Consider the following 144,179-nt stretch of genomic DNA (forward strand, 5'->3'; position numbering starts at 1 on the left):
CGTAAAATGTAGCTTTGAGCACTATGGGTGGTCATCAGTCCCCTAGAACTTAGAACTACTTAAACCTAACTAACCTAAGGGCATCACACGCATCCATGCCCGAGGCAGGATTCGAACCTGCGACCGTAGCGGTCGCGCGTTTCTAGACTGTAGCGCCTAGAACCACTCGGCCACCCCGGCCGGCTGTGGTAACGTGTCAGCAGATTTCAGCCCAATTTCTGTAATCTCCACCCGACGGAACAGACGCTCTGCTCTTAACTTCTGCATTGATTTCAGAAGTTGTTTTCCTCCGTCTGTTCGTCAGTCAAACAATTCAACGATTTTTCGTGGTCTGGTCGTCCTGTAGGGACATGTCCTTTTTCTTTTTGACACACTGAAGCCACCTCGTCATTACTCGTTGTTCAGTCAATGCACTACAACCAACCGTATGTGCATCTCTCGCTATGATGATCCCACGTCGCTCAAGCTAATGATTCGGGCTTTCTCAAGGTCAAAAATACGGCGATGAACCACACGTGCACATCCTATGGGCACGCTCTGTTGCGATCTCCAACTAGGTACACTTAACAGCCATGACGCACTCACACAACGTTTCATCTATGCGAACCGCTTTAATCTGTACCGAAAATACGAAGAATATCCTCACACAAGCGTGGAATATTAGTTAATATATGAAACAGGAAATGAAGTACTTGAGAATCAGTTCGGTTTCCATTTCGTTACTGAATTTGGCGAAAATTGTTCTAAAGTAAGGCATGCTCTTGAGGAGACTAATGCCTCTGTTAATAAATAGGTCGCTAGAATAACTTTTCAATTACTCTTTCTAGAAACCTTTTCAGCAGTGTGGAAGGTTCTTCAAGTTTACACCATGGTCGCAGGCCTTTTGCGCCACTTCATGTCGCGCCTTAAGTTAACGCCTGGTCTCAGAGGCATTTAATTTATCAGTGTATCAAAGTTAAGGCCTCTTTCTCAGGCTGAGATAAAGTTGACTTACTATCAGACGCTTCTTTCAGAAGCTGATAGCCTTTATTTGTCGGCTTGGTGGCCGTTTCTGTCCGAACGCCGTGGAGTCCGGCGCGGGATTCCGTAAGACAAGATCCCGCTAACGAACAGACGGATGACAAAAGCTAGTTTAGGCAGAGGTTAGAGGCAGAGTGTCGCAACACACCGTCGGCAACAGATTACTGGGTGGTTGGTTGAGATCTATAAATGCCATTTACTGTGTACAGTTTACCATAGACAATAAAGAGCAAGATGTTTCGCCACAGGTTCATTCAATAAGCGCGAAAGCATCACGAAGACGATCAGCCAACTCCAGTAGCACACACCGGGGAGAGGTGCTCGACGTCACCGGAGTGCTTTAATGTTAATGATCCGAGAACACACGATGCTAGAAGTGTCGACCAATGAGTATCTTGCGAAAAGACCATAAAGACATACCTAGAGAGAGATTCGAAGTCACACAGAGGCCTATCAATAATCGTTCTTCATGAGAATCACTCGCGACTCGAATAGGGAGAGGGGAAATTGTCGCTGGTACACAAAGTACCCTCCACCAAACACCCTACGGTGACTTGCAGAATATAGGTGTACACGAAGATGTCGGCCATACAGAATTGCATGATGGGGGACCTTAACTGACATTCTGTGGTATTAAGCGACGAGTCTCTGATCTGTTTGTGGCGTTCATATCGGCGCCATTGCGTCCGTAGACGACTTGATAAAAGGTCACAGAAAGTAGGGACATTTTAGCTCCATAACTCCCAAATCTTGAAATCATAGGTGCAGGGAGCCACTGTATAAATTGACAGGACTGATTTGGTAATTTGAGCTCTGGAAGGTCAACAGAGCGGTCAAGAAGCACCAAAATTATCTGCTGGCTGAGCGAAGTAAATTGTACGAGATCACAACACTCTTTAGAAATGTCGACCCACTAACTGTCTGGACAGTGTTACTATCCTTCGAAATATACTTAACTGGAGATATGAGGTGGTGATGTGAACCCATTGTTCACGGTGTAACACACTAAATTTCCGTCAATGTAGTAATGGGACCCTTGGGCTGCCACACTTGTTTTGAAACTCTTCTGAAGTTGATAATGCTTAGCACAGAGCTTCGGACAGTAGAGTAATCAATGCATAGCTATGCCGGAGTGTCGTGTAGGGTGGGATGCGCTGGATGAATATGCCTGTCGATGGAGAGATAGTGGAGACTAGAACGTCCCGCGGCGTCGGCGTCCTTTGACTGCTCCTCCGCCCCCACTCGCGCCCCCGCCACCGACCGTGCCCCAGGCAATCCATTATTCATGGGCCGGCCAGGCCGGGGCAGGCGGCGCGTTATTTTATCTGCGTGCGGCTCCCCACCCCAGCCCAGGCCACGCAACCCGCGCTGATTAGTCTAATTACCGACGCACGAATTACCAGACCGGAGCGAAGCGGGACTACAACGCCGCGAGCCGGGGTGAAACACCGAGGGGCGACAAGGGGATCCCCCCGTGCTCGTAGCACTGGGAACACGTGTCTGCAAGCACTGCCGCGGCCTTGTCGCCGGCCACGCAGAATCGACGTTGCACATTCCAAAGAGCGCGATTCACATTACAACTGTTGAGTGGCCGAAAGAGTCCGCACTCTTCACCGAAGTTCCGCTCCAAAGCAGTGCACGGTTCTTTTCTTTTTTTTTTTTTTTTTTGCCATTGAAACTGCGGCAACAAAGAAGGGCAGCAAATAAAGAAACATGGACCTCTCATTTTTCTCGGTGCGACTGGTTAATGGCGAGCTTCCGGATGTTCTGCCAAGTTGCTCTGCAGAAAATGGAAACAACAAGTCGGCTGTACACCCGGAAGCTCACTATCAACGAAACTTTACTTATCCTGCACATACAGTGCAACAGGGACAGCTGTCAGCATCTTCACTTTATGGTGTAGAGGATAAGGATGAGAACCATACCTACTTTTTTCTTTGAGTCACCAATCTTCTGAGTGACTTCATGCTGTCCGGCACGCATTCCTTTCTTCCGCTAACTTCTTCATCTCCGAGTAGAATAGCGCTTGCACCCTAATCATCAATTATTTGTTGAACGTATTCAAATCCCTGTCTTCCACTACATTTTTTTATCCCTTGGTACCATAGAGGTTATTTCCTGATGTCTTTACGTATGTCCTATCATTCTGTCCCTTTTTCTTGTCAGTGTTTTCCAAACGTTCCTTCCTTCGACTATTCTGTAGATAACCTCGCCATTCTTCATATTATCAGTCCACCAAATTTTCACTATTCTTCTGTAGGGCCACACCTCAAACGCTTGGAATTTCTTCTCTTCCGGTTTTCCCACTGCCCACGGTTCACCACCAATGCTCCGCTCCAAATGTACGTTCTAAAAAATTTCTTCCTCAAATTAAGGCTTATTTTTCGTTCCAGTAGACTGCTCGTATCTCTTATGTAATCTCAAAACCATGCAGAAGGAATGTAAAGGTCTAGTTGGCGATACAAAAGCTATCAATTGCTATGAGCGTCACACGATTTGTACGGGATTCATTACTTTCTACCACTTTGTGTTAAATATGCAGGCATGGAACACGTGATGGAATTGGTGTCACGAATAGCAAATTCTGAAGTCGCACTCATTATTACACCGTCTGTTGCAACAGTTTTTAATGAAATTGAACGAAGAGTGTGGAGGCGTTATATATTACTGCAAAGTGCCTTGGTTAAGTCAAACTAAAATACATGCCTGGAACCAATTTACGATTTGAAACGCGCTGTTGTTTGGTTCCTGAAGGAAAGAGAATAGCAAGAACGAAAAATGGAAGGTACAGATTGGACTGCATACCTTGCGTTTTAAATAGAGTTGACTGCCGACTGTCGTCAGTAAAACATCACGCCGGCCGGAGTGGCCGTGCGGTTAAATGGAACTGGAACCGCGTGACCGCTACGGTCGCAGGTTCGAATCCTGCCTCGGGCATGGATGTGTGTGATGTCCTTAGGTTAGTTAGTTTTAATTAGTTCTAAGTTCTAGGCGACTGATGACCTCAGAAGTTAAGTCGCATAGTGCTCAGAGCCATTTGAACCATTTTAAGACATCACAAGGTGACGAGCAACTTATTTCTGACTTCATAGCAAAAGTAAATGCATTTAAGATGAAATTCGCACTGTGAAAGGGACAGCTTCTAATAAGCAACAGCGTCCACTTTTGTAAGCTCACAGACGTCAGAGAAACCGTGAACATGCGATTGTGGCGTTGGAAGAAGTCCAGGACTAAATGTTTGAGAACACTGTCAATCTTACATCTGCTTTTGAGCTTTTTCCGAGACGGCATCTACAAATGGAACTGGTCGATTTGCAATGTATTCCCGTTTACAAGACAAATTCTTTTCGGCTCAGTCCTGGAGAGTTGGTCCCAAGTCACATTCTCTATTCTGGTAAGCCGAAAAGTTGTACTGTGTGGTTACATAACTTTAGTATTCAGACTTAGCTTACAGAGTACTGATACAGTTTTTCCACTGCGAGTTTGACATGTGTATAGGCGTGAAATTAAACTAAAATGGCCACCGAGTTCGCTACATGTAGATACAAGTCAGGATGGTCCACGTTTGCCAGACAAACAGAAGAGATGGACCACTTGTTTCAATGTGGGAGAGATGGAGCACTATAAATTTACCTTAAAGACAGGTGGAATAATCCGCTGAAGGTGGCCTCAGTCCCAGACTATGCTTATTTGTCGGAAGATATGTCTTTGCCGACGAATGGAAGAGCAGAATCTCACAGATATGCGAACCAAACATTTCAAAGCTCATCAAAAGACCTAGTGATCCCAAGCACATCAAAAGAGCAGAGCCATATGCACAAGTCAAATTCAATTCACAGACACAACTTTGTACTCCACACCTACTAAACCCGATACTTCCAAGATTACCACTTCAGAACTGACTACTCCTATCCCAACAGAGACCAAACTTTTGGAGGACGTATCACAGTTCCTTCTGTTGAGAAAACCATGAATTTTAAGAGGAAGGTGGCAACTGTATCTAAATGGCTAAGCTCTGCTGAAAATATTGAAACTGTAAATAAGAGAGGAATACAAAAGAAAGGAAATAGAAAAAGGCACAAATATATCACCAAAGGGAAATACTAGTGAAGATAAAACATAATTAAGAAGTTAAAAAGCAAAAATACTGCAACTAGCTGACCGTGTTCATCAGATGCAGACATTGTAAGCGATTACGAAAATAGCTTTGATGATTGTGATAGACCTATTACGAAACTAATAAAACTGACGGTGGGTTCAGTGTGTTTCCAATTCACGATGGTGACATGAATGTTGTTAAACATTTGATAATAAGTTTCATTACTCTAGTGAGAGAAAGGTAGGCTTACGCGTGAACAAAACCAGCAACTTACCGACTAAACCTACATTAAATCAAGATTCATAGTAAATTGATAACATTGTTTTCGACCAAAATATTTAATAGTATAACGTTTTATTTATTACAACATATTCAAGCAAAAACATGTAATTTTTCTGGACACTTTTCTTCATTTATAGCCATGCTTAGCTGGTCTATGTGTCAGAGTGCACTGGTCCAGTCGGCCAGTGTGGCCGAGCGGTTCTAGGCGCTTCAGTCTGGAACACTACTACCTAGGGCAAATGATCTGGAAGCCCACTCGTGATGGAAATATATTGATCTAATGGTAACAAATAGAACTATCCTCTCTGAGGATGTCTGCATGGAAACTGGTATCAGCGACCATATAACAGATATAGCAACAGTAATTGCCAAAATACAAAATACAAAAAAAAGGAACAAGTGGAAGAATTTATATGTTCAGTCAACTAGATGAATGGGCAGTATTGTCACATCTCAATGAGGAACTGCCAACGTTAGCTCACAGCAGGAGCATTTAGACCTGTAGAAGAATTATAGCTGAAGTTAAAAAGAATGGTTGACGACATACTAAATAGATATGTACGCTGTAGAACAGTTCATAATGGGAGAGTCTCTCCACAGTATAAAGTTATTGTGAAGAAACTTCTAAGGAAACAGGTGCAAATCATTGCCATAGGGTATAAGAGAGATGCCGAATGAAACACATTTGGCTGACAAGTGGGCACTGTATGAAACCTTCAACGACTACCATAGAAGAATGTTATCGAAAGAGGTGTCAAAAAATCCACAGAAATTCTGGTCAAATGTAGTGGGTGTTAGTGCCATTAGAGTTAGTGTTCAGGCACTCACTGAGCACCAGTCTCCTCTCCACGCCGCTTCTCGGCCATAAATAAGAGGATGCTGCCACCCTGGCCAGGTAACCACTTTAGTGCATTTTCCTTGTGTTCCGTTTGTTTACTGTCAACTCCATCAAAGTGACCTTGTATCAGTGGAAAGGTGTCATGCGGTCAGATGAATCACGTTTATTTTCACACTATGTCGATGGTCGTGTCTGCATATACTGTCATCCGGGCGAACTGCATCACGGTGCAGGGCGGTGAGGGGGATATTATCCTATGGGCGATATTTACCGGGGCGTCAATGGGAGCTGTGGTAGTAAGGGAAGTTGTAGTGACAGTTGAGGTCTATTTGAACGTTACTGCGGGCAGCACCCATGACTTCGTGTCTGATGTCTTACCCAACAGCGAAGGCATCTTCCGGCAGGATGACTGTCCGTGTCACTATGAAAGAATCATGCTACAGTGGTTCGAGGAGTATGATAGTGAACTCATATTTATATCTTGGACACCAAATTCCCTTACTGAAACGGGATGGAACACATCTGGGACGACATCTGATGCCAAATCCGTGCCCACAAATTACGGGTCCATAATTTGTCGGTAAGCAGATATAGGGTGACACATACCTACCCAAACCTACCGAGGAAACCTACCAAGTCATACCTCACAGAGGCACTGTGTTTCAACAACAGTTCAGATGTACATGCTCAAGTCGCCAACAGAAGATGAATAAATAGAGAAACTGTACGATGATATTGAAAGGGTAATACAGTACGCAACGGGAGATGAAACTCTAATAGCCATGGGAGACTGGAATATATCTACAGGGGAAGGAGTAGAAAAAGGTGTTACGGTAGAATATGGGCTTGATGGTAGGAATGGGAGAGAAAATGACTAATTTTCTGCAATAAATTACAGATGATTTGGCGAATACTATGTTCATGAATCACAAGAGAAGGAGGAGCACATGGAAAATGCCAGGAGATATATGAAGACTTCAGTAAGGTTACAATATGGTAAGATAGAGATTTCGAAAATAAGTATTGGACTGTGAGGCGTATCCAGGGACAGATATAGACTCAGATCATAATTTGGTAATAATGAAAAGTAGGCTGAAATTTAAGAGGTTAGTCATGAAGAATCAATGCGCAAAGAAGTGGGTTATGGAAGTGCTAAGGAATGAAGAGATGTGCTTGAAGTTCTATGAGGCTATAGATACTGCAGTAATTAATAGGTGAGTGAGCAGTTCAGTTGAAGAGGAATGGACATTTCTAAAAAGGACACTCACAGAAGCTGGAGAGAAAAACGTAGTATATCGAAGGTAACTGCGAAAAACATATCGGTAACAGAAAAAAAATTTTTCACTTGATGGATGAAAGAAGGAAGTACAGAAATGATCCATCCTGGAACTTAACGAATACAGAAATACAAATCACTTAGGAATAAAATAAACAGGAAGCGCAGGGAAGCTAAGGAAAAAGAAATGATCGTCAAAAGGACTGACTCAGCATATAGAAAAGCCAAAACATCCTTTGGTGAAATTAGAAGAACGAGCGCTATTGTTAAGAGTGCAATAGGAATTCCATTGTTAAATGCAGAGAAGAAAGCGGATAGGTGGAGAGAGTACGTTGAGGGCCTCCTTGAAGGGGAGGGCCTATCTGATGACGTGACAGAAGAAGAAACAGGAGTCGATAGGGAAGAGATAGGGAATCCAGGATTATAATCATAAATTAAAAGAGCTTTTGAAGATTTAAATCTAATAAGGCGGAAGAGATGGGTAATATTCCTTCAGAATTTCTAGTATCATTGGGGGAAGTGGGAACAAAACGACTATTCACGTTGGTGTGTAGAATGTATGAGACTGACGATATGCCATTAGACTTACAGAAAAAGTCATACACACAATTCCCAAGACTGCAAGAGCTGACAAATGCGAGATTTTTCGCACAGTCAGCTAAATGCAAGTTGCTGACAAGAGTAATAGACAGAAGAACGGAAACGAAAACTGAGGATGTGTTAGATGACGATCAGTTTGGATTTAGGAAAAGCAAAGGCACAAGAGAGGCATTTCTGTCGTTGCTGTTAATGATGGAAGCAAGACTGAAGAAAAATCAAGAGATGTTATAAGATTTATTGACCTGGAAAAAGCGTTCGACAATATCAGATGGTGCAAAATGTTCGAAATTCTAGGCTGTTGGGAAAGACGGATAATATGCAGTTGAACAAGAATCAGAGAGAAAAACAAGAGTGGATGACGAAGCGCACGGATTAAAAATGGTGTCAGACTTGAATGTAATCTTTCACTCTTTCTGTTCAATCTGTATGCCAAAGAAATAAAAACAGAAGTAAAAGGAAGGTTAAAGAGTGGAATTAAAATTCAAGGTGAAAGGATATCAAGATTAAGATTCGCTGATGACATTGCTATCCTCAGTGAAAATGAAGAAGAATTACAGTATAGGTGGAATGGAATGAACAGTCTAATGAGTACACGATATGGGTTGAGAGAACCGGAAGTAATGAAAATAGCAGAAATGAGAACAGCAAGAATCTAACATGAGGGTAGGTGATCACAAAGTAGATGAAATTAAGAGATTCTGCTATCTAGGCAGCAAAATAAACCATGACGGACTGAAGAAAGAGAATGTAGAAAGCTGACTAGCACAGGCAAAAAGGGCATTTATGGCCAAGAGAAGTCCACCAGTATCAAAGATAGCGAGAAGTGGACTGTGGGAAAACCGGAACAGAAGAGAATAGAAGAGTTACAGAAGAGTCTGTGAGACACGCTTAGTAGCTATTCCAGAGGGATGTCAGGAACACTGTGTTCTGCTGCATCTTTTCCAAGGCTTTTCTCTTTCCAGGAAGAATATTCACTGTGCTGTGGGTGTAATTTCCTGGCAGATTGAAACTGTTTGCCATACTACGACTGGAACCTGAAAATTTTGCCTTTTGGGGGCAAGTGCTCTACCAGTGAGGTGTCCAAGTGCGACTCACGACTTGCTCTCACAGCTTTTCTTCTGCGGGTACCTCACCCATTACCTTCAAAACTTCACTTTTCTTCTATCCTTACCGAACACAGCACGAACTCGTTCCAGGAATGCATGTGATGACTGCGCATGCCGATTTCGCCCCCCAGCTGTGTCTACTGCGACTTTTAATAATCTCTTTTCTGTTCTGTCACGAAATACCGAAAACACTTTTTGGATCTGTTAATTTTGATCATCCAGTAGTTGGGTATTAAGCGACAGTTTTTCTCAAACTGTCCCTAACTGTCGTAAAACCCACAAGAAAAAGACAAATCGAATCGGAATGAGTAATTCCCACCGATAAACTAAATACCTGTCGGCAACAGTGATTGTCACTACTTAATTAATATAGATTCTGTGGCTATGATGGACTGTAACATGTACTTTCGTACGTAAATATAAAAAATAATAGGTATAGAAAAAAGCCTATTTATTGCGTGGTTATGAGAAATGTGTTTCTAGGATGTTAGACCTCAGCAACCATGTCGTGTACGTTTGTAAGGGGTGTGACCAGTGCACTATGAAATCTCGTCAATCTGTCATGATTATCCTTACATTCCTTGCTAACTGCGGTAAGAGGAGCATTTTGGTGACTACTCTTTCGTACTGAGACTCAATACTGGTAGGACTAGACACTGATGTAGCCTATTGCATATGTGAAGGAAAACATATTTTGCAGTGTATAGCAAGCATTGTTATACGCTCTAAATAATTTATTGTGTGAGGAATCTTACCTGGCACGTACAAAAACGTCAGGATAGTTTTAATACGTCCTTAATACACGTACAGTACTTAAGACTGCTGTTCTGCGTCCTAATTTTCTTTTAATGTTGCAACACATTAAGTAATGTAGCTGAATTAAGCTTTCCAATGCTGTAGGCAGAAAGATTTCATTCTAAATTGCGCCCTGAGGAATATTTATACAATAGTAATAAATAACTGTGATTTTGTTGACTGACGCCCATTGTTAAAAAAAAACAACCAAATAATTTATAAATGATGTGACTTTGTGGGCAATAGCATCTTTCAATTGAAACTGCCTGCGATTACTGTTTAAACTGAACTGTGTTAATTGATTTCGCGTTGTAACTCCCGCTTAGACTTACAAGTTCAGAGGTAAAACATATTTTTTATTGTACTTTTGCCTATAACACGATCAATGTCTTCAGTGAAGTAAAGGAGTTTTATGTTAATTCCACCACCATGTTCATATGTTATAAATCTTACATCCGAAATCTTTCACTACTGCAAACATATCCTTTTTGCCCATCCTCTAATTACACAACTAGAATTCCACCAGCATTCATTTCCACACACTGTTCGAAGTGTTGCACTCTTTAACGATAGCGCTCTTTCTTCTAATTTCACCAAAGGATGTTTTGGCTTTTCTATATGCTGAGTCAGCCCTTTCGACGATCATTTCTTTTTCCTTAGCTTCCCTGCGCTTCCTGTTTATTTTATTCCTAAGTGATTTGTATTTCTGTATTCGTTAAGTTCCAGGATGGATCATTTCTGTACTTCCTTCTTTCATCCATCAAGTGAAAAATTTTTTCTGTTACCGATATGTTTTTCGCAGTTACCTTTGATATACTACGCTTTTCTCTCCAGCTTCTGTGAGTGTCCCTTTTAGAAGTGTCCATTCCTCTTCAACTGAACTGCCCACTCACCTATTAATTACTGCAGTATCTATAGCCTCATAGAACTTCAAGCACATCTCTTCATTCCTTAGCACTTCCATGTCCCACTTCTTTGCGCATTGATTTTTCAGTCTTCATCAGTCTGCTTGACTTTTAAGATGCACTTGTAGCATAGCAACTGTATGGATAATTTTTCCCCTTTCTCAGCCCCCAGAGCCTAGTTGTCTCAGTTATGAAAGGTCACCATTGTTACATATGTCTTCACAAAATTCTTTCTGGTTTTATTCCTAGTGTTCGAAATGCGGTAGAGTCTTACACTGACAACCACTTATGATTAACGCTGGCGGTAGTTCAATTTCTATGCTGCCGGGAAACACTCAGACCTGTTCCCCCGATGTGCTGCAACTAGTACGAGTGCAGACAGCATCCACACCCATTAAACAGCAGAGCCAGCGAAATCGCGGTGTCAGAGAAGGATCCGGTGGTTTCCAAGTTTATTTGAGCCTTGAGCTGCTACCCTGCACTGTGCCGGCTGGTCTTTGCACACTGTGGTAGACTCCGTTTACTCCGGCGTGTCAAATGGAAAGCTGCTATACTGAGTTTCTCTGGCACTTTAAATGATTCACAACGCTGTCTTTTTCATTTAAAACATCGTTATACTGTATATATCCCGCTCCCTCTCATTCTTTCATTTGTCTTGCTTTCATTTTTCAGTTGTCGCTATACGTTTCAAGATTCGCTTTCGAGAGAAGAATAACACTAATTTATCTTCGCAAAACAGCAGAACTTTTCCGTGTGAAAGGCGCACGCTGTTCTACAAACACTGAGTGAAGTGGCGCCCGTATTGTTACAGTAGACTAATACACGGGATGAATGTAATACTACCCGCTCTCCATCCACTTTTGTAGTCCCGTAGCTTTCGTAAATCATTTCAGACGAATGAACAGATATATCCCTCTACAAGTTCATGGTCAGTTTACATCGCTGTCCTTGTTAAAATGAACAAGAGCTCAAACTTGGCCTCAATGCCTCTGGGTCATCAGACCGCAAACTCTTTTCATTGCATTGCAGTTTCTATGTGGTCAGGGGTAAAGTTGAATATACGAATGAACAGATATATCCCTCTACAAGTTCATGGTCAGTTTACATCGCTGTCCTTGTTAAAATGAACAAGAGCTCAAACTTGGCCTCAATGCCTCTGGGTCATCAGACCGCAAACTCTTTTCATTGCATTGCAGTTTCTATGTGGTCAGGGGTAAAGTTGAATATAAACTTGCTGTGTTTTGTCTACTTGCAATACAACGTTGGAAAGTTATTCTTGGATCTTTTTATTAACTGCGAATGACAAATATTCTGTACCTTTTAACAACTCTTCATGCTGTTAATACTTAGCCGTGCGGAGTGCCCGCTGTTAGAGACTCCACGTCAAGGATTACGTGGCCCTTCTCGTCGGAGGTTCGAGTCCTCCCCCGGGCATAGGTGTGTGTGTTGTTCTTAGCATAAGTTTAAGTAGCGTGTGAGTCTAGGGACCGATGACCTCAGCAGTTTGGTCCATTCGGCTTTCACACACATTTGAACATTTGTTAATACTTATCTTGCGGAAGTATTCGCTGGAAGAAACTCTTTCCGCGGGTAAGGATATGTGTGTGTGGGTGTTCCAGAATAGCTATGAAATACATGGGGCAGTTTCAGTAGAACTATGCACACATATTAGTTACTACCGAGAACAATATACTGTTGGGATAAGGCATCCTAGGGATGATGTGCAAAAATATCAGAAACGAAAAATGTCGGCGTCAGTTACATAGTTTCTGTTGTTGCTGGGCTGATAGGCGATAATCTGGTGTACACACACACACACACACACACACACACACACACACACACACACACACACACATATATATATATATATATATATATATATATATATATATATATATATATATATATATAAGTGTCACCGTTCTTCAGAATTTGGAAGCCAAATAACCTGTATCTGTCGATTTCAACCGTACGGCGTGCAAATTTTGTTTGTTTGAATTTTTTTGAGGCTCCTACTTTATAAGTCTTATCTGTAGTTGGAAAAAATTAACTTTAATATTCCTTAGTGCAAGCGTGCATAACGAACATTGAGTAACGATCGCAGCTATGGAACTACACTAAAGCTGGGCCGGCCGTAGTGGCCGAGCGGTTCTAGGCGCTACAGCCTAGAATCCTGCCTCGGGCATGGTTGTGTGTGATGTCCTTAGGTTAGTTAGGTTTAAGTAGGTCTAAGTTCTAGGGGACTGATGACCTCAGAAGTAAAGTCCCATAGTGCTCAGACCCATTTGAACCATTTGAACATTAAAGTACAAAAGAAACTGGTATAGGTATGCGTATTCAAATATAGAGATATGTAAAAAGGCAGAATGTGGCACTGCGGTCGGCAACTCCTATATAAGGCAACAAGTGCCTGGTTCAGTTGCTATATCGATTACTCTTGCTACAATGGCAGGCTGACACGATTTAAGTGAGTTTGAACGTGGTGTCATAGTCGGCACACGAGCGATGGGACACAGTATCACCGAGGTAGCAATGAAGTGGTGATTTCCCGTTCGGCTATTTCACGAGCGTACAGTGAATATAAGGAATCCGGTAAAACATCATATCTCCGGCATGCCTGCGGCCGGAAGAAGATCCTCCAAAAACAGGACCAACGATGATTGAAGAGAATCTTTCAGCGTGACAGTAGTGCAACCCTTCCGCAAATTGCTGCAGATTTCAATGCTAGGCCATCAACAAGTGTCAGCGTGCGAACAATTCATAAAAACATCGTCGATATGGACTTTCGCAGCCGATGGCCCACTCGTGTGTCCTTGATGATTGCACGAGACAAAGGCTGGGACCGTTAACTCCGACATTGGACTGTCGACGACTGCAAACTTGTTGCCTGGTCGGGCGAGTCTCGTTTGAAACTGTATCGAGCGGATGGACGTGTACAGGTATGGAGACAGCCTCATGAATGCACCCTTCATGTCAGCAGGGGGCTGTTCAAACTGGCGCAGGCTCTGTAATGGCGTGGGGCGTGTGCTGCTAGAGTGATACGGGACCCCTGATACGTCCAGATACAACTCTGACAGGTGACACATACATAAACATCCTGTCTGCTCAACAGCATCCATTCACATCCATTGTGCATTCCAACGGACTTGGCCAGTTGTAGCAGAACAATGTGACTCTGCACACGTCCAGATTTGGTTCAGAGTGGCTCCAGAAACACTCTTCTGAATTTAAACATTTCTGTAGGCCACCAGACTCTGCATTCATGTACATTATTGAGCATACCTGGGATGCCTTGCACCGGGCTGTTCAGAAGACATCTTCACCCCCTCGTACTCTCACGGATTTATTTAAAGCCCTGCAGGATTCATGGTCTCACTTCCCTCCAGCATTACTTCAGACATTAGTGGAGTCCATGCCTCGTCATGTTTCGACACTTCTGCGTGATCGCAGGGGCCCTACACGATATTAGGCAGGTGTACCAGTTTCTTAGGCTCTTCAGTGTCAAGTGTACGAGGGGAGAAGGAATGATCTTTCGGTAACCCTGATTTTCACGATAGAGAGCGAGCTGCATCAAAGTTTTGGAAGCATTTGTTGCAATAGTGCCACTTATTCATTACTTGTATTTCAGTTACTCTGTATAAACTACCACGTAGGTGTGTGCAAGATAGATCCAAGAAGTCGTATCAGTTGGGATGTGACAAGGAAAGGTAACAGGAACAATTAATGAAAGGTGAGCAGGAGAAAACACCATATATAATATCATTTGTTACAATAATAAAAGAAACATTTATTTTTCTCAGACAGCACCATAATTTATTAACACACATTTTTTCTGATAAATCTCTACGTTAACGTTAAAGATTTGTCTAGAACAATAACATCAACAAAGAATGACATTCGCTGTGGAAAGAGAGAGTCGATCCCGCTCCCCCTTCTCGTACATCCGGCGTTATGTGTGGGCTGCGCAGGTCTGCCGAGCGCACAGGAGAGCCGACCATTCAGAGCGCGCGGCGAGTGCGTTGACCGGTTCCCAAACACTCATGGCCAATGCAGACTGCAGCGTCGGAGAGACAGTTTTCTCCAGTTAGGGGAAGACATGCGTCATTTTGGATTGTTGTGAAAAGTAAATAACTCGCGTGTGTTGAAAACGGTCGAAGACGGTGTTCTTTAAGAGATTACGCGATCTTATTTTAGATACGCTCATTGCTAAGTGTATCGTTCTCCCCTCCCCCCACCTCCCGAAAAAAGAGATAAATTCAACTGTTACCATTACGAAAGGATTCTATGATCATAAATTTATTGACTTTTGTGACTTGGGCATCGACATAAAATACTGGTAGTCAAAGATTATCTGCAACTTTAACAGAAACTAGACTGCTGTTATAAGAGTCGGGGGCTTGACAGGGAAGCAATAGTTTCGAAGGGAGTGAGACAGCGCTGTAGCCAATTCTCAATGTTATTCAATCTGTGGATTGAGGAACCTGTGAAGCAAACCAAGGAGAAATTAGGAAAGGAAATTGAGTTTTAATCTGAAAGGAGAAGAAATAAAAGTTTTCAGGTTTTCTGCTAAAATGGAAATTCTGCCAGAGACGGCAAAAGAATTAAAGATAAGTCCAGCGGAATGGATACCGTCACGGTCAGGGTTTCCCCAGATGGGGCCTCCCGGCCAACAATGCCACACGACCAGTTCATTTCCCTCGATCAATATCAGTGATATTTAAACAAGGGTATCTTGACGTAATCGAATTACATCACGTGACGCTGAAGGATTCAGATTAGTAAATGACAATAATAGCAATACACGAGTGTTGCTATATGCATGCAAAGTAAAGAGTATATAAGATGCAGAATCGCAATAGCAAGAAGTTTTCTGAAAAAATAAGAATGGTGGCACTGAATACAAATTTAAAGGTTAGGTACTATCTTCTGAAACTGTATCAAAGATATGAACCTGGGAGTCAAGAAGAGGAAACAGCTTTTCAAATGTGGTGTTACAGAAGAATGGTGATGAGTAGATGCGTAGATTGGATAACGAATGAAGAGATAGTGAGTCAAGTCGTGATGAATTTGACTAAAAAAAGGGACAGATGGACAGGGCACTTCCTGCACTATCAAGGCATAGTTTATTCGGTAATCGAGGGAAATGAGTGAGTTAAAAATTGTAAGAGGAAGTCCAAGGCGAGTCTGTCTTAAGCAAGTATCAGATGCATGAAACTTGCACTACATGTCCATATTCGTAGATGAAGATGCTTACGCAGGACTGGTTAGCATGACAAGTTGAATCAAAACGGTCTTCCTAGTAAATACACAACAGTTCAGCTACACATAAAACTCTGAAAAGATATGTGTGTAAGTGAGTTGGCTGTATGCTCCTTATGAGTAACGTTTTATGTGGTATTTGATGTCATTTTGTATTAATTCATTTTCACGTGGTATTGTTTATTATTATGTTAGTCGCACATACAAGAAAAATCGACCTCATTCCCTGTCGTTAACAATTCCAACAGAAACACATATCCGTGCGAAAATGAGAGTACTTCTGTACTTATCGTGACCAACATTTTCACTAAGCATTCGTATTTTTCCACTTCAGTGTACCATGTTCGACGTATGTGTCAACGCTTCCGTTTCGGTAGGAGAGAGTGTTGTACCTAGAGAGTATTGTACCTACAGCACACCAGTCTTTTGATCGGTACTTCAGTCTAGTAATTGACTTTCAAATCGCATGAAAGAATGCCCACTAGAGACCGCCAATAACAGTTTCCGCCATTTTCTACAATTTTTGTTCTTGTTAGAAATGAAGTTTTGATTTGCGCAGCACTTGTAAACATTTCACATTCTATACATTTAAGTGCTGTATAATCTGTGAATCCTAGCAATACCGGGGGTGGAGGGGGGTACTTTATGCCTAGCTTCCGTCCAAAAAGATTCGTTAATTCCTTTGGATTACATAACAATACACTTTTTATAGCGGGAATTAGGGTCCGTTCGCACATCTTAGAAATGTCAATACACTCTCAATAAAGTGTGCTACCAACCTATAATTTTTCAAAATTTTAAAATGTAATGTGACAGACCACATTACAATATATTCAAAAGGTGGGCATAATGTAACCTGTCCCCCTTTGTACTGTGAGGGTTAACACTATTATATGTATTGTCAGTTCTTCCGCTACAATATTTAATGGTAAGTAAAATGCTATTTATATGACCTTTTAAGCCATACTTCATCCGTCATACAGTATCTTGCATCTTGATATAAAAGGTCTTTCACTATTGAACATGTGACACTCGCAAATTAACTGTGTTTCTTTAATGTCTTAACAATTTTATCTGTATTGAAAATAGAAATCTGTGATAGTTTCCAATACTTTCTCTTTAAAAATGTATTTAACTAGATGTTGATTGTATTTCTGTTTCATCTGAGTGCACTTTGTGTTTTTGGTGCGTAGTAAAGTAATAATGTAGTAGACAGACTGTTAAATACAGTACTGATACTTTCTCAATTTCAGCACATTTAAATTTCAGTCGAATATTTATTCCTAGGAACATTAGTAAGTTGTTCCTGGGAACATGTTTTCACATTTGGAAAGAGATAATTTTTGTAATTTCAGAAAAAGACAGCAGTGCACATAAACTGAGTGCCATCACTTAAGAAGTATTACACTCTCCCCTACCCATTTTGGAATATTTATGCCAGTTCAGTTATATTTCCGATTTTCATCAATTGTGCCGTCTTCTACCGGAACACACACAAATTAAAGTTCTAATACGGAAGCTGAGTCGCTACAAAAGTAAACACAAAAAGTTGCAACGAAGTTAAATGTAATACGAGTATTACGTTTTCTTGGAGTATATTAAATGTCCATTGGTGTGTCCATAGCGTCCGCACTCCGCACTGGCTTTGCAATTATTAAACGTGTTTAATATCAGTCTTTGCGACTGATAAAACATGCGTATTTATTTTACCATACGCAATTCGTTTTATCGACCATTGAGGACTATCTGAATCAATAAAACAAAACGCATGTAATAGAATAAATATATATTTATAAATATTTAGCAGCTGCCAAAAGGTATTTATTAACTTTTAACTGGTACAGCAAATGGTTTATTATTTACTGAAAAACATTTATAAGAGGGATTCGAAGGAAATTATTGAGGTGTACGCCATGGTCGTGCTCTGATCGGTTGGTCTTTATTGAGGTAACACGTTATAAAGTCTCCTTGGCCACATACTACAGTTGAAAGTCCTTCTGAAAGTCTCTTACACATGTGAACCAACGTAGCATGCATGTACGCATCAATAAATCACAGATACTTTGAAAATATATGTACACGAATCAGTAATATACAAAGGAAGTCCTTTCTACGAAAGAAACAATAACGGTTGCGCCTGCGCAGAACGTCTAAGAGGCCATTTTCAGGCAGATTTCATTTCCTTAGATCTAAAACAACTCTCTGGAAAACTTGTCGTAAAATTTGTGATGATACACAGAGTTATTCAATGGTTTAGTGCCTTAAACTTTTAGAAACGGACATTTGTTTTAGGGAATTGGGTTTCTGACGTGAGACTGCTACACATTCGCGATGTACTCCTTGTAAGTCTCAAATGTCTCAGAAAAAGCGAATGACCAAATTTTAACAACTATGTACATATTAATACATACAATAACTGTATTTATTAACTATAAGGATAAAGTAAACACACATTTGTTTCAATGTCAAACATGTAAAAATATAGGGCTCCAAAACTGAAATGGAACTTTGGAACTGGGTCAGGCATAGGTCAAGTAATATAATGAGAACTGAAAGCTCTTTCATACATCAGTTTTTGTAAGGAGGATCTACGAAATGCGATAGAATTGAGTTCTGTTTTGAACGTTACATATGGAGCTCAGTATTGATACTGTATTATTTATACACATACGCAAGAGAAATATTGTAGCGTATTAGAATTAGGGCTAGGGAAATCAGTGTGATTTAGTATAGAAAAAGAAAGAAAATTAATTATTTAATTTGCTTACAAAAAATATCATTGTATTGTAGTAAATTTTTAGCTTAACAGGGGATAGTGTGAACATGTAGGCTTCTGTTTTCCTTCTCTGAACCTCGTAAGGAAAACCATTCCTTATATCGTCGTTAGTCTCGTCACTGAGGAAATAACAACTCCGAAGGAAATTGTTGTGTAAGATATACCTGTTGCATTTGTATTGTTAAATAGTTTAATGTTAATGGTGCGTCTTCATCTTCAGACAAAGACTATTATATAACAGGCTCAGTTATGTCTTTAAATGTTCTACACAATGTAGTAATTTTCCAGTCAAAGCACATGTTATTCGCAGTGTCAACGTGCAGTAAACTAAGTAACAAATCTTTCTTCCCACAAGTAGTAAACTAAAGTGACTATTTGTAATTTTTCACAAATACGGCAAACCTAAATATGAATACTGATTCTACTCAAACAGTCAGATGATGTGACTTTGTCCTGAAAATTTTTCTATATCTCTCATTTAAGTAATGACAAATATTAATGATCATCTAGTTATGAGTAGAGGTAACGAAAAAATTTGTAAAACATTGCTTCATGTTAACGAAAAATGTCAGACAGAGTACGTACCAAACAAGCGTTTGTACCGAAAGAAATGTGAGAAAGATGAGAGATTACACACTCCTATTTATAACTGATTCATTTATTTAAGGCAGTGAGGACAAAAGGGTGCTGGTGAATTGCGGTGTGCTACTTAATTAGTCAACAGTGACTGCAACAGTAGTGATGTTTAATTTCACAAGATATGGTATGTAGAACATCCAGAACTGAGAGGCATGGTAATTAATTAAGAGAGATCCGCTTCAGTTGTATTAATTATTTATTGAAAGGACAACCGGTTCAGGAACATGAAATTATTGTATTTGGTAAAACACAACTTGTGGTCGGATGACTCAGTGCAAGAGCTCCAATTACTGCATGTTGGCAGAAGCTGTCCGCCGCCGGGGCGCCGCACCGGTAGGAACATGCAGTGATTGGAGCACTTGCACTGACTGATACGACCGCATGATGTGTTTTACCAAACACAATAATTTCACACACCTGAATATGGGATTTTAAAATCCAGAAATCAGTCGTGGTTACAATAAATAATTAGTACAACTAAAGTGGATTCCTCTAAATTATTTTTAATGTGTTTAGTTTGTAGTTTAACCGAAAACTGTTTTAATTCATATAAATGACTTGTTACCTGAAAGAAGTTTGTGTTGTATAAAGACCTGGTAGTTAATTTGTAAAGTGAATTTTATTTTTCTGTTGTTAAATAAAACGTCTTAATATTTCCTGTGCCTGTGTTTCCAGAGTTCCATTTACAGTCACACTGAACCCATTTCAGCACTCAACCACACTCAACAATTGCAGCCTACGGAAGTCAGTACAGAAGTACATCAGCCACATCCAACCTTCACTCAACAGTATCCTGACAGTTCAGCTTCACTGGTGAAGGAAATAGCTACATGATTCCTACGGCTACAACTTACACAGAAAGATAAAGCCTTCAGACACTACTTTTGTAGACTTTCGATGTTATCTTAAATTCTGCAGTGAGTGTGCATGTGTGTGTTTTTCTTTTTTCCATAACGTGGACAGCACCAACGTTAGTGCACCAACGTTAGTGCTAGGCTTACTAAAGCCACTGCAGGTGTTGGTGTCAAGAGCTCTTACAAACGTTGAATGCGGTTCCGATATCTCCGGCTGTGTACTGCTGACAATTATGCAATTTATGAAATGTGGAGCATTTTAATGGGCAATAAAAAATAAGAACTCATATATTCATAATATTTAAAACTCACATTCTGGAAGTGTGTGTTAATGAAGTTACTACGAATAAAGAGGTTTGCCTTTGAAAACATTTTTGTTATGTACAGCAATTGTTTTTCTTAATACAATAATACCTTTTACGTAAGAAGTAACATTATCTTCCCAAAAAAGACGGTTCTGAACAAGGTATCAACAATTAAAATTGGTATAACGCTTAAAACAATTTATCGCGGCCACCACGAGTGGTTTCGAATTTATCAGACGGCTGCCACATGTTTATGGACATCAGCTGACATTTGTAAAACAGTGTATTGTGAAGCTTTAATGTTACGTCTCCGAACAAGTCCATTTTTTTTTTTTTGGGAGGAGGACGACGAACCCGGTGACATTTTCACATAACCTCATTTCACTTGTGAATAACTATGAACTCCGTGATCATTCCTGAAATCGTTTTATTTTTTCTGGTTAATGTCACTATTACCCCTAACTTACGAGAAACGTAGTTATTCATTTTTACAAATGTACTGCAGACATTTGATATGGACAGCCAAATTTCGAAACTCGTGCTAGTACAGAATAATAAAATTATTTAAGTACTACATTATAGTAATGGACTGCAGCAGTTTAACAGCTTCCTTATGTTAACATACATCCACAGTGACTTCAACTAAGACATCTACTGGAGAGGAATTTAGACTTTGCCGGAATCAACTGGTAAGTCACTGTGGACTTTGCTTTTGTGTCATCTTAAGGCACAGGAAAAAAGTGAAACTGCAATTAAGTAACAGAATATAGCTAAGTAGTTAAGGGTCTTAAAACTAAGACTGCGTGCATCATAAGGAATCTACCGATTTTTCGCTCCGATTTGCTGTATATACACCGTCGTTACTAGTTTTTTAGTTGCAATGATTAAAATTTGTTTCATAATATTCTGCCTCTACTGCCACTATTATACAAAATTTTTACTCTTGTTTGACGCTACGAAACATTTAGTTGAATCTAAATTTTCTAGAAATATGAGTGATATGTATCATTCCCAGATTATGTTAACGAGTTTATTGCATGGGAACACCATAATTAAATACCACACATGGAAAAAGACTAAATACGTAGAAAAATAAAGTGCTTTTTTTAGAGAAATCAAATAACGTTATGCAATCCATAAGAGGGCTCTTACTTCAGGAGTTGGTCCAATGTTAACATCGGCGTAATATATACAGAATAAGGCGTCACAAATTACGTTACTACTTTCCCAAAACTCAATCTGAAAAATAATGTGCCCATACATCGCCCTGGTAATACAGAAACTGGGTAGTATCTTCTCGATCCAAGAAGCTGAATTTTAATGAAAGTTAACCGTAAGGCTGAAACACTATACTACATAACGAAACAGCATTTTGGACACAGAAGCTTAAAATAATTGATATAACATATTTAGGACTGTTGAATTCACGGTTAGAAAGCGTACATTTTTAAAACAAGTAACGAACTAGCAGATGGAACAGAACTGCAACATACTTTTTTTCTATAAATGTCATTCGCCATTGTATGGAGATCTTTTCTACAGCCTAGACCTTGCTTTACGTGCGCCGTTTGTTACATAGTGATATATAAACTCTCTAACATATATATATATGTGTTTATATATATGTACATAGAGCTAACTATCCATAACAGTATCACTACATTGAGAGCCAGTACAAATTGTCGCGTAACACTGGAAATATCACACATCTTAACAGCTATACGATATAGTTTCCACATGATATGTACGTAATTCTTGGTTGTTTGTCATTGAAGATAGCGACAAATGTAAGAAGTTCAGCTAAAGTAACATAAACGATATCTTATATACAACTTTCAAAGGGACCATGACGTTGGAACCTCTGTATAAAACTTATGTTCTATGTGTTACAAAACAAAATACATCAGGTTTTACATCTACTGATGCTAATACCATAGAACAAAAGTCAAGTCTCCTAGTGTATGATTTAGGAAGGAAATAATTTTCAGCTTGTCTATATACATAGTTACATCATTTAAAAACCTATACACTATTTTTTACATAATTATATATATATATTTATATAAATATATGTCCAATAACAACGATTATTCAAAATGATCAATTGTGTTCACCTAAGTTTCTTTACAAAAACAAGTAACACTATCTATGAATACGCGAACGATATGTTTCACGAGTGTCTTTTTAACTCTGAAAATCATTTTGTACAATCTAACTAAGCTCCATACCGTAAATGAATCCATATATTCAGTAGCAGACATCAAAGTGCTCCAATAACCTACACGTCTCTAAAAATAAAGGCGGACATTACTGAGACTTCTCAGAATATTACGGAATCAACACTAGTGTTTTTGAGGTGCAGCAGTTCGTGAATGATCTACAAATCAGTACATTCTTCGCCACATAATGCTTCATTTTGCTGTCGTTCGCATGGCCAGATGCTAGGATGAAATTTATTGCTGATCTTCATAAACCAAAATAATATGAATACACGGTTCCAGAGGACTTATTTCTAAATTTAAACCAGTGAGGATGGAATGATATGATGTAGTATGTTTAACAAAAGTTAAATTCGACGAGTTCACATTCTTATCACATTACTTCCACTTTTTCGCTTCCAGTGACGATGAACGTTACATTGTGAGTTTTGAATTTCACGAATCCCAAAGAAAAATTTCGTGGATCCAGTGGAAAGAAAGAAACACTCGTTTATTGCTTAAATCCTAAGTTATATTACCACATTCACTTTCATGCTTCGTCTAACCTCATCTTTGTTCTTTGTCTTTCCATGCCTTTCCCCGGCACGTGCACACAGACACATAAACATATTCACACACACACGTAGATAGGGGAGTATCAGTCTTCATTACCGAACGCCATAATTTTTACATTCTAATAGCCAAAGCCCTGCCTGAAGGGGTTTTTGTCACTTAGGGGCTGGGGCTGTTGCACAGGCGGTGGTTCACTCGCTGCCACCCTAAACGGGTTCGTGTCCGTTTGCCTAGCCGGAGCCTGATCTTGTGACGACCTCGCAACGCTCGCTGTAGGCCTCTGGTAGGCCTGAGTTGACGGTTGGTAGCCCTGTTGCACTTGGTAGTTCTGTGGTTGATGGTATCCCTGCTGTTGGGCCTGGTAACCTTGTTGCTGATAGCCTTGACTCTGATATGCTTGAGCCTGGTACCCACTTTGCGACTGGAATGGCTGAGTCGGTGCCGCTGGCTGGTAGCTTTGCTGGACTGGTGCGGTGTGGTACGATTGCGCTCCTGCTGGTTGTTGTGACTGGAAAGCTTGACTCTGATTTACTTGAGGCTGGTAACTTGGATCCTGAGCATACTGTTGTTGTGGAGGCTGGTCTTGCTGGTAGTATCCTCCTGTAACTGTGGGGGCATACCCATTTGCCTCTAATGCCTTGTCGACATTCGTCTCCTGAATACCTTGTGATTCATCCTCTTGAAAACGAGAGTATTCAAGATGATTTTTGAGGTCTGTAGAAACCGGTCGTTGGTCTTGCATCGTGTAGGTCTGATACTGCTTGTCGGGCGGATCTCCCACCAGTATATTTGCCTCGTTCTCCAACGGCTTGAAGTCATAAATGTGCCTGAGATACATCAATGCAGGGGCGTATAGTAGGTTTGCGAAAGCAATACCAACGTTGAGAGCTGTGAAGCCGATTGCTTCGACGACACCGCCCGCTATAACGGGACCCACTGCGTATGCCACCGAGTATGAGATATCTGCGATAGCGTAAATACTTCCGTACACAGAGACGTAGCGCACATCCACAAGATAGCCAAGTGTAGGTAGGAGCGCGGTGTCTATCAGCGCAATACCGAAGCATATGCCACATATGGGAACCATGAGCGCTTTGTACGACGTGGCAAATGGGATTATGAAGCAACAGAGACCTTCTAGAGCGAGACCACCAGCCGCCATTAACCACTGGTACTGAGGATATTGTTTTGCCATCTTCACAGTCAGGGCAACGCCGAACACGTGAGGGAAGAATGCTGGCAGCCAGATCATTCCGATCTTCCAGTTATCCGTCGTCAGATTGTCCTCCATCCAGAGGGAAATTGTAGGTTCGAGGAAAGCGAGCGCTACATTGGACATCATTAGTGCTCCAGAACACACAGCGATGTAAGGATCGATGAAGAGCCTCCATATTGGAGTTCCTGCGACACGCTCCCGCTGTGAATCTTTGATCTGCTCTTTGATTGGCTTCATGACAAGAAGAAGCATGAAACCGTCTAGGAGAGAAACGAAAGCCAGTACCAGGAAGGGAACCTCCTTTCCAGCGAACTGATACAGCGCTCCTCCAAATGGTGGTGCCACGAGGCAGCCGAAACTGATGAAGGCGAGAGCGATACCCAGGGCTTTGGAGCGCTCTGACTCCTCCGTGAAACGATCGGCGATCATCGCGAGACCGGATGTGTCTGCGAAGGCAGATCCCACGCCTTGCAAGCTACGCGCAAAGAAGAGTACGCCGTAGCTACGTCCGCAGGCGAACACTGCCGTCGACAGGAACATGATGGTTAAGCCGATCATCATGGGCACGTCGTAGCCAATGCGATCTATAAGGGCCCCAGAAAACGGGTTCACCATAAGCTGCACCATGGCTTTGCTGGCGAACAAGATCCCCGTGGCGGAGTCCTGTCCGTGGTGGTCCCGATGCACTGGTGCACCTTTGGGCGGTGCCACTGTGGTCGTCGCGTTGGGGTCCGGGGGCGGAACCGTAGGAGGTGGACCCCAAGCGCCAACGTAGCGCAGGTAGTCGGGGATTATGGGCACGATCACCATATAGAGCATGTTGTCGAGCAGTAGTGCGATCGACACGATAACAAGGATGAGCTTGCGCTGCGACTTGGGCTCGTGCAGCTTGGCCCAGATGGCGGAGCGCAGGTCGGCGAAGGGGATGGGCACCGACGCGATGGCCGCGAAGCCGGTGAGCCATCCCCGCAGGCGCGCCGGCAGGCTCATGGTGACGGCGCTGGAGCTGCTGCTGCCGCTGGCGCTAGTAGACTCCTAGTGCGGCCATAGCGCCTCTGCGTGGCGGAAACCGGCGCCGGGTGGGAACGGCGGCACTTCAGCCGGCCATGGTCGTGGTCGTGGCAGGGCGGGGCGGGCAACCTTCAACACACAACACACTTATCGTTAGGCACACTCGGCTGTCAGCTTATTCTACTCTGCAGGACGAGGGGAGAGGTGGAGAGGAATGAGCAGGAAGGGCTCGTGAAGGGTCGTGCGCCGTCCCCACCCGGCTGTCCGCTCTGTTGCGACGTGCGCTCGCAGCCTACTTCGCGAGCGAGCTCTGTATACCCACCGTCTACTCTGGACAAGCGCTGTCCTTCTGAAGGGTGTTGCATTCCGATTGCACCAGCTGCATCGTGTGGAACATTGTTCACGCCTGGTCCTGGTGCTACTCTTCTTGCATTCATGAAACACCGGTGTGTTATTTATAATGCTCCCGCTTTTGGAAACGTTCACACTCTCAGCTAGATAAATGCGCAGCTGACAGTGAAATTCTGTTTCGCATAGACTTATTCTGTTTGCAAATACATACTAGATAAACCATATACTTAGCAGCCTTGTAATGTATTGGGCTATAGGAAAACCACAGCCTAACGTCGAAAGTGTAGCCCCAGGTTACATAAGACAAGGAGAGAGGCACGAGTTTGACACGGAATTCTCGCCTGAACTATTCTAGCAATCGGAGAATTTACGAAGTAGTTGCAAGTGAAACGCGGGCGATAAAAAGTTCAGACGAAAAGAAAATAGTGCTTTTTGAGGTGTTGTTCTGCAGAATAACGCAGAAGATTACGTGGGTGGATCCAATAACTAATGAGAAAGCACTGAATCGAGTTGGGCAAACAGGGATCAGTTGAAAGAACACATCTTGAGGCATGAAGCAGTTGTCAATCTGGTATAGAGGAAAGCGTGAGGTGCAAAAATTATAAAAAAAGGCAGCAAGGAGACTGAAGTGGATGCAGAGGTATCTCAGCGATGTAGAGCCTGCCACATATGCACTGGCGTGGAGAGGTGCATCAAAACCAATCTTTGGACTGAAACCAGACTGAAACCACAACAAAAAACACGATATACAGGAAAAAATGGTGGACAAAAAGAATTCGAGCAGAGCTCATTCTGAATGCAAGTTCATTTAAGAGTTTTTGAGTCAAACCATTACATTTTCTGACTCGATACAGAGTATGTTTCTCGGTAAATATAGTAAAGAAGTAAATCTGCTTCCTCGCTCTTGTGCCAAGCGGAATCATGTTTTAGGGAAATCATTGTTTCATATTCTTTTTAGTAATATTTTTCTAAAACAGTAAACATTTTCTATATTGGTTAACGACATTTACACATTCAGGCCACATCTGTTAACAGATGAAAGCGCCAGTACTACACGTAACCTTAGAGCAAACCCTTGTTTCATTAGTCAGTCTGACACTGATTGTGTAAGCAAACAATGATCAAGTACCAGAGAGCAGTTGTATCAAAAACCAAGACAAATGAAGAGGAAGGCTGATGGGAAGAAGGACACAACAAGGAGCAGGACGTGACAAAGGAATATAGTATGGGGAGGACTATTCAATAAAAACATTATACTAATATTATTTTTCAAATACTGAATGTATGAAATGGAAAAGACCAGTCGAAATCTGAAAATATTTGAGTGTTATGTAAATCAAATTGGATATGCGATGTGTCGGTATCAAGATAACAGTTATGAAGCTAAAGAGCTAAACAAAGACGAAGAGAATTATTCCTCAAATAATTTTAATTTTAGATCTAAAGCGGTCTAACTTAAAAAGCTAATAGGGAGGAGTGAAGAGAGAGCGCTTGTAACTATACATAAAGCAATTGGAGTTGGCTCTAACATCATAAAGACCTGCTGGCAACAAATATTAAAGTTAACAATGGAAAATGTAATATGAATATATAACTTATGGGATACAGACTATTAAGATGGTTTCATTATTATTTTTCGAGAGAGTAAAATGAAGTAATGTAAACAAAACCTCTAAAGAAGATAATGGAGCTATGCCTAATTGCAGGAAATGCACTTGCTACATTCTTGTTATAGTATCTGATGCCAACCCAGAAAAATTGTTGACAGAAGATAAAATACTGATTACAGTTAATCTTACCGAGAGAGGAAGAAAATCTAATTTATTCAGTGCCGATGAAAAAATTCAAAAGAGATGTGCAGTCGGAAATATTAACTTAAGGAGGACTATAGCTCATTTTCTTAACGAAATAGCAATCGCTATACAGGAATCATGGTCTACAGTTTTGAACGGCTGAAACTTCTAAGGTTACACTCAAGAGAAAGCATGCAGTAAACTACATTATTCAAAATGTACGGAAATGAAGGCACGTTTTACACTCCGTGACAGTATTATTTGTATATAATGAAATTATCATAACGCAGATTGGGAAATTCTAGGTCATATAAGTTGAACCATGTATACAAGGAATTTAATATAAAAATAGAGAAAAAATTTGAAACATAATCAATGCGCAAGTGCCTTTAAGTGCTTTGAATAAGTTTGGAAGTTTATTCATTAAGCTTTTACATACATTACAACTGATTTCATGACACCTATATAAATCTAAAAAAAGACCTTAAATTCAGAATTGGAATACTGCAACGAAAAGTGGCACCTAGAGTAAGAAGAAATTATTTATTTTAATTTTATAAAGTAATTTCAATATAGTTACTACAGTACGAAAGTAAGATGTATACCCTCATATTAGGCAACTACAGCAGCGAAAATGTAGTCTTGCAACGTGTAGCAGGCAATGAGCTAGTGTTTGCGAAAGAAATGGAGATACAATTCTGTCGCAGAGTGCGTGATTTCTGTTGTGGTACATGCTCTGCATCGCTCTGAGTATGAGAGAAATTAACAGTTGGATCCGCTTGGAATTTATATTGTACGCCTTTTGATCACTGGTCATATCAACGCACTGCTGTACTGCGAGCGAAATAATCCTTACGGTCTGGGAGCAGTGAATAGCTGTAAGCAGGTTACACTATGCGCAACATGTGGCACACGGGTGACAGCGATGGACCATTAGCGGATTCAATCGAAACTGTAGAGAGTCTCCTGCGCTACGGCTTTACCCCATTCAGTAGGAGGTGACGTCCGCTGTTCAGCTTAGCATGGGTATCGCCGGCCGAGGGCTGCGCGGTACAGGACTGGCAATTTGAAGATAAACACACCGACTTTGTATAATGCCACTTTAATGACTCCAATGATAGTGTGCGAAACGTTCATGGAACTATGGACAGTGGGAGCTGTTTTCCTTCGATGATTATTTCCGTTTGACACTGACGCCCGAGTCCCCACGTGAAGACGACGTGAATGGCATTTTACAAAATATTTCGAAAGCATGAAATCATAGTGCGGGACGTGATACTGTATTGTGGAGGATCGCCACGGGACTTCGTTACAGGAATCTGAATAATCCGATACACAGAGTTTAAACGGCAACTGTTTACAATGTACCTAACAGGTATAGGTAAAGTCAATATTATGAACCAGATTTACATAGGACACTTGTGGTACGTGAAGCTGGGACAGAATCTCAAATTGGCCTACAAAAGTCACATAAGCATGCACGCCATGTGAGGTTTTGGGTGATTATTTTTTTATTTTTATTTTTTTATTTTTTGAGGCGCATTATCTTCTGATTGGTTCGATGCGGTCCGCCTCGAATTCCCCTGCTGCGCTAACTTCTTTATCTCAGTGCAGCACTTCCACCCTATTATTTGGTTCACGTATCCACACCTGTGTCTTGACCTACAGGTTTTACAATCTGCCGTTCGCTTCCTTATCCTTATCTTATCATTCTACCTGATTTGCATCATTCTCCTATAGCACCACATCTCAGACGCTTCGATTCTCTTCTGCTGTGCTCCAAACACATACTCTCAGAAATTTCTTTCTGAAACTAACGCCAATATTTAATACTAATAGACTTCTCTTCTGCAGTTATACCCTCTTTCCAGTACCAGAGCGCTTTTCGTGTCCTCTTTGCTTCGTGCGTCATACGTAATTTTGCTTTCAAGATGGCAGAATTCCTTAATTTCGTGTATTTTGTGATCCCCAATTTTGATGTTAAGTGTCTGACGATTCTCACTTCAGCTACATCTTATTTTCCAGTTTACTCTCATTCATGTTCTGTACTCGTTAGACTGCTTATTCCATTCAACAGATCCTGTAATTCTTCTTCATCTTCACTGAGGACAGCAATGTCATCATCGAATCTTTTCATTCGTATCCTTTTACCCTGAATTTTAATCGCACTTTTGAGCAGTTGAAATTGTTTTAGCTGAGTGTTTTGTGTAATTACTAATTAGTAATATTTTCAAACAGTGTTTGCTTTCGTTCTAGAAGTCTTCTGCCTTCAGATTATATTTATGTTAGTACTTTCTTTTCACTGGCTGCACTGAACTTAGAAAATTTGCTGACTTCTTATATCTTTTGGTTTGCTTAAACCCTACTGTGCACTTGTCCACTACAGAGAACAGCTGTTAATGTCACTTTTTCGGGCTTTTTGATCGGTCGTACATAAAGACCACTCCAGTGGAGTTCTACTACTGCTGTAGCTTGCGTGCATTTGCAGCCCCAGGGCTGATTGGAAACGCCAAAGAAGCGACCATTAAGAGCTGTTCACCCCAGTGGACATGTGCATCACAGCGTTAATTTTGCTTCACCGGACTTAGAAACTTTTCTCATTGTGAACTTTGACCCTAACTGGTCCTTTGCCGACCTTACACTAAGTTCCGCACACTTCACCTTGGATAAATGTGGGAATACTGCTGGCCACGGAAGAGCTTCAGCATCGAGTGTGCAGTTCATAAAGCCACATACCATGTGTGGATAAGCACGGTCTTTTTTTAAAAAAATTGCGTTGTCCTGATGAAAAAGGTAAGGAGATCTTGTCACATGAAGGATAACACACGATGACGTAGAATGTGCGAGACATACCACTGTGCTGTCAGCATTCGCCACCAATGATTACCTGCCGTGACCTGACCACCTGAACATAATGTGGCGCCGTTCATCGCAGTCCACGCTTCCCGGCCTGATAACTTCCCAAAAACAGCCGTTTGTGTTGTGGTGTTAATAACAATGCGACTGTATTTCCCTTATCCGGCTACTGCCGATCTCCGACCATCGGGGCAGGGTGACACAGAGCGTTGCAGGGGTCCATCACTTCTTCTCGGCTGCCAGGCACAGGCGAGACCACTGTGTGCTCGGTGAACAATATGACGACCATCCCTTGTGGTGGTCAGACGTAATCAACTGGAACACTGACGACGAGTTTGTCTGCCCTCAACTCCAATGTAGTCAGACATAGAGCCACTCTCACATCTGAATGTCCCGCAGATCTGGAAATTATACAATTCGATCAGCTCATGAACTGGAGAACCACGATGAGGACTCTTCCAAACTGTCAAGTGCTGATAATTCTGTCTCACAAGTACACGCTGCGTCTCCTTGTCCTTCACAGTGATCATATCTGACGCTGTCCACGCCCCGGCGCCGGAAATCGCACGAAAATTACGCGATTTCTCTTTGTCGGTATGCAAATAAAACGGAAGAAAACATATTTTGTAGCACACTCTTCACAAGAACTAGAAACCAATGTCGAGTGCTGGAGTGATGATTAGTAGCACTACGGTCAACTCAGAGAAGGGACACAGCTTTCTCTTTCCGACCGCACATGCTGTGGTGTGACGTTATACCTTCCGAGTACCAAGTTGCTCGTAGCATCAGGTCACTGTTTTTCTTTCAAACTGCGTGTAGCATATTGTGCAAGGCTACGGTACGAGGGATTTTTGAGGAGTAACTAAGGCAACGGCGCTTTGGCCGACAGGACAAATGCACTGACTGGGAGGCAGCCAGCTCAGATTCGATTCCTGCTGTTACCAACTTTTTCTTTCATTTTTATTCCTCAAAATGTTAAACTATTATTTACAAAATTTAAATCTGTATAAACAACTGAGATTATAGACATAAAATTAATACATTCAATTTAGTTACGAATACTACCCTGTATGTCAAAAATCTGTAGACCATCACATTGTGGCACATTGGTAAAATTTAGCACGAGGCGCCTGTGCTCGGAACAGTACTAAACTCAAACAGTACTAATGCATCCTGTTGGCCATTATAGCTGTCACAGATAATTGCAGCTGTAATCGTTAACATACCAGCCTGTGATGTGTACGTGTACAAAGTTACACTGACTTTCGAGCACGTATTCTGATACTTAACGTTTTTTTGTTGTCGGGCAATGTACACTACTGGCCATTAAAATTGCTACACCAAGAAGAAATGCAGATGATAAACGGGTATTCATTGGACAAATATATTATACTAGAACTGACATGTGATTACATTTTCACGCAATTTGGGTGCATAGATCCTGAGAAATCAGTACCCAGAACAACCACCTCTGGCCATAATAACGGCCTTGATACGCCTGGGCATTGAGTCAAACAGAGCTTGGATGGCGTGTACAGGTACAGCTGCCCTTGCAGCTTCAACACGATACCATAGTTCATCAAGAGTAGTGGCTGACGTATTGTGACGAGCCAGTTGCTCGGCCACCATTGACCAGACGTTTTCAATTGGTGAGAGATCTGGAGAATCTGCTGGCCAGGGCAGCAGTCTAACATTTTCTGTATCCAGAAAGGCCCGTACAGGACCTGCAACATGCGGTCGTGCATTATCCTGCTGAAATGTAGGGTTTCGGAGGGATCGAATGAAGGGTAGAGCCACGGGTCGTAACACATCTGAAATGTAACGTCCACTGTTCAAAGTGCCCTCAATGCGAACAAGAGGTGACCGAGACGTGTAACCAATGGCACCCCATACCATCACGCCGGGTGATACGCCAGTATGGCGATGACGAATACACGCTTGCAATGTGCGTTCACCGCGATGTAGCCAAACACGGATGCGACCATCATGATGCTGTAAACAGAACCTGGATTCATCCAAAAAAAATAACGTTTTGCCATTCGTGCACCCAGGTTCGTCGTTGAGTACATCATCGCAGCCGCTCCTGTCTGTGATGCAGCGTCAAGGGTAACCGCAGCCACGATCTCCGAGCTGACAGTCCATGCTGCTGCAAACGTCGTCGAACTGTTCGTGCAGATGGTTGTTGTCTTGCAAACGTCCCCATCTGTTGACTCAGGGATCGAGACGTGGCTGCACGATCCGTTACAGCCATGTTGATAAGATGCCTGTCATCTCGACTGCTAGTTATACGAGGCCGTTGGGATCTTGCACGGCGCGGTTTGGCGCGGCGTTCCGTATTACCCTCCTGAACCTACCGATTCCATATTATGCTAACAGTCATTTGATCTCGACCAACGCGGGCAGCAATGTCGCGATACGATAAACCGCAATCGCGATAGGCTACAATTCGACCTTTATCGAAATCGGAAACGTGATGGTACGCATTTCTCCTCCTTACACGAGGCATGACAACAACGTTTCACCAGGCAACGCCGGTGAACTGCTGCTTGTGTATGAGAAATCGATTGGAAACTTTCCTCATGTCAGCACGTTGTAGGTGTCGCCACCGGCGCCAACCTTGTGTGAATGCTCTGAAAAGCTAATCATTTACATATCACAGCATCTTTTTCCTGTCGGTTAAATTGCGCGTCTGTAGCACGTCATCTTCGTGGTGCAACAATTATAGTGGCCAGTATTGAATTTGCTGCTGGCCGTGCAAAGCCGGAGCGCTTCGCTAGTTGAATTTTAAAGATGTAGTTTGCCTTTGCGTTTTGTGGCGGTACATGTCCACCGTAAGCAGTGGCCGGCAGACGGCAGAGCAGTCACTTGCGATCGCCCCCAGCCGCGGAGCGCGGCGCTATGATGGCTGCTCTCGCTCGTGGCCCGCGGCTGATCGCGGCGCTGTTTACACAGCGGGCGCCCGCCGCCGCCCCTGCTGCACAAACAGGCGCCGCGTTGTTTTGACGTCGCGCGCCGCCGTTTTAAAGCAACTGGCTGGCTGCTGCCTGCTGCCTGGCTGAGCCGCTCCGGGGGAGGGGACGGCGCTCAGCTGAAATATTTAGCGGCCTGAAATTTTTATAAGGCGGCGCGGCGAGCCTGCGAGGGGAGACGGGCGGATCGCGAACGCGTCTGCGCGGTCGCCGCGGAAGGCTCTCACAGTAACAGCACTCGCCTTCACAGCTCCGCATATGCGATTAGCCGAGGTGCGTGAATGTTAACGACCGTCACAAAATATGAAAGTTGGAAGAGCGAATCCTCTGCAGTCGCTACGTAGACCGTAAGAAAATTTTCAGCGTTGTTTCCAGTGGGCAAGTCGTTCATATACAACAGTGACAACTAACCACTGTATGGCTGACAGGGGACATATACTGTCTGATTAAAAGTATCGGTGCACTCTTATGTAATACGCAGTTGACCACTAGATGTAAAGACAGGCCAGTAAAAAAGAGGTGAGGATTATTGTCGTGCGAGGGAAGAAGCAGTAACAGCAAAGTGGCTCAGTCATGACATCTCAGAGACTTCAAATGTGGACTACTCATTGTGTGTCATACTAGTAACAAATCCAACAGGGACATTTCACCCCTTCGAAAGCTGCCCAAGTGGACTTTCGGTGATGTGACTGCGAAGTGAAGATGGACACGAACCATTGGGCAGTGTGTGTATATGTTGGGCGGAGGACTAATCATCGAGCAGTCCAGCTAGTACAGTGAAGAATTAGAAAAAACGGTTTACAATGGTCGAGAAGTTCCAAGTTGCTGTAGTCCGTGCTAAGCGACGCTTGAGGAGATATTAAAAGCGATGCCACTGGACAAGCGGTGAATGAAAACGAGTAATTTGAAGCGGTGAATCCCGCTGTAGTCGGTTTTGACTTGACTACAATTATCATTCTCTTCTAAATTACGAAGGACGTTTTTTTAGCTGCCAAACTATGTTACTCAGACATTGTGTAAATATCGACACTATAAATTTTAAATTTTCTTAAGGATTGGCATTTGATTTAAGGTGTCTATTATTGTTATAGATATTAACATTATAGTAAAGAATGTCCTATCATCATGGTATATCTGAATTGAAACAACCGAATGTTTTATTTATGTATATAGGTTGTTCATTGTAATGCAAAGTATAATATGGTCATTTCACATAAGTGTGAACAGCTCTTCTATATCCCAGGTATTTACATTACGTTAAATTCAAATTTATTATAACCATTCAAGTAACTCGGGGAATTACAGTGCTTTTTCCTCTGACGCGTTGTTTAGCTGAGCTTGATACGCACAGCGGCAAGGATAGAGAAGAACATTGTGGGATTCTCCTGTAGGCAGTGCTGTGATGCAATCGATGTTGTGAAGCGCTTAATTAATAATATTAATCATTGTGCGAAGATATTTTACTAAGAAACTTTGGTGAAGTGGAGCGGGTGCCTCGGTAAACTGCTTGTCGCGGTCGCAATATTCTTCCTGAAGTAAATTCCGTGCAAGTAATTGCTTCACTGACAGTTCAAAAGCAATTCCTCTGGAAGGCGTCATGTCGATGCGTATTGGTCTATGTTAACAGAGACGTGAAATAACTGTATAAATTTATTCGACGATTATTCATCTGATACAAGCCAAGAACTTCCAAGTATTCGTGTATTTAGAATTGTATGAGTTGTAGCAGCAATTCTTTGTATTAATGTTACCTACAAACCTATTTTAACCTGTTGCCTTTGTCATTTAAAACAGAACAAATATATTGATGGACTACGATTATCTGTAACGAGAATGCTAGCCTATCATTTACTTTACAAAGTGAGCGTTTAAGTAACCTATCAAAAAATAAAACTGTATATTTGGAACGGTTGCCTTTCACACTCCCAGAGATAAATTCGACTTTCATTCATGTTTCAAGATTATCGTAAATGATCTTAACTAATTATTTCTGATTACATTTCGTTAAATACGGTAATTAGGAAGTTGGTTGCTTCCATATTATTTTTAAAATTAAAAGCAAAACTTTCGACAAGTTTCTCAGTTAATTACAAAACCAAAGAACAGAACTGGTCCCTTCCGGTCTGGAGACTGTTATCTTTTTAGTTTTCAAACAATGAAAAATCCAGGGTGGAACGTAACAATATTATGAAAAGGAAAGTGGCTACTCAATATTTAGCGGAGATGCTGAGTCGCAGATAGGCACACAAAAAAAATTCATAAATAGCGCTTTCGGCCCGTAAGGCCTTCGTCTGGTGAGTGGCAACTTTCCTTCTCATAATATCTTTTTAATTTTAGTATTTATTTCAAACGGTCATACTAACGGTAACTTAGTTTATGCTCTCTTCTCAGAGCTGAATATTGGATATCGCTAAGTTATATGAACGATAACTGAGGTAGGAAGTACAATAAAAAGTTTTTTGATTGCTTTTTGTACGGAGATAACCGCATACTTTATCCATCCAACGCATTGGAATTTATACCATAGCCATCTGCAATAGTTCAGTTCAGCATCTTGTCTACATTGTTATTATTAACGTCCGTTTACAATTTAGCATTAAGTTATAAGTATAAATGGTTAATAAGAATCGTTCACCTTTAAATTAGTAGCTTATTTCATGTGTAAGGTTTCACTCTTGCGGGAGTTAAAGTTTCGCAACAAGGGCACTTAACTTTTGACAGTATAAGAAAAACATAGGAGAGACTACACTTGAACAATGGATTAGCGTTGTCAAGTGAATTCGAAAATGTATGTATAAGAAAATAGGTCAGTAGTGCCTTTTTTTTGGTCATCAGTCTTCTGTCTGGCTTTATGTGGCCCGCCATAAATTCCTCTCCTGTGCTAACCTCTTCATCTCAGAGTAGCACTTCCAGCCTGTGTCCTCAATTATTTACTGGATGTATTCCAATCTCTGTCTTCCTCTACAGTTTTTGCCCTCTACATCTCCCTCTAGTACCATGGAAGTCATTCCCTCATATCTCAACAGATGTCTGTCACCCTGCCCTGTCTCCTTATCAGTGTTTTTCCACATATTCCTTTCCTCTGCGATCCTGCGCAGAACCTACTCATTCCTTTCCTTACCAGTCCACCCAATTTCCAACATTCGTCTGTAGCACCACATCTCAAATGCTTCGATTCTCTTCTGTTCCGGTTTCTCCACAGTTTATGTTTCACTACCATGCAATGATGTACTCCAGGCGTACATTCTCAGAAATTTCTTCCTCAAATTGAGGCCTATGTTTGATACTTGTATGCGTATCTTGGCCAGGAATGCCCTTTTCGCCATTGCTAGTCTGCTTTCGATGTCCTCCTTGCCCTCTCTGTCATTGGTTATTTTACTGCCTACGTAGAAGAATTGCTTAACTTCATCTACTTTGTGACCACCAGTCCCCATGGAATTTTCTCACTGTTCTCATTACTTTCGTCTTTCTTCTCTCAATCCATATTCAGTACTCATTAGATTGTTCATTCCATTCAGCGGATCACGTAATTCTTCTGCATTTGCATTCTGGGTAGCAATTGTATCATTGATATCCTTTCGCCTTGAATTTTAATTCCATTCCTAGACTTTTTTTTATTTCCATCATTGCTTCGTCGATGTACAGATTGAACAGTAGGGGAGGGAGACTACATCCCTGTTTTACATCCTTTTTAATCCGAGCACTTCGTTCTTGTTCGTCCATTCTTATTATTCCCTCTTGGCTCTTGTACATGTTGTATATTACCCGTCTCTCCCTATGGCTTACCCCTATTTTTCTCAGAATTTCGAACATATTGCACCATTTTACATTGTCGAACGCTTTTTCAAGGTCGACAAATCCTATGAACGTGTCTTGATTTTGCTTTAAGCCTTGATTCCATTACCAACAGCAAAACACATCCTCAATATTCTTTTCCGTTATTCTGTATATTACTCTTCTCAGCAACTTGGATGCATGAGCTGTTAAGATGATTGTGCGATAATTCTCGCACTTGTAAGCTCCCGCAATGTTCGGAATTGTGTGGATGATATTTTTCCGAAAGTCAGACGGTATGTCGCCAGACTCATACATTCTACACATCGATGTGAATAGTCATTTTGTTGCCACTTCCCCCAGTGATTTTAGAAATTCTGATGGAATATTATCTAGCCTCAACATGGATTCAGTGTCCTAGATATTGCCAACAAAATGTTCTCCAGGTTGATGGCTGTCCCATGGCATCACGTTGATCCATTTGATTGTTCAGCGTTTGGCATGTGACGTTTTTCAGTGGACAGTCCATTGTTTCTATGGAATACAAAAGCTGAGAAGACCCGTCGTCGGTCAATAGCACTGCTCCTCCGATGTTGTTGAGCAAACCAAGTATTTCTGCTCGGTGCATGGAGCGTTTGCTTCAGCACCCAAAATACAGTTGAGTTAGAGAAGCTGTTGTGCCAGACATTAGTCTGCCAGCCTGCTGTTTCATTTGCATGTTAAGCGGTTCCATGACATATGAGGTACCATTCAGGTGCTTTCAGAATATTGCACGTTCATGTTCACACTCAATGGCACGTGCGGCTCACAAATTTTACGGAGATTGTAGTCTAAAAGGGATGTCCAATCGCTGGCATGTGACTTAACTTAGGCACAGCAGTACATATTTAATAAGTCTACGTTTCATCTTCAGGTGTGGTGAAGTGAATGATTATAAAATTCCTGTGACTGTATAACCGAGATAATTGTTCCTTTTACCGCACCTGATTACGTAAGCGGTCACTCCGAAGCCTGCACGATGCTAACCATATATTTTAATTATATACACAGAAAATTAGGCTGCATGTAAATTCAGACATGAATCAAAACATGCTGTACGACATTTTGAACATGACAAAGGTCGCCACTCGCTAGATTCCGCTACTGCTCACAGCAATTCAAAACGCTGCCGAATAGAGACAGCAGCGGAAATGTAGCAGCTGTCTCAGGTCAATCAAAGTGACGTTCTTTGCCGTTTAATCACCATGGACGAGTACTGGATGTAATCACTGTGTCGACGAAACAAAGGAACATAGCAAGCAGGGGGCTCACCATCGCGGCAAAGACTAAACTATCATGCTGAGAGATTTTTGGGACTCCCATGGTGTGGTACTAACATACTATTTTCGTAAGGGGCGAACAGTTACAGGAGTGTACTATCGAAACCTTTTGACGAGATTACAAGGGTGTCAAGATGGAGCGTCTCGGGAGGGGGGGGGGGGGACGGGGGAGAGGGGTGGTTGCTGCGCGACAAAGTCGTAGATGATTCTGCACAGGACACAATGCTGTTTCTCTGGGCTATGAAACATTTCCTCATTTCCCTGTATTTTCATGACATGGCACCCAGAGACTTCTTCCTCCTTCACTGGACGAAAAACCGTTGCGTGCGAAGCGACGGAGAGGTGATTTTCACGCATAAAATGTATCCTGATCATGCAAAATCCATGTGTGACATCGAATATGACAGAACCAACATTAAGGTTCATGGTCGCAGCTTGATTTTTAGAGATGATAATTAAGACTACCCTCGTAGCATGACGAACAAATTAATTCACAAGTTTGGCAATGTCAGTAATTAACCGGCTGCTTTGGCCGAGCGACTCTAGGACCTTCCGTCCTGCTACGGTTGCAGGTTCGAATCCTGCCTCGGGCATGGATGTGTGTGATGTCTTTAGGTTAGTTAGGTTTAAGTGGTTCTAAGTCTAGGGGACTGATGACCTCAGATGTTAAGTCCCATAGCGCTCAGAGCCATTTGAACCATTTTGTCAGTAATTAAAGTATACTCATACATACATAATCAAGTGACCATCGTTATACAGGGTGGTTGTAATTAAACTTTCGCTACATATGAGGGCCCCCATGAAAAAGACAAGGGAGCTTTGTCGAAACATTTGTAAGGACTCGCGGGAGAAAAATAACGAATAAACCATTGAATGCAACACATTTTAATTTCCTGGTGAGGGGCTAACATTTATTAATTGCGCAGTATGTTTACGTTCCAGGTTACAAATGTGTCTCATTGTGACGGCCATCTGCATCCACGATAGCCTGGAACCGCACGAGGAATACCATTTCACAAATGTTCGCAGCACTTTTCTAACGGTGGACCATGGATCGTTGAGCCGGCGCGATGCAGCTCGTGTATTGCTTCAAGATCACACACAGAGTTTCGCATTCCTGCAGACAGTAAAGTCTTGAACAATTCGTAACGCAATTGACCGTCGGCCTCTCCCAGAAGCAATTCCCAAATCGGCACGTAATTCGAACTTCCGAATAGTATTGCTCGACTTCGGTGCGGAAACAGGACCTCTCCGTATTCTTTTAATACTCACGAAGAGCAGTAGTACTATTTATGTTGTTTTGATAAAACAGCCTTACGAGTAAAACTCTGCTCACCTTGTCCAGACCCATGTTAATGTCTGCAATTGTAATGCATACGCATGCTTGAGTTTCAAGCCCACGTCGCCGTGCCAGAGCCGGCACCTAATGGTAAGTCATGACTCTAACACTACTAACAACGCAAATCATGCAGCACACAGTCTGAAAAACGTGTCTCACTGTTTCCGGAGAGACAGTCCTCTTTGGGTGGAAAGCTAAGACAATCGCTGCCTGCGGCGTAATCATTTCCTTGACCAGTGACAGGAGCCAATGAAGGCAGACTCTTTATCCATTCGTATATATTCGTACATCGAACGAGATACGTCACAAGCTCCGAGCTGCGGGTGTCACGGTGCAGCCTCAGAGAGAGAAAGAGAGAGAGAGGGGAGGAGGGGGCGGAGCAAGTTGTCACTGGACCGCGCCTGTGTAACCGCGCCCCGTGTAACCGTATCAGCCCGGGCTGGGCCGCCTAATTAATGAGGTGGCCCATGCCGCCGGAGCCGCGATACGCGCCGCTGCCCTCCTCCATTAGCGGAATCACCCGTGACGTCACAACAGCGGTAGCTGCCGGGAACCCCGCGAACAGAGACCGGCCACGAATCGCAAGGAACTCTTAAGCCGCCGTCACCCTGGACGAGATAGCTAACGTTGACGTAGCCTACTACGTGTTTTGTGACGTCGTAATCTATTATTTCACATTGAGGAGCCATTTCGCCAAGTGAAACACAAAATAAGATCTGCGATATGTCGACAACATGCCACGTAAAATAGAATCAACGACTGCATGAACGCTCGTTACGTCATAAACGGAATGTGCTAGACCACCATATCGTATTTGTCGTGTTCAGCACAAGCCCGTATAAGGTTCATTTATGTTATACGTTACACCCTATAAATATAGACTGTTTATAAGCACCAGCACATTTAACACCTCCAAATCGCGCCGTTATTAGTACGATTTGTTACAATAAAATGACAGGAAACGTCATATTGGTGGTTAAAGAATTTGCGTATTTACACTGTAGCGTCAAAGAAACTGATACAGGCATGCGTAGGAGGAAGTAAATATTCCAGAATTCGAATCAGTAACAGCTGCCAATATGAGAAACGTAGAAATAAATATCCTCGGATTAGTGAAACAACTTAAATCACTTAATTAAAGCAAGTCTTCTAGCCCAGACTGTATACCAATTAGGTTCCTTTCAGAGTATGCTGATGCATTAGCTCCATACTTAAAAATCATATATAACCGTTGATGAAAGATCCGTACTCAAAGACTGGAAAGTTGCACAGGTCACACCAATATTCAAGAAAGGTAGTAGGAGTAATCCACTTAATTACAGGCCCATATCATTAAAGTTGATATGCAGCAGGATTTGGGACATATATGTGTTCAAACGTTATGAATTACCTCGAAGAAAATGGTCTATTGCCACACAGTCAACATGGATTTAGAAAACATCGTTCTTGTGGAACACAACTAGCTCTTTATTCGCATGAAGTCTTGAGTGCTATTGACAAGGGATTTCAGATCGATTCCCTAATTCTGGATTTCCGGAAGGCTTTTGACACTGTACCGCACAAGTAACTTGTAGTGAAACTGCGTGCTTATGGAATATCGTCACAGTTATGTGACTACAGTCACAGTTCGTAGTAATTGACGGAAAGTCATCGAGTAAAACGGCAGTGATTTCTGGCGTTTCCCAAGGTAGTGCTATAGGCCCTTTCCTGTTCCTTATCTATATAAACGATTTGGGAGACATTGTGAGCAGCCGTTTTAGGTTGTTTGCAGATGACGCTTTTTTTAACGACTAATAAAGTCATCAGAAGATCAAAACAAATTGCAGAACGATTTGGAAAAAAATATCTGAATGTTGCGAAAATTGTCAGTTGACCTACATAACGAAAAGTGTGAGGTCACCCACATGAGATCTAAAATGAAATCGTTAAACTTCTGTTACACGATAAATCAGTCAAATATAAAAGCCGTAAATTCAACAAAATACCCAGAAATTACAACTACGAACAACTTAAATTGGAAGGAACACACAGAAAATGTTGTGAGGAAGGCTAACCAAAGACTGCGTCGTATTGGCAGGACACTTAGAAAATGTAACAGATTGCCTACATACACTATGCTTGTCCCTCCTCCTTTAGAATACTGCTGCGCGATGTGGCATACTTACCAGATAGGACTGACGGAGTACATCGAAAAAGTTCAAAGAAGGGTAGCATGTCTTGTGTTATCGCGAAATATGGCAGAGAGTGTCACTGAAATGATACGGGATTTGGGCTGGACATCATTTGGAGAAAGACGTTTTTCGTTGCGACGGAATCTTATCACGAAATTCCAATCACAAACTTTCTCCTCCGAATGCGAAAATATTTTGTTGACACAGACCTACATAGGGAGAAAAGATCTCCACGATAAAATAAGGGAAATCAGAGCTCGTACGGAAAGATATAGGTGCTCGTTTTTTTCCGCGCGCTATACGAGTTTGGAATAATAGAGAATTGCGAAGGTAGTTCGATGAACCCTCTGCGAGGCATTTAAATGTGATTTGCAGAGTATCCATGTGGATGTATTTGTAGATGTATGATATGTAAACATGCAGAATACGGCAGAATACAAGAAGTGTCTGGCGCAGTTGTTAGATCAGTTACTGCAGCTACGCTGGCAGGTTATCAAGATTTAAGTGAGTTTCAACGTGGTGTTACAGTGGCGCACGAGCGATGGGATGCAACATCTCCGAGGTAGCAATGAAATCGGGATTTTCCCGCACGACCATTGGACGAGCGTACCGTGAATATCCGGACTCTGTTAAAAACATCAAATCTTCGACATCGCTGCGGTCGGAAAAAGATCCTGCAGTAATGGGACCAACGACAACTCAAGAGAATCGTTCGACGTGACGGAAGTGCAGCCGTTCCGCAAGTTGTTGCACATTTCAGTGCTGGGCCATCAACAAGTGTCAGCGTGCAAACCATTCAACGAAGCAGCATCGATATGGACTTTCGGAGCCGAGGGCTCACTCATCTACCCTTGATGACTGCACGACAGATAGCTTTACGCCTCGCCTGGCCCGTCAACACCGACAATGGACTGTTTATGATTGGAAACATGTTGCCAGGTAGGACCAGTCTCGTCTCAAATTGGTTGGTTCAAATGGCTCTGAGCACTATGGGTCTTAACTTCTGAGGTCATCAGTACCCTAGAACTTAGAACTACTTAAACCTAACTAACCCAAAGACATCAAACACATCCATGCCCGCGGCAGGATTCGAACCTGCGACCGCAGCGGTAGCGCGGTTCCAGACTGTAGCGGCTAGAACCGCTCGGCAACTCCGGCCGGAGTCTCAAATTATATCGAGCGGATTGGCCGTGTACGGGTATGGACACAACCTCATGAATCGATGGACCCTGCGTGTCAGCAGAGGTCTGTTAAAGCTGGTGAGGGTCTGAAATGATGTGTTTCGCATGCAGCTGTAGTGATATGGGATCCCGGATACGTCTAGATACGACTTTGACAGCTGACACGATTGTAAGCATCCTGTGCGATCATTTGCGTAGATTCACGTTCATTGTGCATTCCGATGGACTTGGGCAATTCTAGCAGGTCAATGCGACACCTCACACGTCCAGAATTGCTACAGAGTGCCTCGAGGAACACTTTTGTAGCTTTGAACTCTTCCTCTGGACACCCCAGGCATGAACATTATTGGGCGTATCTGGGATTTCCTGCAACGTGCTGTTCAGATCTCTACCCTTCCGATTTATGGACAGCCCAGCAGGATTCGTGGTATCAACCCCCACCCCCCCACCCCCGTCAGCACTACTTCAGACATTTGGCACTTATGCATGTTTTTTTCGCTCTTCAGTGTAGTTACTTTCGCGTTATCACTCGCGTAATATGAATGTAAGATATTTAAGGCGACGACACGTTAAAGATTCAGGATGGCTGGTTCAAATGGCTCTGAGCACTATGGGACTTAACTTCTGTGGTCATCAGTCCCCTAGAACTTAGAACTACTTTAACATATTAACCTAAAGACATCACACACATCCATGCCCCAGGCAGGATTCGAACCTGCGACCTTAGCAGTCCCGTGGTTCCGGACTGCGCGCCTAGAACCACTAGACCACCGCGGCCGGCAAAAGATTCAGGAGAAACGTTTAGATCTTGTCATTAAATGTCAATTAACAAAATATCGCTGATTAAAGTCTGTAGAAATCCGTAACATGAAAACAAGATCGCTCATTGCAGAGTTTCAGCATAGCGTATGGGGTCGGGATGCCACTTTACGGAATAGCGAGGTTCGAACGTAGGTGGATGCGTGTTGTGTTGAATCCAATTTATTTTTTCACCTTTACGCTTTCTAAAATGTTGTGAGACTTTCTTAATAAAGTAATAGAAGTATCTTATGAAATACTTGTTGTTATGTAAATACAAATGCATTCTCGGTCAGTACTGAGTTTGAAACTTTCTGGCAGATTAAAACTGTGTGCCCGACCGAGACTCGAACTCGGGACCTTTGCCTTTCGTGGGCAAGTGCTCTACCAACTGAGCTACCGAAGCACGACTCACGCCCGGTACTCACAGCTTTACTTCTGCCAGTACCTCGTCTCCTACCTTCCAAACTTTACAGAAGCTCTCCTGCGAACCTTGCAGAACTAGCACTCCTGAAAGAAAGGATATTGCGGAGACATGGCTTAGCCACAGCCTGGGGGATGTTTCCAGAATGAGATTTTCACTCTGCAGCGGAGTGTGCGCTGATATGAAACTTCCTGGCAGATTAAAACTGTGTGTCCGACCGAGACTCGAACTCGGGACCTTTGCCTTTCGCGGGCAAGTGCTCTACCAACTGAGCTACCGAAGCACGACTCACGGTCGGTACTCACAGCTTTACTTCTGCCAGTACCTCGTCTCCTACCTTTGCGGCTGTGACATCAGGAATGGCATCCGGTTACAAAGTTAAATAACGAAATCAAATTTGCCAAATCCCAAAGAATCAGACCCGATGCTAGACGGGTAAACGTTAAAGAAATCAAAAGGACGTCGTAAATGGTGGGTGATAAGAAAAGGCAGTTTGGGGTCTACAGATTTCGTCGCACAGCAAAACCAAAATTTTAACAGAAATAGTGCAGTTAAAAATAACCTGATAATAAATGCATCGACTAACAATAAAAGCAGAATATTTCATTTTCATTAATATTAACTGCTAGCATGTAATTAATGTATAAGGGACGATGAATAAGTTATCGTGTGTGGACGTTGCTGCGGCGTATAAGCAACGTAGCGCGAATCCGATGCGGATATATATGCATCAAGACAAGGCATTAGTGTGGCACTAGTGTCTTTCTGACGTTCATGCGGTACATTCCGAGACGTGAACCGTGGCGACGTTGTTACCAAATGCGTCCGAACAAGACGAATGTGCTGTTTGCTTCTCTTGGCTGCTGAAGGACAAACACCGGAAGATATCCCTCATCGAATGAAGAATGTGTATGGGGCAGCATGTCTGTCGAAAATCACGAATTTTGTGTGACAGGGGGTGCTGCTGCTTCATGGTAACGCACGTCCCCATATCGCAGAAGTTACGCCAACTCAAGTGGATGACACTCGAGCACCCGCCCTATAGCCCTGATCCCTTCCCATGCAATTTCCACGCCTTTGAATCCTTAAAAAAAAGGCTTCAACAGTCGAAAATTGCCGTTGGGGGATGGTGTGCAACAGCTAGTTGCGGATTTCTTCACGCAACAAGACACAGGGTATCTTGAGCCTGGTGTATCTGTGAGATGATTGCGTCAGCCCTTTAGCGGTTTTGCCTGATTGGCCTACCGATTCTGGACTCTATAGCCTTCGAACGACAACGTTTGATCGACCCTTACAGAATTGATGAGACTGGTATTAGTAGTATCCAATATACCCTTCGTAACAGGTAGAATAAATTACGTTATTTCTGAGAATATAGCACTGGCGTTCCTTTTACACCAAAAGACTAAAATACAATCTTAACTGTAACAGACGAATTTAATGACCGTATCTTGCGTCTGAAACGGCGTTAACTCTTGAAGAGGCCCTCGTGACGGAAATACTACACTGGACACTTCTGTTACTAGGCCACTTGCAGTGACGTCACGCTGCGCTGCTGTCCATCGATCTGAGCCGCTCTGCAAGAGCTGCTACGTCAGAATAGAAGAGTAACCTTCCGTGGCTATATTGATTCTCCGCCACCCCAGCTGGGGTCTCTATGACGGCACACAGGACCAGGTAGAAAATCCATTCGCCAGCTTTCCTTTTCGTACAGAATTTCGCTGTAGCTCTTTACCTAGATTTTTGCTCACATCTACTTTACCCTGTTACGTCGACTCCATATTTTAGGGAAAATTATAAAACGAGCAATAACTCTTGAAGTTAAAGACGAGGTAAGTTGTTTCTGTAATAGTCCTGCATCAATCTGCGAAATGAAAACTAGCGACCCCATAATTAGCTTCACTCATGCCCGCCTTGCATATAGCTGCTTGCTACAGATGACGGTGTTTTAAGAGGAAAAACCTTCAGTAGATATATTGTTAGAATGACCGATAGCCGGCATTTACGAAACGTGTTGCGGTCTAGCCAGATAGGATGCCTTTCAACGTCGGAAAGAGGGGTCCAGGTGGTTGACTGTTCCCCACAAGGCTCTTCTGAAAAAGCCAAGTTGTGTCAAGCACAGCTGATGAGATGAAATATTGTGACGCTAGGGTCTATTCATGCTGCATCCGCTGGCAGAGTGACTTCACTGGGTGCTGGGCTCAGAGAAAAACATGAAGGTCTGTACGTATGTAGGGACTGGCTAGTTTGGTACCTGTCATCAGTCGTCGGGGCAGAAAGCGCTGCGGTGGGCAAGCTGGCAGGTATACTGGACGACTGATTAATAGAGAACCGTGCGTTTGACGATGGGTCGCTAACCAGCTTACAGAGCGACAGCCGGCGTTTCGGCGTGGCCTCATGGCAGACGCTGTTTAGACCCACCAAACATCTGAGACAGGAAATGTAACCTTGTGCGTGATATGTGTAGTTGGGTACATAGATCACGTCTTCCCGACAGAAAATATGGCTCTGTCGAGATGGTATTGTTGATTCTATTAAGGCGATGCAATAGGTGATTTCATCCTACAAGCTGACAAGGCTAAATCACATAGGTCTGTTAGAATAATGTCTTCAGTAATATGAAGTTTTTATCGTTCGGAAACATGATGACCTAAATTCCACAGCAGAGCTTGTTTGGTGTGCTCCCAGGTGACGTGTTGTCTCTCTCAGTACATTCATTGTTTCCTCTTTCACTTTTTAGACTCACCAGTGCCACAAATTTAAGGCTCGTACTTATTCTCACTGTCTGCAGAAAAAACACAGCATAGTTGCTTAAGAACTGGACTCTTTATTTTAGAGGAAGGGTTCAAACGTGTTTGGGCCAAGCTAAACTGAGTTCACAGTCATCGCTTTAAGCCATTGCAGGCGCTTTCATTCTTTGGCAACTGACGCCAATTTCTGATTCTAATGACCGCAGTGACGATAAGTTAAGCTTTAATCTCGGTTGGTACATTGGCTTTGTAATATGCAGCGAGTTTAAGAAAACTGTTACATATTCCTACAGGAAATAGAATTGATCAAAACTAGAAGAAAAATTTGCAAAAACAGACGTAATGTCTGATGGTATATCGCAATCACTGGTTATACAATGTTACTTATAATCTGTCTTGTTGATCGATTTCGGTTCCTCTAGAACTATCTTCAGATCTGAAGTGACAATGATACTAATTTACTATTTCACAAATGCAAACCTATGTCATCCTATCCGATCAACATCAAATGTACCAGAACGTACCTGCAATTTCGGTTACAGGAGTAACCCGTCCACTCACAGCAGCCTTCACATGCTGCGTTTGATCAGCTGGAAGATGCGTGCAGCGCCTAACGTAGTTGACGGGGCCCTCCTGCACGGCCCTCTTACCCACAGCGATGGACATCAGACGATTGAACGGATCGCGACACAACACCGAAATAGCGTGAACCACGGAAGCAGACCATGAAGGAAAACAAGTCTACACCAGCGCCATGGATATAGAAATCGCCCTTGGTTTTCGATCGTACAAAAATGATAATTTTATTGTGTATTTTAATTTTGACAAGTACGGATTTTAACCTGACAACTACAGATTTTAAAAAGTATTTTTAGAGATAAAAGCAAATTAGAAAAATCTACTTAATACAGTATGTGCATGTGTGATGTAACGAATGTACCAGACGCCACCTGTCGGTAAGAGTTTTATAATTAATATAAATGACCTGCATTCTGCCTACCAATTTAATGTGACGCAGCATGTGAAGGTTGCTGTGAGTGGACGGGTTACTCCTGTAACCGAAATTGCAGGTACTTTCTGGTACATTTGAAGTTGATCGGATAGGATGAAATAGGTTTGCATTTGTGTTGTAGTAAATTAGTATCATTGTCATTTCAGATCTGAAGATGGTTCTAGAGGAACCGAAACCGGTTATGTGAATAAACATTTTTGCAATCAACTGATTATAAGTAACATTGTAGAAGAAAAGTTCCTATAAGTGCGGAAACCAATACTTGTTGAGGTACGGGGCGTTTTACTCGAGACGAATAAAACGTAGTATTCGGTGGTGTAGGCAGGACTCACAAAAGGTGTTATGGTACATGTAAATTATCGCAATAGGTCTTATGATTTGTGGGCAGGTGCAAATGGCCAAGCAAACATGGCGGTGAGGCATCGGGATCGCTTCAAATTTGCGATGGTGCCAAGAGTGTAGGGACTGGACCAACGCGCAGTGGAGTCGCCTGCTCTCCTCAGATGAGACCGGATTCTGTCTTTGTACTGATTCTGGACGTACCCTTACGTGGCGAGAAGTGCGAGCAAGTAATGCACCCAGGAAGGAGTCACAAAAATGAGTAGCCGTACTGACCTCCAAATCTTAGAGCACGGTCAACGTTACTGTGACGTTGTACTGCTTCCCCATTTGTGTGTTTTCAGGGGTGCATTTGGCTCTGACTTCATTTTTATAGATGACCATGCGCGACCGCATCGAATAGGGCAGGTGGAAGAGCTCTTTGAATGAGAGGATATTCGGCGAATCGTCTGGTCTGCCCATACCCCCGACTTTAAATCCCATGGAGCACCTTGTGGGAAGCCTTGGGGAGTCGTATTGCAGTACGTCATCGTGCACGAATGACCATCCAGTTGTCAGCTGCGCTGGTGGAGGAATGGAACTACCTACAAGAACTCCTTACTAGCATTGTGGCCAGCATGGGAGCACGTTTCAGAGCATACACTGCCGTCCGTGGCGACCATACACCTTATTAAGAACCATGTATTGCCTTTTGTAATGTCCAGGGGACCATCAAAAATCACGATGACTTCAATGTAATTACTGTCTTTGAATAAAAGTGTCGTTTCTGTTCGTCTCACTGCGTAGGCTCTGTCTTTCAATTTCCTACTGTACTGTATATAGCAGTTCTTTCTGTGTATGCCCCAAGTTTCTTCGAGCTATGATACTCAGCATTGACACAACATGTTTAAGGTACTGTCGTACTTGAGCTATGCACAACAGTGTCTTTTAACATCTAATATAAATGTAAATTTTAGCAGGTGTTCCGTAGAGTATAATATGAATGGAGAATAGCCTTGTGCGGAAGAGAAACGTGGTTGATAAACAATCCCCCCAAGAACGGAATAAAAGGTATGAAAAAGGGTGGTGATACTGAAAAATGGTGAAAAATAATTTGGGAATTGGGGTGAATAATTACAAAACACTAAAACGAATTGAATATAAAGAAATTAATGTGACAGCTTGACAAAAAATTGTGCCAGTTTGACAGGTCACAGGTAAGCACGTAGGAACAGTTAATCTGTTAATGTGAGTGGGAGAGGGTAAGTTGCAGTAGTTACTGTGATACGAAGAGGACAAAACTAGCACAGAGAGGTGAACCAAACCAGCCCTCGAACTGAAGACTACAATAACCTGTAAACTATATACTCGTATATTGCTAGCTATTAAACGAGCAACACAATGAGGTGGCATGGAAAAACGACAAACTGACACGACATGTACAACAGACTTGGATATGCAGATGAGACACAAAGCAGGTAGCAGTAACGCCATATGCGTTAAGTATATATGAAAAGATTACGCCATGGTTTTTACATAAAAAAACACGTTTGAACCTTTGTTGCTTATGAGACGATCGAGTTACGTCTCGTTGAAGGAAGAGAACCGTCTCCCAGCATCTGCCGGAATTGGACGGCTGTAGGATCGTGCCCTATCGAGACTGCAGATTATTAGTCCTCACGTTGGCCACAGTCCTACGACTGTTACATGAATATGAAATCGAGGGGTTCAGGTGGGCTGTATTCAATGCAATTCAGAATCACAACGGTCCCACGTGACTGGCGCTGCAGACGACAAACATGTTGTTCGCTTGGTCGTCTAGTCATGTCACGCACATCGAACAAAGAAATGTGCTTGTTTGCAGCAAAACAAGTATCCAGACAGACAGTGGGGTGACATCTGGAGCACAACAGAGAGTCAGCGTGGCGACCACTTATGCTGCAGTAGAAAGAGCCAGGCTCTCTGTACGCCCCCGGTAGCTGAGTGGTCAGCGCGGCAGAATGTCAATTCTAAGGGGCCGGGTTCGATTCCCGGCTGGGTCGGAGATTTTCTCCGCTCAGGGACACCCGTGTTGTGTTGTCCTAATCATCATAATTCTATCCCCATCGACGCGCAAGTCGCCGAAGTGGCGTCAAATCGAAAGACTTGCACCCGGCGATCGGCCTACCCGACGGGAGGTCCTAGTCACACTACGTTTACATTTAACGACAACGCTGACCACACAAGCGACTCTGTGTCGTCTCTCCACAGGCGTCTCGATTCTGCATGGAGCCTCAAGATACAGCTGTCCGTGTGGATAAGTTTTGAGGAGAACGTACGTTGCCAGATTGCATTCGTTATTGTCCATAATAGCCCGCCGGCAGCGGTGGCCGAGCGGTTCTAGGCGGATTCAGTCTGGAACCGCGCGACTGCTGCGGTCGCAGTTAAGTAGTTCTAAGTTCTAGGGGACGGATGACCTCAGATGTTTAGTCCCATAGTGCTCAGATCCATTTGAACCATTTTTTGAACCATAATAGCCTAGCACCCTATGTAGTGGGTATGGGACACTAATGGGTCCCTAGTGGTTTTAAGAGCAAACAGCGTATATTAGCTGCTCGTGTTCAAGTAGTATTTAAAAAGTAGCTAGAATTTTGGTGTCAGTCTCTATCGGTCGCTGACCTCAGTTGGAAGCAGACGGCCCCTTGGCTTTATACCCCTGGAAGAGGGCAGCGCGTCGCCGCGCTGGCTGGGGCCCTCGCCCTGTTCCTGTTGTCAGACAACCCGCCGCACCGCCGGCCAATTAACCCCGGCAGCCGGCAGCCGGTAGTGCGGGGGAGGGGTAGCGGGGGCGGAGAGCGGCCCGGCTGATTCACCGACGCGCGCTCCATTACCGTCTCTCTGGGGTGGCCCGCGGCCCACCCACACCACGCCCACAGGCTAGGCATTCCCCGTCTACCACTGCGTTTTCTCGACGTTCCCCCTGGGTGGACGGATAGCTTCATTTCTCTACCTACACGGAACAGTTTGGGAAGCGTGGTTACACGTATGTCGCGCTATGGAAAAGAGACGGCCGGGAGATCGAAACGTTACGCTCCCCGTCTTTCTGGTAATTTTAACATACATTGGGTGTCTCACCTAAATGGTGACTCTTTCGTTATATCTGGCAGATGAGGTAGCAGAAACAGATGAGGTAGCAGAAACAAAGAACATCACAGTACAAAATATTACTTGTTCTGTATCTACATCAACATCTACATCTACGAACGCGCGCTGAAAAGCAGATCCTCCAAATATTTTTGTGTAAAAGCTCTTGAAGCTTTTTAAATAAAATAAACGTTATTAACATTGTATATACTTTATTTTTCGTGCGTACATATTTGCAGCCCTCTGCCACTACAGGGCTGCGAATTGTAGTGTGTAACATGAAGGTGTGTAACGTAACTATGTCGGTGCGGCAGAAACAGCTTGCTGTAATCCAGTTTCGAATTCGAAGAGTTCGTCCAGACTTGGAGCAGCCTCTCTTTCACCATGACAATGGCACTCTGTAGACAAGCGCTGCGACATCTGCACCAGTCCGACGTCTTGGGTTCACTGTCATCGATCATGCTCCTAACGGTCCCAACTTGGCCTAATCCGATGTTTATCTGTTTCCAAAACTTAAAGAACACCTTCGTCGACTTCGGTTTGATAATGACGAAGCGGTGGAAGCAGACGTGAGGTTATGTCTACGTCAACAAGGTCAAACATTCTGCAGTGTCGGTATCAACAAACTGGTCTCTTGTTGGGAGAAATGTATTCCTCATTCGTCATCAGGGTGACTAAGTTGAGAAATAGATATGTAAACATGAAGAATAAAAATGTAAAGTGTTAACAACGTTTCTTTTATTTAAAAAGCTTTAAAAGTTTTCACACGACAAATTCAGGGGCATTTCTTTTCAGAACGTCCACGTATACTCTCCAAGCCACCTTATCGTGTGTGGTTGAGTGTATTTTGTGTACCAGTTTCACTACCTCCTTTTTCTCTTCCAGTTGCTTGTGTTTCGCGGGAAGAACGATTCCTGATAATGCACATGGGCTCGAATCTCTCTAATTTTATCTTCATGGTCTTTTCGAGAGGGGCAGGTAGGACGAAGCAAAATATTGGTTGATTCTTTTCGGAAAGTAATGCTCTCGGAATTTTAACAGAAGAGCGTACCGAGATGCAGAACGCCTCTCTCGCAGCGTCTGCCACTGTAGTTGAGTGAGAATCTCCGTGACGCTTTCGCGCATACTAAATGAACCTGTAACGAAATGTGTTGTTCTTCTTTGGGATTGATGGAGGGGGGGGGGAGGGGAGAGGGCGAGTCAGTTTTATGAAGGTGGTGCATACAGCTCTGAAGAAAGCGGAAAAATTTTGGCAAGCACTATAATTTTGTAGTGCACTACGTTTGATAAACCTCTTTCATTAAACTGTGGATTGTAGGTTATTCTCAAATAAAGAAGTTTTTCGAAAGAAGCAAAAAGATGAATAGATTAACGTAGGGGGGCATGAGATATTCTTGGGTTAGAAAGGAGGGCGCCAAGTAGGAAAGGTTGGAACTATTATTGCAGATGTTATGCAACTGCTACTAGGCGCCCATATGATGCTCCACCGCTGACGTATGACTTGGCAGTGAAGTACGATACGATATTGCAGTGCCTGTGTTATTCTGGTTTCGATGTAAAGTTCGTTTGGACATGCATGCATGCAAAATAACAGGCACTGCGGCGACTACAGCAGTTACAAAACACATCAAATGAATTTGCAGTTGCGAATAATGACAACCATCAGTTATAAAATGGAATGACGACAATGCATGCATGGCATGTCCAAAGGAAATTGGCATCGTAATCAGGGTAACACAGGCAGTGCTATATCGTATTTCTCTGCCAATACCGGGCAGGCGTCTTTCATGTACAACGTCTGACATGTATGGGAATACACGTAATGGATGTACGAGTCCAGGTCGTAGAAGCATGGTTGATGACATACGGAATTTTGGGGCTGGCCGTGAGTCGTGCACGGACAGGCAAACAGTAAGACAACCGCTCCCGTTAAGCGAAAAATCCGGTTTCGAGTCCTGGCCTGGCACAAATTTTCATTGTCGTAATTCCATTCTGCAGCTTTGGTTTTCATTATTCATAACTGCGAACACATTAATGTATTTAATGTATGGTAGTGAAGTGATGCGTATGTGAAAGCCGGTTGCACGAAACCAGCACAGTAAGATGGGCAGCATAGAGACGCGAAGGAGAGGAACTATCGTGTTTGGAATTAGACTGTGGGTGAAGTTGCCTGATTTGTTAGTGTGTCAATGTGGACATTCCAATGTGCCTACAAGTAATGGTGTACCACTGTCAGCCATGTAACACGGCCTGACAACAATGGTCTGAGGAAGTACCTAATACACGGGGACCGGAAACGAGTATCACACGTAACTGACGGCCGCTGGTGACCGAGCGGTTCTAGGCGCTTCAGACTGGAACCGCGCGACCGCTACGGTCGCAGGTTCGAATCCTGCCTCGGGCATGGGTGTGTGTGATGTCCTTAGGTTAGTTAGGATTAAGTAGTTGTAAGTTCTAGGGGACTGATGACCTGAGATGTTAAGTCCCATAGTGCTCAGAGCCATTTGAACCACTTGAATATCACACGTAAACAATAACAATCGGCTCAGAGCGGGCGGACTAAGAGCTCTCAGGGAGAGCGAGTCCATCACAACCAGGTTTAGAGCGATTATTTGGAAGGTAACAGCATACAGTCAACATTTCGGGTGGGGGACCTCGCAACAGCACGTCTTCGACTCGTCAAACAATACAGAAAATGGATGGAGGCTGACTGGTTGCTTTTATTGCTATCCGACGAGTCGGAATTTTGACTGTTTTCAAGCTACGCAAGATGTCGAGTACATTGACGGCCCAGTGAGATATTTAACCTGTGTTATATGCAGGGTTTCGTTCAGGTCACAAATAGGGTCTCTCATGTTTGGGGAAGGTTTTTCTTACCATGAGTTGTGGCACTCACTCAGATTACAGTGAACTTTATCTAGGAAGTTTATTATCATAATCTCTCTGAACAAACGTTTCTCTTTCTTCTAAATTCTCATGATGAGTACGCTGTAAAAAACCTCACATTCGATGATTCGATGATTAAAACAGTACTCTTCACATTGGCTGCACACATACTTTCTCGTCTTAACACTCATATCAGCCACAATACTGCGTCCCGGCTGGTTAACTAATTTACACGAACTTAATATCACTGTAAATATGCTTGCAACAGCGGATGAAACGTAGCAAACTGCGGGCTCTAATCTTCAATAAAGGGCTTAAGCTAGATATGGCGTACCTGAGAAATTTCTGGACGCTTTTCTTTAGCAAATTTTCTGAGCTAGAATCGGTGCTACGCGGTTTTAGCGTGATGTCTCCGGTGCGATTAAAGCGAGCGAGGCGGCGCATTGGTCAACACGCTGGACTCGCATTCGGAAAGACGGCAGCTCGAAACCGCTTCTGGCCATCCAGATCTAGCTTTTCCGTGACTTCTCTGAATTTCTCCAGGCAAGGGCCGGGATGTATTGTTTGAGAGTGCAGGGCCAATTTTCTTCCCCATCCTTGCATCATTTTCTAATGACCTCGATATCTACGGGACAGGGTCAGTTAACTTTTCTGCCTATCTCAGTGTTGTTCACCACGTATTCAATGGCGACACCAATGTCAACTTGAAACGTTAATCTGTTTATCCTTACTAAATAATAGTTTTCTGTCTGGAACTTTATGTGTTCGTTCAATGGAACAATTTCGAATTAGCGCAGTGTAAGTTCAACATAACGATATAAGAGGTTTCCAACAACTATGGCAGCATATTTCGGATGAACATCAGAAAACGTGTATTATTGAATAATATTTGCGGTAAGTAGAGACGTGTTATTTGCTCTTGTACTGTTCCAGCCCACAAGTAGCTAGAAAAATGGTGCTGGTAATATAAGACGAGCGTTTTCCGTCTCTATAGTGAAGACAGCAGGTGAAGACAACACTATATTCAACATCGCAAACTCCAAGAAGTCCACCACTGCAGTACTGCGAAGGAGAATCCATTAATAAAGCTGTATGTGTGAGACAAATGAATGTGCCAGAGAAAGAACCCACTACCAAAGACTGTAGCGGTCATGAGGTAGATTGCTTGCGCGATTTACATACGTAATCTCGTCACAGGACCAGATAGGGTTAGAGAACAGCTGTGGCAAAAATAGATGCCAACACAGATTAGCAACAGTTTATAATGATTTACAGAAAGAAGTTTTGTAACGTGTGGCAATGTGGATCAATGGTCACTTGCACTGACTGTCTTTAAATTTTGGTATACTCCTAGATCCAGCGAACGACGACTCACATCACTCTTACAATGTCCAGTTTGGCTCTTCTTCGCGGTAGCTGTGTATCTGAGACATTGTCTTGAGGTATTGTCTTGAGGTGGTATCTAACTGCTGTGGGGAGCCGTGTGTTTGGTTACACCTGCTTTCGCGGATCGATGTCCACTTGGGAACTATTTGTGTATCGTCAGCTCCACAGTGAGTGCCCTCGTTGGAGCTCAGCCTAAACTTCATTGCTTTTTGAAAAAAAAAAAAGCTTTTTTCTCCATCAACTGACAATTCTGTATTTATTCACTACCGGTTTCAGTTACGACAGCTACCTTCACATGAGAAATACGGTACACATCAATGGATCATAAATATATTTTCGTCACATACGACACAACCAAATGATGACAATGTGTTTGTGATTCATTAATGTACATTATTTATCTCCAGTGAAGATGGTTATTATAAATGAAACCGGTAAGAATATACTACTGTATAGGTGATGGTGGAAATATGCTTATTTCAAAATACTTAACAGCCGTAGACAGTCACCTAAGAAAAGTTGTATAAACTGCTAGCCGAGTATCCGGCATTGTCCGGGTATGTATCTTCTGTTAACCCACGATCTCCTCCACCCCTCTCTGTCCATCTGCTCCACATCATCGAACCCCCAATGTCTGTCCATCTGCTCCTACCCCTCTCTCTGTCCGTCTTCTCCCACTCCCGTCTCTCTTCACGTTACCCCCCTCATCCAAATAGGAAGTTGGTCGTTCTTTTCCCACAGTGCTTCTTCCTAAATCGTAACTAACTTCTGTATCAATGCTGGTTGAAATTGATCGAGAGATTTAGGATGAGCTTGTTACTCATGGGTTTGCCCGCGTTCACACATGTTAAATATATTTCACATATATATATTTCACACGTATTTGTACACATAATTTACCTGTATCTATAGTGAATGTCAAACTACACTTAATTTTCACGCAGCTCGATGTTCAAAAATGGTTCAAATGGATCTGAGCACTATGGGACATAACATCTGAGGTAGTCAGTCCCCTAGAACTTAGGACTACTTAAACCTAACTAACCTAAGGACATCACACACATCCATGCCCGAGGCAGGATTCGAACCTGCGACCGGAGCGGTCCCGCGGTTCCGGACTGCGCGCCTAGAACCACTAGACCACCGCGGCCGGCGCTACGCCGGTTTCCAACACACAGTTATCTTGGAACGGTGCATTTCACGAGAAGGTTGAGAGCTGCCGAAAGAGATGTCTTCTTCTACTTGATCCAAGAACACATCTTCAAATTGTGATGTGCGAACGATTCTGTATCGAGAATATTGGTTGGTTTTCTGTGTCTGGAAAGATCCAGTGACTGGTAGGTTACTATCCACAAAGACAAATTTCTTTCAGTTAGGATGGCGTCTGGTGCGAAAATTTCTCTGTACATTCATTCCGCCTCCTGCAGCGTTATATGTCACATGAGGATCTTGTGACAGCCAGAGCGAGAGCACCAGCAGCAGCGAGTACTGTTTGTATAAAGCGTTTTTGTACTTATTTGCTGCGCTTAGCTTTTAAATAGTTTTTCTGGGAAAACCTAGCGTAGTTTTCGCGTCTCGTATTTCAGTGAGTGTTTCTTGATTATCAGAGTAGCTCATCAGAAGATTATCTTGGGAATTTGTCATCGTATAGAGTAGGGTAAACATAGTCATGTGTAGGGACTGTGGTTGTTGTGAGCGGACGCAAGGAGAATTGGCCACTCTTCGGGGGCAGGTGGAGGCTTTGTCTGTTAGGCTCATCGAGCTCGAGGCGCAGGCGTCGGCTCGTAGTGGCGTTGGGGCAACTGTGGTGAGACCTATGCCTACTTCGGTGGCCTTGGAGTCACATGGAACCCCTGATGTCGCTGCGTCTTCCGGCAGTGAGCATCTTACCGGTCAGCCATCACTCCAGGGTGAATGGCGGACAGTGGTGGGCTCGCGCGTGCCTGGCCGAAAGGCGAAGGTGGGATCTGGCCGCGTGGCAGCTGCCTTACCCCTTTCCAACAGGTACGGGGTGCTTCCTAGTGGTGATGACATCGTTTCCGAGCCACCACAGGATGCCTCGCCTGTTGGGCCAGTGGCCGATTCTCCGGCAAGGTCCCGACAGTCACAGAGGGCGGGCCTATTAGTTATAGGGAGCTCCAACGTTAGGCGGGTTATGGAGCCCCTCAGGAAAATAGCGGGTAGGTCGGGGAAGAATGCCAGTGTGCACTCGGTGTGCTTGCCGGGGGGTCTCGTCCGTAATGTGGAGGAGGCCCTTCCGGCAGCTATTGAACGCACTGGGTGTGACCGGCCGCAGATAGTAGCACATGTCGGAACGAATGACGCCTGCCGCTTGGGTTCTGAGGCCATCCTTGGTTCCTTCCGGCGGCTGGCTGATTTGGTGAAGACAACCAGCATCGCACGCGGAGTGCAAGCTGAGCTTAATATCTGCAGCATAGTGCCCAGAGTCGATCGCGGTCCTCTGGTTTGGAGCCGTGTGGAGGGTCTAAACCAGAGGCTCAGACGACTCTGCGACTATAATGGTTGCAAATTCATCGACCTCCGTTATTGGGTGGAGAACTGTAGGGCCCCCCTAGACAGGTCAGGCGTGCACTACACACCGGAAGCAGCTACTAGGGTAGCAGAGTACGTGTGGCGTGCACACGGGGGTTTTTTATGTTAGAGGGACCCCCCCTTGGGCGAAACGATAAAATACCTGACGGCTTACCAGAGAGGACATTATCATCGTTGATAAAGAACGTCCGTCCTCAGAGACCAAAAACAGGAAAAGTTAACGTAATATTGGTAAACTGCAGGAGTATCCAGGGCAAGGTTCCTGAATTAGTATCTCTTATTGAAGGAAATAGTGCGCATATAGTATTAGGAACGGAAAGTTGGTTAAAACCGGAAGTGAACAGTAACGAAATCCTAGACACAGAATGGAATATATACCGCAAGGATAGGATAAACGCCAATGGTGGAGGAGTATTTATAGCAGTAAAGAATTCAATAATATCCAGTGAAGTTATTAGCGAATGCGAATGTGAAATAATCTGGGTTAAGCTAAGTATCAAAGGTGGGTCAGATATGATAGTCGGATGCTTCTATAGACCACCTGCATCAGCAACCGTAGTAGTTGAGCGCCTCAGAGAGAACCTGCAGAACGTCGTGAAGAAGTTTCGTGATCATACTATTGTAATAGGGGGAGACTTCAATCTACCAGGTATAGAATGGGATAGTCACACAATCAGAACTGGAGCCAGGGACAGAGACTCTTGTGACATTATCCTGACTGCCTTGTCCGAGAATTACTTCGAGCAGATAGTTAGAGAATCAACTCGTGAAGCTAACGTTTTAGACCTCATAGCAACAAATAGACCGGAACTTTTCGACTCCGTGAATGTAGAAGAGGGTATCAGTGATCATAAGTCAGTGGTTGCATCAATGACTACAAGTGTAATAAGAAATGCCAAGAAAGGAAGGAAAATATATTTGCTTAACAAGAGTGATAGGGCACAAATCGCAGAATATCTGAGTGACCACCATCAAACGTTCATTTCTGAGGAAGAGGATGTGGAACAAAAATGGAAAAAATTCAGAAACATCGTCCAGTACGCCTTAGATAAGTTCGTACCGACTAAGGTCCAAAGCGAGGGGAAAGATCCACCGTGGTATAACAATCATGTACGAAAGGTACTACGGAAACAAAGAAAGCTTCATCATAGGTTTAAGAGTAGTCGAATCATAGCTGATAAGGAAAAGCTGAACGAAGCGAAAAAGAGCGTAAAGAGAGCAATGAGAGAAGCATTCAACGAATTCGAACATAAAACATTGGCAAACAATCTAAACAAGAACCCTAAAAAGTTTTGGTCATATGTAAAATCGGTAAGCGGATCTAAATCCCCTATTCAGTCACTCGTTGACCACGATGGCACCGAAACAGAGGACGACCGAAGAAAGGCAGAAATACTGAATTCAGTGTTCCGAAACTGTTTCACTGCGGAAAATCGTAACACGGTCCCTGACTTCAGCCGTCGCACGGACGCCAAAATGGAAAATATTGAAATAAACGATATCGGAATTGAAAAACAACTGCTATCACTTAGTAGCGGAAAAGCATCCGGACCAGACGAGATACCCTTAAGATTCTACAGTGATTATGCTAAAGAACTTGCCCCCTTTCTATCAGCAATTTATCGTAGATCGCTGGAAGAACGTAAAGTACCTAGCGACTGGAAGAAAGCGCAGGTCGTTCCCATTTTCAAGAAGGGTCATAAATCAGATGCGAATAATTATAGGCCTATTTCGCTTACGTCAATCTGTTGTAGAATAATGGAACATGTTTTGTGTTATCGTATTATGACGTTCTTAGATAATACAAATCTCCTTCATCATAACCAACATGGATTCCGCAAACAGAGATCATGTGAAACTCAGCTCGCCCTATTTGCCCAAGAAATTCACAGTGCCGTAGACACTGGCGAGCAGATTGATGCCGTATTCCTGGACTTCAGGAAGGCATTTGATACGGTTCCGCACTTACGTTTAGTGAAAAAAATACGAGCTTACGGAATATCGGACCAGGTTTGTGATTGGATTCAGGATTTCCTAGAAGAAAGAACACAACATGTCATTCTTAACGGTTCAAAATCTGCAGATGTAGAGGTAATTTCGGGAGTACCGCAAGGAAGCGTGATAGGACCTTTATTGTTTACAATATACATAAATGACTTAGTTGACAACATCGGTAGCTCCGTGAGGCTATTTGCAGATGACACGGTTGTCTACAAGAAAGTAGCAACATCAGAAGACTCGTACGTACTCCAGGAAGACCTGCAGAGGATTAATGCATGGTGCGACAGCTGGCAGCTTTCCCTAAACGTAGATAAATGTAATATAATGCGCATACATAGGGGCAGAAATCCATTCCAGTACGATTATGCCATAGGTGGTAAATCATTGGAAGCGGTAACGACCGTAAAATACTTAGGAGTTACTATCCGGAGCGATCTGAAGTGGAATGATCACATAAAACAAATAGTGGGAAAAGCAGGCGCCAGGTTGAGATTCATAGGAAGAATTCTAAGAAAATGTGACTCATCGACGAAAGAAGTAGCTTACAAAACGCTTGTTCGTCCGATTCTTGAGTATTGCTCATCAGTATGGGACCCTTACCAGGTTGGATTAATAGAAGAGATAGACATGATCCAGCGAAAAGCAGCGCGATTCGTCATGGGGACATTTAGTCAGCGCGAGAGCGTTACGGAGATGCTGAACAAGCTCCAGTGGCGGACACTTCAAGAAAGGCGTTACTCAATACGGAGAGGTTTATTATCGAAATTACGAGAGAGCACATTCCGGGAAGAGATGGGCAACATATTACTACCGCCCACATATATCTCGCGTAATGATCACAACGAAAAGATCCGGGAAATTAGAGCAAATACGGAGACTTACAAGCAGTCGTTCTTCCCACGCACAATTCGTGAATGGAACAGGGAAGGGGGGATCAGATAGTGGTACAATAAGTACCCTCCGCCACACACCGTAAGGTGGCTCGCGGAGTATAGATGTAGATGTAGATCTGCAAGTACCTGCAGGAGTGCTGCTCCGTCTTCGGCAATGTAAACAGGGATGAAACTCCACCACGGGTATTTCACAGACTTCTTGAATTTTCTCTCAATGTCACGCAGCCAGCGTCGACGGTGTAGAAAGTATTTCCTCTGGAATATAAGCAATTTGCAAACAAGTAACTCGCGTACATTTCTTGTCCACGTTGTTGTACCACTTGCGATATTTGTTTCCCATTGTTGGTTCCTCAGATTTAAGAAATTCTAAGATTAGTAAAATCATAACCTAAAGGAATGAGATACTCTGTACCTGTATTATTTCTAATGTGTCTATCCTAAATTTATAGCAAATAAAAGTTTTATCAAGTTTGCCTATAATTATCAATAATTAATGGCTTTCTGTAAACAGACTAATTTTATCACTAGTTCGCTGAAGGAAGATGCATCCGTAAAAGTAAAAATGTTGACCTTAGAGACTAAATAGCAGCCCGCCTCGGATTCAATACAAACCTACGGTCGCACGACTTGTTTGGCGTAGTGGTGATAAATTATGTACCCAAACGTTCTTCGTGAATCAGTTATCATAGTATGATAGAAACAATGTATACATTCAGAAATAAAAATTTCGCATGGCTCAGCGGCCTGATGCAAATCTTTCAATTGGACGCCACTTCGGTGACTTGTGTGTCCCTGACATACCGCAGCTATCCATTTGGGTACAGGGACCCACACTTTAATGTGGACCCCGAACCATGTGTTGTTTCTAGAGGATCTCCACACCACCGCGAGGGGAATCACGGGTTAAAAGGCAGTCTGAAAAATCTGAAGAGAGGAAAATAGTGCTTCCTTGGAGAAAACATTCATCGGAATAGTCGATCTTGATAATTTAAGGTCATTCCTTCAAGTGCACGAGACTCATGTGTCTGTCATGTCTTGCTACGGCTGAGACTGGAAACGCTGCCTATCCATTTACTTGTCTCGTTCTTTTACTTACTGAAACGAACTCGTCTAGTAGGAAATATTTTGTAACACATTCCTGTTTATATTTTTTGTGCCAAAAGATTGTTATCAGCCAGCTTTTACCTATCCTTCTTACAGCTGAGCAAGGATACACGTAGCCAAAAGTACTTCATAAATGAGACCTTGTTCGAAAACACCCGCTTTCGGAAAACTCTCAATTCTTGACGACGTACAGGTGATTCTGTCTCAGTTCCGCTGCTTATAATCCTAACAAGATGACGGAAATAAGAGATGGAACTTAAACAGCGTCGAGTGGGACAGTTGAAAAAGGTGGAAGTGTGAAGGTACAGAAAAGAAGGGATTCATTGAGATTTACGATCGAAAAATCACTGAGAACGTCCTTCCCAATAAAGAACATAACGAACTGTGTGAACATGTCCCAGTCCTCAGATGGTTGTCTTTATGATCTTAGAAAACATGTATCAATTGTGCTGATTCTTGTTGAATAATAGCACCTTCTGCTGGTTGGTCGCATCGTTCTCGCACGGTATTTCTACCGCGCGACTCGCTGCCTTCTTCAGATGCTCCTTGAGACTGTCTCAGGGAATACTTGAAGAAGGCAGTGAGCCACGCCTTCGAAATATTGTACGAGAACGACACGAACAATCAGGAAGAGACCTGAATATTCAGCACATCAACATATCGCCGGCATAACGTGAAGAATTGCGTAATGAACCATGTTTGATCGAACGATCAGCAGTTCATTGTCAACAAGCGATTAGGGAAGCTGCAGAACTTGCAGTGTATTTTGTAGTAGACGAGCTGCGATTAGCGTGGCCTCAGGAGTATGAAGACGCTTTAGAATTATGATTGAAACTTTACAACGTTTGGAACAGTTTGTAGTTGTGTACTTATCTTTTCGAGATATTTCTCATTTTTACTAACCTACAGTGCACCGCAGACAGCCCACACATAAACAAGAGAGTGTCGCATCACAGGGGTAGAAAAGTATGTGGGGTAGTTTATGGCGCCACGCACGGCTGTGGGGCGAATTCCTTGCTCACCCTCGGCTGTAGGGGGAGGCCGTCCCGCTAAATCACCGGTCATTACCACCCCAACACCAGCAGGAATTGTTGTGACACCCTCCTTCTGACGTCATCCCGCAGAAACAGATGTACAGGGAATCGTCCCAGCCTCCGCGGGGCGCCACTGCGGATCTGGCGATATGAAGAAGGCCAGGCGGGCCGCAGCTGTTTGTATGCCAGCACTGGAAGGTACGAGGCAGGGGGCGACGACTGGTAGCTTTCATTGCCCCATACCTCAGATGTTAAGACCCATCGTGCTCAGAGCTATTTGAACACTTTGAACATAATTTTGGTGGCTGTCCAGGGATATTCTTTGAGTATTTCGTTATAAGGGACGCGTAGTCTCCGGTGACTCATAATAAAGTAATTATAAGGTACTCAGTTTGTTATCATTATTACGTTTGTTTATGTGAAAATACCTTCACACCTGTGTCGAAGCGTGTAATATGCAATCACAAAAACATGCAATCTAAAACATGGAATTATGCAACCACCCTCAGTACTGTGCTACGATTGCCGTAGCTGAGGGAACAGCTCAACATGGCGTCGTTGTGGCGATCCAGCTGCTGCCAGTGAGTACATATGTGAAGTGGATATCGGACAACTTTTCCACCAGCAAAACTATCCATACTGCTAGAACGAGATTTTCACTCTGCAGCGGAGTGTGCGCTGATATGAAACTTCCTGGCAGATTAAAACTGTGTGCCGGACTGAGACTCGAACTCGGGGCCTTTGCCTTTCGCGGGCAAGTGCTCTACCAACTGAGTTACCCAAGCACGACTCACGACCCGTGCTCACAGCTTTAATTCTGCCAGTACCTCGTCTCCTACCTTCCAGACTTCATAGAAGAGCTTCTGGCGGAATTAAAGTTTGAGGAAGGGTCGTGAGTCGTGCTTGGGTAGCTCAGTTGGTAGAGCACTTGCCCGCGAAAGGCAAAGGTCGCGAGTACGAGTCTCGGTCCGGCACACAGTTTTAATCTGCCAGGAAGTTTCATAAACATATTGCTGTGTATCACTGTTAATATACAACTAAGACTAAAGGGCAACGAAGTCGTGACAGAACCGAGAAACGCTGAATTAAAGCTTGATGGTCTTGTCTAACAATGACCACAGTGTGCTTGCATCTATACGGATGGCTCTAAGACTTAGGCAGGTGTGAGATACGCCTCCTTCAGCCCCTGTAGCGGTACATCCATATATTTGGACAGTCGCCTGAATCGTCCATCTACACGGCTGAGTTACTAGCACTATGGACGCTATTTATCATGGCAAGCAGACTATCGGCTAGTATTGATCAGAAAGTTTGTTGCAGAAACTACGATGTCCGGCGTTTGATAAACAAGCTAACAGACATGCCTTGGAAGGCATAATAGACTCACGACGTTGAGCATTGACGTCTGCTTGCTTTGGATCAAAGGGCATCAAGGCATTTCCTATAATGAAACCACTAACCGCTTCACTAAGAGGAACATTACGAAAGGGCAGTTCAGCCCAGTACCAGTCCCTTATACGGATTTCAACTCGACGGCCAGCAAAGCTGCTTATCATGACTGAAAATGTCGATGTCACGTATCCCAGCACTATAAAAGCGGACACCTGACACCCGTACAACGTGAAGCTTAGTAGACGTCATGTTAGTTCTCTCATCCGCTAGAGTCTCGGACCTCGATGTTACCTTCCCCCCCCCCCCCCCCCCGATATTAGTTATTAGTTGAAAATCATCGCTTCTGGACACTGTGATAAGAACAAAACTGCGGTGGCAGATCTAAACCACGTCATATTGGAGTACACCAAGTACTCGGCCGCACAGGTGTTCTTGTACAAGTGTAACCACTTTACTTCGACGGTTCGGTACTCGTAAGTGTTATTTGCTCACGAACTATTTAAAAGACGTTGTCATGCAGCTTCGACGTATAATTTGCATGGAGCGTGACCTTCCATAGGACCAGGCTGGTTCGAAAACTGGGACGTTTGTTTAGCTTTTTACTTTGCTTAAATAACTTCTCTGTAAATGACGCTGTCGTCCAGCTCTCAATTATAAGTCGAAATCTGAGTCGTAATTTTATGTCTTCTAATTTATGTAACGAACTCATCTTTGTACTTCACGATCTTATCACTGTATTGTGAAAACTGCGCTGATGTTAACCTGGCACTGTTGTTACTATTGCTGGCTGTATGGTGTTCGTCTCTTAGTGTTTTTCTTTTACAGCAAGAACTTTTTTTTGTAAATCGAACTCTTTTTATTGTTGTACGTGGCTGTTGCAATTATGTTAATATTGCCCTTTTGTAACTACAGTTGGTTGTATAGGCTTTGTTGCCAAAAGCGAAACATAAATAAAAAAAAAAGCTTTAGGGCAAAGAGCAAACTGTGCATTACTGTAGCCAAAAGCAAGCAGGGCGAGTGAATGAGACAAATTTGTTTCCAAACAAGACACTCAGCGAATACTACCGATATTTGCACTGTTGCGCAGGTATTTTCAGTGCCATACAGACACGAAGTTAAATGGAGGTAAGAAATCAAACGAAACTCAGTTACTATGCAACGAGCCACGGGAGACCACGTGTCCCTTACACCAATATATTCAAAAACCACCCCTGGAAAAATCCCCGGCACTTCGACGGTGCAGTCCTGCTGTCGCTTCTAAGTGTCGCAGGTGCATGTTCCCTGATGGTTCATCAGATATTTACAGTTTCGCTTTTGCGAAATTTAACTGGAGTCAGCCCTGACAAATGCTGCTAATCACGTCTTTCATGCGACGCCCACGGTCGACGGAAAGTGTCAGTTTGTTTCCCGTTACAAACAAAATGATTTTGAAAGCGGAATGACACGTGCCCACGCGGCAGAGCGGTCCAGAGATAACGTGGCACTCTACGTATATGTTTTATCAATACGCTTTAAGAGGACCAGTAAAAGCAACCAGTACTCCGTCAGTGACTGAGCAGCGCTGCTACATGGCGGCAGCAACCTGCACAGGCCAGGGCGGTGCTGCCGCTGCTGGGGCACTGGTCGTTCGTGTCCTGCTGCCCCCGATACTACATGTCGATGAAACACTTACTGCTCTGTCGAATGGGCACGTATCATTCCGCTTTAAAAATAATTTTTTTTTGTAATGGAAAACAAATCGACGCCTTCCGTCATGACTGGGGCGGCGCCAGAAAGACGTGAAGAGCAGCAATTCTTTGGGCTGACGTCAGCTGCACATTTCAAAAATGAAACTATTTGGGACAGCTAAATATTTTGAAAGCGATGCATCGTACGAAAAAATTGTCCTAGGTGAAAAGTTTATATCAGTAAAGAGAATATCTGTCTGTGGTACAAATGGTCACCTCCTAAGAACCTTTCCTGCGCGGGCGGCAACAGCAATTCTTAACATATCTCGTATAATTCTACCATTTCTCCTATCAGTATTCCAAATATTCCTTTCCTCGACGATTATGTGAATAACTTCCTCATATCCAATCTTACGATTCCACTTAACTTACAGCATCCTTCTGGATCACCTTAAAAGCTTAGTCTCTTGAAGTTCCTGGAACATTAAAACTGTGTACCTGGACAGGACTCGAAAACGGAATGTTTCACTTCGCAGACACTGCTCTTACCGAATAAGTTACCCAGGCAGCGACCTCACAGCTATGCTTCTGGCAGTACTTCTGTTCTGACTTCCAAAAGTGTTAGAAAGTCTCCTGTATACCTTGCGGGCTAGCACTCCTGTAGGTAGGACTCTCGTTTTGTTTTCCCAGTGTTCATGATTCACTTTCACACATCGGTCTGCTACAGACCTACATTATAAAAAAATTCTGTTTCAGATTACGACCTCCGTTTGTTATTTCTTCTGGTGACGTATGCTCTATTTGGTCGTGCTACAGGTCTTATGAACGTGGTGTCTGAAAGAAGAATATTCAATGTTCCATGATGACAGGTGTGAACCAACATTAGCGGGAAATATAGTTCCGAAAATTCGCTGCAGGAAGCAGCACATTCCCCAGAGGATTGCTACTAACGGCAGAAGGGAGTTGACCAATGAGACTACTTGCATTCCGATTGCCGAGGCTGACTGACTGAAAGGTCAGAACATCGACACATTTTCAAAAGTCGTTGATCGCTCGCAAAGCCGCGGGCTTCTCCCCTGGCTGTAAGAAACCTTGAGGATGAGGTGATGTTTAAAAGTCTTACTTATTTCAAGACAAAGTAGTGATTCGTGGCGACCCATAAAGTTATTATGCCAGTACAGAAAGAGTAAATGCGTTCCCATGTGCGGGTGATGAATTCTGATAAGCCACAGTCTTTTTTTCCTACTAATATTGTATGTTAATGACTGTGCACGAGACCGGGAGGTAGAGACAGGTCTCCTATCAGATGGTGAAGCCATTAGCTAGCTGGAAGTGCTGTTCATTGAATATTTCATTCGTTTCCATGGAAACTTCCATTCCTGTATTTTCTTGCTGTGTCTTTTGATCTATTGGCCCCGAGCTGTCATCCTGTTTGCTCCTAGCGGAGATTGTGGACAAAAATGCAAGAAATCGAGTGCTGATTCTCACATATGTTTTGTGGAGCCAGCCACGGCAGATCTGAGAACGTAGCGAAGGAATGTTTCAGCAGTTTAGATTTTTTAACGTTTGCACGCAGATGCTTGTAGACAGCACTACAATGTCGCGTACGTTCTTATCATCATTTGTTTTCTAGACAGCTGTACTATCTAACGTAATTTAAACTGCCTAGAATGATGAGACTCTGGAATTCATTTAGTATCTTCACGTAAAAGTATTTATTTCAAAACCGTTGGTTTACGTTCACTTCACTGGTCCCGAGAATGTGTGTCCCTATTTAAACTGAGTAAGTTTCTGAGAAGTGTTAGCATTTAGCAAGTCAGACATTCGTGTGAGTCCAGATCACCACATCGACATATAAAATAAGGTAGAAGGTATGAAATTCACTCACGTAAGTAATATCATGTTTTCTCAGGTATTTTGAGCATATAGTTTATAGGTAATTATAAACGCAACACGTAAAGAAAAAGCTCCTCCTGTTCTCTTACGACTAAGAAACAATAAAATAAACTTCCGATATACTATTGACTATTTATATACCACATAAGAGATCGGGGTACATTATTTATTTAGACTATAATACGTTCTATTACAAACCAAATTTGTAGTTTCAAGAGTAATCTTAAAAGCGAACTAGAAACAGGAAACGTCTCAAAATCACTTTATTTTCAAACTAATACATTAAAAATCCAATTTTTTGCTATCTCTTGACTCAAAACATGTTTTTATTCATACTGTGAACTTGTAATCTTCATCGATATAATTGAAAACTATTGCATGTTTAAGTATTGGTCATCGCTCCGACACTATTACCTCGGTCGGAACAAGGGTATCGGAATTATTTTAAATTTGTTTCTGGAAAAATGTATACATTTACCCTGAGTAAATTAGACTGTTATTAGTGAAAACTGTACTTAAATCCTTAAAATAATTCTCCACATTAGCCTTCACATACTGAGAGAAAACCGCTCTAAGTGTTTTAAAATATAGTACGAAAAGAAGAAAATGTTTACAGATGTACATACAGATTATGCTAACAGAAATTTCGTGTCGCTTAATCGGGTGGTGCAAGTGTTTAAACTGCATGCCACTTCGGCGACTTGCATGTTCCTAACCTACTCCAGTTACACAACCACGGAAAGGGAACAAACAGTTAACCGAATAATCTGAACTACATGTTGTTTCTGGTAAAAATCCACGTCATTAAGACACAAAAGACAGTTCAAAAGATGGTGTGAGAAATATGTGGTCCGACTGGAATCTAACATCGCGATCTTTGGGTTTCCGGCAAGAAATTTTCCGCTGGATCACCAGGCCGAACATAGATTCTGGTCAAGTTTCGCTCCTGTCTCGGGGTTCAATAGTTGTTTAGTGCTGTTTCCGCCAGATATCGGCTCCTCCCTAGCTGATCAGCTCGTAGGTCCCATCATTGCAAAGAGTTGTCACCCCAAACAGCAATTATAAGCGAAAGAGATAATGGTACATATATTACACTTCTATCATTACTATAATTATAAACGCTATACAAAACTGTCCTTGTGTCTGAGTCTACTTAGTAGTGAGCACCGTATTAAAATTCCTACACTAGTTAAAAAAATTAGCATGAACACACAGACAGAAACTACGGCAGGAGATTCTAATTTACAATGATTTGACCAACAGTTGTGGGTTACCACATACCTTTTGGACGTACTGACAATATTCCCTACGTAGTGAGCGATAATGATATGAATAAAACCTTGTGAAACAAAATTATTGCACAGTACAACATATGACGCCCGGAAGGCGATTTTTATATGCTACAAATTTCACGTCTAGTGTGCAAGGAAACCGTCTGGGACTCGAATCAGGTCGCTTTCTTTCATAGCTGGTGCTCGATGTTGAACGCATGTGCTGTACGCTTGAAACAAAGCTTACATCTGCCGCTGTTTCTGCTCTCACAGTCTCTACAGTAACTATGTCGTGGAAAGTTCTAATCCAACAAAGTCTCCACAGCGCATTTCGGTGCATAGTTTTATTCTCTCCCTCCCTTCCTCCTTCCCTCTCCCTCCATCCCTCCCTCCCTCCCTCTCTCTCTCTCTCTCTCTCTCTCTCTCTCTCTCTCTCTCTCTCTCTCTCACTCACTCACACACACAGCACATACAACATTTCATTTGTGTGTGTGATAATGTAACGTTGGTACAGGAATAGTTTAAAATAGGTACAATCCGCCGCATCCGACCGAGGTTTTCGGGAGGATGCCCTTTGTTACCAAGCAGATTCCAAAATTTCCACAAGGGCCTATAGTCCCCCCTATCCTAACGGGAAGGATACTAATAAAATAAAGAAAGGTTTTCTTTTGGAATGGACTAAAAGGCTGTTCTTTGTTCATTCACGGCTGAATCTTTGCTACCGGATGTGCCAGCGGCGAGTAGTTAGCAGAGTGGCGCATCAAATATGGTTCAAATGGCTCTGAGCACTATGGGACTTAACATCTATGGTCATCAGTCCCCTAGAACTTAGAACTACTTAAACCTAACTAACCTAAGGACAGCACACAACACCCAGCCATCACGAGACAGAGAAAATCCCTGACCCCGCCGGGAATCGAACCCGGGAACCCGGGCCTGGGAAACGAGAACGCGGGCAGTGGCGCATCAATTACTGACACATGTATGGAGGAAGGAAAAAGCTACTGCTTATTTCATCCCTGCCGGATATACCAAGCAGAAACTAATTTTCGAAGTTACAGTGCGAGCAGAAGGGCCTGTCGGAGATAAGAGTAGTAAGTGCGTTACATATGGGTAGTCATCGGTACATCTGCACCTTTCGCAAAATACAGATTCGTTGTTGTAAGTCGGTTGCAAAGCTTCATAGAGTGAGATTTTTCACGTACCGCGAAGGTCATTCCGTGCACAGTCAGAAGACATTCACAATGTGTGATTTACAGTGTTATCGATAAAATGGTAGGACATGTTCTGCTGTATACTGAGAATGGATATAACAGCTACTTTAATTTTTAATTTACTTTCAGATAATAGTAGCTTTACAATCACCGTTACAGAAACCGTCTTAAGTTGCATAGGAAATTCTGCTTATTTATCGATAAATAGTTGCGGGCTGGCTTGTCCATTATCAAATCATTCGTTTACATAAGGCTTGCATTACAACCAGATGTACAGGTACGTTACTGGCCACAAAACATACACTGAAGCGTCAAAGAAACTGGTACAGACGTGAGTATTCAAATATAGGGACATGTAAACAGGCAGAATACGGCGTTGCGGTCGGCTACGCCTATATAAGACAACATGTGTCTGGCGCAGTTGGTAGATCGGTTATTGCTGCTACAATGGCAGGTTATGAAGAGTTAAGTGAATTTGAACATCGTATTATAGTTGGCGCACGAGCGATGAGACACAGCATCTCCGAGGTAGTGATGAAGTGGAGATTTTCCCGTACGACCATGTCACAATTGTTCCGTGAATATCAGGAATCCGGTGAAACATCAAATCTCCGACATCGCTGCGGCCGAAAAATTACCCTGCAAGAACGGGACCAACGGCGACTGAAGAAAATCGTTCAACGAGACAGAAGTGCAATCCTTATGCAAATTGCTGCAGATTTCAGTGCTGGGCCATCAAAAAGTGTCAGAGTGCGAACCATTCAACGAAACGTCATCGATATGGCCATTCGGAGCCGAAGGGCCACTCGTGTGCCCTTGATGACTGCACGACACAAAACTTTACGCCTCGCCTGGACCGTCAACTCCGACATTGAACTGTTTATGATTGGAAACGTGTTTCCTGGTAAGACGAGTCTCGTTTCATATCGAGTGGATACAGACGGGTATGGAGACAACCTCATGAATCCATGGACCCTGCATGTCAGCAGGGGACTGTTCAAGCTGGTGGAGGCTCTGTAATGATGTGGGAAGTGTGCCGTTGGAGTGATATGGGACCCCTGGCTCGTCTAGATACGACTCTGGTAGGTGACACGTACGTAAGCACCATGTCTGTCACCTGCATCCATCCCAGCAGGACAATGGGACACCTTAGACGTCCAGAATTGCCATAGAGTGCTTCCAGGAACACTCTTCTGAGTTTAAACACTTCCGATAGGCAGCAAACTCCTCAGACACGAACATTATTGAGGATATCTGGGATGCATTGCAACATGTTGTTCAGAAGAGATCTCCACCCCCTCGTACTCTTACGGACCTACGGACAGTCCTGCAGGATTCATTGTGTCAATTCCCTCCTGCACTACTTCAGACATTAGTCGAGTCCATGCCACGTCGTGTAGCGGCACTTCTGCGTGCTCAGGGGGCCCTACACGAAATTAGACAAGTGTACCAGTTTCTTTGGCTCTTCAGTGTGTAAGTGTGGCAAAATACAATGTGATGTTCACACATGAGCATCACTATTGTATATTACCATTCTTATATATTTTGTGGGCATTAACTTACACTCACGTTTGGTTGTAATACAAGACTTACGTACACGAATTATCTGATAATCGACAAGCCACCCTAAACTACTCATCAATAAGTACGTAGAACTTCCTTAGCAACTTAAGACGGTACCTCTAATAGTTAATGTAATCATATAGAAATTGCAGATGTGTTTCAAGCACAGCATTTTGGAGATAGATAATAGTAACTTACAAATTATAAAAACTACCAGTGAATTCCCCATCCCCAATTGTATAAACGATCTAACTTCCTTCTACAGAAGGTAATATCTTCTTAACTCTGTGTCGCACCGTGGTATCGTTTTTCAGGGACGATCAGTGACACAGGTGAACGTTATCTGATAAATTTGTTACAAATAAAGTCAGTAGTAGAGAAGCAATAAATTAAAACGCCATGTCTGATGCTGCAGTTTTACTGCATGAATAGCAAAAATGTAGTAAGCGATAAACTTTTTCCTTTCATTAATTTGTGGCGAGTGAGAGCGAGGAAAAGTTTCGAAAAGGTTTGAAAGTGTGTGTAGAGTTTTTTCGAAGATGTTAAGTTTTCTCGCACTCAAATACTTGAGGAATAAAGCCTGGGTAATTTGCCTTTCGTTACACTACCTCAAAACATGCACACAGCTTCCAACTGTAATAGTTCCCTTACTGTGATAATCCTTTAACGTAATATTATACATAATAATAAGTAGATAATGATAGCATTTTAAATTTTTAAACTTGTTCAATAATTGTTTGAAATATGGATAGTAAGGTAACTGTTGCCACCGGTAGCTGTTGTATAGGCAATCTCCCACTGGAACTGTGCAACGCTCACCGTTTTCGCCGTTACGCTATTGTCAACAATGGATCTATTGCCGTATTAAGAAGTAGAAGGAACATCATGTCTTGTCGTCCAATCGACGACGAGGTGAATCGAGATAAAACTCGAGCTAGGATTGTGAAAGGATATCGAATAAGCCGGACGTTTAGTTTTCAGAGGTACCGTCTTGGCACATCCCTAAAGCTATTTAGGGAAGTCACCGAAAACGTAAATTAGTTTGGGTGAACAGGGGTTGAGTCGCGACCTCTCAAATGCGACAACTAGATGACAGCATAAATGACTAAAAGAAGTTCTGCATTTCAATTTACATCGTCGCGTTCGTCATTTCACGTGTTGCTTTGAAAATATAATGACACCAGAAAAAATTCAGAATGCCACCCATTATGAGAAGTGTTATGAAACTAAAGTCTGTACATATGTAAGGCCCACCATGTGTAGTAGTCATAAGGGTTGAACAGTCAGCTTGAAAACATAAAGCGACGTAATTAATTTTTTTGTTAGTTACCAGCTACAAAACTGCAGGTACTACCGTAGTACACCGCTACACGAAAACAAAATAACGCAGCCGATTTATAAAATAGAGTATTTTGCGGTGATGTGTTTTCTATATTTGCAGTGGTACAATGCTGGAAAAATGCATGCAGTATTGTCGGACGTAAACGATAATAAAGCACAATCATACGACACATAGGCTACGTGGCGAAGGCGCTTCCAGTCTCAATGTTAAAGAACGAAGTGACAAAATGTCCTTGTGAAGAACCGCCAGTCTCCAGAAATGTAGAGGCCTAGTGCTCGAAGACTACCGTGTTAAGATTGACACTATAGCCAGAAAAACTAAATTCATTTTGGCTCAGTTTTCAACAACTTTCACGACATATCAAACACGACAAACAGCGCTGAATGCTTTTTTCCGCTGTCGCTCAAACCGATTCAAGAAACCACTGAACATCTACATCTCCATCATATTTCCGCAAACCACCTAACAGTGTGTAGCGGAGGGTTATTCTGGTACCACTAATTGATTCCCTCTTCCCTGTATCTCTCGCGAACGGCGAGTGGGAAGAATGATTGTCGGCAGGCCTCTCTATTTGCTCTAATTTCTCGAATTTCCTTTTCGTGATCATTTCGTAGGATTTATATGGGGGCGGGAGAGGGGGGAGGGGGGAAGGGGGGTGGGAGTAATACGTTGTCTCATTATTTCCGGAATGAGTTCACCGGAAATTTCAATAGCGGACCTCTCCTTTAGGTTCAATGCCTCTCATGTAGTTTCTGCCAATGGAGTTTGTTGAGCACCTCTAACGATCTCTCGCCGACCAAAGGGTCCTGTGACGAAACGCGCCGCCCTTTGTTGGATTTTCTCTGCCTCTTCTATGAGCCCTACCTTATAAGGATTCCATACTGACGAACAATAGTCTATAATCGATCGAACAAACGTCTTGTAAGCAACTCCCTCCGTGGATGAGTTAAATTTCCTTAAGATTCTTCCTATGAACATAAGTCTAGCATTTGCTTTTCCTACTATATATTTTTGTGGTCATTCTACTTAAGTTGCTCTGGACATTTACGCCTAGATATTTTACAACAGATACTGTTCCAGCAATTTGTCACCAATGGTGAAGTCGTACAGTCGTGGCTTTCTTTTCCTGCGTACACGCAATATGATACATTTATTTACAGTCATTGTCAACTGTCAGAGCCTGCACCTTTCATTCATCCATCCTCTGCAGGTCGTTCTTCAAATCGACCCTGTTTTGTGGCGTTGGTGCTTTCTTACAGATAACAGCGTCCTTTGCTACCAGTCTTTTTAACCTCCCAATAGAGCCCCCAACGCTTTCTACTAGATCATTTATATACGCCATAAGCAATGTTGGTCCTATCACGCTTCCTTGGGGTACCCCCGAAATTACCTTTATATCTCATGATTTTGTTCTGTTAAGAGCGACATGTTGAATTCTGTCTGCAAGGAAGTCTTGAATCCAATCCGATATTTGATGCGATACCCGGTAAGCTAGTAATTTTTTTCCAAACGTCTGTGAATGAGGGTGTCAGATGCTTTCCTGAAGACATGGAACGCGGCATCAACGTGAGTGTCGCTGGCTACAGTGGATATCATGGAGGAATAGAGCGAGCTGGGTTTCGGAAGATCTGTGTTTTTGGAATCCACGATTTTCGTCCTCCAAAAATATCATAATTCTGTACAAAAAGACGTTCCATAATTCTACACACAGACTGACCTCAACGTTACAGGCCTACAATTACGTGCATCTGACCTACGACACTTCTTGGAAACGGGAAAGACCTGCCCTTTTTTGTAGTCGTTAGGTACCCTTTGTCGCTCCAGCGATCTAAGGAAAGGAAAGACTTTTCACATAGTCTTAATAGAATCTAACAGGTATCACATCTGATCCTGATGCTTTTCCACTACTCAGCGATTTTAGTTGTTTCTATTTTCCACGATCGGTTATCTTTATATCTGACATTTCGACGTTCGTACGGTGATTGAAAGGAGAGACAGTGTTACGATCTTCTGCGATGAAACAGCTTCGCAAGACCGGTTTCAGTATTTCGGCTTTCTCTCAGTTATCTTCCCTTTCGTTGGCAGTATGGTCAGTGAGTGAATCAGTGCTTACTGATTTTACGTAAGACTGAACCTCTTAATGTTTTTACTCAGGTCAGTTGACAAAATTTTACTCCCAGAGTCACTGAACAGTTCTCTCATTTCCCTTCTTACGTTCCTTGTCGCTTCGTTTTTGTGCTGTGGTGACAAGAGCAACAGGCGCCAACAGCAACCCGCGCAACACACACCAAGGTGGCGGAAGAGTCTGCGCAGAAGAACGTGGCCGATGCGCAGTGTCTAAATTTCGTTCGAGGCGCTGGGTGAATTCGTTCGTTTTCGAGAAAACTAATTTTATGTAGGACATTCATTGGCAATGGCACCTGCCAGCGATAAAGCGGAATGAAGTATCCACAACGTATCTCATACTTACTAAACGGTTTGAGTTGTCGACATGAGATTTTGGCAAATGATAGTACGTAGAGGGGAGAGGAGAGGTCGATGTTGTTTGCCCGCTTACGGCCCGTCGTCATCGTTCTGCGATGAAAGAAACGAGACACATGCCCTGCAATCTTTTTTAAACGATTTTGCAAAAACTATATTTTTAAATGCATTTTTGCTTTGCTTATAGTTTTATATCTCAGATGGATGGTGACATGCCCATCATTCATTAATGGTCATAGTTATTGTGATATGTGCGTTTTAACTAAGACAGTTCCTCAAATTCTAAAAAGTTTGCCATGAAAAGTAGGGGCCGCTGTGAGTTTGTGTTTGCGCATATTATATGATGTATTGCTGCATATGAAATGTAACTATCATATTGAACCTTTCCTTAGACTTGGGTGGAGGTCTCTATCTTTCACCAGTCTCGAGAAAATTGATTTGATGTAGCATACTCATTGGCAATGGCACCAGCCAGCGATAAAGCGGAATGAAGTATCCACAACATATCGCATACTTACTAAAGGGTTTGAGATGTCGACGTGAGATTTTGGCAAATGATAACACGCAGAGGGGAGAGTATTTTTCTGCGTAGTAACTAAGCAGAACTTCATTATCTCCCATATTATTCCAATAACTAAAGACTTTTTCGGTGAAAGAATGTAATTTTTAACAGCCATCGATACATGGTGAAATGGGAAATGCTGCGAGTTCTGCAATTAAGTGAAAACCTTAAACGTTTGCTGTTGTATCGAAAAAGTCCTTTTTCATAAGTTATTGACCTTCAATCTCCTCACTTGCTCATTTAATAAACTTAATAAGCCTTGATTTCAGAAGTATCTCAGTTGCATCTCCACAATGTGTTAGTGAGGGTTACATTGTGTAAACTCTGCTGTGTTTTGGCAAAAGAAGAAAATTTTAACATGGCAACAAGAGAAATGTAGGTTATACTCAAAATTCACCATTAGCGACACTTCTCTGAGAGTTACAAATAGTTAACAAGCCAGGTAACAGTAAATCGCTGTTTTTGTTATATTTTCAGTGAAATTCTTTCTGGATTCTAACCAAAGCAAAAGTGACAGTGGATGTTTCTGAATTATTATCATGCAAGTGTGACCCTGAAGTGGGTCCAATTAATATTTATAAAAAATGTGAGAATAGGCTTCAGTTTAAGATGGTATTTCCCATTCAGCGCTCTGTATTTCCCCTACAGCACCTGCCCTATCGCACTATTCACGAGTGCTCTGCCGACTGCGCATCTACTGGCCACGTTATTCTGTATGCACTCTACTCCTCTCCTTGTGAAACATAAATTCAAAGTAGTAAGCTTACTAGCAGATCAACAGAGAGCGACACAGTCAACAGGGCCAAAAGCAGCTCCCAGGTGCACACTCAACACTGCTCAGCTTGCTTAGGCTACACTGTTTCTTACTTCCGCCCAACTAAGGTTGAACAGATCAGAAAGACGTTTTACATAAGAGAAGCGTATTTAGACCCGTGCCACATTGGCATCAAGTAGTTACAGTGAAGCGAATCGCATTGGGGAAACCTTGCCTGGACGACATGCTACAACAATCAACTCTTCCACTATTCACTGTCACCATGAATTGGGACTGGCCAAACAAGACGCTGCCGAGTGCAGAGGACTCAGTATTCTGTTTTGTTACATCTCCTACACTTGGGAAGTTTAGGACTTCGTTCCTGTATCACAAAATTCATTCCTACAGGCTTTACAGGGATTCAGGCTGTGACTGTCAGTTCTTGGAACTCAGATTATTTGAACATTCACTCAGTCAAGAAAGTTTTTATTTTTGTTCTTCAGAAATTAGTTATTGTGTTCATCTGAAATCTGTGACTTTATTTTTTGTGCTGCAAATGAAGCTGTTTAATTGCTATACCTGGTGAACGTTTCATGTGATATAACCAAAGGAAAGGACATATTAATCTGTTAGCCAGGTTTTACCTCCTTTTGAATCCGTGATGGAGTCGAGGCAGAACCAGCAATGTTGCTACTATGTGAGGCCAATCCACATGGCTTCATTAGCCACCTAAGCACCACGGTCGAGTGATGGACGTATTACTATGTCCCTGGGAGAAAGGAGCAAACCAAGCCGTGGAAACATGTGGATTCAATGCCGCAAGACATAATCAGTATCATACGATGTAATTAGGTATTTTGTGACGTCAACGTGTGGTGCCAACAGATTTAGCTCGTAGGGGGATGTCTGTCACAAGAGCACACTACCACAGTCTCATGACAAGGTTGTGGATGGTGTGAAGGCAAAGTTTCTAGGAAGGCTATCTAAGGGATGTTCTGGCCCAGCAACAACGCTCCAGCCCATTGTATACAGGACATAGACCGATGTTCCGACTCTTTGGGCTATCAATTTTGTCCTTTCCCTGTCTCCAATTCTTCTGACATGCTGTAGAGTGATTGCTTCCTCTTCCCTCAAATGAAGAACCCATTACACAGCAGAATTTTCCAGAATGACGATGATGTGATTTTCTAGATGGAACGTTTCCTGAAGAGCTAAAGTGCAGAATATCGTGTATATGTAAAAACATTTAAGAGAATTTGTGAGAATTTCAGACAAGCAGCGATGGCTTACAACAGGATGGGGTCGTCTAGACAGTGGTGCTGGCAGGGCAGACAGCGCTCAGAGACAGTGGTTGCATCCACAGTATGGGAATACGTTATTTTTACGTCACCTGCGTGCCAGTTGCTATACACCAGCAACCACTGAGCACGTACACACAGACAGCAGAAATCACAAGGTCCAAATACAACTTACAGTCAATGGACATTTTACACTTGATTGGATAGAGGAGTGGAACATTCTCGAGAAGAAACAAGTGTGTGGACTCTGGGATGTGACGCAAGATGCACCCATCACTAGACCGTTGCAGCGACCCGAACAGTTTCAGAATCGCCGGTAGCTGAGAGCTGGCGTTTCTGTCCATCTGAGCCACTCTCCTGAAAGATCATTTGAGGCACTCTCTTGAACGTCTAGCGCCCACTCGCACCCTATCATACGGAGCGACACAAAAACAACTCTCCAATATTCTCAGCTACCGGCGATTCTGAACTGTCCGGGTCGCCGGAACGGTTTAGTGATGGGTGCCTCTTGCGTCACATCCCAGAGTCCACACACTTGTTTCTTCTCGAGAATGTTCCACTCCTCTCTCCGACCTTTGACGCGAAGTTGTATTTGGACCTCGTGATTTCTGCTGTCTCTGTGTTGTTTCTTATTGTCTTCCTTGTTCGGACTTTTAGCAGCTGCTGATGCATCCGTGAACTCTCCACGCCGATCCACAGTCACAGGTTATTGTCCTGTTTTAAACTCGATCTCCAGGACACCACAAGACTTCAGCAATCACTGTCTCTACATTGTCATCGATCACTGTTAAAAATGTGTGACATCGAATGCTGGATACATACAGAAAGACTGACACTGTCTTCAGGTTTCATTTACTCAAGATCATTCTAAGGTGGCAAGATTTTGCCCCAGTATATTGAATACTCTTGTAGATTTACGTATATATTAAATCCCTGTTTACGATGCACAATCGAATTACTAATCATTTTATCGGCTGGTGCGGGCTAGCACCACATACTAACAATTTCTGTACTACTGCACGTCAGGAAGTTAATTAGGGCTGAGCACTGACAAAAAGGTGAATTGGCCAGACATTTACTGCCCTGAGAGACAGCAGAGCGTGGCGGCGGCGGTTTATGATGCTGGAGGCGGCTGAACCCTTATAGCACAGAGAGAATGGGCAGGAGATTATTCTCTGGTGGGATAGAGAAGAATTTAGAATAGTTAGCTGGGGAGAGAGAGAGGGTTGGTGCAGAAGAATCCGAAAACACATTCTTTTAACGTGAAGGAACACACAAGGACACAAAAGATGGTCGCGAGTTGATCTCCGAGGAATCTTCTCACGGGAATGCTGGGACATGCATCACGCCAAAAAGCAGAGACGCGTTTTTGATTGGTGGAGTGCTACGGATGTATGAGGGGAAATGGAACCTACTATAAAAATCTTTTGAAAGGAGTATGAGATTCAAATGACTGGCTGGCAGATTCATGACTCATATAGTGGAAGGTGATGTTTTCGTAATAGTCGCTGGTATTCGTCGATTTATCGACAATGTAGATGCCGTGTGTCCAGGAGGAAGGGGAGTGGAGGGTGATATCAGCAAGGATTTCCCTCTGGGAATTGATCTAGGAGACATTTCTGCCAGGATAGATCGAAGACAGCTTCCTCTGGGAATCGAGCTAGAGCCTTTGCTGGCGAGAGCCACAGTGGAGAATCTTTCTGTTAGATTTTGTTGTTGCTTTCGACACACAGAGTACGTGAAGTCGTTTCTCCGTGACTGAGTTGTCATTGTGTCTACTCGAGTGACAATTCTTTAACTCTCTGTGGGGTCTAGCGCACACTGAAGTGCTTCTTTATGATAGAATAATTGAGTTGAATTTCTGCTCCTGGCTAGTGAGCAAACAGAAATATTGTCCTGTACCGAGGTAATTTCAGCCATAGGAGTTTGCAGACAGCATATTTCGTCCATTGTCTAGACAGAGAATTGCAGATACACCGTGAACGTCATCCTCACAACGCTCAACGCCCAGCGAGCAGATCATCCTTGCAGTACAGCTGCTGTCCGTACTTCAATACGTAATATGCACACTCTGTTCGGCCGATAGTGAAACACTCGCAGCAACGTGTTCAATTCATTTGTTTGGCCCACTGAGCGTTTCCTGAAAGTGCCAGTCAGGAGTAAAGGTCTTCCGATTCCACCGTTAAGCACTATTAGCAAAAATAAAAAAATAAAACAAAATAAAAACATTTGTTCTGCTAATCTCGAAATTACACTTGGGGTAGAATCCGATATTGTGTAGTTCATATTTATACAGCTTTTTGCGCTCCACGTGCTTTTGAGAATTTATAATTTGCGGCATCCACGCTGTGATTCATTCTAGTAGCATCACGATGAGAATCGTTGGTTTGATGTTCTACTAAAGCCTCAACACGATACTTGGTTTTGTGAAAATCCCTAGGTGTAGATTGTCAATGGCAGGGTCATCTCAATCATTTGTAGGTGAAAGACAATATTAGACTCCCACGCACACACGGACCGCATCTTACAAACACAACGGGGGTATACATCATAATTAAAAATCTATTGTTACTCCACGTAGAGGGTGAGGCATTTCACACATATAACAGATATCTGTAACTATTTGTCTTTTCGTTGTCAAAGAATACTTAACCAGCAGAGGGTCCGTTACGTAAGTCCTCGACTTATTTTGGGGAAATTCTTCCAAGTGAGTGCTTAGGCAGCGAGGAGAAAAGAGGGCCGACGCGCCGGTGCGCCGCCAGACGGCGGGGCGGTGGTCCATTCTGTGGCGAGTAAATCATAATTTGCGAGAGCCGGCCCGCTAACGGCCGTAATGAACCAAGTTAGCCGGCAGGCCCCGCCTGTGATGAAGCGCCGCGTCCCCCTTAATGAACCCTCCGCCACGCTCCGCGACGGCGGGCTGCCGCGGTCAGCCGACAACTTCCCCGTAGCGCCAGTGACGCGTGTTCTGCACGCTCTGTAGCAGGAGCGATTCGCTTGTACCAGCCTTCGCTGCCGCCTCAGAAGCAGCGCTGCGTCCCGGTAAAAATGCGGCTTCTCCGTTGTGTACAGATGTTCGTAGCGGTTCGTGTAATAAATGATGCGCTAATCATGTGTCGGATGTTCGATGTTCCGTATGTTTCGTAAATGAAGTCACCTGGTCTTTCGTTTCAGTCTCCATTAGGTGCCAACTCAACCACCTACTCGGAAATCGTTATACAGGGTGAGGGAGCGAAGACAGAATGATTAAGTATATCGAGCTGCGGTTTTCGACAAGTCACAGCGGGCGATATGGCGTCACTCTCCCGGTATCAGAAGAAGAGGTTGCACAAACCTCTGCCCCACTACACCGAATATAACAAGTAACTCAGGTATGATTCGCTTACCTGTGGGCCTGAAGCAATCACTCTGTGTTCTGCTGTTGTAGCAATCGAATAACGTGCTAGTAAATGTACTGGGGCATTCACATTGCGTACCACAGTCCAAAAAATTAATATCGATTATAACGAATGTCACCAGACCATTAGTTCAGTGATCCGGTTGTATGCGGGAAGTACCAAATCGTGTCAAGAAATCACGATCTGTCATTGCAAAAATTATACGAAAAAATTATAGTAACTGGAAGTTTGGTTAATAACATACGCCAAAAAAAAAGGAAGAGCAACTGATGGAAGAAATCAAGCTATCCTTTTAGCAGCAGTAACACACAATGCAAATGTCAATAAGAGGTTTCTCGAAAGTACGAGAGATATCAACCAAATGAGTGTTCTGCAAACATTCCATTCCATCGCATTTCATCCTTTTCACATTCCGCTGCAAGGCAATGACTTCCAACACTGGCTGCAGTTGTCCAAGTGTTATCTACGGAAAGTACAAAGTGATGCGGCATGTTCATGAAAAATTTTGTTTAAGGAAGAAGCATCGTTCACAAATCATGGGTAAGTCAAAAAAATGGTTCACATGGCTCTGAGCACTATGGTACTTAACTTCTGAGGTCATCAGTACCCTAAAACTTAGACTACTTAAACCTAACTAACTTAAGGACATCACACACACCCATGCCCGAGGCAGGATCGAACCTGCGGTTGCGCGGTTCCGGACATGGGTAAGTCAGTCTTCCCAATATACACTAATCGTCAGTGGAAAATCCACGGTCACTCAATGAAGTGGATAAAAACAACGCTCTTGATATATCAACGTTCGATGTTAGTTTTTCAAGACCCGTATCATTGGTCCCTGTTTTGCTGTCGGAATATATATAAAACCGTTGCAGGTAGTCAAAAAAGAAAAAAAAAAGAAAAGAAAAAATAAGGTGAGGGAATGGGGCATCAAGATGCCACCAAGGACGATAAGACAATATTGGCATGGCTGTTATGTGTCCTAGAGTTGCATCATACGAAAAAAGCCGAGAATCACACGCCAAGCTAAATAGCAAATTATCTCTGAACAAGAAACACTGCTGCGAAGCCACGATGTTCGTTTCTGTGAGGGGTTTGCTGTGAATCTCTCGAAGCTGGCGATTTTAAAGGTGACGGCGCTATGTGAGCTAGAGTCTGACACGAGGTCTTTAGCCAGCACAGGGTAACTGCAGAGCTGGCTGGCTATGGGTCTTCATCCACTCAAGAAGCAGTCGTATTCCACGTATACAGCGGTGAAAGTTCCATGGGATGTAGAAATCTGTCGAAGGTGTAAATTTTATTTGTTGTTGTTATTATTATAGGCTGCAGTCCGAAGACTGGTTAGAGGTGCTCTCCACGCTAGTTCATCCTGTGTAAGCCTCTTCATTCCCGAATAACTACTTCAGCATACGTCGATTTCAGTCTGCTTACTGTATTCATCTCTTGGTCTTCCTCTACAATCTCTATCCGCACACTACCTTCCAGAACCAAACTGGATTTCTTGATGCCTCATAACTGGTCCTATTAAGCAATCTCTTCTTTCAGTCACTATCTGTCATACATTTCTCTTCTCTCCACCTCTGTTCACTACCTCCTCATCAATTTCGTGATCTACTTATCTTACCTTCAGCATTCTAATATGCAACCACATTAAAAAAGGACATGTTTTCTCTTATTGTCCCTGATGCTTATTCTTCACGTTTCACTTCCATACGAGGCTACACTCCGCAACAATATTCTCAAAAAAGACATTTAAATTGAAATTGAATGTTAAAAAATTCATATTTTTCTGAAAAGTTTCCTTTCTGTAGCCTGTCTGTATTTTATATCCTCTCTAATTTGGCTATCATCATTTATTTGCCGTGGATAGTGGCCGCGTAGTTTGAGGCGCCATGTCACGGACTGCGCGGCCCCTCCCGGCGGAGGTTGTCCTCCCTCGGGAATGGGTGTGTGTGTTGTTCTTAGCAAAAGTTAGTTTAAGTAGTGTGTAAGTCTAGGACCGATGACCTCAACAGTTTTGTCCCTTAGGAATTCACACACATTTGAACATTTGCACATCATTTATTTCGCTACCCAAACAGTAGAACACATTTGCTTCTTTTAATGTCTTATTGCCTAATCTGTAAGAGGTAATCAGATGAAATCGAGAGGAATGGACAAAAGTAACTATGTTTATTATCTCAAGAGTAATCGCCATACCTGTTTAAAATATTTATTTCACTTTGAAATAATACGGTAACCGGGCCCACATGTTCCCAAAGTCGTTTCGACTACGCTGCAGAAATTTCGATGGACCGCTCGTACACATTATCCATAGGGTGCCAGTTGTTCCTCATGCGACTGCCATGGCTTTGGAACCCTGAAGTAAGACACTGTAGTTTGGCACCCCTATATCTACTGAAAAGGCTGGAGCCCCTCATCAGGAACCATAAGTTTGTCTGGTCTCTCAACAGATATCCCTCCATTGTGGTTGCTCTTTCCTGTATCGTTGAGGCACACAAGCCACTCCCGTCGCGGAACAGTAATTTATTCACGGAAAGAAAATTTCAGTGTAGTAGAAGGAATTGCCCTACAGAATGTCCTTTAATTCAGACACATTTAATAGAGTATATTAAGTTGCTGAATGCTCGTATACTGGAATTCGTTATTGCTTCGTGTACTGCTATTGTTAACATCTTGAAGTATGATGTGCACTATTTTTCGAGGAAATAGAAATTTTGCTAAATGGAAGGGATATTAATGGATATTAATATTGCGAAGCCAATTATGGAATTCAAAATGATACCCGACGTCTCGCCTGAGAACCATTTGTACAGCCTGAAGATGTTGGTCAGTTGCGCTGATGAAATATAGTAGGAATTTCACAACGACGTCCGTCTCGCCCGAGAACCGTTCTACAACCACATATAATTTTTCTATATTCTGTAAATACTAGCCTTTCGATTCCCTCCACCCTTCCTCGCTTCGCATCAGGAAAGCTTTAAAAAATCGGTAATGTAAAAAATGTAAAAACCGCAGAATAAACGAGCTTCTTCAATTTGAAATCACTTAAAGAAGACATCATTCATATTGGTAATTCAGCTCAAATAAAGCGCTTCATTAATTCTATAGTGTGAGTTTTCGAGTTAATGTTGTAATGTATCTGTAGTCTCAAAAACGTAACATTTTCAATTTTTTGTGTTTCGTTTTTTGAGTAGATTATATTTCATAGCTTGTAGAGTTCCACGAGAAGCACTGAACTGTATGTTCAGAGTCTTGTCAATATTTAACGATAAACCATTTGACTGGAAACATCTGCTTTTCAATATTTCGTTAGCTGCCATTCGAGTAAGAGCACTGATACTACTTTGTAATTTTTTAGTTGTAAAAAAGCACAAAATTTATTTCTTCTGACAATGCAAGTGCACGTTCTTTATGTATATCAGAAATAAAAGAGGACGTAAATTAGAAACTTGCATTATTCAATTCCTGATTGCTTGAAATTAAGAGTGTCTATTGTTATATGATCGACATGCACCTAGATTTCCGTGAAGTATATATTTTGCATGAGGATACCATGTTTCATATAATAAAAATCATTAGCTAAGTCACAAAATATAACCAGTGGTAAAAATTTGTGACTGATTAGTTCTAGTGTATGATATTCACGGTATGTATGATCTGCTCGGTTGACAATTGGCATTTCAATCTGTTTGGAGCTTGAAGTTTGTAATTCGTGGTCATCCGTGTCCGTAGTGCCGTACAGTGTTCCTTGCTTCCTGGAATCCTCTGATGAGCCGTGAAATGACGCTACTAGCTTCCTGGTTTATTTAGTTGACCAACGTGGTTGACTGGACTCACGTTAGTATTTAATTCACCGATGGTACTTCTGCGCTTAATTTGTTTTTTGTGGGAGACTCCTTCTGGTTGGAATGCTATGTGTCAACAACACACGAAAGAAACTCGGAACTGTTGTACCCAACTCATCCGCTCACACATGCTGTTTCAATCACATTAAACGTACTGGGGTGCTTCAGGTTTCTAATTTTAGTATCACAAAGTTATAAATCAAAGAGCCAAAGAAACTGGTACACCTGCCTAATTTCGTGTAGGGCTACCGCGAGCACGCCGAAGTGCCGCAACATAACTTGGCAAGGACTCAAGTAATGTCTGAAATAGTGCTGGAGGGAACTGACACCATGAATCCTGCAGCGCTGTCCATAAATTGGAGGGGTGGAGATCTCTTCTGAACAGCACGTTGCAGGGCATCCCAGATATGTTCAATAATGTTCATTTCTGGGGAGTTTGGTCGCTAGCAGACTTGTTTGAACTCGGAAGAGTGTTCCCGGAGCTACTCTGTAGTATTTCAGGACGTGTCCTGCGGGAATCGCCCAAGTCCGTCGGAATTCACGATGGACATGAATGAACGCAGGTGATCAGACATGATGCTTACATACGTGTCACCTGTCAAAGTCGAATCTAGACGCTTCAGCGGTTCCATATCACTCCAACGGCACACGCCACTCACCATTACAGAGCCTCCACCAGCTTGAACACTCCCCTGATGATATGCAAGGTCCATGGATTCGTGAGGTTGTCTCTATACCGGTACACGTCCATCAGCTCGATATAATTTGAAACGAGACTCGTTCGATTAGGTAACATATTTTCAGTCATCAACAGTCCAATGTCAGTGTTAACGGAACCAGGCCAGGGGTAAAGCTTTGTGTCGTGCAGTCATCAAGGATACACGAATGGGGCTTCGGCTCCGAAAGCCCATATCGATGACGTTTCGTTGAATGATTCGAAGGCTGACACTTGTTGACAAGCAATGAAATACGCAGCAGTTTGCGGAAGGGTTGCACTTCTGTCACGTTGAACGATTCTCTTCAGTCGTCGTTGGTCCCATTCTTGCAGAATGTTTTCTGGCCGCAGCGACGTCGGAGATTTGATGTTTTACCAGATTTCACATACTTACGGTAAACTCGTGAAATGATCCTACTGGAAATCCCCACTTCATGCTACCTCTGAGATGCTGTATCCCATCGCTCGTGCGCCGGCCGTAACACCACTTACTAACTCACTTAAATCATCATAAATTACCACTGTAGCAGCAGCAATCGATATAACAACTGTGCCACACATTTGTTGTCTTACATAGGCGTTGCCGACGCTAGCGCCTGTTTACATATATCAGTATTTGAATACGCATCCCTGTACCAATTTCCTTGGCGCTTCAGTGTATTTCTTCGTGACTATCTAAAGCCCCTTATCGTCTGTACTTGAGTGCACTACGAATAATCTCCTCTCGTGAGATAAGCTAGCTCACAACCGTTATAACTGGCCCTTGATATCCTGGATGTTGACACTGGTGTGGAGCTGACGTCCAAGCTTGTCCCTTAGATGTTCTATAAGCGACAAATCTGGGAACCTTGCTAGGGGGCTACCTTAACATCAGGCAGACAGTTCATAGGGACACGTGTCATATGAGGGCAAGCATTGTATTGTTGAAAAGTGACACCATGATACTGTCGCATTAGAGGCAACACATTAGGATGCAATGTCCATGACGTATCGTTGTAGCGTGCTCTCAACCACTAACAGCCACGACGTGAAATCATACATTATGGCTCCTCATACTTCACCGGGAGGAACACTGCTGTAACTCTCCAGAATCCTGGTAGAACGGGAGCTCTCCCCAGGCCGCTGCCACACTCGTCCTCGCTGAACGCAACGCGACCGCATTCCTCTTGCTACCCGGTCACGACGCCAGTGCAAACCCTGCCGTTTGTGGGTAGTGGTAGAGGCAGCCTAGGCATGGAACGATCAATCGTTAGTCAGGCTACTGCTGGTCTCCGACCATTGGTTTGAGATGACACAGCATGTTGCAGAGAGTCCATTAGTTGTTCTCGCATGGTAGGCCCACAAGTGGAGTAGCTGAGATATCTTCAGTGCACCATACTGTGATCCTATATTGTGGTGGTTAGGGGTGGTCAGTCGGAACTTTGACGACAATATGCTTTCCCTGACGTTCCCATACAGTCCAAGAGTGAGCTGCTGTCACATCCGAATGCCCCAGAAATCTGGATATTGCAGCAAGCCAAATGGACATCCACAAGGAGGCCCCTTTCAGACTCTGTCATGTGCGATGACGCTGCTTCACACGAGAACACGGCATCTCTGTGTCCTTCACTGTTCAGTCATCATTTGACGCTTTTTATCCCCTTTTTATACCGAACCAGGAGTGCTAACAGCACTAAAAACAATACTGTTGTACGCTAGGGACCATTGTACCTGTCACAGAAAACTGCAGCTCTAATCATTTACACACTCGCCGATGGTCCGTACGTGTATGAAATTACATTCCTATCTGAGAATGTCTTCTGGGTACTTCTCTTTTTGGTGTCTGGCAGTGTATTCCTGTGCTGATATTAGTCTTACAGTTTTAGGAAGGATCTCGTAGTTGTGAGACTCGAGGGACTGATAACTAGGATAAATGTAACTGAGTCAACAGAAAAAAAAATCCTTTGAGAAAGGGGCATTAGCATCTACGTCATAAGCTATGTGAAGGAAATATTAATTAGTGAAAGATCAAAGGTCAAGCCTGTGGTCAATGTAGTGGGATCAATACATTGTAGTCAAACAGTCGTAAGACAAAGCGAACAACGATCACCTAGCCGCTTTTCTGTTCATGTGCTTCCTAGAGAACACCATTATAAACTAAGAAAATTAATTGGCAGAGAGGTAACTCTCAAGGATTATATGCGAAAAGAAACAAAACTTCTTGTATTCGTATTTCCGTTTCCGTCGACGTTGTGCTGACATGAGAGCAGTGAATCTCCAATCAATGACGGTAGGTCATTGTAGTAAATAGCTACAAGAAGATGTAATCCACGAGTAATGTCAATAGCTAGGTGCGTAAACATAATAACCGAGAATAGTTAAGCTAACCCATCCTCATTCTCAATAGCAGCAATAGCATCTAGACTTATAGATTCATTCGTGTCGCCTTTTCGGTCCTGCTATCTTTCCCAGAGACGTCGACCTACTTATTTCTTTTATCAAACCAGCTTATCTGTTCGAAACTCAGGCAAGTGCAGAAAGTGCTGCAACCCGTTGTTCTTCTGTTTCATTATTAATTCAGTGACGCTCATAATTCTTTGCTCTTCTTTCCTGATCAAACGTCGAGTAACGTATCGCAAGTACTCTGTCTCATGTAGACAGATGTTGAAGTCCAGTTTTCACGTCAATAGAATATTTGTGGTGTGCAGTTACTTTACGTAACTTTACTAACGTTTATTTTCTTATTTTGTGGTTCATTGTTCGCTGTACTGTACCAACGAAGCGTCTGAATGTAGGAAACTCGAATTGTGATAGGTGAATGTCCAAGTCTGCGAACTCCAGGATTTTCTCAATGATTTTCTTGTCAATAACAATTTTGGGTAACTGCCTACGGTAGACTGATGATCTGCAAATAATACTGTCATAAGGTCACTGTCACTATTTGCAAGTAAAAAGAAATTCTATATGCAACCTTCTTATGACTTCGTCGTCTTCCTTCAACTTTCTGGATATAAGCTATGTTGAACGGTAAGTTTAACCCAATCCATGTCGATAAATAGTTTCTTCATATTTTTACATCAGAAATCGAGCCTTCAGTGTTGCTGAAGAACTCAATTTCTAGGATGTGTACATATTTAGCAAATAAATCAAGGACTTATCGATGAGTATTGCAGGTGGGATTTATTTCCAAAATATTTACAGTACGTGAAAAATAAAACATAGACGCAGCTTAAAAGTAAATGAGAATGTCGTCATTGGATAAATGCGAATAATACTTTGAAAGGTAAGCGGAATTATCTAATTCTTTAGAATGAATGTAATAGCTTATGGTAGCTCACTCAATATGAAGGAATCAAAGAGAAAAAATTATTTTCGTGGAAGATGAAATGAAGATTTCCATTTGTGTCGAGTATTTACAAAGGAGATTTCGCACAAAGGTGTCATGTTAATTGTCTGTGACTACTTCCTGAATTTTTGTGATCATTATCGAGTTAGCCTTCAGGAACATGCTGCTACGTTCATACCAGTGGGTTTCGCGCAACACAAAATAACATTGGGGAATATCTTGGAACGTAAAAGGATGTCATTGGAATTAAGTTGGCGCTGAGGTTGGTGTAATTATTTCAGTGGGGTGGTGCTATGCTTGTAACGAAATGGTTTGCATATTACTAGTGTGCTACACACATTCTCAAAAAATGTAAGTAGGGATCATAAGAAAATAATTTTGTTCTGACGAACGGTTGTCGGCTATACTATAACGTTATATTGCCTTCTTTATACATACATTCCCCATTGGATTACATTATGTGTCATTGTCTTTGTTTTGCGGTTTAAAATGTATTTGCGTTAAAACAGTGTTATCTAAAAGCCTACTACCTATGAAATGTTTTCCTCTAAAATGTGTAAGCTAGGAAATCTACTCTGTCTTTTCATGTCTGTGTCTATATGGTTGAGAGAAGAATGCTAAATAATATTGACTGTGGAGTTAGAACATATTCAAACAGCTTCCGGCATCGTTGGAGGTCATTGTGAAATGGAAAACGATTTTCTTCTTGAAAATCGTATTCGTATCTTTTCTTTATCCCTAATGACGAAGACATTTTAATATTTTACTCAATTCAGAATCATGGAAGAGCGTGATATTAAGTCTATTTTGACATAAAATAAGAAGCCACGTGCTTCTAAAAACCTCTATTCATTTTCGTTTCAAATGTCGAGGTGTACTGCCCATAAAGAATTGTATAATCCTGCAAACACAACGAGTCAGGGAACTAACTCTTAGCAAATGTAAGGTTTCTGCAGCAGACTTGATTGTCGCATTGAGACACCTACCGCTCTTCCCATACACTGTTGAGTTTTGATGTACTTCATTATGCCTGTTATGGTCGATCATTGGTTATGACACTTGGATGGCCCCCACCTATTCTCCTCACAAACAATTAGTACATTGCCCTCACATCAAGAACTGGTACTGATTAAAAATTGGAGGACACGGTTAGGAAGGTTTCCTTCTCACAACCACCAGCGAAAGTAGATAATTGTCTACAAGTGAATAAGTATTAATTTTGAAACACATGTGAGGTGGAAGTTTAATATTTATGCAAGATCTTACAATGTTTAATACGTTTGTCATTACTGCAGAAGATTTCTTTAGATACTCTCTTTATCCACCTGTTCGGAGTAAATGATTTTGTGACATACGTAAAAACTATTTTAAAACTCTCATGATCTTTTACTATGAATGAGCTACAGACTCAGAAACGTAACTCGAAATTTCTGTTTTTCTTGTACACATTTACATCACATAACGTTTCCATCTCATTTATCATCGTCTGGTTATCTAATGAGATGTCTTTTTCTAGTGTACTGTACCTCAGACTACAAGAACGAGTTGTCCTCTGTCCACTCATTATCTACAATTTTTTACACCCATCCATCATTTTTTCTTACTCTGAAGCACTTTGAGAAACGCAGAAACAGGAAATGCTTGACCACTGTTTGAAGTTTTTATGGCGATCGTTGTACACTTGCGAAGCACTTCATAATCTTCATGAGGTAGCATTCAAATGTGTTGGTTTCCGCTTTCTATGTAGCTGGGAATCCTTTGTGTACCATCGAAGCAACTGAGCGTAGATGTTTCCTTGCAGTAACGTGAAACATACTGAGACAACGTCCAAGCCAAAACCTGTGAACCACAAAAAGTGAGGTATACATTAATAACTTGCGAGGAACATTTTTTAACGTGGAAAAAGTGTCGACGAGTGCAGAATATGCCCATCTATCCAATTGTCCAATTAAAGGGATTAAGTTTCAGGTCCATATCATTTTTTTGTGGGAGTGACCCATTAAGTTAACAATACTTCCTGGTATGATTATAGCTATCATATTGGTTTACGTTGAAGAATAATAAATCTGAGCCTCTCAGCTGGCACCAGACTTTTGCAAGTATCATCACCGGGAGACCAGCTTGTTCTGCTAACAAAGATGAGAGCGGAGTTCTGTTTTGAATGCGACAACACCATCAAACAAGTACAGACACAGCAACAAACTTGTTATGGCACAAATATAAAACTAACGTCGGACCAGGGACATGACCTTTCACGGAAAATTCATTTACTGACTGAGTTATTCAGGGACGTCTCTTACCCGCCCCCACAACTCACTGGAAATAATTTCTGGGTTGTTGCTAAGCAATTTCTATGCGATTTATTTCCTGTTTCCAAATCCAGCAACATAGGTCGAAGAGCTTTAGTGACGTTTGAAAGGTGAGAGTGGGAAACGGACTGAAACTCTGAGCGCAGGTCCTGAGTTGTGCTTGAATGGCTCAGCTGGTAGAAACATCGTCCTCGAAAATCAAGGTCTTAGCTTCGAGTCGAGGTTCAGCGTAATTTTCTTTATTGTTATCATAATTCAAAGTTCTGTTTCCTTTGGTTATAAATGTGACTTCTGTATGTGAAGTAATTTACTGTGCATTTAGCACAACACGCAGTTTCTACGCGACTTGGCCGCCTCTTAACACTTCATCGAGGGCTCAAGGCATTGAAATAAGTTTTTCGACAAGCTATGTTGGTCCAGTGTGCAGTTGGGCAACGCCTGTGTAATTTTTATTTATTGAGACATTAAACAACTAATTATTGATGTAACTACATACTGTTTAAAGTAATACGATAGCAATTTAATAGCGGTGTAGTGATACGAGATTCGGCATGATGTTCAGTGATATGGAACGTGTAAAGAGGCAAGAAATGTTCTGAATTATACCGGTGGGAAATTAAACACTGCACCGACAGCCATAGCTTTCACATTTAGTACACATCTTGTTCTTTTGTGAGAAATTTGATACCGCCAGAGAAAAGACTTATATCACTCTAGAACTCTTCTCTAGGACTCCGTCAAAAAGATGGAAATGTTCATCGTCCACCAACATGTTAGATCCTTTGTGGCAACATATTGGTTCCTTTGCTCAGTAATATTTGTGTAATATTGAGTTTCGATGTGTTGAACGATTACTGGAGGACATCGTGCCTGTTGAAACGTCGACCGCTTCCCAGCGTGGAGCAAGGTTTTCGATTCAACGCCACATTAATGACTTACATCTCAATTTTACTTTGCTACTTGTCGCTAATCGAACTGTGCGCGATAAACTGTGATCTAATTAATAGAAAGGCTGATGACGTTTACTTAAAATTTTTGGAATGAACCGGTATCCTGGCAATTTTAAAGAAATCGACAGCGGTTCCATGACGGGGTTTGCGTGAAAGTAGAACATCACACTAATTTTATCCCTGTTAGTGAGTCCAAGTGAGCCGCGCGGAGTGGCCGGGCGGTTTGAAGCGTCATGTCACGGATTGAGCGGTCCCTCCTGCCGGAGGTTCGAGTCCTCCCTTGGGCATGGGTGTGTGTGTTGTTCTTAGCATAAGTTAGTTTAAGTAGTGCGTAAGTCTAGGGACCGATGACCTCAGCAGTTTGATCCCTTAGGAATTCACACACATTTGAACATTTGATTGCAAGTGAAGGAGTCCGGAATTGTGGAACAGGGGGATAGGGGGAGTCAAACTTTTACCGACATGGCGCGACAACGTTGTGTTGGTTCCGCAGTCCTGGAAGTTCGGGTCATCAGCTGTGCAATGGGTGGAGGGCAGCCTCGTGGTTACTACACCATAAGCGTTGGGTCGCATTAACAGGATGTACTTGTGGTGCCATGTCATATCCAACACTGTTTGTGTGCGTGAGGAAGAATCCATAGCAGTATCGGATCTTTTTTTCCTTTTTTCATTTTTTCTAAAAGAAAAGAATTGAATAGAAGGAATGTAGTAAGAAATATCTTTCATACCTACATATATCTATGCAAAACTTTGTTAAATGGACGGCAGAGGGTACTTAGCATGGGCGACCCTGCATAGCTTCCTTTCTATTCCAATCTCGTTTGGAGGGCGGGCAGAAAGACTGCTCGAATCCCTGTCTCTCAGCGTGCTGTAATTAGTATAGTCTTGTCTTCACGGTCTCTCTGGAAGCAATACGTAGGGGTATGAAGAGTACCTCTAGTTTCTTCAGATAATATTCGTCTTGAAACTTCAAACGCAGGCTTTTGTGAAATAATTGGCATCTATTTTGAAGATTCTGCCTGGTGAAATTTTCTAACATTTCCGTCACGCTCTACTGCGAGTCGTACAAACCTTTGACTATGCGTGCCGTCCTCCCATGTCTGGTCTATTAGGTGCACGTCCCACACAATTGAGCTATACTGTACGATGAGATGCACAAATGAGCTGTAAAAAGTCCTCTATATAGGCCGACTGCATTTTGCCACTATCCTGCCAGTGGGGCGAAGTCTGCTGCCAGCTTCGCCAAGAACTGAGCCAGTATGACGAATCCATTCCACATCACTATTACAGCCTTGTAATTGTATAAGATGACTGATTAATACTGTCATCATAGAATACCATCTTTCTGCGGTCTTCGGAGTGCAAAATTTTACATTTCTCAACATTTAAAACATGTTTACAATTCTGCATCACTTTGAAGTCTTATCAAGGGGTAATTTAATAGTTCTGCATCTTTTTCAGGCAGCACTTCATTATAGATAACTGCATCACTTGTGAAAAGTCTGAGGTTATTATCAATGTCTGAAAGGTTATTAATGTACAACATGAACAGGAGGGGTCCTAAAACACTTCATTGGGGCAGACCTGAAGTTGCTTCTGCTTTTGTCGATGACTCTCCACCCAAGATAAGAAGTTTCATCACTACCAGTTACTTTGCTCTCTATAACAAAATAAAAAGCAAAGAAGATCCAGAACTCGACGTCATACGAGTAATTACTACTGAAACAAGTGCATTTTTCTGGATACTGGCTGTGTTGAGACATGAGAGGTGGTGGGAACTGGTGCTCGCCTAGTATTCTCCCTTTTGTTACATGGTCTACATCTACAGCTACTTGATTACTCTGCAGTTTACACTACAGTGCCGAGCCCAACACAGAACCAATTCCGAACTATTTCTTTGCCGTTGCATTCCAGAGCAGCATGTGGCAAAAGTAAGAACCTAACCTTTTCCGGGAAGCTCTGATTTGACTTATTTGATCAATATCGTTATTTCTTCCTACACAGATGGGAGTCAGTAAAATAATTTGTCATTCGAACGGGAAAGTTAGTGATCGCAATTTCGTGAAAATATCTCACTCTTGTTGTAATCTTCCCTATTTCGCGATAGCACAAGAGGAGTTGCCCTTCTTTGAACTTTTAAGAAGTCTTCTGTCAGCCTTATCTAATAAGTATCCCAAACCGCACGGAAACACTCTATATATGGACGAACAAGTCTCTTTACTGGACTTGTTGCAACTTGTCAGTATTCTACCAATAAAATGCAGTTTTTCATCTATCTTCCCCACAATTTTTATTGCACGATTCCAATTTCATGAAACCCCACCCCCCATAAAGAAACACGACTTTATGTTTACGATTGCCACCTCAAATCCCAACTCGTCACCGTGAGAGCACAAACCGAGCTGCTCTTCATACAACTTATTGGATGATCTGTGCCAGTCCTGTCTGCTAAGGACCCCGGTAGAGGACGGCGAGCAGAGGATGGCTAGTGGACAGTAGTGGGCGGTGCCTACCTGTCGTGTCGAACTTGGCGGTGGCGAAGAGCCCGCGCAGGCTGGAGGCCAGCCGCTGCGGGGACCGGCCCAGCAGCAGCGTCGCGTCTGCGTCCGACTCGACGGCCGCCGCAGCCGCGGCGTCGTCCGCTGCCCTCTGCGCCTCCGTCTTGTCGCGGTCCAGCGCCTCCCCCTGGCTCCGCTGCTGCTGCTGCTGCTGCTGCTCCTTGCTGTCCAGCGCTGCCCGCCTTGCCCTCGCTCGCTCTTGCACTTGACGACCCTCGAGTGCTGCTCCGCCACTCGACGCTGGACCGCTCGCGCTGTCGCGCCCGCCGCTCGCAGGTGCAAGGCAGAACCTGGCAGTCGGTTCGGCCTCGGTCGGCTGGCGTCGGCCTGCGTCGGTCACACACCGAGAGCTCCGCGCCGCCGTCGCGGGGAGGGGCGAAGGCGCTCGGTCGTTCCGCCGGCGGTGGGCGTGGCCGACGCCGCCGGCGCCTGCGCCGCGGCGCCCGCTGCCGCGCTCCCACTGGACCGCCGCGCAGTGACGTCATTGGCGCTGCATCCAACCCGCGCACTCACCGGACCTCACGTGACGGACTCCCGACTTGCCGGCACAGCCGGCTACACCTGTCGGGTCGATAGGCACTCGCGAAAACCACAGCTTTAATATCGGACCAAAGATATCGGGCAGCGGATCAGCAGATTACAGCTAATGCTGCACAAATTCCGCGTCGGTCATTGGATTTGTGTGCGGCGTCACGTTACAGCGACAGGAATACGTCCCTGCAGATGAAAAAATAATTACTGTTATTCAATTTCTGCCATTCTGTCTTGCTGAAAAACAGTTCAATGAAGACACATTATTCAGTTATATGGAAGGTAAAAAGTAGCAGCACAAAAAACTACAACATAATGAATAATCTGAAGATGAATAGATGATGGGAAGGATTGTAGGACTAAGTCTTTCAGTGGCAAATTCCACGAATAATTTCTAAAGATTTATTTCACCAATGATAGATACTGTGGAATGCACTGACAGTGATTTAAGCATGCGAAAAATACAGTTTGTAGGATTGTACCAAAGTCGTAATACAGCTTAAATTCCAAATCGGCTAGTACAGTTGAATAAGATCTGAAAGAAGTTGGAATAACAGAACATAGTGTATCCGTGATCTGATCATAGCAAAAGATTGCATTGGAAGATATTTTGAGAGAATGGAAGTTATATCAGTACAAAGAAAAGCTAAACCGATACACTGATAAGCTCTTTGTTTAATATTCCGTCCTCCAGTAGGGCTCAATGTGAATAATTTAACGTTAATCGTCAACTTTCTGCCCTACAGCACGTCTTCAGATGTCGTTTTCCACGTAGTCCTGTCATTTGCTATCCTCTTCGCTGTCTCGTGATTGTCTTCCATCCTTATAACATCCACCATCCGGTACCTTGTGCGTCCTTTTTCTCCTTCTTCCACTTCTTTGTCTGTTTGTAATGACCTCGATATCGACGGGACGTTAAACCCATCTTTCCTCCATTCCATTTCTTCCATTCACCGTTCCTTCCATAGTACCCGTCAGTAAGCAATCTCTTCTCACTCAGTGCTGAAGCCAACTGAGTATTCTATTCCTGACTACCTTTAAAATTTCTCTCCCTTTCCCCACTCTTCTCAACTTTTCCTGATTTCTCACTTTGTCCATCCATTTTATTCTTTACATACTCCTCCAAATCCAAATCTCAAATGCTTCTATTTTTCTTTCTTGGTCTATTATCAGTGTCCGTTCCTCAGGTCCTTCATAAAAAATAAATTAGTTGCTATGATTTTTTCCTTAAATGTTTAGTCTACATTGTTCTTCAAATCTGAGCAATTTCGACGTCTTCCAGAAAGCAATACTATTACACTTAGACATCACTAACTACTCGGCGATATTGCCTTCTTGTTTTAACACAGCGTGACTAGTGCGAGTGAGCCCAGACACTGCTCCTGCAACTGCTCACAATGCTGAAGTAGGCAAATCGCAGGATTCATACGACAGATGCTGCCTTTTGCAACTGCTAAATAACAAAAGCGCACTTGGTCAGTAACACGTGTGTACTACACAGCGCTAAAGGCCACTACGACAGTTTTGTTTAGGACAGTTTTGTTGTTCAAACTTAAAGAATTTGGCTGGCTCAATTGTGCCGCTAAGTGGAAGATTAACGTTGGAAAAACTTCATCGGTTTTTATTGCATTGTGATATTTGTTGTTACTACACATAAACTTCAAAACCCAATATAAGAATACGTAATTTGAAAATCAGCCTAAAAATAAATTATGATTAGGTTAAAATAACGTGTAATCAAAATATCGAAATGAAATTAGTACACCCGGCCGGTGTGGCCGTGCGGTTAAAGGCGCTTTAGTCTGGAACCGCGTGACCGCTACGGTCGCAGGTTCGAATCCTGTATGATGTCCTTAGGTTAGTTAGGTTTAAGTAGTTCTAAGTTCTAGGGGACTTATGACCACAGATGTTGAGTCCCATAGTGCTCAGAGCCATTTTTGAAATTAGTACATATTAACAATACAGTATAGAACTAATTTTTGTGATGTAGACATTTTCTGCAGCAAGCATATTCAGCCTTTTTACGCTGCAGTGTAATTCTTACACTGAAGAGACGAAACATTATGACCATTGTCAACAGCGAGCATTGAGGACGCGAGACGCGGTTAGAAAAGTATGTAAGTCGGAAAGATACGAATGGTGATTTATCCTAGCGACGATAGACGCCGCAAATAGGGTAATCCACTGACACAAGAGACTCTGACCACGGGCGGGTTGTTATACGCTCGCTATTGGGAATGAGCATCTCAGAAACGGCCAAGCCAATTAGTAACGAAAATAAATTTCCTGTATGAGTCCGTGATCATTGTCAGTTGTGTGATAACAACTGACGTCTTGACTAGGCATAAGTTTTTGATACTGAAACTGAACTTGTTTTATGTATTCAATGTTTGGATCTGAGAAGGGTATCAGCCAAACCTACGTAATAAATAATGAAATATTTTAAGCAGTGTGGTTCTATAGTGAGCATCTGTGGAAAACGGTTGGTTCGTAAAATCGTATAGGCGTCAATCTGAGGCAGTTTTGAGACGACAGAGTACACTCACACTCTAACACGTACGGTAACGACACGCCTGTTCATTTTTGTTACGTACTGCGACAGCAGCGCTCCAAGTGGTCGGAAAGATACATTTCTGAATATGACGTCGAATGAGTGCGAATAGTAGCTTTTATATTGATCTGTAACATAGTTTCTACAATGAGGAGTGTATGTAGCGACACGAAAATCGGCAGTAACTAAAAACTGACACCGCAATTTCTTTTTGTGGTTTCCTAAGGACCCTGGGAGGCATGAAGCGTTACATTACAGGACAGTTTGCTTACGATTTTCTAGTAACGAACAGATATTTACTAAAGAACATCTTTTCTTTCAACAAGAAAAATGGTTAGGAAACATAGGAGACGTGATCTTTTGCAAAAAGACACCGTATATCTACTTAACGGCTTGACATTTTCTTCATTCAACTTCTAGTCAAACCAGTGAATGTGGAATACAGGAAAATGGCATGGAGTGCAATAGCTACATTAATTAACGTACCAAATAAGCCACCACAACCGTATGTAAAGGGAAAACAAGCAAACATAATAGTAAAATGTCACAAACAATAAAATAATTTTCCAACATAGAAGAAACCAGTTCCACAACTGTTGCTACATCTGAGTCAGAAAAGGCGAGAATCTTCAACACTTTCGCTTTTAATCCAAACGTAATTTCGTTTACAATAATATTGTTATTTTAGGAAGTGGAGTGAAGTGTAACGATACGCCAATCATGGGATTCCATAACAGAGTTGTTACATGTCAAGGCAAGTGCCTATCATAATAAGAACAACGACAGAAATATATGCTTCTCATGCATGAAATATGTTTTTATATTCTCTTGCCTTCAGCGGAGTAAGCCCAGTCACCTGTCTTCTTTGTTTTTCTCCCTCTTTTTTCCGCAATTGCACATATACAGCTTGTACATGCTAATTTAAGTCTTTTGCAAATATAATAAGTCTTATTAAAATCAGACGCGTTTCACTTTATTCTAAAGCGTCTTCAGTGGTCATTGTAACTATAAGGTCCTCTTACAATTTTTTTATAATCATGAACAGCTTGCATGCTCTACTTACTAATGTAGACAGTTTTTATTTCTTTCGTTACTCACGGTTTTCCTGTTGTTTACTGCATTATCTTCCACGTGTATGTGTTGAGTTTTTGCACACAACACTTTCACCGCGCTAAATATATTCACATTTCTTTGATCACTGTCCTCGCGCCATTTCGTGTATTTTCTTTTTCTTTGGTATTGCGGACTGCGTTGTTTGTTTGTTTTGGTACTGGTGGAAAAACCTGTTATCGCTCTGTGAATGTTTATGAGTGTTTATATTTTCCGACTATGGAGTGGAATAGCAGACTCACAGAGCGATAGCAGACGCTCCCACCACTACCAAAAGATACAAAAGACAAACGCATCCCACAATAGCACAACGAACACACGAAATGGCTATGTTTAAAGTACTAAATAATGCATGCGAATTGTGCATGATCATAACAAACAAAATTGTAAGAAAAAAAATTGTTGCAGTGAGCACTGAAGACGCTTTGGAATAAAGCTGAACACGGGGTGAAAGACTGCATCACTCTCCTAAGCATTTTTAATCCAAGCACTTTCTTCTTGGTTTTCCATTCATATTTTTCCCACCTGGTTCTTGTACAACTTGTGTGTTGTCCTCCAGATTACACGATTTTTCCTTAGAATTTCGAATATATTCCACAATTTTACGTTGTCGAACGCTTTTTCTAGGTCGACAAATGCTATGAACGTGTCTTGTTTTTTCTTACGCCTTGCTTCCATTATCAGTCGCAACATGAGAACTGCCTTTCCGGTGTCCTTGCCTTTCCAATAAAGCCAAACTGATCCTCACGTAACAGATCTTCAATTTTCTTTTTACTCATTTACGAATAACAGGAAGAAGAATAGTTAGGAATCAATGTAACGTCAGTGAAATTATAAGTGATGAGGTAAAATATTGGATTGGCGGAGGATGGGAAAATAAATCGGACGCCCCGTAGGAATTTGCATCAAGTGTTATAGGAAAATCAAGGAAATCCTGTCGTTCCAGAAAGCTAGAATGCTAACGATACGCCACTTCGCTGGGTCACAAAACATATGTATACTTATGAGAAAAGTACCAAAACAGCTGTATCTTGAGAATGTCTTCATTGTGTCACAATACTAGTTTCGGAAGCACATTATGGCCATCCTCAGGGCCCTCACTGGCAAAAGAGTATTATAATTCCTTGACGCGTTTATTGCGGAGTCCTTGTTACTAGTACACGTGGGCTAGCTTTCCTCAGGAGTCTCTCCGCGACACCGTGTTGTCTCCAATGCATTGGACTCCGCAATGAATGCATCAAGGAATTCTAATACTCTTTTGGTAGTGGTGGAGCCTAAGGATGGCGGTAATGTGCTGCGGAAACTAGTCGTGAGAGACAATAAAGACCTCAAGATACAGCTGTGATTGTACTTTTTCTCACGTACCAGGCGTATTCGGAATGTTTGGTCCGATCGGTCGCGAAATGGAAACCACTCTCAAAATCTGATGAAGCTTTGGACAGATGTGTTGGGCAGTGTTTCTAGTACGCCGGTCGATCACATTACGTCTCTCTTTTTAGATCTGAGCGCACGGTGAGCACATAAAGATGCCTAGAAAATAGTGTCTCCCGCCAAATACGAGGGCCTGGTGAGAAATTTCGCCTGAAGCTATGCATCTCACATCACATAACTGTCATGCATTTTGTTCCTGAAGACAATTCTCAGCCGCATTCTGCAGGGGAATCAAGACGCTCCTCCAGCGTTTTCAATTGGAAGTGTTTCATTCCCCACAATACAGCCCGTATTTGTCTCCCTCTGAGTTTCATCCCTGCCCACATGAACCGCTGTCTATGAAGACAACATTTTGGCAAAGACAACCCTCGGAGGCCAACGTAGACAACTCGCGGAAAGCACTGGCGGCTGCCTTCTAAAACGACGGTATTGAAAAATTGGGACAACCCTACGACAGAGGTCTAAGTCGGATCGGCGACTATGTAGATAAGTAGCTGTAAGTTGTAGCTAACTGTTGCAAATAAAACATTTTTGATTTTCACGGTGGTCTCCATTCCGCGACCAATTGGAAGTTACTTTCCAAATACGCCTCGTATACCATCACCTTAAGTCCCTCGTCCTTGCAGTAGAATGGACATCCGTAATATGTACACTCCTATTCTGCGTTCTCTGAGCTAAAACGGTTTTTCCGCGGTATACTCCTTTGTTAACCTCATACCTTAAATTAAAGTGGAATTTTATAATTTACTGCCCCGTGGATTTCATTTTACGTTTTGTCGTTGCAAAAAGCCAAGAGAAAAGGATCGCTACCTTTTTGCAGCGTCAGCTGGAAAGGCTACCTCGCAATACTTCCATCCTCTCAGAGTCAGATGCAAATGACACTCCCATCCCTAAGAGTTATGACACGAGCCGAGCTTCTGCTAACTCGCCAGTTTTTCTCTTCGTCCGCCTCGCAAAGGAAACGCGACAATACTCCGTCTCTGACAGTGGAGATCGTACGAAAGACTGAGGTAATGAAATCTACATAATTATAGCTCTGCCCTCTTTTGTCCCTGGTGCACAATGCAGAACTGAACACGCGGTAATTTTGTGGTCATATGTACCGGCGAAATATCTAGCTCTACTGGAGTGAACATTCCCATAATGTGGCTGTATGGAAAATCTTGCAGTGAGTGCAAGTGGCATTTTTCTTGCAACAAATATCAAGAAGCAAGACTATGTCATCTACGTTCCGAATTTACGAGTATTTTATTGCGGCGCACGCCAATATTCTCGTCTTCCTATTTGCTGCGTTCAAACCTACCTTAATACTCACATAATCACGTTATTGATATAGACACCCATCTCGTTAGTGCGTTGAATAGTACTGTATTTACGCAATGAGATGACGAAGGAAAATTTGAGTATAGAAATTTTGTACTCGCATTGTATTGAAGGATATTTTTAGAAGCACAGTTCATAAATCTAACAAGCACAAGGCAATTTGATAGCTTACAGAGTGAGTTTTCTTTTGATACAATCCTGTTCTTAATTTCAGTATATCTGCTTATGCCGAGTAGCAAGAAAATTACTTCGATGGACGCATTACTACCACGAATCATTCATCTGACGTTCCACCGACGTGAAAGTCCCTAATACGTAACACTTTATACATAGTGTAATGGACGGAACAACGGTATCTGAAGATGAAGGTACACAGAGGAGTGGGTATTTTTCTGCTAACTTAATATTTGTACTATTGGTTCTGTTATTATGGTGCGAATGATTTCTTTTTTACGGTACGGGAGAGAGTATATTTCCAACAGTATTCTAGCGCTCTTGGAATGTATAGGGAGAGTATATTACTCTAAATTTCCACGTCGGGAGAAATCACGCGGCGAGCATGGAACTTGATTATCGTTACAGTCTTTCTTGCCCTATATATCTTTTCGAAATTATGAACGACCTTGTGGAGATCTGGGTAATAGAAATCTACGTTTTGGTTTTGTAGTAAATGCTCCATTTCGAAAATCACATCATTCTGAAAATGACTGCCACGTAATGATTTCTTTATGTAGGGAAAGAGGAGGACGTTACTGGGAGTCATATTAAGAAAATACTGGGCATGCTTATGCGACTGTGTCCTCTGCAATGAGCTGTGGCATAAATAGCCCTTGGCAGCTTTTCGCGACGCTTCATATTTGCAGCCCTCCTTAACCTCGTCAGGAGATTTTGGTGTGATGCTCCTGCAAAGGTTTGCCGCTTACGAGCTTAGACTGTTACCAACACAACATGACGTATCATAAAAATCCAGCATCACTTTGCCTGGTAATACTCCTAGTTGGGTATCTGCCTTTTTTAGGGGTGGTGAATCCACATGTATGCACTGGTTTCTGTGTTGTGTACAGCTAGCAGTTGTCCATGCTAATGAAGTCGTCTGAACTGGTCTGACACAGCTGCAATGATTCTGCTTCTGCCTCGGATCAATGGGCAGCGTCTTTTTTCGTATGAGAATGAAGTCTTTCACGACGGCAGCGTTGCATAAAACATTCTCGGACTCCATGCTACGTCATTTCAGGATAAAACATCGGAGCTTTCGACGTTTATCTCCATCGTCTTCTCAGGTGCAACTGACTGTCTAAAATGCTGCTATGGGGGTCTTGCTGCATTCAAGCAAGCTTTCAATGCTTAGAGAAAAACCGCTATTCGCCGCAATTTTTACGCTACTACGGGAGCAGACACTGAAACTATCTGCAACAACATTATGTAATTGCTGGCCAGTCAGGAGCCGTCTATGGGCTATTTAAGGTAACTGCAGCTGCAGTTTAGACCGTCTGTTGCTTCCGACGAAGGTAATGGTATAAAGCTCGAGTTTTACCAGAGTCTTAACACACGGAGTCATGACACTCCTGCTTATTTTTGATATACTCTGCGACAGCAGCGTTCCAAGTGGCCAAGAAGCTAATTTTCTTGATACGATATCAGATAAGTGCAAATTGTATCGTTTATATTGATTTGTAATACAGTTTTTACAATACGGAGCGTATGTAGTGCCTTAAGAGCCCAGAGGTATGGAACAGTACATTACAACTAATTTATTTACTATTCTCTGTACACCTACACATATTTAGTGAAGAATGTCGTTTTCTTTGAAGCCACAGAAAGGCTTGGAGTCCCTTAACTCAGTGACAGAATCGCTGAAAGCTACTCTTCTAGATGCAGAATCTGTTAGTCAAAACCAGTCTGTTAACGCATAGGACCGTCACCGCCGCCACGACTCCCATCACCAGCAGTGTTCACAAAATCGTCGTCGTGAGGTAGCTCCTTCTATCGTCGACGAATGCTACTTCCATCGACGGATCGCTATAAGACGATCGAGGTTTCAAAATGAGGACATTGCCAGCAACTGCTGCCACAACAAATACAGCCGCAATCTACTCGACGACGCCTGCTATCTGGACAACAATATGAGCAAAAAATGCCTGTTACACTTCCGTCGGACCTCTTAACAACACCCCAGTGTCACCAAAGGCGCCGCCTACCGCCCAGAACACAGCACCAGTATCATCACATGTGGCTATCCCAACACCAGCCTTATCATCGCCAGCGGCATCATCAGCCGCAGCATCATCAGCAACAGCAGCAGCCGCGCCATCATCAGGAGCGGCCCCAACACCGCCAGCCACAACACCAGCTATATCTCATACACCAACACCAACAGGTAAACATTCCCTAACCACAGTCACCCCACAACCTCCCTTCCACACCCAACCAAAAACTATCACTAATACTAACAAAAAGGATCATCAGAGTGAAACTAAGAGGACCCAGCTAACTCTCCCAGATAATGACGACATGGAGGTCGAAATCACCCAATAACAGCAACACCTAGTCCATTACTCTTCCTTTTGCTCAATAGATGTTTCCCAAATTTCTCAATCCAAAGACACGCCTAATCCAGCAACTGATCCCTAGGAGAGATTCAATCATCTTTAAAACTAACGATCCTCATTCCCACTCATCCCTCCTCTGAATATTTTGAAGGAAATGCTACCATTACGGCCCTTACAAACCCTCAACCTCCATGCTGACCCACCACATTCACAGCAGTGATCAAAAAGGTCAACTTAGAGTACACGAACGAAGAGATCTAAAGTGAACTCGTAACTGGGAATCAGGATGCACAAGGCATTCTCCATTCACAGCTATATTGGACATCGCTTCTCAGTACAAGTGTTCTCAGAATTATCCAACACCACTGACACACTTATGAAACATGGAGCACTGATTTATAGCAGGAAGCATCCTGTGGAAGCATCTCGATCCACTACACAAGTGTACAGGTGTCAGCGATGTCTCCATTACAGTGGCCACTTGACAGAATATTACAGAAACCATCCAACCTACGTCACTGCAAGCAAAACTGCATTCACAAACAATGCGCAAACCTAAACTCCTCACCTACCTGCAATGCTAGCTACCAACCTCATTCCACCCACTCCCACCAAAGAAAATCCAAACTCTCTCCTCAAAAGCCTGAATCCACTCCCCCATATGCATTGATGATCAACCGCTCCACAAAAACAACTCCATCCATCCTCCACCCACCACTGAAGATGTAATCTGTTCCACACAATTAATTCTGCAAAACCTACATCCTTTTGAAAGACAGCACACCCTACAACAAAAAACCCTCAGCACCTGCATTATCTTCCATCTCATTACCAAATCACATATACACAAAATCAAACTCATTTCATATTCGATATACTCAAACACCGGTGTAACCTACCCCTCTATCTGTTCCTTGTTTTTCTGAAAATATCCCTTCTCTCCACTACAACAAATATCTTTTTATCCATAGACTCCAACAACACGAAATCCAGACCCTTCTTCTCAACGGCACCTTTCTCCAACCCCTCCATTCAATCCGCATGTCTCCTTACATCCTGCATGGTTCTGACAAGCCCTATCGTACTGCCTGAGTGCCCATCACCCAACTCCAAACTATCCTACTATCTCCTCTAATCCGCGACCGCTCCTAAGTGATTCAGATGCTCACCTGATCCTTACCATATTTCTCCAAAAATTCGCTTTAAGCCATGCCACAATCTACATCCGCCCTAACCATCCCATCCCCTACGATTTCCTGACCCATGTAGATTGAATCTTTACCAAATACATAATCTCAGCCGACCTTAAGCTTCATTCCCACACACCTGCCGAAAAAACGGCAGCGGCGTCAGTTCATCGACGTCTTCGATGGCCACGATATTCTTATCCCTTTCCACACCCGTCCTGACACAGATACGATCCCCCCCCCCCCCCCTCTAGTGCCATTATTGTCTCCCCCAACATCTTCAGGCGCAGCATTGTGGAAGTAGCAGATCCAACTGGGAGTGATCACCGTCTCCAGGTCCCATACTCTGGACCAAAATCAACTTGCACTACTCCAAATCATTCACCTCCACATATCCGGGATTATTCCCATGCAGAATGGAATGCATACTGTTCCCTAATTCATACCATAATCGAAAATCATTGCAACTTCAAAATCCTAATAAAAGCCAAAGTGAGGCTGACTTCCTGCAACACATGGTCCTGAATCAATTTACCACCATATCCCACTCCTATTTCTCTACAATGACCATAATGATAATCCTGCTCTTGGCCTACTCCAAGAATCCTGTCGTGCATACAGAGAATCTTTTTGTATTTGTGACCGAGACACTCTCATAACCCACCGACAGCTCCAGCGACATGTTTGCAGTTACTTACTAGCCAAACGAATGGCAATAAGCGAAACACCTATAAACTTTACAAAATATTGGAAACCCTTCCCTAGACTCTCCAGAAACAGCCCCACCTATCCCATCCTACATAACAACACAAAATGATTCAAATGGGTCTGAGCACTACGGGACTTAACTTCTGAGGTCATCAGTCCCCTAGAACTTAGAACTACTTAAACGTAACTAACCTAAGGACATTACACGCATCCATGCCCGAGGCAGGATTCGAACCTGCGACCGTAGCGGTCGCGCGGTTCCAGACTGTAGCGCCTAGAACCGCTCGGCCACCCCGGCCGGCATAACAACACACAGCTTCCAGACGAACGCATCAAAGACAACCACCTCGAATTCTACCTGGAAGACACATTCACCGTCCCTCATGAGCCCCCCATCCCCACACACACACACACTTTCATTAAACGATGGACCCTCATGTTTATGAACGTACCAACACTGTGGCCGTGATACAATATCCACAGTCAACGTCTATCTTCAGGAGTTCTGAGAACCGGGGTGATGCAAAACTTTTTTTAATGTGTGTATTTCCCATCACTGAAGAAACAAAATATATTGTAGTTGCCACATCCGAGCCAAAAACGCAACACTCTTCACTTTTAAAGCAAAAGTAGTTACCTTCACAAAAATATCCGTGCACTGGAAAGTCGAGACAGACGTAACGATGCGAGAATCATTAGACTCAGTACAAAACTGTTACGTGTCAAGGAAAGCACCTATCATAATAACAGAGAACAAGAGAAATATCTGTTTCCGATGCGTGGAATATGTGTTTGCATTCTCTAGAGTTCAGCGGTATTGCAACTATACACATATCCGGAAGTAACTATTCATGAATAAATTGTAACTTATGCCACTGAACCAGTCAGATTCGCCTTTTTTGACATTTATTTCACGATCACTCACGCCTTTTGGTAATTTACTAGCGCTTAGGACTCATAAATATAACAACTATTTCGTTAAATAAGTTGAAACACAATTAAAAGCAAAGGTTAATTATACGATTGTCATCTCACCGCTAGAGACACTAGTGCCGTTCCAACTGTCAGACGGTAACGATTTCCGCTGCAGTGAGAGTCGTGATTGTAAAAGTTAGACTGTGGTTTTAGCTTGACCTGACGCAGCAAGAAATCCGAAAAAGTTTTATACGACTTTTGTCATGTGTAAAACATCATGTAAGATGTTGAAATTTGATCCGAGACTGACTTTCACTTTTTCCACTATCCCTTCGATGGTTGTACGCTGGACGTAGGGCACCAGGGTCGCGTATTGTCATTCTCATTTGTCACAGAGAGATGGTTTGCCACTTAGTTCTTCACCATTCAGACTTTTCTGAACAGACTGTAAGCAACTGACCACCATACCATAAGATGCAAAATTTTTGCCGTACACTTCCACTAATTCAGAATGGTTTTTGTACCGTCGTTCGCCCCCTCAGATACAGAAAACGAATTACACTCGGTACTTCAGATTATTAATTGTAAGAAAATGAAACACCTACTGCCATCCTTATGTTGGCATTTATTGTGTAGCTGCCAGTTTAGACGCTTCAATGCACCATCATCAGGCTTCAGTTGATAATGAAGGGGTCAACAGTTGACAGTTGATGGTTAGTGAGACAACGTCACAGTTACAGGTAGTCTGCGTAAACCAGTTGTTGGCCACTGATACATCATATATATGGAGCGTGGTAAACCCTTCAGCGTCAACTAAGGCCTGAAGACGGTGCACTGAAGCGCCGAAACTGGTAGCTACAGAATAAATAACAACATAAGGACTGCCGTAGTTGTTTCATTTTCTTACAACAGTGAACGGCCGTAGCCCGCAGACCTATCGGCACAAGGCTGGACATAAAACGAAACATTATTAACTGGTTCCGCCATTCTTTTTGCCTCCTCTGTCGGCGCCCTACAGTGTTGGGGCACGGGATACCACTGTTTACCACAACTGCAGGCTAGCAAACAATCAAAAAATCCATTACGTAACTTTATTTTTTTGAATTAGGAATTAAAATTTTGTGACCAGTCCGCACAATGCTGGTAGCGAAACGTATCGTAAAAGCAGCCTTCTACTGTACTACTAAATTTGGCCGGCCGCTGTGGGCGAGCGCTTCTAGGCGCTTCAGCCCGAAACAGCGCTGCTGCTACGGTCGCAGGTTGTTGCCGAAAACAGTTTGCAACGAGCTGATACAAAGCCAGAAATATGACCTTAGACATTTCGAATGAAGATAAATCGGATACGTTAAAATGTACTTTAAGAAAGAACTAGTGTTTTAACAAAGATCCAAAGAGAAATTAGTTTCTAATTAGTGTCTGTGAAATACTCAGTACAATAAAATTCACTGAAAGCAGCACGTCAAAGGATAAAAAAAATCACAGGCACAGAGGGCATTCCAAGAAAAACGCTCAGAAATCGCTGGTGGTGCGAGCCAAAATATAACAAGAAACACGATTGATAGAAGTTTTAAAGCTTAAACAAAGGTATTTAATATTATAAAAGCTAATTCCTAGTAGTTGTCTCTGATGTACACAGTACACAATTAAGCGAACTGAAAGCTACATATCAAAACACGATAGAAAAAGCTGCAGGCACAGCAGATTTGCCGAATGCAAGACGAGTAAACGGGTAAACTTGTGCAGCACGGGTCCGAGTGAGAAACAGAGCACCAGGATATGAGATTTCCAGTAGCCTGTAATGTGATGAAAGCAGAAGTTGGATGCAAATTCATTCTGTTCATTAAGAAGTTTAGTAGGGTGACGTTTCATATTCCCATTCTCTGACGATGCCTGAAACCAAACCTAGGAGGAGTGTTTCGGAATAATGTAGTTTCAAACTGACTGTCGGACATATATGGAAGATAAATGCAATATCTGTGTCACGTTTGTTACAAACCTCTGAGGGGAAAAAATTTCTTAGAAAAATATTGATTAAAGGAATATCTTCTCTCACGTGGCAGACATACGTCACTATTCCAAAAGCTCTTCAGGTCTCTCACTGCACAGGAGCAATTCATTCCCACCTTTCAAAAGCACTGGTACAGCGCAGAGGGCGGCAGCGCAATTGAAAGCGCTCCTCTACAGGAACGGTAGGATGCCGACAGTGCACGGCGTCAAAGCACAGCCGAACCGACGGGCTCATGTGATACGAGGGAATTCGTACCGCGTTATCGTATCGTTTCAGAGCTCGTGTCGTAATTAGAAAAGCGGCTCTAACTCAACGATACCCGAAACAGCGGCCTGTGACACGGTAATAGCTTGCTTCATTACCGTAATCGAGTTTCAACCGTAATCACAGGTCAGGTCAACCTGTTAACCTTCAATGAGTGCCCATGCGTTTGCGTACGCATATTATGACTCCAGTGGTTGTTCCTATTCAGGATGAGAATTAAAAATTGGACAACAAGTCTAATACTAACAGTATCGTCAATCCTTGACACTTGTCATAGTTTGGAAATAACACTTCCAATTTCAGAGAATGTAGACGATAAAGTATCACAAACATTGCATTTAGGATAATTTAATCGTGTGGAAAAATTCCATGTGACTTGATAATAAATTTACCAGCAGCACCATATTCACTATAAGCTAAGGTGACGAAAGTCATGGGGTAAGTCCTAAAATCGTGTCGGACCTCCTTTAGCACGACGTAATACAGTAACTCGACATGGCATAGACTCAACAAGTCATTTGCAGTCCCCTGCAGAAATACTGAACCATGCTGCCTCTCTAGCCGTCTATAACTGCGAAAGTGTTGCCGGTGCAAGATTTTGCTCACGTATGAGCTCTCGATTACGTCCCAGAAATATTCGATGGGGTTCACGTCGGCCTATGTGGGTAGTCAAATCATTCGCTGGAATCGTCCAGAATGTTCTTCAAACCAAACGCGAGCAATTGTGGCCCGGTGACTTAACACGGTTGTCTGGAAACATGAAGTCCATAAATGGCTGCTAATTGTCTCCAAGTAGCCGAACATAGCCATTTCCAGTCACTAATCCTTTCAGTTGTATCAGAGGACCCAGTCCATCCCAAGTAAACACAGTCCACACCATTATGGAGCCAACCAGCTTGAGCGGTACCTTGTTGACAACGGGAGTCCATATCTTCGTGGGGTCTCCGCCACACTCAAAACCCACCGTCAGCTCATAGTAAGTGAAATCGGGAGTTATCTGACCAGATCATGGTGTTCCAGTCGCATAGGGTCCAACCGATATGGTCAAGAGCCAGGGAGAGGCGCTGCAGGCGATGTCATGCCCTGACATCGGTCGTCTGCTGACATAGCTCATTAATGCCAAATTTCGCCGCACTGTCCAAACGTTCATCGTACGTTACACATTGATTTCTGCGGTTTTCAAGCAGTGTTGCTTGTCCATTAGCACTGATAACTCTACGCTGCTCTCGGTCATTAAGCTGTGGCCATCGGCCATTGCGTTGTCGGTGGAGTAATGCCTGAAATGTGGTATTCTCGGCGCACTGTTGACACTTTGGATAGAGGAATACTGAATTCCCGAACTATTTCCGAAATGGAATGTCCCGTGCGTCTAGCTGCGACTACCGTTCCGCAGCCAAAATCCGTTGATTCCAGTCGTGATGCCACAGTCATGTCAGGATATCTTTTCACATGATTCAGCTGAGTGCAAGTGGCAGCTCTGCCAATGCAGTGTCCTTTTATACCTTGCGTACGCGATACAACCGCCGTCTGTATAGTGCATACCGCTATGCCCTGACTTGTGTCACCTGAGCCTAAGTGTTCGAGAATCGATGAACCACATTATTTACTTTTCATAATGAGATGTCAACGCAGCTTGCGTCACTTGGTGGCTCTGAACTAATGACATATCTGCACCACTCCATCGGTTGACGTCATACGTTATACGAATGTGTGAATCAAAGTTCATGTAGTTTGGAAACAAACTAAGAGAATACCTAATCCAATGGCCAAGAATACACACTTTTTTTTGTGCCATGCTTCGTTTCGTCTAAATAATACAGAACAGAGCCAGTGGCCAGTGCCGTCCGGCTGGTATATATGTGAATATGAACTTCTTCGTCGTTTGTGCAATGTGTTGAATACCATTGTTGCTAGAGGAGTTGTATATAAATATGTAGTCTGGGTCACTTTGTTCACAAGTCATGAAGTTTTAATTTGGTTACATCACCTGAACCAAATCATTGGCCACACAATCCAAGATGGATGCCGCCTCTCTTTCTCTTATCTATCAGTTGACCAGTCAAGACCGCTTTCTCTCTCTCTCTCTCTTTCTCTCTTGTTAACTTTTCTTTTCTTTTTGAGTCATCAGTCTTCTGATTAGTCTGATGTGGCCCACTACGAATTCCTCTCCTCTGCCAACGTCTTCATCTCAGAGTAGTACTAGCAACATGCGTCCTCAACTATTTGCTGGATGTACTGTGTCTTCACGTACAGTTTTTCCTCCTATCTGTGACATGTCATTGCACGGCGCTCTCACCAATCCCTCTCCCCTAACTTTAACCTTCCCCTCTATCCCTATTCCATATTTTCAGCTAATCAAAATCGAAGGTAGTGGAACTAGGACAACTGTTCCAGTGGAAAAATTAAAAAAAATACAAAATGACATGAATTAGCCCAGTTCCACTTTATACCGCACCTCCATCCTCCCCTACAACTAATCAAGGCGTAGTATTAAAATAATGTGTAAAAATGGCGCCAGATATGCAGTAAATACGTGCCTAATCCTTACTTGAACGTCAAAGACATGTATTACATCCGTAAAAGTGAAAGATAATTGCGCATGCATACATCCCTCTGTATTTAATCAGAGTTATACTAAAATGTGTAAAAATGGTGTCCAGCTACAATAGTTCTGCGGTATCTGCGTACACAAACAAACAAACTTCTGTCATAATATTAAAAAAATGACTTTCAGGTCAAATATATGCATTATTTCCCTGACACCAGTAGCTATAACTGTCGGTAACTGACACTTCCAGCAGCTGACACCTGACCCAGTATCTGACAACTCTTGCAACAAATACACACACACACACACACACACACACAGAGATGCATACATATGTTATGGGCGTCTATATAGGAACGTCTCTACTGTCATGATAAGATATAAAGCCAGCTGACTCTGCTGACCCGCAAGACAGAGGGAGACAGAGAGAGAGAGGGGGGTGGGGGGGGGAAGAGAGAGAGATCCCTAACGTTATGCTCCACTAAATACAAACTATACAGAGTAAAAGAAAACAAAAATTGTCCTATATACAAAATATATTATATATTTTATATGCATTTTTTGTATGCAATGTATTTCCACTCAGTGTGTTGACATACAACGCTTTCTCTCTGTATGAGAAGTTATGATGGGTCATTGAAAAGTATACAACTTACATCTTCATTCTGCAGAAGATGACACATTGGTGTCGAAACATGTCTGGGCAAATATGAAAATAAACTAACTGTGTTTGTATAAGGCTGATTTTTAAACCAACCCAGTTTTTAAATCATAAACACGGAAGAACAAAGAGAGGAGTTTCAAACCTTAGTAAATTGAGTAACTTAAAGCCAAGCCAAGCATTTCCTACGAAGCTCTACAAAAAATTCAAGAAGACAACAGTACAACTGCACAAAACGATCCTCAACACCAGGTTTAACAAAATCTGTCTAAGTAATAACTCAATCGCTGGTTTTATAAAAGTAAATGTAAACAGCGGGTCACCTGTAGCACAAATAGCCAAAAGAAAAACAGGAATTATTTGTTTGGAAGAAAAAATTCATTTCCTATATGCAAAAAACAGCAGCATAATCTTCAGATGTACAAAACACACCTTAAATTATCTAATCTCTTAAAAACACCAACCCATTTCGATGACGTAACTCAAGAAATCAGGTCTTACACAGAAATACTGATGAAAAGAAAGAAAGAAAGAAAGACGAAACGAAAAATTGATTCATCTCATGAAATCTGCTACAACAATAGATAAAGAAGACAGAGTGGGGACCCAACATCAGTTCCACGACAGACTTGTCAATGTAACTGATATAGAATTAACAAAACAAGAAAGAGAACTACTTGAAAAGGCGCCGTAACACCACATAAAGAAAAGCCTGTCACACAAAATCACATAAAACCTGATCACACAAACAGAAAACATAATAAAGCAGGAAGAAAAGCTGGCAGCAGAAGAGATAAAACACATAATCAAGGAGAACAAGACCCACATCATCTCAAAAACAAAAACAACAAAGCTAAAAATATGTATAAAACTAAACAAAACACTCCAAAAACGCAAGCAATCATCACTAGAACAGACAAAGGGAATACACTTGTAATGATGAATGAGGCAGAGTACATCAAGAAAACAGAAGAATTTACAGAACAGTACATCATCATGACGTTAATCAATGATCCTATAATGAGATACCAAAGAAACAAACAAAAACTCTTAAAAACCCTCAAAGTCACCATCATGGAAACTCTAGTCAAATACATGACAGCCGGCCGCTGTGGCCGAGCGGTTCTAGGCTTTCCAGTCCGGAACCGCGCTGTTGCTGTGGTCGCAGGTTCGAATCCTGCCTCGGGCATGGATGTGTGTGATGTCCTTAGGTTAGCTAGGTTTAAGTAGTTCTAAGTTTAGGGGACTGATGACCTCAGATGTTAAGTCCCATAGTGTTCAGAGCCATTTGAACCATTTGAAATACATGACACAAAAGAATCCCAAAGCACCCAGCTTCAATAGTTTACCAAAGATGCAGAAAAATATCTGTCCAATGAGGCCTGTAATCAATTTTAAATAAATGCTCCATTTTACCACATAGCTAGACGCTAACATACAGTACTACAGAAACCTAAATATCGCCAGTGAACTGATAGAATACATAAAAACTATAAACAGACCGTCAACAGGCAAGCCTGGTACCTTCTCACATCATATCCATGTACACAAATGTCCCAGTAGAAAAAACTATCAGCATTGTTAAAAAACAACTGCAGTATCAAGGGGACACAACAAGTACACACATAGATGAAACAGAAGCCACCCTGAACATTATAACAGAACAGAACTACCTCACTTTTAAGAAAGTGTTCTATCTGCATAAAGATGGCCTACCAATGGGCTCACCCATCAGTGGTCTACTTGCAAACATATCTCCAAACCACATTGAAAACAAAATATTCAATGAAATCATACATCCACAACAGTACAAGATTATATACTGGTACCGAAATGTTGGTGACATTATTTGCTTGATTGGTGAAACAGATACTCAAATAAATTAATTACACAGTGAGATAAATACAGTTCACCCAAAAATAAAATTCACCATTGAGACAGAAGAGGAAATGATCCTTAATTTCTTAGACATTACCGTACACAGAATCAGCAACAAAGACGATTTTGGAATTTTCAGGAAACCTACAGCGACAAGTAAAACCTTTCACATTAACCCCAAACACCCCAAAGCACACAAACTCTCAAGTTTCAAACACATGCTACACAGGCTCAACAGAACTCATTGGATAAACTCAGCTACACGCAGGATCTAAATACAATACACCAAATAACCAGAGTGAATAGATGCAACACACAAATGATAAACAAACTGGATAATTAAATTAAAGAAACAAATTAAAAGAGGAGAAACCATAAACAAATCACCAGCCACAACAGAGAATTAAGAACACAAACTCCAGACAAACAGTGGATATCAGGAACATCCTACAAAGAGTACAGCATGGCACATACTAACATACAGTAACAAAAACGCCCATAGGGTGGGAAACATACTAAAGAAGCAAGGGCTACAAATATCGTTCCGCAGAAATAGCACAGTAAAGAAGAATCTAAGTTCTAAAAACAGCTCTGCAGACAAACTCTCCAAAGCTGGAATATATCAGTTAACCTGTAGTTCACGCCAGTTGGTCTACATAGGCCAAACATGCAGAAATTTCGAAACGAGGTACTCCGAAGTCCTCAGAGCCATAAGAAGTGCAGCTGCCAGGACGTTGCTAGTCTTACGTTCAGCACCTTTTGCACATTCTGCTTCGTTTTTCCAATCATCAGTCTGAAAAAATTCTTCTCGGTCTCATCACTTGCACTCGAGGACTTTTCTGCGTTAATCTCAGTGCATGGCTTCATCCAGAGACCTTCCTAAGACGATAGAATTCGAGAAATCTTTTTAAAAAGCAGTTGATGTTGTAAACATTGTTTCAGATTTCTGCAGTGAGCTACACATAAAGTCGAAAAGAGTTTCTTTGATTTTTTATTGTTGGATGATGGCGTCATTTTTTCGGATATAAGAACAAATCCTAACGTAAATAGTGAAAACTCGTGGGATATTCAAGACCTGCTTTTAGTACATATCCTATATTCGTCTGGTATGTTGCTCATAACAAAAGTTTCGTCACTCTTTGAAAGGAAGCCAATCAAAATTTGACTGTGTAAGATACAGCAACACCGCCCTGCTGTGTAGGCCACTCACATATATTTAATATAATATTTGTCAATTTTGTCATCATAATCGGGTATAAATCTGTTGTGGACAAAACCAAGTCGCAGTATTTGGTAGCCGTACGGTCTTGGGAGCCTTGCCACGGTTCGCGCGGCTCCCCCCGTCGGAGGTTTGGCTCCCCCTCGGGCATGGGTGTGTGTGTTGTCCTTAGCGTAAGTTAGTTTAAGTTATAATAAGTAGTGTGTAAGCCTAGGAACCATTAACCTGCCGGCCGGTGTGGCCGAGCGGTTCTAGGCGTTTCGGTCTGGAACCGCGCGACCGCTACGCTCGCAGGTTCGAATCCTGCCTTGGGCATGGATGTGTGTGATGTCCTTAGGTTAGTTAGGTTTAATTAGTTCTAAGTTCTAGGGGACCTCAGATGTTAAGTCCCGTAGTGCTCAGAGCCGTCTGAACGATTTTGACCCGATGACCTCACAGTTTTGTCCCATAGGAACATACCTCAAATTTCCAGATTTCCAACAGCATGTCTACAAAAACAATGGGCAATTCTACTTTTCATACTCTCCACAAAGGAAAGGTTTTCGGCATTGGTAACTTTTGTACACTCTCGTCGCCAGTTTTGTAAAGGCCTCGTCGCTACTACTGTGGAGGTTGAGTTGCCACTGTTGTTACGGTAGTCCGAGTTTGTGAGATCGTGATACGGCCTCTGGTGCAGTACACCGCTAAGACAATTTCTCCCTGCAACTATTACACAGCTGCGCCCCAGGGTCAGGTAAAAGGGTAGGAGAAACAAGGCTCTACAAAACTCCAAGAAATTAGTACCAAAGTTACATAAATCAGTTAAAAAGGTTTACTTATTTTTGTGACTTGTCGAATAATGAAGTCTGCAACACTGCTTGTAATACGAGTATAACACAAATAAAGGCCCTTAATGGCTAAGTGAAATAATCCTAGGTAAACTTCACAATACATAGGAAATGCAATTTACAGGCCGGCCGGAGTGGTCGAGCGGTTCTAGGCGCCACAGTCTGGAACCGCGTGACCGCTACGGTCGCAGGTTCGAATCCTGCCTCGGGCATGGATGTGTGTGATGTCCTTAGTTTAGTTAGGTTTAAGTAGTTCTAAGTACTAGGGGACTGATTACCTCAGAAGTTTAGTCTCATAGTGCTCAGAGCCATTTGAACCATTTTTTTGCAATTTACAACACGTTTTTGTTCGCTTCTAAGAGTTCACTAAACGACTTTCCCTGTCTAAGTCACCCCTGGACGATGATCTATAACCACGTGGTTCAGAGCTGCTCTTCTATCTTCCGAGTAGGCTTCTCCGTTGTCGTCCGGTCATTGGTGGATTATACTCGGCCGGTAATTGACCGAGGCGAAGTCGATATCTTCATCCCCAGCGCCGCCTGTGGCGTTGGTGGAACTCACGCAAGTGGTAAGTCTCTATGCATCTGGCATCAGCACGCATCTTTGCACCTGTGGTGGGTTTGTCCTGGCTGTGTCTTGTTCGGACGACACAGCAGTAATAAGCTCCAGTTCTGATTTAGTAATATTGAGCAAAGCATCCACGCCAAGCCATGTGAGTATAACACACACGATCCAGTTCACTTGTCTTAAGGTAAAAACTACAAAAGTTTTCGAACACATCAGAAATTAGTAACACGTCAATTTGCAGATATAATTCGAAATATATTTTATATATTGCAAGCTTTTTAGCTGTTAATAAACATTTAATCCTTTCGATTGACAGCAGACAATCTTCTAGTAAAATCTACTCGTTCCTCATATGGAAACACTCCCTTCTGATAGGCTAGACTAAACTCTCGACTGTCAGAAAACTTTTCTCATTATATAACTTCATGCGATGGGTATGACGTGCATTTTTAAAATGGTAATGGCAAGAAGTTTAGCCAACCAGTAGATCTGAAATATAAGTTGGATAACTTTCTGGGTGCATTACTGAAATAATTTTCATAATTTTTTTTTATAGTTTCTTCATACACGATGGCAGAACAGAAACGCAAACTGGATCTAATTTAATTTATTCATCATCATCTGTTATCTTCAATTCACACATGTTCATGATCAAGGAATGCCCGTCAAAATTACTGAGATTGTTGAATACGACGAGCGCTGTATAGTGTGACCTGTAGTTCACTTTGTAAGTGCGATGTGTTGCACCTCAGTACACACTGGTGAAATGATAGTGCTCTCTTTAACTTGGAATGTTATTGGTCATAGCCGTTGTGTAAGTAGTACGCAATGCTGAATGCTTTATGCAAATGTACCTGGTCAGAATACGAAACAGAATAAGTGCTACAACTGCAACCGCCAACTGGTTCTAGCACACATTCTGTACCACCATAAATTATAAAACACAGTTTCATTTTGTTGCTGAACTCTGTAAATTTTACATATTCATTCTTTCTGCTAGGAAATATACTTTAGATCAGTTTAAACTGTGCACAGTCAACTTTATATGCAGCTAATTTTTTGTTGGGAAGAAAATAACATAGGCAGTGGTAGCATACTGCAAGTGAATAGTGACAAGCAGTAATTCTACTGTGTGCTAGCCTCGACATGATTTTTGTGTGATATAAATGAGTATATTCGTATTAACAACTTGAAACATGTTTGCTACGCTGTGACAGTGTTTTTTGATGTGCAGAGATGTCTTCATTTCGTTTTTCGAAAATGTGAAAATGCTTCAGCTCTGCTGGGAATAGTATGTTGCCAGAGTTCAATTCTTTTACATGTGGCCAATGTTTAGACTCACATTGTGCATTCTGAATTACAGGATACACTGCTGCTAGAATATTCCACTAAAAACCAGCATTATCCTTGTGTTTACGTTTATGCCTGTATGTTTATCTTCTATCACTTTCGGCACGTTCTGTATACTCCTGATAAAATCTCTTACTTTCATCAACGTTAACTTGCAGCTGAGCTGTTCTCTTCAATGCCCATCCTAAATATCTTGTTTCAAAAGTTGAAAATTTTCTTAACGGCATATCAGTGACATTTGACGATAATCAATCAACAATTATTTTTAAGACGGCATTAAACTCGCATTCTTTGTATTCAGGTGCACCTGTTTTTCCTTGCTTGACGGAGAAAGAGAAACTTGCGAACTAGTGAAATTTCTATTTACAGAGGTTAGTTCATTACACACACTTCGTTGTCGAAAATTTCAAAACATGCAACCGCGAAATGTCTAGGCTCCTTAAATTCAAGCCTATCCTCTGTAGCACCGAGGTGCATACTCGACAGTGACCCATTTGATATTATTTAATCTGATACGTTTAGCTGCAGGTTCGACCATCATAATAACAGTACTGAGTTAGTCAATGAAGTGCACTGTACTGAGGTGCTATTCTTCTTCTTCTTCCTCTTCTTCTTCTTCTTCTTCTTCTTCTTCTTTTTCTGCAGATTATCCGCTGCTGCTTCTTGTAGATTTTACAACTGCTTGATGAGGAGAAGCACGGGGGTGCCAGGCTACAGATTCTCCGTTATTCTATTAGGAGAAGGGTACTAGGCCACGGAGCCTCTGTAGATTCTTTATCACTTAATTGACATAAGTGTGTCTGAGTTAAATTCATAGAACAAAACATACACTACGTGATCAAAAGTATCCGGACACCTCCAAAAACATACGTTTTTCATATTAGTTGCATTGTGCTGCCACCTGCTGCCGGGTACTCCATATCAGCGACCTAAGTATTCATTAGGACATTGAGAAAGCAGAATGGAGCGCTCTGCGGAAATCACGGACTTCGAACGTGGTCAGGTGACTGGGTGTAACTTGTGTCATAGGTCTGTACACGAGATTTCCACACTCATAAACATCCATAGGTCCACTGTTTCCGATGTGATAGCGAACTGGAAACGTGAAGGGACTCGTACAGTACAAAAGCGTACAGGGCGACCCCGTCTATTTACTGACAGAGACCACCGCCAGTGAAGAGGGTTGTCATTTGTAATAGGCGGACATGTAACCGGACTGTCACACAGGAATTTCAAACTTCTTCAGGAGTACTATAACAGTTAGGCGGAAGGGAGAAAACTTGGATTTCATGGTCGAGCGGCTGCTCGTAAGCCACACATTACGCCGATAAATGCCGTACGACGCCTCGCTTGGTGTAAGGAGCGTAAACGTTGGCAGATTGAACAGTGGAAAAACGTTTTGTGAAGTGACGAATCACGGTACATAATGTGGCGATCCGATGGCAAGGTGTGGGTATGGCTAATGCCCGGTGAACGCCATTTGCCAGCGTGTGTAGAGCCAACAGTAAAATTGGGAGGCGGTGGTGTTATGGTGCGGTCGTGTTTTTCATGGAGACGGATTGCACCCCTTGTTGTTTTACGTGGCACTATCACAGCACAGGCCTACATTGATGTTTTAAGCACCTTATTGCTTCCCAATGCTGAAGAACAATTCAGGCCTGGCGATGGCATTTTTCAACAAGATCGAGCACGTGTTCATAATGCACGGCCCGTGGTGGAGTGGTTACTCGACAATAGCATCCCTGTAATCGACTGACCTGCACAGAGTCCTGACCTCAGTCCTACAGAACACCTTTGGGATGTTTTGGAACGCCGACTTGGTGCCAGGCCTCACCGACCGTCATCAATACCTCTTCTCAGTGCAGAACTCGGTGAAGTATGGGCTGCCATTCTCCAAGAAACTTTCCAGCACCTGACTGAATGTATGCCCGCGAGAGTGGAAGCTGTCATCAAGGCTAAGGGTGGGCCAACACCATAGTGAATGCCAACATTACTGATGGAGGTCGCCACAAACTTGAAAGTCATTTTCAGTCAGGTGTCCGGATACGTTTGATCACACAGTGTATATGACAAATGGTAGGCTGCAAAAGAAAACGACGATAAACACTTTTTTTGCCACACTTGTCGAAGTTCCGGCTCTGCTGTGTCACTCTATATGCTGACAGCTGTGAAGATGTAATAGATATGGCATCAATGATTGGAAATCTCTGCTTTTATGCGCAGCATGTTTTAGAGAGGGGGATTCTCTGAAAATGTTTATCTCCTGAGAAAGGCCTACTCAGCGAGTTCCCATGAGTTTCCAAATATATTCTGACAGGCAAGTTGTGCAGATGGGATTCTCCATCCCACACATTCTTATCTTGCGGGTGTAAGTTCCTGCTCAATCATTACTTGCACATGCGCATTCCCAGTATCCTGAGTTTCGAACCATGCATATTTCGACAACCAAGTCCGTCTCTTGCATCATCTTCCTCTAGCAAAAGGAAACAGATAAGTAGACCTCGCACACCTATGCCACAGTTTATGCTGAGTTATCGCACTCAGCTGTTGCTTGCAAGCCAGCTGTAGCCTCCAGCCTGGAGCTGAGAAGACATTGTGTAGTGCCATCGGAAGAACGAGGTCTTATGCCAAATTTGTACTCGACGCAGCAACGACTGAGAGACGTCAGCCCAGATATGAGCTCAAGGAGTTCCATACGCCGGCGCTGCTGGATGATTACTTATGTCAGAGCGCAGCACCGCTCAGCCCACTCTGTGATCATCGCTTACGACCACAGGATCGTCTTAGCTCATCACATTCGGCAGCAACGTAACACAACAAGCTGACAGTCAATTACACATTGAGAGAGACTATTATTCCATAATATATCAAGTGATAACAGTTATAGTGTTCAAGGACAGTAACAAATTAGTAGTGATATTCCTGTGGACACGTATAGTTTCGAAGTTAAGTATGGTAGATTTTTTGAATTTTAATATCTTTGTGTGTGTGTGTGTGTGTGTGTGTGTGTTGTAGTATATGCTAGCCTCCTCCAGATGTAAATATAGGTTTGATATGACACACTACATACTGCGTGTTGAATTTTAAAAAAGAATAATCGTACCGAGCCCGATCAAACCATCGACATTTATTTGTATTATCGCACGATATCCGACACCCACAAAAATTTCCAGAGGACAAGGCTTACTCAGAGCCCGGAGGAATTTCATACCGTTAGCAGTTCAGAAAGCTTTTGTGTGTTGTCTTTTCTCCTTCTGCTGTTGTTTTTGCCATGAGTTGAAGAAAATTGTCGGAGCAGTCAAAGGTTCCATCTGAAAACATAGGGATAATCACAAGCTTTGTATTAAATACGAGAGAGGACTCTCCAGATAAGTGTGATTATTTTTCTCTTAGGCTGATTGAAAGTACACGAAAAAACTCATCATTCTTAAATTCATGTTAGTTGCAATTACACAATTGGAACTATTTATGATAAATAAATTATATAATAAATTATTTTTATGAAGCAGCTTATGTGACATGTCATATGTGTATTTTACATTCAATTTTCTTGACAATGCCTTCTTTATATGTGGAATGCTTGCAGAAACAATGTGCAAATATTGAAATGACGTAAATGAAACCAGTCAGAGTGTAAATGCTAGTGTCCTGATTTTAAACTGTGATAAGCACGTGAAATTAAATATGTTCAAAATATGAGAGAGAGAGAGAATAAAATAAAAAGTATCCCATGACACGAAAGAAATGCCTAATTGTTTGGCATATCGTCTCTCATATACGAGGTGGATTCAAGTTCTAAGGCCTCCGATTTTTTTTCTATTTAACTACTCACCCGAAATCGATGAAACTGGCGTTACTTCTCGACGTAATCGCCCTGCAGACGTACACATTTTTCACAACGCTGACGCCATGATTCCATGGCAGTGGCGAAAGCTTCTTTAGGAGTCTGTTTTGAACACTGGAAAGTCGCTGAGACAATAGCAGCAGGGCTGGTGAATGTGCGGCCACGGAGAGTGTCTTTCATTGTTGGAAAAATCCAAAAGTCACTAGGAACCAGGTCAGGTGAGTAGGGAGCATGAGGAATCACTTCAAAGTTGTTATCACGAAGAAACTGTTGCGTAACGTTAGCTCGATGTGCGGGTGCGTTGTCTTGGTGAAACAGCACACGCGCAGCCCTTCCCGGACGTTTTTGTTGCAGTGCAGGAAGGAGTTTGTTCTTCAAAACATTTTCGTAGGATGCACCTGTTACTATAGTGCCCTTTGGAACGCAATGGGTAAGGATTACGCCCTCGGTGTCCCAGAACATGGACCCCATCATTTTTTCAGCACTGGCGGTTACCCGAAATTTTTTTGGTGGCGGTGAATCTGTGTGCTTCCATTGAGCTGACTGGCGCTTTGTTTCTGGATTGAAAAAGGGCATCCACGTCTCATCCATTGTCACAACCGACGAAAAGAAAGTCCCATTCATGCTGTCATTGCGCGTCAACATTGCTTGGCAACATGCCTCACGGGCAGCCGTGTGGCCGTCCGTCAGCATTCGTGGCACCCACCTGGATGACACTTTTCGCATTTTCAGGTCTTCATGCAGGATTGTGTGCACAGAACCCACAGAAATGCCAACTCTGGAGGCGATCTGTTCAACAGTCATTCGGCGATCCCCCAAAACAATTCCCTCCACTTTCTCGATCACGTCGTCAGACTGGCTTGTGCGAGCCCGAGGTTGTTTCGGTTTGTTCTCACATGATGTTCTGCCTTCATTAAACTGTCGCACCCATGAACGCACTTTCGACACATCCATAACTCCATCACCACATGTCTCCTTCAACTGTCAATGAATTTCAATTGGTTTCACACCACGCAAATTCAGAAAACGAATTATTGCACGCTGTTCAAGTAAGGAAAACGTCGCCATTTTAAGTATTTAAAACAGTTCTCATTCTCGCCGCTGGCGGTAAAATTCCATCTGCCGTACGGTGCTGCCATCTCTGGGACGTATTGACAATGAACGCAGCCTCATTTTAAAACAATGCGCATGTTTCTATCTCTTTCCAGCCTGGAGAAAAAAAATCGGAGGCCTTAGAACTTGAATGCACCTCGTATAATAAGCGGAATATCTGCGATAGAAGAAACAATATCAGGTCGTTGAAAAGTTACGCTCTTGTTCTTTTTTGTTTTCTCGTCTGTACACTTAATAGTGGCGAAGGTCTACTCGTTCGCTCAGCCTGAATATTAGGATTTTGCGGCACGATTATGGGTGAGGGATCATCTTCGATCTCATAAATGAACAGAAAGTATAGCCCGAACCAGAATAACGTCGGCAAAGGGCAGGGAACAGCGTCCACGAGGACGCATTGTCTTACTGCTGGAGCTGCCAGATGGTTGCTGATGGCTTGTCTTGCCGTGTATTTTAACGTGCGGCCGTCTTGAATTATTACTCGCATGCGTCTTAAACCTTTTTACCACAAATATTGTGGAGCTGCGAGGTGAGGCCCACTTATATGTTCCCCTTGATCGAAGTGCTTCATCACGCACATCCAGAAGATAAAGTTTCCAAGGGGAAATTTCGGACATTGTAGAACGTATTCCTTGGAGTTGTAGTAAACAACAAGACGATACAATATATGCCGCTTAATGCTTTGTAATCGTATTGTGGCTAGCTGACTCGACATGGAGCGTTCAATGAAAGAAGAAAGAGGCGCTGCAGTAGCTTAGTCGCTATCACACATGCCTTCGTCAACGTGAACAGCCACCCGGTAAACTTTTACCACCCACTCGTAAGTACGTTAATGGAGCTCACCCCGTAGAACGATCATCATTATTCCTCTCCAATAGCGTCCGCTAGATTAACCATGATTGCGTCAACTATGATTCAATTTCAGTTGCACAATTTATTGGTGATATTAAAAAATTTGTGACAGACCGTGACTCGTAACCCGATTTCCCATTTTACGCGAGCGGCCACATGAACCACTTCGGCGTTGCGAGGGTGATGATGATGATGATGATGTTTGGTTTGTGGGGCGCTCAACTGCGCGGTCATTAGCGCCAGTACAAAGTCTCAATTTGTACACTGTCCATTTTCTTCACAATCCAATCTAGTCACTGTCACAAATGATGATGATAGAGAGAGCATCCCAGAGTGACCCAGAGATCATCCTAGAGTGACCCAGAGAGCATCCCAGAGTGCCCCAGAGATCTAAAACACGAAGAAGAATCGGCTCTCGGCTTTTGACAAGATCAATGTGTAGTAGTATGTATTAAATAATAAAATATAAAATAAAATAAAATAAAAACCCGGCCGCGAATCTAAGCCGGGACCCCGTGATCCAGAGGCAGCAACAGTAGCCACCAGACCACGAGCCGCGAACGCGCTGCGAGGACGTGTCCCTCACTGACCCTCACAGTTGCTGTGATGCCCACACAAGGAGACGACTACTTATAATTTTCGCGGTTTATCTAAAGGACATCGCATAGTAAACCGTAAAACACAGACACTGCAGAATAGTATGACATGCCTAGACAGGCTACAACTGTTAAAAGGAGTCTCTCCCTATAGGGGAATCACAGCAACTACGTGAGTGCCGGATGTCGACACACGGTGACATCTGGAAGTCTGGATCGGTCTTGGAGGCGTGGTCGGAAAGCTGAAGTGGCTAAAGTGGCTTCGAGTCCCTCTCCGGCACAAAGTTTCGTGTATCCAGTACATTGTGAAGCTGAATGAAATCTATGGGTATCCGCAATCGTAAAAACATTTCTTCTGTTTCGTATGACTGTAGGTTATAGCAGCTTCTGGTCCTTCAGACACGCATGCATTTCTAAAGGACACTGCTCTTTTCTCAAACATCAATAAATAATAATCAGTCTACTGACAGGCTTGAGGCGGCCCGCCACGAATTTCTTTCCTGTGCCAACCTCTTTGTCTCAGAGAAGTACTTGTAGCCTACGTCCTCAGTTATTTGCTGGATGTATTCCAGTCCCTTCTCCTTGTCAATATTTTCTACACATTCCTGTCCTCGCAGATTATCCGGACACCTTCTCATTTCTCACCTTATCACCTCTGCCTAATTTTCAACATTCTCCAGTAGCACCACATCTCAAATGCTTTAATCTCTTCTTTTCCGGTTTGCTCACAATTTATGTTTCACTACCACTCAATGCTGTGCTCCAAATGTACTTTTTCAGAAACTTCTTCTCCAAATTAGAGCCTATATTTGACACTACTAGAAGTTTCTTGGCCAGGATTGCCTTTCCTGCCTTTGCTAATCTGCTTTTTATTCCCTCCTTGCTCCGTCCGTCGTGGATTATATTGCTGCCTAGGTAGCAGAAGTCCTCAACTTCATCTACTTCACGATTAGCAATCGTGATGTTTAGTTTCTCGCTGTTCTTATTTCTGCGACTTCTCATTACTTCCGTCTTTCTCCGATTTACGCTCTGTCCATGTTCTCTATTCATGAGGCTGTTTATTCCATTCATCCGATACTGTAATTTTTGTTCTCTCCACTGAAGGTAACAATCTGATAAAAGAATATTATTATTGATATTCTTTCAGCTTGAATTTTAATGCCACTCTTGAGCCTTTCTTTTACTTCCGTCATTTACTCCGATGTATAGATTGAACAAGAGGAACGAAAGACTACATTCCTGTCGTACACCCTTTACAATCCGAGCACTTCGTTCTTTGTCTTCTCGTCTCGCTGTTCCTTCTTGCCTCTTCTACATATTGTGTATTACTAATCTCTTATTACTACAAATTGCCTCTACTTTTCTCAGAATTTCGAACTCTTTCGCCATTTCACATTGTCGAAAGAATTTTTCAGGTCGACAAATCCTATGAAGGTGTCAAGATTTTTCTTTAGTCTTGCTTGCATTATCAACCGCAACGTCAGAAATGGCTCTCTAGTGCCTTTACCTTACCTGCAGCCAAACTTACCGTCATCCAACACATTCTAAATTTTCTTTTCCCTTCTTATGTGCAGTATCATTGTCAGCAATTTCGATAGGTGAGCTCTTAAGCTGATTATGCGATAATTCTTGCACTTGTAGGCTCTTGCAGTCTTCGCTATTGTACAGATTTTTTTTTCATAAGTCAGATGGTATATTTCCAGACTCATAGATTCTGCACATCAACGTGAACAGCCGTTTCGCTGCCATTTTCCCCAAAGATTTTAGAAATTCTGATCGAATGTTATCTTTCCCTTCTACCTTATTCGATCTTAAATCTTCCAAAGATATTTTAAATTCTAACTCTATAACTGGATGCCCTTTCTCTTCTAAATTGACTCCTGTTTCTTCTTCTGTCATGTCATCACACAATCGATCTCCTCATAGAGGACATCAGTGTACTCTTCCCGCCTATCGCCCCTCCTCTGCATTTAACAGTGAAACTGTCATTGCTCTCTTAATTTTACTGCAGTTGCTTTTAGTTTCATCGAAGGTTATTTTAACGTTTCCATGTGCTGAATCAGTCCTTCCGAAAATCATTTCTTTTTCGTTTCTTTTTCAAGTTTTTCATGCAGCCATTTCGTCTTAGATGCCCTGCACTTCCTACTTACTTCATTCCTGAGTGACTTATATTTCTGTACTCCTGAATTTCCCAGAACATTTTTGTACTTCTTTCCTTTGTCGATCAACTGAAGCTTTTATTGTTACCCATGGCTCCCTCGCAGATACCTTATCTGTGCCTATGTTTTTCTTTGCAACTTCTGTGATGGCCCTTCTTAGGGAGACCTCTTCATCTCAACTGCCTATTGAGCTATTCCTTCTCGCAGTATCTACAGCCTCCGAGAACTTCCAGCGTATCTCCTCGTTCCTTGGTAGTTGCGTATCTCTCTTCTTTGAGCACCGATTCTTACTGACTAGTTTTTTGAACTTAAACCTTCTCTTCATCATTACTAAATTGTGATCCGAGCCTGTATCTACTCCTGGGTACGTCTTACAATCGAGTATGTGTTTTGGAATATCTGCCTGATCATGATGTAATCTATCTGAAATCTTACCGCATCTCCTGGCCTCCTCCTCTTGTGATAATCAAATACAGTATTCGTTATTGATAGCTGAAATGTATGCAGCTGTCAATTGGTCTTCTTCTTCTCTCATTTCTAGTACCAAGCCCATATTCTCCCATAACCATTTCATATATTTCTTTCTCTACACCTGCATTCCAATCCCCCATGACTATCAGATTTTCATCTCCATTTAAATACTCAATTACCTTTGCAAGAGCCTCATATATATTCTCAGTGTCATCATCTTCTGCCTCTGACGTTGGCATGCACACTTGAGATATCGCTGTCGATGTTTGTTTGCTGTCGATTCTGAAGAGAACAACCGTATCACTGAGATGTTCACAGTAATTCACTCTCTGCTCTACCTTCCTATTCATAAGGAATTCTACTCCCGTTATACTATTTTCTGCTGCTTTTTATGTTACCCTATACTCATCTTACCAGAAATGCCTGCCTTCCTTCCACTACATCTGGATTGAGCGTTAGCATTCACCTTCTCAGATTTTCTAGCTTCTCTACGACGTTGAGACCTCTGCCATTCACGCTCCGTCCCGTAGAGCATTAACCTTTCCTTGGTTATTCAGTCTGTTTCTCATGGTAACCTCCAACTTGGCAGTCCCCTCCCGAAGACCCGAATGTGGGAATCATTTGGCAATGGAGAGATTATCATGACATTTTTTAATTTCCAGTCACATGTCCTGTGCATACACATTATGTGTCTTTAATGCAATGGTTTTCATTGCATTCTGCATCCTCATGCCGTTGATCACTACATATTCTTCCGCCTTTAGGAGCCGTTTCCCACCCCAAGGGCAATCTCTGCCCACTCCTTCACCCTCTTTGACAAGACCGCTGGCTGAATGAGGGTCGTTCCTTATGCCGAAAGTTTTCGACCGCCATTACTAATCAAAGACGCTACCACTACTTGGCACCACCACTTTAACTCTCCATAAAAAAAAGAAATGTTCTATCCCTCTTCAGCCCTTGCCCCTAACTATTCACAAATTTCTCCCAAAGGAATGAGTTTCACAGGTCTATAATATGTTTTTATTTATTTTCGTAATTACATGATTAAGTGATTCAAATGGCTCTAAGCACTATGGGACTTAAGATCCGAAGTCATCAGTCCCCTACACTTAGAACTACTTAAATCTAGGCGCTACAGTCTGGAACATTGTGACCGCTACAGTCGCAGGTTCGAATCCTGCCTCGGGCATGGATGTGTGTGACGTCCTTAGGTTAGTTAGGTTTAAGTTGTTCTAAGTTCTAGGGGACTGATGACCTCAGAAGTTGAGTCCCATAGCGCTCAGAGCCATTTGAACCATTTTTGAACTCAAACCTAACTAACCTGAGGACATCACACACATCCATGCCCGAGGCAGGATTAGAACCTGCGACCGTAGCAGCAGCGCGGTTCCGGGCTGAAGCGCCTAGAACCTCTCTGCCCCAGCGGCCGGCTTACGTGATTATAATTAATAAAAGTGTACAAATGTAAACTCCACAAAACAAAATATTACAGTAAAATGTGAATCAAAACATAAAGTAAAACAGCTTTATATATTGCTTGTTTTGTTTCAACGAAAAGAATCTTCCTTCAAGACTTGATGGTACTGGAGTTTTCTTGCCCACTGCCACTAGCGTTTTCTATGTCCATCAACACCGTCTAAAATATCTACAACAAACTCATGCTACATTGCTAATGCCTCAATGACTGCAGCGTTCCTGGAATCAGCTAATAGCTTTCCTTTGTCACTCTTTGCAAGTCAGGTTATTCTGTCTTCGATGAGAAGCTGCGCCGTACTTTACACTTTGCCTGGCACTTCCGAACTAGCGAGGTAGGGGGAGGAGGTCACGAAAACGCTGCGTAAATAATCTGCAAAGAGCGTACAGTACCTTCGTGTGTGTGCAAGAGCGTTGTGAGCGTTTTGCAGGTACCATCAATAATTAAACTCTACTTCCTCCCCTTCGCCTGGGATGTAATGGATTGTCATTTCCCTGAACCATGTAAGTGCACAATATTTGGCGAGAGGAAAGTAAGTCATCTGCACCCAGACAGAACCGACTTTACGAAAAACGTTTCATTTAACGGCGTTACCTATATGACAGAAAATATTTCTGATACAATTCTACTCACAGAAGGTCAAATACATGTTTAAGAAAGGTAATTTGTTTATGAGTGATAAAATTTGTAGGTAAAAAAATGAAATTTATATTATAACAGACTTTTATTTATATGGAACAATTATCCTTAATAGTCTTTTACTTTAGATTTGTGCAACTTAAATTATTGGAATGAAAATCAGTTTTCATGAAAATTAAGAATTACTTTAAAACTAATCAACAATTACTTTTGTTGTACTGTAATATATTTACAACCATACGTACTGCATTTAGACAACGAAGATACCACTATATCTATCGAACAAATAAATTATTTGAAATATTTTTTTTTTACATAAAATCATCATTCGACTCTTCTGTCAAATCACTGCGAGGTACATTAGTGCAGCTTTGTCCACGACAGTTTTTGCACTTTGTTGTGCAATGGAGGTCATCCTTCACACATCCGCACTTCCTTCTGCAGCTTTGAGTGCATCCGCATTAAATCAGTAGCAATATTTTCTCTGGATCAGGTGGCCGTTTTATGTGAACTGGGGAGAGGGATGAGTTTGATTCCCTCCAGGCCCAGTTTCTTGGATCCAAGTTGTTCCTCAGCCTTAGCTGGACTTATAAGTAAACTCAATAAGAATGGAGGCGTCCTGCATCAATAGTGAGTGGCAAACGCGAGAGGATGACAACTTTGTTTGCCTGACTCACATGTACACTAAATCATTTAAATCGAAAGACATTTAAGATAGCGCCAGTTTTTGTGTAGAGTGAGAGTATAAATTTCTCTCCTGATTTTGCAATGGTATCAGGAGAGGAAGGAGGGTCGTTGAATATATGTGATATATTATGAAGAAACAGTACTGAACTGTTGCATTCATGAACGAGTGAGGAGCTACGTATATCTTTAGAACTGTAATACCTTGTTCTGATGCTATCTTTACCTTCCCTCATCAGGATTATGTCTGTGTCGTCTGGAGCAAGAGCGATAAGTAGCACAAGAAGATCTACATCTTGGTCCACTGTAATCACTTGCTGGTAACATTTTGAGGCATTTATTGCTTTTGCAACAATTTCAACATCTGCATTGTCATCCGCAATCGTGGTTTCAATACGAAAAATATCTAGTTTTTTCACAAACTGTATAATAAACATTTCCTTATTGCTGAGGTTACTAAGAAAGGCACACTGTGACTCAGTGCATAACGTCTCTTCACTAAAGAAAATTTCTCATGAGGTCTCCTTGATCGTTAGCCTTTGACCTTCAATAGTTTTTATGGTCAGAGAGCTTTCTGAATATCCGTCAGATACAGCAGCAACCTCATCTTTATAATGTCTCTGAATATAGGCTATTGAGGTTTTATACATGTAACCAAAAGTTCTATCCTCGGGCCACACAACGTAGTGGATAAGAAACGCTACATCTATAACAAAGAACTTCGAGTCATTATTGTCAATATTACTTTCAGGTATTTGACTGAAAATATTGCACAGCATCGACCTTTTTCTTTCTTCATCAATCCACTGCTGTCAAACAGAGACATTGGTACACTCGATGATTTGTACATGAAGCAATCCTTTAAAAGTTTAAATCATCAGGTGAATGAAACATGCACAGTATCCTCTGAAATAACTGAGTTGTGTCTACTTCAGTTATATTTTTTTCAAGCCTAACAGTTGACATGCACATTGTCCTAACCACGCTGGATCGCTTAAGCTTCAGAGAACCAAATTTCAGCGAGACAGTAACTTTTGTTCGAAGAGCTTCTTTACCAACAGAAGCAGATTTGTGGCAGTTTACTTCCTGAGAAGCTACTAATTTAGATCCTAATGAATCCAATTGCTCCTTATAAGCAAACGGAGTGTTGTTGCAATCATAGCTGAAATCTTCTGCGGATTTTCTCGTCAATTTCTATCCTCCCGCTCCTCAGTTCAGCGTGTTGATCACTCGAAGCCGAATATAAATTGCAGAACTGTTCCATAGCTTCACATATGTGATGGTCTATTGGTTTACCGCAAGTCCATCGGTTCAACACACCATCGGTGAAACCTCTTCTGTTTGAAGCACCTCCAACACTCTTCAGGTTCTTCATAAGCGTTTGCTCCATCGTCATGTCGGTCCATATTCCACACAAATATTTATCAGAGCGTCGAACTGTGAAGAACCTGTTCTTGGTGAATTTATTGAAATCTGCGGGTTTCATGGTTTCTTTCAGTTTTTCCATATCCTGGAGGTACAAATGACACACCTTAGTATAAGGAAAGTGTTCGTTCAGTTGCATGGAATATTGGGAGCACAGCTCTCACATATTCTATGTGGAGCTCTCAATTCCCCATACGCTCTGCTTTGATGAAATGCAATGCCAAGATGTCAAGCTGAATGTGTTGTATCCATAACTTGGAAGTTTTCCCTCTTTGCTTAATATCATCCATTGTGTTGACAAACTTATTTTTCAGCTTTTCAATCACTTGATCTTTTTCTAAATCGCTGAAAGATGGATCATTTCCACTCACATCAGAAACAGACTCTTTAATGCGTTGCTTCTCCTCCTCCATGACTGCCATTTCCTCAAGTATTATGATGGAAAGAGCACACATGACTGCAGAGTGAGCCTGAATTGCTCTCGTGTATGCTCGACCAGAAAGTATATGGGGAAGAGAAGCTGCACCATATACAGTCTCCAAAAGTTGAGAGAGTCCACCGTCTGTCATTAAGAATCCCATTGGAACTAGAAAAGACATTATCAGGTAAAAGCCTCCTAATCGAATTAGTACGTTAATGAATAGCTCATTCGCTCTATTAGCCTCCTCTGCAAATATCTTTAGAGATATATTTTAGAGTGGTTGATCAAACGTCATGATACATGTTTCCTCTGTGGTCTTCTTACTCTCCGTGGTGGCATAAGTTAAAGCTATAATCTCTTGGCGGGTTGTTGATGAATGGAAGTGATAATACATTTGATTGCGTGTAAGGTTCTCCAGTTGTGATTTTCTTCATAAAACCTTGCCATGCAAGAATAGAAAGGTGTAAAAGGTTTCCCATCATCCAAGTAAAGCCGTGATCGGTAGGCACTGTTGCTTTAGTGAATGATTGTACTGAGTAGACATTTTGCAGAACAGTTTTTTTCAATTTCAACTCTATTCCGCCTTCGGAATGTTAGCAGACTAATTTTTTGGGCACTTTCTGTTTCGGTAGAGTTTGGCATGACATAGTTTCGTTACCTTCTGATGTTCTATCGCTCTCCTTGGAGTCACACACCTGATTCCACCCATAGCAAGGAATGTACCTTTACCCGTCATTGTTGCAATACTGAAGACAACGATATAGAAAACGATCTGTGAGAACGAATCATTTAAAATATTTGGTTTCCAGAACTGAACGCCAGAGGCCTCAAACAAAGCTACAGTGCTGCATGAAGAGCAGATACCCAAACTTGAGACAATTTCGATAATATTTTTTGATCTCACTTTACGAAACAAATATAATGTAAGATCTACTTGCAGTGGAGAGATAAATGAACGAGGTCTGGTAGCTGACACAATTTCATGGGATATTGCTTACACGTTTTTAAAGGGGGCTATTCACTACCTTTCTTTTTTGACAAAACCACGCCCTTCACAAATTCGTGTAAAGTGTCAGGAACCATAGCTTCAGCATACTCTGTCAAGTCACTGATGTCTGGATAATAGGTAATACTATAAGGATTCATTCTCATATCTTCACGGATGATAGTTTCTGCTGCATCTACTAATTCTCTTTCTCTCATCTTTTTATTAACAGCTTGTTCAATGTACAACTGATTCAAAAGTTTGTGGCCACTGCCAAGAAAACTTACAACTGGCGGATGTTTTGGCATTGTGGCAAACAAAACCCCATCACCGAAGTGTTGAGTCAGTTTATTTTTCAAGGTTTTTATAGTCATCTTCTTTCCATCTGGGAGACATTCATTAACTTTCTGCAACAAATCGATCAGTGAAAATTGACATTCCTCTGAACTATCTATAAGTTTGCATAATTCTTGAAAAGCGTCATCAAAGTTGATATCTTGAGAGCGGCCTCTTTTTAGAACGGAGGAGGCGTTCAACACTAAGTTAGCATAGTTTTGATTGTAACGGGCTTCTGCAGCTACTAAACACAAAACTCTGCTGATGCGTTCTGCAAACCTTTCTACCAAAGTCATAATCGCGTTTCTCTGATTTCTCAAACAGCGTGTGTTTCACAGTTAAAGAGCGAACTTCAAACACTCCACGGCGTTTATGTACTGTTTTTTTTTTTGTTTCGCCTCTATGTCACACTTTTCATCAGATAATGAACAACCATTTTTGAAATTGAATGGATAAGACGAAGAGTATCTCAGACATTTATCATCTACTTGTGCAGCATTCTGATTAATTAGTTTCCTTATATTACGTTCCTTAATACACTCCTGGAAATGGAAAAAAGAACACATTGACACCGGTGTGTCAGACCCACCATACTTGCTCCGGACACTGCGAGAGGGCTGTACAAGCAATGATCACACGCACGGCACAGCGGACACACCAGGAACCGCGGTGTCGGCCGTCGAATGGCGCTAGCTGCGCAGCATTTGTGCACCGCCGCCGTCAGTGTCAGCCAGTTTGCCGTGGCATACGGAGCTCCATCGCAGTCTTTAACACTGGTAGCATGCCGCGACAGCGTGGACGTGAACCGTATGTGCAGTTGACGGACTTTGAGCGAGGGCGTATAGTGGGCATGCGGGAGGCCGGGTGGACGTACCGCCGAATTGCTCAACACGTGGGGCGTGAGGTCTCCACAGTACATCGATGTTGTCGCCAGTGGTCGGCGGAAGGTGCACGTGCCCGTCGACCTGGGACCGGACCGCAGCGACGCACGGATGCACGCCAAGACCGTAGGATCCTACGCAGTGCCGTAGGGGACCGCACCGCCACTTCCCAGCAAATTAGGGACACTGTTGCTGCTGGGGTATCGGCGAGGACCATTCGCAACCGTCTCCATGAAGCTGGGCTACGTCCCGCACACCGTTAGGCCGTCTTCCGCTCACGCCCCAACATCGTGCAGCCCGCCTCCAGTGGTGTCGCGACAGGCGTGAATGGAGGGACGAATGGAGACGTGTCGTCTTCAGCGATGAGAGTCGCTTCTGCCTTGGTGCCAATGATGGTCGTATGCGTGTTTGGCGCCGTGCAGGTGAGCGCCACAATCAGGACTGCATACGACCGAGGCACACAGGGCCAACACCCGGCATCGTGGTGTGGGGAGCGATCTCCTACACTGGCCGTACACCACTGGTGATCGTCGAGGGGACACTGAATACTGCACGGTACATCCAAACCGTCATCGAACCCATCGTTCTACCATTCCTAGACCGGCAAGGGAACTTGCTGTTCCAACAGGACAATGCACGTCCGCATGTATCCCGTGCCACCCAACGTGCTCTAGAAGGTGTAAGTCAACTACCCTGGCCAGCAAGATCTCCGGATCTGTCCCCCATTGAGCATGTTTGGGACAGGATGAAGCGTCGTCTCACGCGGTCTGCACGTCCAGCACGAACGCTGGTCCAACTGAGGCGCCAGGTGGAAATGGCATGGCAAGCCGTTCCACAGGACTACATCCAGCATCTCTACGATCGTCTCCATGGGAGAATAGCAGCGTGCATTGCTGCGAAAGGTGGATATACACTGTACTAGTGCCGACATTGTGCATGCTCTGTTGCCTGTGTCTATGTGCCTGTGGTTCTGTCAGTGTGATCATGTGATGTATCTGACCCCAGGAATGTGTCAATAAAGTTTCCCCTTCCTGGGACAATGAATTCACGGTGTTCTTATTTCAATTTCCAGGAGTGTATATTGAAGCCGGCATATCTTATGCACTTCAATCAGTCGATTGTTCTGTAGAAGATTATGAGCCCCATCCTTTCGTTCCTTGCTGAGGCGTATCAGAGTTTCCTTCGTCGCTATTGATGTCTCTCCTTCCAGGTAGTAGGGTCCAGCATTATTGTTTCGTGAGTCCAGACAAAAGAAATGAGACTAAGAAGAAGCACTTCATAACACCACAAGCTGATGAATACTGTCACAAAAAACAGAACAGTCTGGCACTGCTTAGACGTTTCACAACATTAACTCAACCAAACTGGACACCGGGTAGGAAGGAACGGCAGCAACAATAGTGGCAGGGGAGCGCTGAGCGAATGGGAAGGGGAACATGAGATTTTCATTGTTGGCACGTACTCCTGATTTCAACAACACTTATCGCCAAAGAAACACCATCAATTAGAACATATAGACTAAGAAATATTTCTATATACTTATTTACGCTTTTCATTTAAATACTTTGCTAAGCAACAAAATAAACTGTTGCGTTAACAGAATTCTGTTCCAATTCTTATACCTGAAATACCATTTGTATAAATGAAAAGATGCACAAGATCTTTTCCGTGCACAATTTTGCGAGAAATGTATTTACTTATAAGCGCTCTGTTCGAAAAATTATACTTTTTGCGTATAAATTTAAAATATGGTACAAAGTGACTTTTGGAGGGGATAAAGGGAGGACGCGCCCCCTACGAAGGGGAATTTTCTGTTTCTTGTTGGTATAACCCATACGAGTATTTTCCCGAAATTTCAAAACTTCATAAAACTTTTCCCTCATTTTCTGATTTTCTTACTAATTTGCTTGGGGTATGACTACAGTCCGGTTCTTGCAGATATGTTTCGTTCATCTTCCACAGGCTATTACTAGGCATCGTGCACATGTAGCCACTATTATCAGAAACTAGCAGAGCCCATCGTTCGGCGGCCACGACACCCTATGTAAGACCCTGTGTCTCATGTATGCGATCCGGTAGGCTTGCCGAATGACTGCTAAGATGCGTATGTCCAGAGCTGTCGGCATGTGTCACACAAATGAAGATCGTGAATCATCCATCACGCCTAGTTCCGGAAAAGGCATGTAGAGCAGGATTTGGTCCTTGGGATGAAGGATGCAGATAAAATCGCCAGCGAAGGTACTGTGTTTTAATAGTCCTACGAAGAGCGGGGCAGTGTCAACGGAGTGGAACATGGCCCAGTCACGAGGTCTGGCGGTGCCCGACGGTGCATACACATTAATGAATTGAGTGTCAAACGCAGTGACCGCCAATCCTCGTGCGGAGGTGAGATATGTGATGTCGGCGGCTTCATCCCCACGCCGGTGTCTGTGGAACCATATGACATCACGTACGCTGAGTAGCCATAAAAATTAGGCAGTTCAATCGTTCGCACTTCTTGCAGGTATGCAAAGTATACTCCTGTGGCTTCAATTGTTTCTCTAAGAAGTAGGATCTTGGCAGGAGAGCTAATCATGTTGATACTGTATGAATCATATTATTTGTATTTCTTTTATTTTCTTATTTATAATCTATATGTAAACTGAATGAGCTATAAACCAAAGACACCGTCAAAAGGGAATTAACGAGTTGCTTTGTCGCAAAGATAATGTTTTGACGCACCGTTAAATATCTGTATGAAACAAACTAAGAAATACACTCTTCAATTTATTAATTCATGTATCTTCACCCTTTGTTTCGTGAGGTGGTAGCGTACTGACGTATGCTTGGATCCGTCGTACCAGCATTGCTAAAAATACGTATTTTGAAAATTCATTAAAAATTGTTATAAAAAGTTATTAGAAAAGAAATATTTATTCACACCGTTATATGTTCAACTCCTGTTTGTTCATCATTTCGCTCGCCGCCGATATCATGCATCAAGAGGTTCGGTGAAGACAAGAATAATTAACGCCGTATCTGGAGAAGCGTTCCTGCACCGACATTGTCACATTCAAGACATGCACTGTGTGAATGTGTTGTATCGGCACTGAAAATTATCTGAAATCATCCACTTTCGTTTCCAACAGCTTGAGTAGGATTTACAAAAGAAACGGAGCAGGGGTTTTCTTCTGTTGTTATTGATATCATTTTATTCATTCAGCGGGACAGAGCAAATCACAATATTAAATGGTCAAGTTGAAATTTGTACTTTTCCAGGAATTTTATGCGCTCACTATTCTCAGCTAAGGAGCCCATTTGGACTTATTTAGCACTATTTCTTTTCCTCACAACATTTCTTATTTCGATCACTAGTTTCCTTTTTATGTCGCTTTGTCCATCTTGACTTCTATCATGGAGTCTTTACAGCGAATTTATGTCAGGGAATCGGATTACTAACGATCGTTATATCTTGAATGTATTCTTAATGAATGCTAATTTCTTTTTGGTGTTCATTAACATCTGATAGCCACCGACAAAGCTAATTTTAGGGTTTGCTTTAGTGGACCTTTTGTTGACTGCCATACATAGGTGTCATTTTGTAAAAAACCATTACTGGAGAAATAACGTTTCGGCCACGATTACAGTGGTCTTCTTTTGGGTCTACGTGTTCAATAGTTTATTACAATATGACCAGGTACCATATCAAGAAAATTTTTATGCCGACTCATTGGCCACGGAAGCCTACGCAGTTATATTTGATGTTTCTGTTTTACTATTCTTTCTGTATAGCTTTCCAGTTTAGCGTGCCTGTGCTGTATCATCGCATCAGTGCGACTGGATTAGTCATTTCCTGCCAAGAGATAACTGATGTCATTTCATCGAGTAATGAAAAAGTGAGATCTGGGTTTCCCCAAGGATGAGTTATAACCACTCTGCTGCTCAGTGGATTAGGAGAGGATCTGTAAAGCCCTCGTAGATTGTTTACACATGATGATGTCGTTAACAGTAAAGTCAACTGCAAGGTTATTTAGACAAAATATCTGTATGGTGTGAAAAGTGGCAGTTGGCCCTAAATAATGAAAAGCGTGAGGTCATCAACAAGGAATCCGTTAAATTTCGGCTGCAAGATAAATCACAAAGATCTGAGGGCTGTCAGTTCAGCTAATTATTAGACTAGAACGATCGCACAGATAATGTCGTTGGTAAGACGAACCGAAGAGTGCGTTTGGCGGAACACTTAGAAGATGCAACATATCCACTAAAGAGACTGACTATACTACTCTTGTCCGTCCTCTGCTAGAGTATTGCTAAGCGGTATGGGATCGTCAGAAGATAATATTGAGATTGGACAAGGAAAAAATTCTAAGAAGAGGAGCTCGTTTTGCAATACTATCGCGAAATGAGGGAAGGAATGTCACGGATATGATATGCGATTTGGTGTGTCAGTCATTAAAAGAATGTCGTTTCTCGTTGCGACGAGATCTTTTCACAGAAGTTTCAATCACCAACATTGTCCTCCGACTGCGAAAATATACATTATTCTGTTGACACCCACCTACACCGCTGTCTGGGCCCTTTTCAGGTGCTACTGTAAAAGATTTTGCTTCAGCACATGTCAGATTTTAAAATATTCAGACGTGTATATGTGTCATAGTAAAAGAAAAAAAGAAACGAAAAGAAAAAGAGTCTGACATGTGCTGAAGCAAACTCCTTAGCAGTACCACTTGAGAATGGCCCAAACGTTAAAATTTCAATTGTGAAATAAATAATTTCCACAGGGAACAGGGAATATGATGTCCTTTAAAATCTCTACATGACTGTAAATGTCGACCATGAGAAGTTAAATATTGACTGTTGAATACTGATCTGGTTCGTTCCATATTATGCAGCTTTGTTGTATAAAATGTGGAGTCTAGCTTTTCCGCTAGTTTACCGAGTTTAGCTGCATATTGTATTACTTCTCGTCTGTTGTTGGAGGTGTCTGGAATGTCAGCAGTGAACGCTAGACAATGAAGCTGAATTGTATTTTGAAGCGATCTAGTAATATTTATACTTGTAACTTCATTCTCACATTTAATAATCACCTTCTCAGGAACAAAACTGAAAATTAATGGCGATAATACATTGCTTAGTACAAACCATGTTTGGATTTCGAACGACTCAAAAAGTTCTCCTAAAATGTTGGAGTTAGTGGTGGTCAGAGTAGTTTTATCGGTTCCCTTATTTTAATTTTTTGATTGTCTTGGAATGAAACAGCGTCCGTCTATTTACGTTACCAGCATTTAATGTTAATGAAATCACTTAATCAAGCAACTTTTTACAGGATCGAGACGACGGACTGAAACCGTTATCCAGTTCCAGGGATTTTAGCTGCACATCGCTGAGAAGATGGAGGAGGTACGTTGCCCACTGGCCGTCCGTCCCGCCCCCCTCGTAGGACGCGTAATGGGCTGCGGAGGCGGCTGGCGTGGGTGGCGGCAGGCGGCGCTGGCGAATCAATGCAGCGGCCAGGCCGGCCCGCACGCAGCCGGTAGGCGGTGTGCAGCACCGCAATCGAAATGCTGAATGTGGCGTTTGTTAACCTACTATGAGTAAGACAAGAGTTTACGTGTGGTATAAATGGTTCAAAGAGAGTCGAGCAGATGTTGAAGACGCCGAGCGCTCTAGCATATCAGTTTCTGAAGGCAATTTGGAAAAAGTAAATAAAATCATAGAAACACCATCAGAGAAGTTGCTGATGACGTCGGCATATCCTTTGGCCCATGCCAAGAAATTTTTTCGGGTGTTTTGGGCGTGAAACATGTACATCTACATCTACATCTACATCTACATTTATACTCCGCAAGCCACACAACGGTGTGTGGCGGAGGGCACTTTACGTGCCACTGTCATTACCTCCCTTTTCTGTTCCAGTCGCGTATGGTTCGCGGGAAGAACGACTGTCTGAAAGCCTCCGTGCACGCTCGAATCTCTCTAATTTTACATTCGTGATCTCCTCGGGAGGTATAAGTAGGGGGAAGCAATATATTCGATACCTCATCCAGAAACGCACCCTCTTGAAACCTGGACAGCAAGCTACACCGCGATGCTGAGCGCCTTGAAGAGTCTGCCACCTGAGTTTGCTAAACATCTCCGTAACGATATCACGCTTACCAAATAACCCTGTGACGAAACGCGCCGCTCTTCTTTGAATCTTCTCTATCTCCTCCGTCAACCCGATCTGATACGGATCCCACAATGATAAGCAATACTCAAGTATAGGTCGAACGAGTGTTTTGTAAGCCACCTCCTTTGTTGATGGACTACATTTTCTAAGGACTCTCCCAATGAATCTCAACCTGGTACCCGCCTTACCAACAATTAATTTTATATGATCATTCCACTTCAAATCGTTCAACACGCATACTCCCAGATATTTTACAGAAGTAACTGCTACCAGTGTTTGTTCCGCTATCATATAATCATACAATAAAGGATCCTTCTTTCTATGTATTCGCAATACATTACATTTGTCAATGTTAAGGGTCAGTTGCCACTCCCTGCACCAAGTGCCTATCCGCTGCAGATCTTCCTGCATTTCGCTACAATTTTCTAATGCTGCAACTCCTCTGTAAACTACAGCATCATCCGCGAAAAGCCGCATGGAACTTCCGACACTATCTACTAGTAGCAGCATAGTTTGTTCCGAAATTTTGCAGTTTCGATCAAAAACGATATAGCAGAGACATCTCCCAGGAATTGCTGAATGAAGTCGAAAACAAATGCAGAACTTTTAAAAAAATGTAATAACAGCTGATAAAATAATGTAAATGTCGTGTGAGTAGGGCCTCCCGTCGGGTAGATCGTTCGCTTGGTGCTAGTCTTTCAAGATGATTCCACCCATCCTCAGGCCCAAAAAATGGCCTTTTTTCACTCGAGTATCCATCGAGCTCTTTCCATTCCGCTTTCGCCAATCAACTTACAAAACGAATTAAAAGTCCTCGAAAACATCGCTCAGAATAATGGATATAATCCCAGTATAGTGAGACAGTTGTTCAATAAAAAAACACGAAAGAAGACTACCACCCTTTCCAGTTCAGATACTCACAATCAACACCAGGCAACGAAATACATATCAGTTCCCTTTATAGGTAACATATCCTATAAGGTAGGTCGTTTATTAAAAAACCTAGGGTGTAAAGTTTCATACTCTACCACTAACAACCTCAAAAAGAACCTAGTTCATTCTCTGGATAAAGGTAATGATAAATCATCGCTGTCAGGTGTATATAAAATCACGTGTGCTGAATGTCCTTCTTATTACATTGGCCAGACAGGAAGGGCCCTGTCTGTTAGGTTTAAAGAGCACCTGCCGACAAAAAGCGGTGGTGGAACTCGAGGATCTACATTTGCTGAACATCTGGTCCAAAAGGCGCATGCTCCTAAGCCTCTAAAAGACGCAGAGCTTTTGCATAATGAAGTAAAGGGATGCAGGCTAGACACCCTCGAAGAATTGCAAATTTTTAAACATCTTAGTATTGATAGGGACAACTTACTTAATGATCAGCTGCAATTAAAGAATAGAAGTTATTTCGAAGGATTTCAACCTTTACTTCAGTGAAGTTGACCCACAGTCTGCCTCGAATGGCCGATGCTGTTTCCCTATCTGCTTTGTCCCTTTATTATAATGTGATTGTACATGTGTGTCTTTGTATTTCCTTATATACTTGGTAATGACACATAGTTGCTAAGGCCTTTTTATGTTAAAGACATTTTATGCTCAGCACGCATGGTTTTGACACTAATTGTTAGTTACTGTAGCGGGGCTACCCCCTCTTACTATAATATTTAAAAAAAAAAAAAAAATATTATACCTTGGCTTTGTAGTTTGTTCTCAGGTAAATTGTTTAATGTTGCTATACCAATAGATAGGTATGTCCAATTGTAAGACAGCTTTCAGTTACATTTTGTTTATATGTATATTTGCTCTAAGTAATTTTGAGACAGTTTGTCTCTCGCGCTTGCGCTTGCGCATGCGCTTGGCCGCGGCCGAGCCTCGCCGCGTAACGGCTCACGACGCCTAGTTTTCGAGCCGCTTACGTGTGGTCCTGATTTATGGCCGGCGCAGCTCCGTCTACGTTCGCCCTAATGGTTTTAATTTTGACTGACACAATCTTATGATTATGCGTCTTTAATGTTTTAATTTTTAATCTGTGACATGGCCAGTGTTTGGCTCACAAAATAATTTCATTGTTGTAAGTATCACAATTTCTTCATTATTCAATCATTAGACTGATAATGCATTTTAGTGAGTAATATATGTCCATATGTGGTTTAATTTATAGGTTCTGAAGAAGATTCCATTACTGGAATCGAAACCT

General features: G+C 42.6%; 1 protein-coding gene across 1 annotated transcript; it reads right to left on the minus strand.

The window, feature by feature from the left end:
• Positions 1 to 14,700: 14,700 nt before the first annotated feature.
• On the minus strand, positions 14,701 to 96,603 carry LOC126182115 (vesicular acetylcholine transporter). The gene is made up of 2 exons (XM_049924825.1): positions 96,289 to 96,603; positions 14,701 to 25,884 (listed from the first exon to the last, which is right to left on the minus strand). Exon 2 carries the CDS (start codon positions 25,732 to 25,734, stop codon positions 23,650 to 23,652), a length of 2,085 nt encoding a protein of 694 aa, XP_049780782.1. The 5' UTR covers positions 25,735 to 25,884; positions 96,289 to 96,603; the 3' UTR covers positions 14,701 to 23,649.
• Between the last annotated feature and the right edge of the window lie 47,576 nt (positions 96,604 to 144,179).

The sequence above is a fragment of the Schistocerca cancellata genome, chromosome 1, assembly GCF_023864275.1.
Source record: "Schistocerca cancellata isolate TAMUIC-IGC-003103 chromosome 1, iqSchCanc2.1, whole genome shotgun sequence".
NCBI classification, from domain to species: domain Eukaryota; kingdom Metazoa; phylum Arthropoda; class Insecta; order Orthoptera; family Acrididae; genus Schistocerca; species Schistocerca cancellata.

Coding starts and splice junctions, on each gene's coding strand:
- LOC126182115 (XM_049924825.1), bottom strand. CDS start 25,734: ATGAGCCTGCCGGCGCGCCTGCGGGGATGGCTCACCGGCTTCGCGGCC.